This window comes from Tamandua tetradactyla, chromosome 5 (genome assembly GCF_023851605.1).
Source record: "Tamandua tetradactyla isolate mTamTet1 chromosome 5, mTamTet1.pri, whole genome shotgun sequence".
In the NCBI taxonomy this organism is placed as follows: Eukaryota; Metazoa; Chordata; class Mammalia; order Pilosa; family Myrmecophagidae; genus Tamandua; species Tamandua tetradactyla.
In genome coordinates this window covers 88,645,264-88,786,890 of record NC_135331.1, presented here as the reverse complement: position 1 = coordinate 88,786,890, position 141,627 = coordinate 88,645,264, and the positions used below count along the sequence as shown (strand labels likewise).

General features: G+C 41.6%; 4 protein-coding genes and 2 pseudogenes across 8 annotated transcripts; 3 read left to right on the top strand and 3 right to left on the bottom strand.

Annotated features, from left to right (window-relative positions):
• Positions 1–52,508: 52,508 nt before the first annotated feature.
• Positions 52,509–53,618, bottom strand: LOC143682604 (F-box only protein 28 pseudogene; annotated as a pseudogene).
• A 17,398-nt stretch (positions 53,619–71,016) lies between these two features.
• On the bottom strand, positions 71,017–71,641 carry LOC143682603 (mitochondrial translation release factor in rescue pseudogene; annotated as a pseudogene).
• A 3,331-nt stretch (positions 71,642–74,972) lies between these two features.
• PSMB9 (proteasome 20S subunit beta 9) lies at positions 74,973–80,192 on the bottom strand. 2 transcript variants are annotated; one of them, XM_077161445.1, is made up of 6 exons: positions 80,057–80,176; positions 78,198–78,333; positions 77,287–77,418; positions 76,495–76,624; positions 76,127–76,268; positions 74,973–75,569 (listed from the first exon to the last, which is right to left on the bottom strand). In XM_077161445.1, exons 2-6 carry the CDS (start codon positions 78,254–78,256, stop codon positions 75,442–75,444), a joined length of 591 nt encoding a protein of 196 aa, XP_077017560.1. In that variant the 5' UTR covers positions 78,257–78,333; positions 80,057–80,176; the 3' UTR covers positions 74,973–75,441. The 2 variants fall into 2 exon arrangements, with proteins under 2 accessions (XP_077017560.1, XP_077017559.1); XM_077161444.1 differs by having other exon boundaries at positions 74,982–75,569; positions 78,198–78,265; positions 80,057–80,192.
• Positions 80,193–80,615: 423 nt separating this feature from the next.
• Positions 80,616–89,007, top strand: TAP1 (transporter 1, ATP binding cassette subfamily B member). Its single transcript, XM_077161443.1, has 11 exons — positions 80,616–81,252; positions 81,759–81,873; positions 82,041–82,171; positions 82,980–83,185; positions 83,597–83,794; positions 85,575–85,703; positions 85,865–86,053; positions 86,614–86,787; positions 87,031–87,193; positions 87,464–87,600; positions 88,362–89,007. Exons 1-11 carry the CDS (start codon positions 80,679–80,681, stop codon positions 88,572–88,574), a joined length of 2,229 nt encoding a protein of 742 aa, XP_077017558.1. The 5' UTR covers positions 80,616–80,678; the 3' UTR covers positions 88,575–89,007.
• A 1,239-nt stretch (positions 89,008–90,246) lies between these two features.
• PSMB8 (proteasome 20S subunit beta 8) lies at positions 90,247–93,548 on the top strand. Its single transcript, XM_077161442.1, has 6 exons — positions 90,247–90,651; positions 91,431–91,578; positions 91,721–91,832; positions 92,264–92,393; positions 92,794–92,998; positions 93,231–93,548. Exons 1-6 carry the CDS (start codon positions 90,409–90,411, stop codon positions 93,317–93,319), a joined length of 927 nt encoding a protein of 308 aa, XP_077017557.1. The 5' UTR covers positions 90,247–90,408; the 3' UTR covers positions 93,320–93,548.
• A 1,703-nt stretch (positions 93,549–95,251) lies between these two features.
• On the top strand, positions 95,252–107,599 carry TAP2 (transporter 2, ATP binding cassette subfamily B member). 4 transcript variants are annotated; one of them, XM_077161440.1, is made up of 12 exons: positions 95,252–95,345; positions 95,824–96,333; positions 96,423–96,537; positions 100,809–100,939; positions 101,151–101,356; positions 102,677–102,874; positions 103,028–103,156; positions 105,393–105,581; positions 105,755–105,928; positions 106,110–106,269; positions 106,635–106,771; positions 107,160–107,599. In XM_077161440.1, exons 2-12 carry the CDS (start codon positions 95,832–95,834, stop codon positions 107,337–107,339), a joined length of 2,121 nt encoding a protein of 706 aa, XP_077017555.1. In that variant the 5' UTR covers positions 95,252–95,345; positions 95,824–95,831; the 3' UTR covers positions 107,340–107,599. The 4 variants fall into 4 exon arrangements, with proteins under 4 accessions (XP_077017555.1, XP_077017553.1, XP_077017554.1 ...); XM_077161438.1 differs by having other exon boundaries at positions 95,291–95,406; XM_077161439.1 differs by having other exon boundaries at positions 95,293–95,565.
• Positions 107,600–141,627: the final 34,028 nt, after the last annotated feature.

Here is a 141,627-nt window from a genome sequence, read left to right as displayed (position 1 = left end):
TGCAGGTCATTACTCATTTTAGTGTTCAAATTGTCCCAGCTTCTTCAGTTTGGCTTCCGTGTCCTTTTGATGTGACTCCAATAATATCTGCTTTCTAGCATAAAAAGGTGTCTCAGGCTCATCTTGTACATTTCCTGTCCCAGACCTACAACCAATAGTTTTTACAAGGTCTTATTCTTTTTAGTAAGGAGTGGTATTTAGAGACCCAGAATTTGCATGATAGGGAAGTTAATTATTAATAGGTTGTCCTGATTCTAGGTTTCTTCAGCATCATGTACATATATTTTTAATTTAATTTTTCTATCCCTACCCTATCTTCCATCTCTTCATCTCAACATGTGGAGGTGTGACTTGGGATTCAGCGGAGGTAAGACGAAGTTCCCACATTCAAGGAGCTGTAGTCTAGATGATTCCATCATGCAACAGAATAGTCTAATATTCTAAATAGGGGAGAAGCAGCATGGTCCAGATGTACTTGCCTTGTTCTGAGGTCATATCAATTTGGATTTGACTGATAGATCTAGTAGTTCCTTTTGCTCTTACACTTCTTGGCAAAAGTCAGTGCTGAATATGCTTGAATTTGACCACAGCCTGTTGCTGGGCATATCGACTTTTTCTTTCATAGCACTTTTTAAAGTACAAATTTACATACAATAAAATGCACAAATATAAGGTATACAGCTTAATATTTAACATATGTGCCTGAGTGACTACCACAGAGATAAAGATGCAACAATCCATATTTTGATGACAGTCAAATCTATATTTTCAATCAAAACTTTTTAATATGGCCTCACATCCATAGATCCCCCTGCACAGTGGGTATCTCTACTGAATGTTCCACATACATCTCAAACACTGTATTTCCAAAATCTGATTATCTTCCGCCCACAGCTTTGTGTCCTTGTTTACTACCTGTCATTTATCTTTGGAACCAGAAACTATAGACTCACCCTAGATTTGTAACAGTCCCTCAACCTCTTCATTTCATTAGTCAATGCTTAGTGTAAATTCTACTACCCAGACCATTCTTCTAGATATGCTTTCATCTTCATTACTTTCATTCAGACCTTTGATAATTTTGCTTGCATTAGTTTTCTATGGCTGCTATAATGATTTACTAAACATGTTGTGACTTAAACAACATACATATAGTCTTTACAGTTTTGGAGGTCAGAACTCTGAAATCCATTTCACTGGGCTAAAATCAAGGTGTTGACAGCGTCGTGAAAAGAATCAGAGGCTCTAGAAAAGAATCTATTTCCTCACCTTTTTCAGGATCTAGATCTGCATTCCTTGGCTTGTCAAAGCCGTCTTCAAAGCTAGCAGCATAGCATCTTCTCTCTCTGGCTCTATTTTCTTTGGCATTCACCTTATGGCCTTCTTCTCTTCTGTCTGTTCAAGTCAATTTAGACTTTTCCTACTATACTCCTCAAAAATTTTCCGGTTTCTATCGATGATCCAATTCCAAAGTCCCTTCCACATTTTTAGGTATTTGCTACACCAGCTCCCAAATTTTGGAAGGAGCTCTAACAGAGCACATGAGTCCACAGGTCTGGTTCTCATAAGCTCATGTCTTGGATTTAAGCCTCTCCTCCTGTAGCCAGGTGATCACCGACACGTAGAAATTAAGATCTCAGCCATCCAGAACGATCTCGTCAGGGCTGGGACAACAGGTCATATGGTCAGAAAGCAGGTGGATCCAGGTTCTATGGAATCTGAATCTTATGCACATTTGGAGGATCCCTTCGAGTTTTTTGGTATGCACAAAATATGTGATTTCACTCATAGTTGGCTCACTGTATGTGATGCTGACACAGAATTGTGTCTTTCATACACTGGGATTTTGGTAAATTCTGCATTGTCTATTTCCAAAAAAAAAGAATGGATATTAACTCTGCATGATGCAAAATTGAATATATATTTTTGTGAGTCTTGTAACTTTGCACATATGATGAATGGGAGAATTTTCCAGACTAGCTTCTGGTTCCATACATATCAAAGCTTGTTTCTCCTCTACCATGCACATCCATCTGGCACTTGGTATGGTATGGCCCTTTAGTGCTCCTTGCTGGGCTCGCTGGTGCAGAGGTAAAGTCATCTCTGGCAGAGAGAACGTCTTGGGGAAGGGTCAGGAGAAGTTCTAGGGCCTCTAGATTCAAGCTATTGTCCAATCAATAGAGGTACATTTAACCAAGATGATTAAGGAATATTTTTGTGATGGTCAGGTTCATGTGTTAACTTGGCCAGGTGATGGTGCCTGGTTGTTTGGTCAAGAAACTGGCCTATCTGTTGCTGTGAGGACATTTCATGGACTTAAATCGTGAGCACGTTGATTGCATCCCGTGGCTGATTATGTCTGCAGTTGAGTGACACAATATAACCCTCTGAAGGCTTTTAAGGAGAAGTCAAAAGAGAGAATTTATCTTTCTGCTTCAGCCAGCTGGCCTCTCCTGGGGAGTTTGTTGAAGAACTTCATTGGAACAGGCAAGCTCATGGCCTGCCCTATAGATTTTAGACTCTTGTGCCCCCACATTTCCATGAGACACTTTTATAAATCTCATATTTACAGATAATGCCTGTTGGTTTTGTTTCTCTAGAGAACCCTGACTAATACAATCTGGTTTCCAACAGAGTTAGGAGATGTGAAACCTTGATATCAACATTGATTTCGGAGAAAAGGAAATGCTCACATTCAAAGATTCAGGTTCAGATTCTAGGTTCAGAGGAAAGAGCACAGGGTTGGAAGCACCAGATCTTGGGGGTGAGAGTGGGGAGGTAATGCAAGCTGCTGATCCAGCACAGGTAGAAACACACTAGGTTTAACCAGCAGCTTAGAGGAGGTGGAATTGGGGAGGAGGATGTGAGACCCAGAGGAAGGTACCTGGAAGAGAAAGTGGTGGTGCCACAAACTGGACCCCAAGGTTACCACTAGTTAAAGGGAAAAAGTCATGTCCAAACAAACATGATGAGAATTGAGATGATAAATTCACTTGGTACCCTCCCTAAGGACCTCCATTTCTTTAATGATCCTGCTAGAGTGGGGAAGCTCAGGGTACACCTCCTACAAGTAAAGGGTCTTGTGGTCTGGACAGACCCCTCTCCCTCCCTTCCCCTCGCAGTCATGGGCAAGGAGAGGAGTCAAGGAGGAAGACCCATTTCTACTGCTCTCCCCCACCTGTGGGGGAAGAGAGGAATCTAGAGATTGTATCCTTTCCTCCCAGGCGCGTGATGATTCCTACCTGGAGGACACAATCTCGGTCCCAAATCTCATCCTGTAACTAGCATCTCCTTCCGGTTCCCCAGGTATATGTAAAACCACCGATGCCCTCTTCCTCCAATTAGGAGTTTCGGGCCTGGCCAGTGCCTCCCGCTTGAGCTTGCCCTTTCCAGCCGCAGTGTCTACTTCTGTCCAGGTCTTCAGGCCAGGGTGCAGACATTGCCGTCTAGGCGGCCGGACGCGAGGAAGGAATCATCACGCGCCCGGTACTGCCGTGGGTGTACCCCAGGGTCTACCTCCAGAGACCCCCACACACAGCCGGCTTAGTCCCTGAGGCTATGATTGGCCGGATTGAGCCAGGGGTCAACGCAGTGAGGGTGGGAGGAAGGCAGCAGGCTCCTCCTGCTAAAGGCCGGCTTGGTAATTCTCAGCTCTCCCCTGGGTAAAGAAGTCCTTTAGGGCGTGTCCTTGGTGAGCTGAGATGTGGAGCCCTCAATCGCCGTGCTCCTCACTGTAAGTGGGGAGTTGGCCCGAGGTTTCCTCTGCAGGCTGCGCTGGTCCTGGTGCTAGGGCTGTGATTCCCTCACTCGGTTTCTCCCTACATTCACAGCTCCGGGGCCCTCCCTATGTTCACAGCTCCGAGACTCAGTGCTGCCTTTCTTCCTTTGATCCAGGCCTTGGGATTGCCAAAGAAAACATCGGTTGCAGTTTACCCTTACTCTTTTCTAACGCACTGGCTTCAAACTGCCGGTCAGAACTATTTTAGATTGAGACCAGAACATTCTTTTTTTTAATGAAATAGAGTAGAATCAAATAGAACAGAAAATACCAGACAGCACAGCAGATAGGGAGAGTAACTATAGATCCATGAAATGTTTGTTTCAGTTAAATACATTTGTGTATATGTAGTGGATAGTTATTTTTATATAAAATGCAAAACTAAAACTTTCAATGAAAATATAAAAGAAACATCTTGTATGACTTCAAGGTAGGGAAATGTTTGTTAAATAAGACACCCACAAATCTTTAAAACAAAAAGATAAGATTAATAGATCTGACTACATTAAAATTACAAATTTTTGCTTTTCAAAGAACATGCTAAAAAAAGAAAAGAAAAAGAAACAGAAGCCATCCACTAGAATTATTTGCATTAAACATTGCTTTCACAGGAGTAATATCCAGGACATTCAAAAATAATCCAATAGAAAAGTAATCAAAAGGAGTGACTAGGTATTTCACCAAAAAAAGAGAATGTAAATGACCAATAAATATGTAAAAATTGTGCTTACCAACAACAGTTATCAGGGAATTGTGAATTAGAACTGCCTTTGAGATTACATTTTATTATCAACAGATAGACAATAAATGGAAAAATCTAACACTAGCACATATTGGTGAGGCTATAGATCCAGGGGAACACATACAAGGCTGATATGACTGTAAACCAAAATATTCTACTTGGAAAATGATTTTGTATAATTTTGTAAAGTTGAAGCAGTGCATATTCTAAAGCACAGCAACTCCACCCTAAGTACACATACACAACTTAGAGTAATTCTTGAAAAGGTCACCAAGAGAGCTGCGCAGGGAAGAGTCATAACTGCATTATTTGCAAGAGCAAAAAACTGGAATCAATCCATTGTTCATCTGCAGGTAAAGTGATAAATTTTTTTTTTTAAATTTTTTTATTAATCAAAAAAAAAGAAAAGAAATTAACACAACATTTAGAAATCATTCCATTCTACAAATGCACTCAGTAATTCTTAGTATCATCACATAGATGTATGATCATCATTTCTTAGTACATTTGCATTGATTTAGGAAAAGAACTAGCAAAACAGCAGAAAAAGATATAGAATGTTAATATAGAGAAGAGAATTAGAATAATAATACTAATAATATATATATATATATAAAAAGGAAAAAGAAAAAAAACAAAAACAAAAGATACAAACACACAAACAAACAAACAAAAAACCATATTTCAGGTGCAGCTTCATTCAGTGTTCCAACCTAGTTACATTACACTTAGGTATTATTGTGCTGTCCATTTTTGAGTTTTTGTATCTAGTCCTGTTGCACAGTCTGTATCCCTTCAGCTCCAATTACCCATTATCTTACCCTGTTTCTAACTCCTGCTGGTCTCTGTTACCAATGATATATTCCAAGCTGATTCTCGAATGTTGGTTCACATCAGTGGGACCTTACAGTATTTGTCCTTTAGTTTTGGGCTAGACTCACTCAGCATAATGTTTTCTAGGTCCATCCATGTTATTACATGCTTCATAAGTTTAGTCTGTCTTAAAGCTGCATAATATTCCATCGTAGGTATACGCCACAGTTTGTTTAGCCACTCGTCTGTTGATGAACATTTTGGCTGTTTCCATCTCTTTGCAATTGTAGATAATGCTGCTATAAACACTGGTGTGCAAATGTCCGTCTGTGTCTTTGCCCTTAAGTCCCTTGAGTAGATACCTAGCAGTGGTATTGCTGGGTCGTAATCCATTCTGCCATTCTATGTCTTTTGATTGGGAAATTCAGTCCATTAACTTTTAGTACTATTACTGTTTGGATAATATTTTCCTCTACCATTTTGGCTTTTGTATAAAGTGATAAATTTTGGTGTATACATAAAATGGAATTCCACGCAACACTGAAATAAACAGGTGCAATCATTAGAATGCATGATTCTTTTTCTGTCTTTATTTTATTACTCACCTACCCATTCACTAGATAAAGGGCATGTCACTCACAAGGTTTTACAATCACATGGTCACACAATAAAATCTATATAGTTATACAATCATTACCAAAGATCAAGGGTATGAATTACAGTTCAGCAGCTTTAGGTAATTCTTTCTAGCTCTTTGAATACACCAGAAACTAAGAAGTCTCTATATAATGAGTCAGTGGTCATAATTGTTAGGTCGGGGCAACAGGGAAGGTCACCATGATTCGACCTGTGTAAAATGTGTGGCCCCTTCTAGACGTCACCTAACCCCCTTGCTTAAAAACCACTCACACCAAGACCCAGTGGCGAACTCACAACTCCCTACCTTGAGTTCTGTGAGCTCTGCCTGGGACCGCAGGAATAAACTCACTAACCCTAAGGTTTCTTGGTCCACCTCTTCTCTCTTTCGCCTCCTAAACCTTACATTTTGGTGCCGAAACCCGGGAAGAGAGTGCGGGTGCCACCCGCCCAGCCAGGGGCTACCCGGCCTCCTCTCTCCTCTTTCCTCTACATATCCAATGACAGGGGATCTCTTGGCCCGCCGCTACATCCACCACAGATTGGGTGAGTCCCTTCCCTCCTAGCCCTGCTGTCGGGTCTTACTGTTCCGAGAAAGCCTGTCCATAAATTACCCTCCAAAAATCGTGAATTCACATCAGGTTCTCTTACGAGAGGTGAATGGGGACGCCCGCAAACCTCACACCCTTTCCCGGGACTTGAAAAGTCATGGGGACACCCTGCTTCTCATTTCCCTCCCGATTTTCAGGTCCAGGACATGAAAGAGCCTCAAACCAGGGTGAGACATCCCTGGGGAGATGAGCCCCTGCTCGTAAGAGCCCCGAGGACTCTCTCAGGGTGTTCGGACGCCGACACCCCTGGGCCAGTCCTCTGTCCTTTGAGATCCGTCAGTATGGGCAATAAGTCCTCAAAGACCAAACCTTATACGCCTCTGAGTTGTCTTCTGACAAACCTATCCACACTGGATGTATTTCCAGACATCCGGCCACAATGCCTCACTTACTTTTGTAAAAAGGCTTGGCCCCAATATCAATTGGATAATGATTCTCATTGGCCTGAGGATGGGACTTTCAATTTTAATATTCTTACAAACCTCTGCAACTTTTGCCAGAGGAATGACAAATGGGCCGAAATTCCTTATGTCCAGGCTTTTTTCCTTCTGTGCTCCTGCCCCTCTCTCTGCACTTCCTGCTTTACGGCTCAGGTTCTTCTAGCCAAAGAAACCCCTAAGCCCTCGCTCCTGGACAAACAGTCTGATGAAACTTCCTCCTTTTCCGACCCCCTTGGTTCATCTTCCTTTAAACGACCAGGGCCTCCACCATATTTAGGGAAACTATCCTCTTCTCCCCTGCTCTACCCTCCTCTCCTGCTGGCGGTGCTCCAGCCGCCATCTTGCCCTTCTCTTTCCCCTTCTGCTCTAGCGGCTCTCCAGCTGCCATCTTACCCTTCCCTTCCTCCTTTTACTCCAGTGGCTCTCCAACCACCACTGTGCCCTCTTCCCCCTTCACTGGCTCCTTCACCACTACCTAATCCTTCACCGTCCTCAACAGCCTTGCAATCCTCACCTGTAAGCTCCCATACCCGCTCAAAAAGTACTTTACTCTGCCCCCTCTGGGAAGTTGCAGGACCTGAAGGGTTGAGTACACACTCCCTTCTCCCTGGCTGATCTCTTACACATTGAGAAATGGTTGGGCTCCTTCTCCAAAGATCCAACTATCTATACTAAAGAATTCCAATATCTGGCTAATGCCTACGACCTTACCTGGCATGACATCCATGTAATCTGCTCTTCTTCCCTCACTACAGATGAAATGGACTGCATTTTCAATGCGGCCAGGGCTCATGCTAACCAGGTGCATAAAGCCGACCACACCATGCCAGTAGGGGCCGAGGCAGTAACAGATCAAGAGCCAGAGAGGGACTATCAGATTGACACTCCAGTGGGGAGAAACCAACGGATTAAGCGAAACAAAATGCTTACGTGCTTCATAGCTGGCATGCAGAAAGCTTCCCATAAAGTTGCAAACTTTCATAAGCTGAGGGAAATTACTCAAGATCCTGAAGAAAATCCTGCCGCTTTTCTAAACCTGCTCACAGAAGCCCTCTCTCAATATACCCGCCTAGACCCTGACTCGGAGTCTGGTAAAACTGTTTTAGCCACACATTTTATATCCCAGTCAGCTCCGGATATAAGGCGCAAACTTAGAAAAATCGAGGATGGCCCTCAGGCCCTTATTCGTGACCTGGTAAACATGGCCTTTAAAATTTTTAATACTCGTGATGAATTAAAGAGGGTGGAGGGTAGGCCATGGTGGCTCAGCAGGTAAGAGTGCTTGCCTGCCATGCCCGAGGACCTGGGTTCGATTCCCAGTGCCTGCCCATGTAAAAAAAAAAAAAAAAATTAAAGAGGGTGGAGAAAGAGTCCTGGGACCGCCGAAGGGTGAATTTACAAACCCAATCCCTGATTGCGGCCCTGCGGCCCACTTCAACTGACAAGAAGCCGGTAATGAGTAATCCACCACCAGGAAAGTGCTTCAAATGTGGCCTCAATGGACACTGGTCTCACCAGTGCCCCAATCCTTGACTGCCCAAGGGACCATGCCCTCTCTGTGGGAAAAAGGGACATTGGAAAAGTGACTACTCCATGGCACCTGGCCGTGGAGGGGCCGTCCTTCCAACCCCTAACCCACTGCTGGCAGTCCTGGGCCTGGCCACCGACGATTGACGACGCCTGGCCTCAGTAACCCCGATCACCCTCGTCGAGCCCAGGGTAACAATCAAGGTAGCGGGTAAGTCCACCTCCTTTTCAGTGGACACAGGGGCTACCTTCTCCATCCTCCCCTCCTACTCAGGTCAACTCCTTCCTTCCCAGGTCACGGTTATGGGCATAGATGGCCGTCCTTCGTGCCCCTTAACTACTGCACCACTTACATATTTAATAGAAGGCTACCCCATTACACACTCTTTCTTAGTGATGCCTTCTTACCCCAGCCCACTAATGGGGCAAGATCTTCTTACCAAGTTGGGGGCCTCACTTCACTGGATACAAAGACCTCAAACAAATTTACTATTACCCTTATGTGTGGCCTCCACCTCCACTCAGGGTTCCACCCCTCCCGCTCCTCCCCTACCACCTCACCTAGTAAACCCGGAAGTGTGGAATACCTCAACCCCCCTAATAGCTTTGCATCATAAACCAGTTCTTATCCGGCTAAAGGATCCCTCCTCATTTCCGTCTAGGCCACAATTTTCCATCTCCATAACCCATCAGAAAGGACTCCAACCCATCATTAACTGGCTCAAGGGAAAGGGACTCCTCATACCCACTAATTTGCCATATAACACCTCTATCTTGCCTGTCCAAAAACCTGACAGTTCTTACCATTTAGTCCAAGACCTCTGACTAATTAAGGAGGCTGTCAACTCCATCCACCCAGTATTTCCCAACCCATATACTCTTCTCTCACACATACTCATACACCCCTCACACTACTCATTATTCTGTCCTGGACCTCAAAGATGCCTTCTTTACAATCCCTCTAGACCCTGCCTGTTACAATCTATTTGCCTTTACCTGGGAAGACCTGGACTCTTCGACTGCCCAACAACTTACATGGATGGTATTACCTCAGGGGTTTTGCGACAGCTCCCATATCTTTGGCCAAGCCCTAGCCAGGGACCTAATAGGGTGCAATCTAACTCCCAGTGTCATTCTCCAATACATAGAGGATCTATTCATTTGCAGTCCTTTTGAAGAAACTTCCACAAAGGCTACAGCCACCCTCTTAAATTTTTTTTAGCTGACAGAGGATATCGAGTCTCCCCCACCAAAGCTCAGCTTTCTTCCTCCACCATCACCTACCTGGGGCTCCGCCTCACTGCTACATCCCGACATCTAACAGTAGACAGACAGCAAGCCCTCCGAGAACTCCAACCTCAAGAAAATGCTGAACAAATTTTATCCTTCCTAGGTTTTGTGGGGTTCTTCTGACACTGGGTCCCCGGCTTTTCCCTCCTAGTGAAGCCTCTTTATGAAGCAGCCAAGGCAATGCCTGTGGGACCCCTAGACGACCCCTCTACTGTAGCCAAAACTTTCTCAGTTCTCCATGACACCTTACTTCAGTCATCTCCACTCGCTCTTCCAAATCCTAACGAACTCTTCTTCCTTTTCACTGAGAAAAGCAAGGAATAGCGGTGGGAGTCTTGACTCAACCTCTGGGACCAATTTATAATCCAGTAGCCAACCTCTCTAAACAAATAGACCCCACCGCCCGTGGATGGCTTCCCTGTCTCCACGCGCTGGCTGCGGCCGCCACCCTAACTCATGAAGCTCTTAAACTTTGTCTGGGTAGGCCTCTCCAGGTCCTGTCACCCCACCATCTATAAGACCTCTTATCCCATAAATCTCTTTCTCTGCTCACTCCTTCCCACCTCCAGGAATTTCATTTGCTCTTCCTAAAAACCTCGGATGTCACACTCTCTGTCTTGCCTAGCCTCAACCCTGCTAATCTCCTCCCTCATGGTCTCCTATCAAACCCCTCTCCACAGCCCTCTCACCTTTGCACTGAAATCATGAAAGAGCTCATCTCCCCGTGCCAGGGCCTCTCAGACACACCACTGTCGCAGGCAAATCTCATTCTCTTTGTTGACGGCAGCTCAATAATAGACCAATGGTGAAAGCACAGGGCTTCATAAGTTGTAGTTTCTTCCACCAAAATACTTGAGGCTATACGGCTCCCAGAGGGAATCACATCCCAAAAGGCTGAACTAATTGCTCTCACTAGAGCCTTGCACCTAGCCAAGAATAAATCCGCCAACATCTACACGGACTCCAAATATGCTTTTCTGGTAGCACACTACCACTCAGCCATCTGGAAGGAGCGAGGGTTCCTGACCACCAAAGGCTCACCTGTAATTAAGGCTATGCTTATCTAACGCCTGCTTCAAGCGCTTCAATTACCATCACAGGTGGCCATCATCCATTGCAAGCCACCAAACAGATAAATCTGAAATCACCCGCGGAAATAACTGGGCCGATGCTGGTGCACAGAAACTAACCAAAGAACCCTCACATTTAAACCCTCCAGCACCAATTCTTTTCTTCACTCTTCCTTCCCTCCAACCTGCCTACTCTTCCAGGGAACGTGAAAACCTCCTTGCACAGGGAGGCTCTGCTACACTGGAGGGCTGGATCTTCCTCGATAACAAGGTGGCTCTCCCACCAAACAGGCCCCCGATATTCTTTCTCAGGTACGTTCGTCACTTCATATCGGCCCCAGGGCCCTCACACGGTTCCTCCAGCCCTTATTCCATCACCCATCCCTGACTCACCTCATGACGTCGGTGTGCTCCTCCTGTCCCACTTGCCAAATAACAAACCCTCAAGGAGGGTTGTGCCCCACTTTCCCAACCCATCAACTGAGGGGCCACCTTCTGGGGCAAGACTGGCAAATTGACTTCACACACATGCCCACTCACAAAAAATTACGATACCTACTAACTATAATTGGCACCTTGACAGGCTGGATAGAGGCTTTCCCTACTACACGGGAGACTGCTGATGTGGTGGCTGGCATAATTCTAAAACAAATCATTCCCCGCTTCAGACTACCCACCTCCATCCAGTCTGATAATGGCCCAGCCTTTATTTCTCAGGTGGTCCAGCAAACCTTGTCAGCCTTGGGAATAGAATGGAAACTGCATATTCCATACAGATCCCAATCTTCAGGTAAAGTAGAACGAGCTAACGGTCTTATCAAGACACAACTAACCAAATTAGCCATTGAACTACGACAGTCCTGGGTCGACCTCGTTCCTCTGGCCCTTGTCTGACTACCCGCTGCCCCGTGGGCACCTACTTTCTTAAGCCCTGCTGAGCTCATGTACGGCCGCCTGTTCCTATTCAATCACCATCTGCCGGTGCAACCTCCTCCTCTGGGCTCTTACTTACCATATCTTTCCTTAATCAGGCATTTGCTGTGAGAACACGCCGACCGATTCCTGCCGCAACCTGGGGAAAATGATCCCACTAATCCTCCCCACGGTCTCTGGCCAGGAGATGAAATACTCCTTAAACAACTCCATCTTGGACCATTCCAACTGCGGTGGACTGGCCCACACACAGTGATTCTCACCACTCCTATGGTGGTAAAGCTTCTGGGCGACCCCTCTTGGCACCACCTGTCACGGGTCAAACTATACAAACAAAATGAGAAGCCATACACTTGTCACCTTCTGGGGCCCACTTGCATCCACATCACTCACACTGTTCACCCTCCTAACCCCCATTGAGGGCACTTCCTACATATGGAAATTCAAAATCTGGGAAATTGTTAGCCAGGGTGATAAATCAACCACCCATATAATTGGCACAGGAGACTGCCCTCTCAGGGGCTATAGCCAAACTTTAACCATCCCTATAACTCCTACCTCGGTTGCTAATATCCCAAAGCCATATGCTTGCTTTCCACACGACCAAACTAAAAATTACTGTAACCAGAGCAATGTGATAACATATATGGAGGATGCTCCTATTGGTCATGCAGAATACATTATGCTGAACATGGGATGGGGGATTGCCCCTATGAGTCATGCAGACAGTACCATGATGGCCACCGGATAGGACTCTTCTACATCCAATCCAAACAATTTTACATAAAAATTACAGACCCCTAGGACACTAGATGGGTGGCAGGAGTTCAAGGCAAACTATACTACAGCGGCTGGTCCTGATACCCCATAAGCACCATTGAAATACATCGCAAATATATCCTCATTAATAGTATTCATACCCAGGTGTCTATCAACATTTTGTAAGCAGAGGAGAACCTCTCCAACCACCTTGCCAAACTCTCTGCCCCAACAGCCCCTCAAACATGGCTCCAAATCCTCCAACACACCTTACAATTCCTCAACCAAATACAAATACTTCCCAACGTAACCCACTGTTTCCTTTGTGCTTCATTGGGAAGGCCCCTTTTAGCAGCTGTCCCTATAAATCTTACCCAAATACACAATCATAACCCTAATTCCTGCTATACCACCCTAAAGAACATCCCCCTGTGGGAACCAGAGCCCAATAACCTTCCCTACCCCCTTAGGACTTGCTACCTCACCCACACAACTGTAAGCCAAGCAGAATTCCAGAGCAAATGCCAAACTAATGTTACCATCCACAACTACACCCACACCCCTAAAGGGCAATTTTTCTGGTGTAATGGGACTCTTACCAAGTGCCTCAACCCCACTACCCCAGGACCATGCTTCCTGGTAACCACAATTCCTCAATTAACCCTCTAAGGTGAATCCGAGCTAACTTGGCTACTGCCCCCACTTTGCTCCAAAAGGGCTGCCTTCCTTCCTATCCTGGTAGGTATCAGTCTGGCTGCCTCAGTCGCAGGCTCAGCAGCAGCAGGAGGAGTGCTAGGACATGGTATTTTAACCTCTCAAAACTTCAAAACTCGACTACAGGTAGCCCTGGAATCAGCATCAGACTCCCTATCTTCTCTACAACATCAACTTACCTCACTGGCCCAGGTAACTCTTCAAAATCGATGGGCCTTGGACCTGCTAACAGCTGAAAAAGGAGGGACGTGCATATTCCCCCAAGAAGAATGCTGCTATTACATCAACGAGTCGGGTCTGGTAGAACAAAATGTTCACTCCCTAAACAAACTAAAAGAAGATCTCTATCATAGAAAACAGGGAACCAACGCTGCCCTAACCTGGTTCTCTTCACCCCTGGTGACATGGCTCCTCCCGCTACTAGAACCAATTATTCTAATCTGTTTTTTCTTTCTTCTAGCTCCCTGTCTCCTCAACTTCCTTCAAGGATGCATAAAAGAACTGTCACGAGTGGCAATCAACCAAATGCTCCTACGTCACTATCACCGCCTGCTTTCCTCATCAGATTTCTGTAGCCAACCTCCCCACTCTCCTGCCTATGACGGTTCCAGCCTAGAACCCCACACCACCCCAGTGCAGCAGGAAATAATCAGAAAGATCTCGGCACCCTATAATCACAAAAAGGCTGGAATGTTAGATCGGGGGAACAGGGAAAGTCACCATGACTTGAGCTGTGTAAAATGTGCTGCCCCTTCTGGATGTCACCTAACCCCCTTGCTTAAAAACCGCCCGCACCAGGACCCAGCGGCAAACTCACAACTCCCTACCTTGAGTTCTGTGAGTTCTGCCTGGGAGCGCAGGAATAAACTCACTCACTCTAAAGTTTTTTGGTCTGCCTCTTCTCTCTTTCACCTCCTAAACCTTACAATAATCATTTGTTAAAACCTAGTTTCTCAGTTACACTTCCTCCCTCTCATTTAATCATTCCCCCAATCTCCAGGGACAACTGGGCAATGACTAGTTTAACTTCTTCATGTTGGAAAAGGGTGCTGACCTTTTGGGGTAAAGGAATGAAACTGGTTGATGTTCTCAGAGAGACTGGTACCTCTGGGTTTCAGGACTTATCTGGCATAGGAACATTGAAATTAGGTGTATTCATCTTCTAAGGATGCTACAACAAAGCTGCACAAACTGGGTGGCTTAAAACAACAGCAATTTATTCTCTCACAGTTCTGGAGGCTAGAAGTCTTAAATCAAGTTTTCAACAGGGCCATGCTCTCTTTGAATGTCCTAGGAGAGGAATCTTTCCTTGTCTCTTCCGCATTCTGGAGGCCTCAAGAGTTCCTTGGCTTATGACAGCATAACTCCAATCTCTGCCTGTCTTCACATGGCCATTTTCTTTCTGTGTCTCCATCAGCACCAGGTATTTTCCCTATATGTCTTTGTGTCTCTTCTGCTCTTCTTATAGGAACCAGTCATATTGGATTAGTGGCACCCTAATTCAATGTGACTTTATCTTAATTAATTACCTCTGCAATAATCCTATTTCCAAATTAGATCAGATTCTGAAATACTGAAAGTTAGGAACCCCTATATATCTTTTTGGGAAAGGAGAACTCAATCTGTAAAGCTAAGAAGCAAATATTGTGGTTATGCTTCACATTATGGGTCAATTTTGTTTAAAGCAACTGAGACCAATAAAGATGGGCTGAGGGGCCCAAAATGTTGCCACTGTAATAAATTAGAATGTGAAGGGGTCTCATGGCAAGAGATCTCAGAAATCGCCTGCAGACATTCTCTGTAGGAGAAGGCACGAACCTGGTTAGGTTGAAGATGCTGTAGGTTTATTTGAGTTACAATGAGGCATGGATGCTGGCGTAAGCAGAAGAAAGAGGTGCATACATTGTCCTGGGGTCTCTAAGGTGGCAGCTCAAGGAAAGCATCACTTTCTAAAAGGAAAATATCTCTTGGGAATGCAGGGTAGTGCTACAATGGTGGCAAGAGTTCTGCTGAAACAGATTAGGTTCTGGGAGTCAGAGGAGACATGAATGCAGCATAATTTAAGGTAAAGTCCATTGTGGGAGCAATAAAGGATGGGTCCTTGGGTTGTAAAACCAGGAAGGTTTCTATGGTCCACCCTCTCCCCCTTCCTTGTTCAGTAGGAATCACCTGCTAATAGTTCATCCAGGAATGTTCGATTCATTCAGAATAAGTAAGAAAAAAGTAAAGGCACAGGTTCCACAAAAATATTTCATAAGAAAATAATGTGAAGAAAAGCAGCCAAGCTTTCCTCCAGAAGCAGTTAAGGAACTCCAGCTATGAAGACCATAGAGCAAAATGGAAAAACTTAGGAAGGGGCAGTAAGGAGCCAAGGAGGTATAAAAGCACTGAAGGACGGGCTAAATGGTAAAGTATCACATCTGGCAAGGGATTTAGGGCATTAATGTGTAAAAAATGAACAATCAAGAAGGTCCACGAATGGAACAAAAAGCATAGGAACAAGTGGGATACCAAATTTGAAAATGAATAGTCAGTGAGAAAAATGGTGTGAGGTCCAAGATTAAAATGAAATAACTGGAAAATTAAAATTAAGTGACCAGATGGATTGTGGAAGATGATGGTAAAAGAAGCTCCAGGAATAAGTTCCTCCACCAGAACAACTGTTGAAATGGCAGAAACTGTCTGAGTCAACTACTTTGAGTCTTTGGGGTCTAGTGGAACACTGCAAATCAAATTGTGGTGGTGAATTTTACCCTCCCTGCAGTGGCTGCCATTCCTTATCCCCCAGCCTTGTGACAGGCAGCAGTGGGATCTGCGGCTGCAGACCCCGGTGCAGCTTGCTGGTGCTAAGGTGGAACATAAAGACCTAGTTCCCCAAGACCTGGGGTTGGGGCAGGGCATGTAACCAGAATTTATTAAGAGATCCTACAACTCAACAACAAAAAGACAACCCAATTACAAAATGGGTAAAAGACTTGAACAAATATTTCTATAAAGGAAAGCTAAAAATGACCAAAAAGCACATGAAAAGAAGTTCAATTTCATTGGCTGTTAGGGGCATGCAAAACAAAACCACAATAAGATAGTATTTCACACTCACTGTAATAGCTACTTTTATAAAATAAAAATAAGAAGTGTTGGAAAGGATGTGGAGAAATAGGAATGCTTGTTCATTGCTGGTGGGCATGTAAAATGGTGTAGCTGCCATAGAAAAGAGTTTGGCAGTTCCTCAGAATGTTAAATATAGAATTATGATTTAAATTACAAATTTGCAGTTCTGAGGCCATAAAATGTTCAAACTAAGGCATCCAGAGAAAGATACTTTGACTCCAGAAAGGCCAATGTCTGTCACATGTGGCTGGCCTGGTCTTTTTTCCCAGTTCTGTTGATTCCAGCTTCTGATCCCAGTAGTTTCCCCTCTAAGCATGTGTGGGCCTTCACGCCCTGATTTCCCTTATTATAGGGAAACATTTATCAAATTGTGACTGCGACCCCTAATGTGAAACCTGGAATGAGGCAAATTCAGTATATGGTGTGCTCCCTCTCACTCATGTTAGAAAATCAGCAGCATGGAGAAAAGTTAAAGTTTTGATAGAGTGTGCCCATAGGTGTTTAAAAAGTTAAATGACAAGAATAAGGTACAAAAACCAAAATTACGTGATCCAGCAATGAGACTTTCAGACTCATAACGAGGTCTGATTTAACCCATGTCATGAAGGGAGAGGTGGTGTTACTGTTATAAAGGCCAAGGATTTTACCGCTCCAGGGTGCTGGGAACTCTGAACAATGATGAGGGAGGCAGACTTGTGCCTCTACTGCACTAGCACTAGTTAGAATTAAAGCTGCTGGTGGGGAGGGTGGGAAGGTAAGACGCAAGTGTTATGAGTCAGGGTCCAATAGAACACATTCAAGGATCAAACTGATTCCCAGTCCTGGAAAATTTCAGACCCCAGTGGGAATAATTTGGGAGGGTGGTATAGCCACAGTGAGGCATTTAACAGGGACCTTGAACGATGCTATAGGGAGTTACCAGAATTCAATCTGGCCTCTTGGGAAATGAAATTGCCCAGGTGAGAATATTTGTCTCTCATTTCTATTGGATGAAGACTCATAAGCTGGAAACTGCAAAACAGCATGAAAAAAAAATTAAAGAAGACCTAAGTATACGGCAAAATATCTTTTGGTCATACAGAGGAAAAGTTAACATTGTTAATGACCCGAAGTGATCTACAGATTCAATGCAACCCCTATCAAAGTTCTGGTAGCTGCTTTTCCCCCCAGAAATGGAGAAGCTGATCTTCAAATTCATATGAAACTGCAAAGGGCCCCGAGTAGGCAAAACAATTTTGAAAAAGGAGCACAAAGTTGGAGGAATCACAATCCCTGAGTTAAATTTGTACTGCATAACTACAGTAATCAAAACACTGTGGTAATGACATAAAGATGAACAAACAGTCCAATGGAACAGAATCGAAAGTTCAGGTATGGACCCACACCTCTATGGCAATTGACTTTCAACTTTCTGAGTACATACAATGTGGAAAGAATAGTCTTTACAACAAAATAGTGCTGGGAAAACTGATATCCATATGCATAACAGTGAAATTAGACTTATATCTCACATCATATACAAAAATGAACTCAAAGTGCATTGAGGATGTAAATATAAATGCTAAAACTATAAAGCTCTTAGAAGATACCATAGGGGTAAATCTTCATGACCTGGGCTTCAGCAATGGAGTCTTAGATATAATACCAAAAGCATGAGCAACAATAAAAATACAAAAAAATTCTATTTTAAAGAGGTCAAAGGACTTGAACAGATATTTCTTCAAAGAAGACATACAGATGGCCAATAAACACATGAAAAGATATTCAACAAAATTAACCATTAGGGAAATGCAAATCAAAACCACAATGAGGTACCACTTCAAATAAACAAGGGTGTCTACTTAAAAAAAAATCCAATTAAAAAATAAGTGTTAGAGAGGATGCAGAGAAATTGGAACTCTGGTACATTATTGTGGAAACGTAAACAGTGCAGCCACTGTGGAATGCAATATGTGCCTTCCCATATGACAGAGGAACTCTGGATGCCAGCAGCCTTTCTTCAGTGAAGGTATTTCTCTCTTGATGCCTGAATTTGGACATTTTTATGGCTTTAGAACTGTAAATTTAGAACTAACAAATCCCCTTTGAAAAAGCCAGCCCATTTATGAAATATTGCATTCTGGCAGCTTCCAAATACTGAAACACTATATGACTTGGCAATTATGTTTCTTTCAGTATATACTGAAAGAATGTGAAAAGAGGGTCTTAAACAGATACTTGCCCACCAATGTCTGTTGTAGCATTATTCACAATAGCAAAAAAGTGGAAACAATCCATGTATCTATAAAAAAATTAGTGAATAAACAAAATATATACATACACACATGAAATATTATTTGCTATAAGAAAGAATGAAGTTATAAGACATGCTGAAACATGAAAGATCTTGGAAACATGTTCAGTGAAATAAGCAAGGCATATAAGGACAAATTTTGTATGAAGGCAAATGGTGATGTGTTCTGGCCCTTTTTTCTTGAGCTCTGGTTTCAAAATGGCTCAGCTTCTGAGCATCCTTCTTGCTTCTCCTGGGGCATTTTCTTTCTCTCCTTCTAAACATCTCCAAAATGTCTCTGCCTTTTTTTGCAAATCCACAGAGATAGAAAGTATATTAGAGGTTACCCATGGATGGGAGAAGATGGAGGAATAAGTGTAAAAAAAAGCTAAGACAAAGTCATAAATGACAAAGAAAGACAGAAAGACAGAAAGAAACAAAACAAAAAGTGCATGGAGGCAGCAGTTGGGATTCCTCTGACCTCCCACCAGGGATGCAGACTGTGTAATCTCTCACAGCAGTGAGACAGATTCCCTATCTATATCCAGATATAGATATATCCAGATGCAGAGACCCAAGCCCAGAGGGATCCATAGCAAGACTTAAGCCTTGGAGTAGGGCAGAATACAAAAGGGCAGCAAGGAGAAATTTTACAAAATGGAGAACCAAGGAAAGGGCAGCAAAATCTTTCCCCAAAGCAGCAAACAACCAGGCTGAGACTACTCGAATAAATTGTTTGGAGACCCGGGTGACAGCAGAAGACATTTCAGGGTCCAAGTTATTGAGGGATGAGGAGTCTGAGAAAACGTGGACAGAGACTGAGTTTCCAGTCCTGGGTCCTGGTGCCCCCCCCCCCACCTGTGAGGGAGACAGCAGTGTGAAGCCTGATCCTTGCCTGGGAAACAGTTGCAGACTGGGGCAACTGGAAGAATCCTCTGCTGCAAGTAAAGTGAGGGACACAGCTCCATGTCAAGCCAGATTTTGGCCAGCTGAGTAAGGGCACAGGAACCCAGCAGTTTCAGCGCAACAATGGTCAGATACTGCCTGTTTACCACGAGGTAAACAGCTTCTGAGGACTAGTAAGACACAGAACAGTGCCATCTACTGGACAGACCAGAAAGTGCAGGGGAATTACAGGACTTTTTAGATTCTCTCCAGACCCTATCCCAGGCCCAGTGGAGCTGATCTACACCCCTTGCATGGGTTCCTGGCCCTGTTTTGGCTGAGAAGCATGAAAGATTCAACTGCCAAATCAGTGTCCTAATACAAACCCAGGTCTTGCTGGGAAGAGAAAAACAGATCACTCCCAGGCTGGCTGTTGGCTGGGGAAGTGGAAACTCTCAGTCCTCCAGCCTGAAGCCTTTCCACACAGGAGCCTGGGAATTGCCAGAAACCTTCTGCCCACAGGCAGGGTCTCATTCAAGGGGTGCAGTGCCCAGCCCCTACTCCTGAGTCAGGGGTTTCCAGCACACATGGAGAACAGTGGCCTTGATTGAATTGGTGCCTGAGAACAGCCCAGCATGCTGCTGCAGTGGAGAGAGATAGGGTTGTGGGGAAGAAGGAGCCCAAGAGTGCCGTCTGCTAGGAAGACAGAGAAAGTGCACCTGGCAAACTGCTTTGCAATGCAAACCCAAACATCTATGAAATCTTAGGTGAACCAGGGAAACCAACTTTCAAAATGATCTTATCAAGATAATCAAATGCCTAGAAATCAGAGAAAATCACAAAGCACATGGAAATGCAAGAAGATATGGCCAAGCCAAATGACCAAATTAAAAAGATGGAGAAGACACAGAATTTGGAAGAACAAATCAAAGATGTACATACAAACCTCCTAAATGACATCATAGGGCTGACTAAAGACATAAAGGATATCCAGAAGACACTAGTAGAGCATAAAGAAGAATATGAAAGAATAAATATAAAAATAGCAGATCTTATAGAAATGAAAGATACTGTAGAGCAAATTAAAAATACACTAGAGGGGTGCAAGGGTAGTTCAGGGGTAGAATTCTCGCCTGCCATGTGGTAGACCTGGGTTTGATTCCCAGTCCATGCATTTCTCAAACAAACAAGCAAAACAAACAAAAATTCAACAAATGTGCTGCAATAATGGGATACTCACATGGAAAAATAATGAAATGTGACCCCACCATACAACATAGAGTATATATATATATATATATACTAGAGACACACAACAGCAGATTTGAAGAGGTAAAAGAAAGGATAAGCTAACTCAAGGACAAGACAATTGAACAAATGGTGACTTTTGTGACTGCACAAAAGAACAAATGGTGAAAAAGATGGCAAAATTTGAATTGGATCTCAGGGAAGTGATGGACAGTATGAAGCACACAAATGTAAGAATGATTGGTGTCCCAGAAGGAGAAGAGAATAATAAAGGACTAGGAAGAGTATTTAAGGAGATAATTGGGGGAAATTTCCACCCCTCAATGAAAAACATAAACATACAACTCAAAGAAGCCCAACAAATGTCAAATAGAATAAATCCAAATATACGCACTCCAAGACACATAATAATCAGACTCTTAAATGCTTAAAAGAATGAGAAAGTCCTGAAAACAACAAGAGAAAAGTGATCCACACATACAAGGGAAGCCACGTAGGACTAAGTTTTGACCATTCAATGGTCACCATGGAGGTGAGAAGGCAGTGGTTTGATATAATTAAGATTCTGAAAGAGAAGAGTTGCCAGCCAAGAACCTTTTATCTAGCAAGTTGTCCTTCAAAAATGAGGGAGAGTTAAAAATGTTCACAGACAAACAAATGCTGAGAGAATTTGTTAACAAGAGACCTGCCATGCAAGAAATACTAAAGGGAGTTCTATCAGCTGAAAAAAAAAAAACAGACAGGAGAAGGAGGTCTGGAGAAGGACACAGAATAGAAGAGTATTGGTAAGGATAACTTAAAGGATAAAAAAAGAGGGAGGAAAAAATGGATCTGATAAATAAAAACCAAAGGATAAGATGGTAGATTCAAGAACTGCCCTTAGAGAAATAACTTTGAATGTTAGTGGACTGGACTCTCCAACTAAAAGAGACTGGCAGAATGGATTTAAAAATATGATCCATCTATCTGCTGTTTACAAGACACTTATCTTAGACACAAGTATACAAAGAGATTAAAAGTGAAAGGGTGGAAAAGATGTTCCATGCAAGTTATAACCAAAAGAAAGCAGAAGTAGTTATACTAATATCAGACAAAATAGACTTTAAATGTAAAGAGATCATGAGAGACAAAGAAGGGCACTTCATATTAATAAAAGGGACAATTCACCAAGAAGAAATATCAATAGTAAATGTTTATGCACCCTATTAAGGACCGCCAAGGTAAATGAGGCAAATATTGGCAAAACAAAAGGAAGCAATAGATGTTTCAACAATAATAGTGGGAGACTAGAAGGCACCACTCTCTCCTATAGATAGAACCAGAGAGAGGATCAACAAGGACATAGAGAACCTAAATCACATGATAAATGAATTAGACCTAACAGACACATACAGATCATTACACTCCCAAACACCAGGATATACATTCTTCTCTAGGCCCATGGAACATTTTCCAGGATAGATCATATGCTGAGGCACAAAAAGGTCTTAATAAATTTTAAAAGAATGAAATTATTCAAAGAATTTTTTCTTACCACAAAGTAATGAAGCTAGAAATCAATAACCCCCAAAGAATCAGAACTTTCCTACATATATGGAGGTTAAATAACACACTCTTAATCAGTGGATGTGCTGGTTTGAATCAATTATGTACCCAAGAAAAGCTTATGTTCTTTTAATCCATATCTGTGCATTCAGGCCTTTTGTGGGTGGGACCTTTTGCTTAGGCTTTTTCTATGGAAATGTGACCCTGCCCAATTCAAGGTGGGTCTTAATCTTTTATTGGAGCCTTTATGCCAAGACACAGACAACTCAGAGCAGAGAAACATTTGGAAAAAGTAAAAGAAAACATCCCAAGAGAAGAAAGAATGACCCACAGGAGCTGAGAGAGATATTTTGAAATCAGAATCCAGTAGAGAAGGACCAGCAAGCTTCACCATGTGCTTTCCCAAGTGACAGAGGAATCCCGAGTGCCAGCAGCCTTTCTTCGGAGAAGATATCTCCTTTTTGATGCCTTAATTCATTTTCATGGCCTTAGAACTGTAAATTTGTAATTCAATCAATCTCCCTTGTAAACGCCAATCCATTTCTGGCAACTCTAGCAAACCAAAACAGTGGATCAAAGGATAAATTGCAAGAGAAATCAGTAAATATCTGGAGATGAATGAAAATAAGAATACAACATATCAAAACTTACAGAATGCAGCAAAAGCAGTGCTGGGAGGGACATTTATTGCACTAAATACCTATATTTAAAAAGAAGAAAGAGCAGAAATTGAGGACTTAGTTGCTCACCTGAAGAAACCAGATAAAGAACAGCAAAGTAAACCTAAAGCAAGTAGAAGAAGAAAAATAACAAAGATTAAAGCTGAAATAAATGAATTGGAAAACAAAAACAATAGTAAGAATCAATAAAACAAAAATTGGTTCCTAGAGAAAATCAATAAAATCAATGGACCCTTCGCCAGGTGTTCTAGTTTGCTAGCTGCTGGAATGCAATATACCAGAAACTGAACAGCTTTTAACAAGGGGAATTTAATGAGTTGCCAGTTTACAGTTCTAAGGCCTAGAAAATGTTCTAATTAAAACAAGTCTACAGAAATGTCCAATTTAAGGCATCCAGGGAAAGATACCTTGGTTCAAGAAGGGCAATGATGTTCAGTGTTTCTCTCTCAGCTGGAAGGGCAAACGGCGAACATGGCGGCGTCTGCTGGCTTTCACGTGGCTCTACAAAAAGGGACTCTCTCCAAAATGGTTCCTTTTTTAAAGGATTCCAGCAAGCAACTCCACCTTCAGTGGGTGGAGACACACCTCCATGGAAATCATCTAGTCAAAAGTTACCACCCACAATTGGGTGGGTCACATCTTCATGGAAACAATCAAAATGTTCCCACCCAGCAATATTGAATGAGGATCAAAGGGCATGGCTTTTCTGGGGTCCAGCACAGATTCAGACCAGTACACCAGGTCACAAAAGAAGAAAAGAGAGAGAATGCAAATAAATAAAATCAGGAATGATGGGGGGTGTCATTACCACGAAACATGAAGAAATAAAAGAAATAATAATACAAACAACTACACGCCAACAAACTAGACAACTTAGATGAAATGGACAATTTCCTAGAAACAAATGAATAACCTATACTGACGTGAGAAGAAATAGAAGACCTCAACAAGCCAATCACAAGAGATTCAATCAGTCATCAAATACCTTTCCACAAAGAATAGTCCAGGGCCATATGGCTTCACAAAGGAATTTTTTTAAAAAACATTTCCAAAAAACTGACACTGTTCCTGCTGAAACTCTTCCAAAGAAAAAATAATAAAAGAAAAAGAAAATTACCTAACTCATTTCATGAAACTTACATCACTCTAACATCAAAACTGGGTAGAGATACTACAAGAAAGGAAAACTACAGGCCAATCTCTCTAATGAATATAGATGCAAAAATTCTCAACAAAATAATTGCGAATCTAATTCACTGGCACATTAAAAAAATTATACATCACGACCAAATGGAGTTTATTCCAGGCATGCAAGTAGACAAAGAAGGACATTTCGTATTAATAAAAGGGATAATTCACCAGAAAGACATAACAATTATAAATGCTTATGCACCAAATCAAGGGTTGTTCCATACAAGAAAATCTGTCAATATAATAAAACACATTAACTGGTTGAAAGGGAAAACTCATATGATCATCTCAATTGATGCTGAAAAATCATTCAACAAAATTCAATATCCTTTTCTGAGAAAAACATTTCAAAAGGTAGGAATCAAAGGAAATTTCCTCAATATGATAAACAGCATATATGAAAAAACCAAGCTAGCATTATATTCAATGGTGAAAGGCTGAAAGCCTTCCCCCTAAGATCAGGAATGTGACAAGGATGCCCATTGTCATGACTATTATTCAACATTTTGCTTGAAGTTGTAGCTAGAGCAACTAGGCAAGAAAAAGAAATAAAAGCTAATCAAATCAGAAAGCAGGAAGTAAAACTCTCATTATTTGCAGATGACATGAAACTATACTTGAAAAACTGTGAGAAATCTACAAAAAGATACTTGAGCTAATAAACAAATTCAGCGAAGTTGTGGTATACAAGATTAATGTCCAAAATCAGTAATGTTTCTATATACTAGTAATGACCTAACTGAATAGGAAATTAATAAAAAAGTTCCATTCACAATAGCAACCAAAAGAATCAAGCATCTAGGAATAAACTTAACCAAGGATGTAAAAGACTTGTACATAGAAAACTGCAAAATATTGCTAAAGAAATCAAAGAAGACCTAAATAGGTGAAAAGACATTCCCTGTTCATGGATGGGAAGGCTAAGTATAGTGATTATGTTAATTCTACCCAAACTGATCTAAAGATTCAGTGCAATACCAATCAAATTTCAACAACCTACTTTGCAGACCTGGAAACGTTATCAAATTTATTTGGAAGGGAAATAATAAAAAAATTTAAAAATTCTAAAAAAGAAGAATGAAGTGGGAGGAATTACACTTCCTGACTTTAAAGCTTATTATAAAACCACAGTGATCAAAAGAACATGGTACTGGCACAAATGTGGACATATTGGTTAATAGAATTGAATTGAGAGTTCTGGAATAAACCCCTGATCTATGACCAATTGATTTTTTTTTTTGTATGCTGTATGGTGGAGTTACATTTCATTATTTTTCCATGTGAGTATTCCATTACTGCAGCACCATTTGTTGAATTTTTGTTTTTTTCTTGTATTTTGTTTGTTTGCTTGTTTTTGGGAAGGTGTATGGACTGGGAATTGAACCCAGGTCTCCTGTATGGTAGGAGAGAATTCTACCGCTGAACCACCCTTGCACCCCACCCCAATCAATTGAATTTTGACAAGGCCCCAAATTCCACTGAACTGGAACAAAATAGTCTCTTTAATAAATGAGGCTGGGAGAAATGAATATACAAATCCAGAAGAATGAAAGGGGACCCCTACCTCACAAACTATACAAAAATTTACTCAAATTGGATCAAAGACCTAAACATAAGAGCCCACACCATAAAACTCCTAACAGAAAATATAGGGAAACACCTGAGAGCACTAGTGATAGGAGGTAGCTTCTTAGACCCTACACCCAAAGCAGAGCAATGAAAGAAAAAATAGGCAAATGAGAACTCAAGATTGAGCACTTCTGTATTTCAAAGGACCTTGTAGAAATATTAAGAGGCAGCTAATTCAACGGGAGGAAATATTTGGAAACCATATATCTGATAAAAGCTTATAGCCAGTATATATAAAGAAATCCTACAACTCAATAACAAAAGGACAAACAACCCAAGTATAAAATGGGCAAAAGACTTGTTCTAATTTGTAAGCTGCTGCAATGCAATATACCAGAAATGGAAAGTCTTTTACAAAAGAAATTTAATAAGACAATGGTGGATCAGTGACAGGGTTCTCGCCTGCCATGCAGGAGACCCTGCCTTGATTCCCAGAGCCTGTCCATGCCCCCAAAAAGAAATTAATAAGTTACAAGTTCACAGTTCTAAGGAAGTGCAAGTGTCCAAATTAAGACACCAACAAGAGGTTACCTTCACTCAAGGAAGGCCGATGGGTCTGGAACACCTCCATCAACTGGGACACCACGTGGCTGACATCTGCTGGCCCCTTGCTCCTGGGTACTATTACTTTCAGCATCTGCTCCTGTTGGGGTTCCTCACTTTGCTTCTCTGGTCTGGATTTCATATGCTGGCTTGCCTTGGCTGTCTCCAGTTTCTGGCTTGCTTATCATCTCATGGTGAAATGTGCTTGGCTCCAAGCACCTCCAAATATCTGTGTCCCAGTTCTCTAAGTGTGGGCATCTGTGTCAGCTCTCCTCTGAAGTTTTTGTCGGCTCTGACATTTCTGAAATTTCCCCTTTTAGAGACTGTAGAAAACTAATCAAGGCCCACGTGGAATGGGTGGAGTAACATCTCCATTCAACTAGTAGGTCACACCCACAATTGCGTGTGTCACATCTCCATGGAGATAATCTGATAGAAACTTTCGAACCTACACTATTGAGTCAGGATTAAGAGAAACAGCTGCCCCTATAAGATTGGATCAGGATTAAAACATGGCTTTTCTGAGGTACATAATATTTTCAAACTATCACAGACATGAATAGACATTTTTCTGAAGAGGAAATGCAAATGTCTGAGAAGCCCATGAAAAGATGCACATCTTCTTAGCTATTAGGGAAATGAAAACCAAAACCACAATGAGATATCATCTCACAGCTACAAGAATAGCTGCTATTAAAGAATAAGGAAACCACAAATGTTGAAGATGATGTGGAGAAAAGGGAACATTTATTCACTGCTGATGGGAATGTAAAATGGTACAGCTACTGTGAATAGAGTTTGGCAATTCCTCAGAAAACTAAATATCAAGTTGCCCTACATCCTGGACATTCTGCTACTAGGTATATACCCAGGAAATCTGAAAGCAGTGATACGAACAGATATTTGCACACTGATGCTCACAGTGGTATTATTCACAATTGCCAAAAAATGGAAACAATTCAAGTGTCCATCAGGAGATGAGTGGATAAAAAATATGTGGTATACACATCAATGGAACATTAAGCTGCAGTCAAAGGAATGAGGTCCTGAAGGGTGCAACCATATGGATGAACCTTGAAGACATAATGCTGAGTGAAATAAGCCAGACACAAAAAGGTAGATACTGTGAAATTTCACTAATATGAGCCACCTATAAAATGTAAACTCAGAGTCTTAAAATGTAAAATATAGGGGATCTAGAGATAGAAGCTAGAGAAGGGGAAGCAGTTACCTAATATGTACAGATCTGTTAAAAATATTGATCTTAAATGTTTAGGAATGGACAGAGGTGATGGTAGGATAAAAAATCCTTTCTTATCAGGATTATATGTAATAGTGGCATATTGAAGGTGAATATGATTGAAAGGGGTTGTCTAAAATCATGTAACTTATCAATTAACACTACAGATATAAATAAGTTCTTACACAAATTACTTCAAATTATGACACTTGTACAAAGAGTTAATAATAGAGTGGTATATGGGAAAAATTACCTATTGCATACTATCCACTATATTTAACATCAATACCTTATTAGTACCACATTCTAGAGGTAAATAATAGGGGGGATAAGGGATATGGGGTGCTCTGGGTTTTCTTTTTGGATGGTTGTGTATATCTATTATAGTTCTTTCTGGACCAATGAAAATTGTCAAAAATTAAGAGTGAGGATATGGAATCCAGAATAGGGAATGAGATCTGGTGATTAGATATGGCTTAATGTAACACCATGATACATTCCAGAGCATTTTGGGCAGATAATAAAAAAGTATTTGCAAAATCCCTTGAGGGACTGGAGGAAAAATATGAAACTATTAACTTCCCCACCTGGGAAACTCTTGATTTTCTCCCAAGCATTGCAGACTCCCAATTTAATAAGCCAAGCTCTTGATCTTGTGACTGGCCCTTATGAAACTTATTTCTGTAATGGTGAAGCTAAGCCTACTCATAAACATGCTTAAGAGTCACCCCCAGAGAATCTCTTTTCTTGCTCAGATGTGGCCTTTCTCTAAGAAGAATTCTCCAAATAAACTCATTATCCTCCCCTCAATTTCAGGGATGCACATCTCCCTGGCAACGTAGGACACAACTCACAGGGATGAGCTGGCCCTGGCACTGTCAGATGAAGAATACCTTCTTGACCATAAAGGGGAAAATAAATGTAATTAACCAAGGTTTCAATGGCTAAGAGATTTCAAATAGGTTTGAGAGATCATTCTGGATGTTATTCTTATGCAAGCTTCAGCCAGATACTACAAATTGCTATGGTATGCCAAACCTCAACCAACAGTATTCCTGAAATCCAAGAAAACCCAGGGCTCAATTTAAAAAAAAAATGAAAGTTTTACTTAAGTTTATTTTTCAGAAACTTAAAACCTCCAGATTGTTCCTATGCCAGGTAAGCCCTGAAATTGAGAGGTACCAGTTTCTCCCAGAAGATCAACCAGTTGCATTCCCCTACCCCTTAATGTCAAAGCCCCTTTTCAACATGAAGAAGCTAGAACAGTTATTACCCAAATATCCCTGAAGATTGAGAGAATGATCAAGTGAGAGGGAGGACATGTAACAGAAAAGTTAGGATTTAACTAATGATTATCACTACTGAATTATTATATAGACATTTCTTTTTAGTATCTAATGTGTTAGAACAGCCATAAGGAAATACCTGAAATCATGGAACTGTAACCTATATTGTTTCAGTTTGCTAAAACTGCCATAATGCAATACTCCAGAAAAGGGTTAGCTTTTTCTTTCTTATCTTTGAAGTAGTTCTTGCAAGAACTAATTTATATTTCTAGTGTTAATCAGTGGGGTGCGTAGGTCTGTACAACCCCTTTCAATCTTGTTCATCTTCAATATGGTAACATTACTTACAGACCTACTAGAGAGCTGCCTTCACTCCTATCTATTCCCTTACATTGGAGCACAACCTCATTACCTAACCATTCACCCAACTCCAGCTTTTAAGTATCCCTAAATCCCCTATTCTGTATTATAAGTCTCTGATTTTACCTTTACCATGGTCATAAAAGTGGAATGATACAGTATCCTTCCCTTTGTGTCTGCCTTATTTCACTCAGCATTATGTCCTCAAGGCTCATCCATCTTGTAATGTGCTTCAGGATGTCATTTCATCTTACTGCTGCATAATATTCCATCATATGTATATACCACATTTCATTAATCCACTTGTCCATTGATGGGCATTTGGTTTGTTTCCAAATTTTGGCGATTGTGACTAATGCTGCTATGAACATTGGTGTGAAAATGTCTGTTTGTGTCATTGTTTTCAGCTCTTCTGGGTATATAACAAGTAGTGCTATTGCTGGGTCATAGGGCAACTCAGTATTGGGTTTCCAAAGGAACCACCAAACAGTCCAGAATGGCTGCACCAAATAATTATACATTCCCACCAGCAATGCATAAGTGTCCCAATTTTCCACATCCTTTCCAACATTTATAATTTCCTATTTGCTTAATAGCAGTCATTCTTATAGGTGTGATGTGGCATCTCATTGTAGTCTTGATCTGCATGCCCTTATAGCCAATGAAAATGAACATCTCTTCATATGCTTTTGAACCATCTGTATTTGCTCTTCAGAAAAACGCCTATTCATATCTTTAGCCCATTTTATAATTGGGTTTCTTCTTCTTTTGTTGTTGAGTTGTATGATTTCTTTATGTATACAGGATATCAAACCTTTGTCTGATGTGTGAATTCCAAATATTTTCTCTCATTGAGTTGGCTGCCTCTTCACCTTTTTGACAAAGTCTTTTGAGGTGCAGAGCATTTGATTTTGAGGAATTTCCATTTATCTTCTTATTATTATTGCTACTTGTGCTTTGGGTGTAAAATATAGGAAGCTGCCTTCTATTACTAGGTCTTAAAGATGTTTACTGACATTTTCTTCCAGAAGCTTTATAGTACCAGTTTTTATATTTAGGTGTTTGATTCACTTTGAGTTAGTTTTTGACTAGGGTATAAGGCAGGGGTCCTCTTTTATTCTTTTAGCTATTGATATCCAGTTTTATCATTCCCATTTATCGAAAAGACTACTTTGTCCCAATTCAGTGGATTTGGGGTGTTGTCAAAAGTCAGTTGACCATGGATTTGTCGGTCTATTTCTGCACTCTTGATTCAATTCCATTGGTCAATACTTTTATCTTTGTGCCTATACCATGCTGTTTTGACCACTGTGGTTTATAATGGGTTTTAATGCCAGGAAATGGTAATCCTCCCACTTTGTTCTTCTTTTTTTCAGGGTGCTTTTTAACTATTTTGTGTCCCTTCCAGATGAATTTAGTAACTAGCTTTTCCAAGTCTCCAAAGTAGGTTGTTGGAAATTTGATTGGTACTGCACTGATATATAGATCAGTTTGGGTAGAACTGACATCTTAACTATATTTAGTTTTTCTATCCATGAGCAGGGAATGTCTTTCCACCTATTTAGATCTTTGATTTCTTTAAGCAATATTATGTAGTTTTCTCTGTATAAGTCCTTACAGACCTAGTTAAGTTCATTTCTAAGTACTTGATTCTTTTAGTTACTGTGTTAGTTAGGTGCAGGTGTCAACTTGGCCAGGTGAAGGCACCTAGCTCTGTTGCTGTGGACATGAGCCAATGGTACATGAACCTCATCTGTTGCTCATTACATCTGCAGTTGGCTAGGAGGCGTGCCTGCTGCAATGAATGATGTTTGATTTAATTGGCTGGTGTTTAAATGAGAGAGCTCAATGTAGCACAGCCAAAGCAGCTTGACATACCTCATGCCAGCACTTGCAGCTCAGCCCAGGCCTTTGGAGATGCAGAAAGGAATCACCCCGGGGAAAGTTGTTGGAACCCAGAGGCCTGGAGAGAAGGCCAGCAGAGATCGCCCTGTGCCTTCCCACATAAGAAAGAACCTCAGTTGAAAGTTAGCTGCCTTTCCTCTGAAGAACTATATGTTAACTAAATAAATCCCCTTTTATTGAAAGCCAATCCATTTCTGGTGTGCTACATTCCGGCAGCTAGCAAACGAGAACAGTTACTATTTTTGAATGGATTTTTTTCCTTAACCAACTCCTCAGTCAGGTCACTGCTTGTGTATAGAAACATTACTGATTTTTGCACATTAATTTTATATCCAGCCACCTTGCTGAATTTGTATATTAGTTCATGTAAATTTGCTGTAGATTTCTCAGAATTTTCTAAGTATGGTATCATATCATCTGCAAATAATGAAAGTTTAATTTCTTCCTTTCCAATTTGGATGCCTTTTATTTCTTTGACCTGTCTGATTGCTCTAACTAGAACTCTAGCACAATATTGAATAATAGTGGTGACAATGGGCACACTTGTCTCGTTCCTGATCTTAGGGGGAAAGTTTCCAATCTCTCTCTCCATTGAGTATGATGCTGGCTATTGGTTTTTCATATATTTCCTTTATCATATTGAGGAAGCTACCTTTGATTTTTATCTTTTGGAGTGTTTTTATCAGAAAAGGATGTTGAATTTTGTCAAATGCATTTTGAGCATCAATCTAAATGATCATGATTTTTCCCCTTTTGATTTGTTAATGTGTTGTATTACCTAAATTGATTTTCTTGTGTTGAACCATCCTCTTGCATTCCTGTTATAAACCTCACTTGTTCATGGTGTATAATTCTTTTAATGTGTTGTTGGATTTGATTTGCGGATATTTTGTTGAGAATTTTTGCATCTCTGTTCATTTGGGAGATTGGCCTGTAGTTTTCCTTTTTTATAGCATCATTACCTGATTTTTGTATTAAAATGATATTAGCTTCATAAAATCAGTTAGGAAGAGTTCCTTTTTCCTCAATTTTTGGGAAAAGTTTAAGCAGGATTGGTGTTAGTTCTTTCTGGAATGTTTGATAAAATTCCGCTGTGAAGCCATCTGGCCCTGGGCTTTTCTTTGTAGGGAGATTTTTGATGACTGATTGAATCTCTTTACTTGTGATTGGTTTGTTGAGATCTTCTGTTTCTTCCTGAGTCAGTATAGCTTGCTTGTGTGTTTCCAGAAATTTGTCCATTTCATCTAAGTTATCTAGTTTGTTGGCATATAGTGGTTCATAGTATCCTCTTATGATTTCTTTTCTTTCTTCAGGGTCTGTGGTAATGCACCCCTGTTCACTTCAGATTTTATTTATTTGCATCCTCTCTTTTTTTCCTTGTCAGTCTTGCTAGTGGCCCATCAATTTTATTGATTTTCTTAAAGAATCAACTTCTGGTTTTATTGATTATTTCCATTGTTCTTTTGTTCTTCCATTCATTTAATTCTGCTTTAATCTTTGTTATTTCTCTTCTTCTATTTGCTTTGGGGTTAGTTTGTTTTTCTTTCTCAAGTTCCTCCAGGTTTGCTATTAAGCCCTTGATTTTTGCTCTTTCTTGTTTTTTTTTTTTTAAATATAGGCATTTAGGGCAATAAATTTTCCTCTTAGCACAGACTTTGCTGCATCACATAAGTTCTGATATGTTGTATTCTCATTTTCATTAATCTCCAGACAGCTACTCATTTCCTAGCAATTTCTTCTTTGACCCACTGGTTACTTAAGAGTATGGTATTCTTATCAACAGATGAGTAAAACATATGGAATAAAGATGAATAATAGGGGGAACAAATGTTAAAATAAATTTAGATCGAAATACTGGTGATCGGTGAGGGGGAGGAGTGGGGCGGGGTACGGTATGTATGAATTTTTTTTTTTCTGAATAGATGCAACTGTTCCAAGAAATGATCATGATGATTAATACGCAACTATGTGATGATATTGTGAATCACTGATTATATATGTAGAATGGAATGATCAAAATTTAATAATATTTTTGTTTGGTGTTTTTTGGTATTAAAATATTAAAAAATTAATGAAAAAAAAGAGTGTGGTATTTAGTCTCCATATGTTTGTGAATGTTCTCATTCTTTGGTGGGTATTGAGATCCAGTTTCATTCTATTGTGATCAGAGAAAGTGCTTTGAATAATTTCAATGTTTTAAAATTTATAAAGACCTGTTTTGTGCCCCAGCTTATGATCTATCCTGGAGAATGTTCCATGAGCACAAGAGAAGAATGCATATACTGGTGTTTTGGGGTGCAGGGACCTATGTATATCTGTTAGGGCTAATTCATTTATCAAGTTATTTAACTTCTCCATTTCCTTGTTGATCCTTCTGTCTGGTTTTTCTATTTATAGAGGAGAGTGGTGTATTGAAGTTTCCTACTATTATTGTTGAAACATCTATCACTCCCTTCAGACCAATGTCTCATGTACTTTGGAGCTCCTTGACTGGGAGTATAAACATTTATGATTGTTATTTCTTCTTGGCAAATTGTCCCTTTAATTAATATATAGTGCCTTTCTTTGTCTCTTACGATGCCTTTACATTTAAAGTCTATTTTGTCCAATATTAGTATAGCAGCTGCGACCAACACGGCTCAGTGTTGGGACTAAAGGGAGGAGACAGGGAATTAAGAAAGACAAGAGACAAAGATATAGTTAAAACTGGGACCAGGTGGGACTCTGAGCTCTGATGGAGACTCAAAGACCCCAAGAGGTTCAGCACTATTTATTTTATAGGGCTGTGAGGTTAAAAAAAAAAAAAGTAACAAAAATGTAACTAAAGAATGGGAAAGAAGGAAGCACTGGCTGAACCATCTGCTTCCCTGTGCCAGATGAGTCAAAAGTTATAGGTTTCCCAAGGCCTCCTTCTGCCCCAGACTCAAGCAGCTTTGCAAAACTTTAGTCTTTTCAGGACATCAGGTGCCCATTCCCGCAGAGATAGCTTTGCTATGTCTCTGCAGTGAGCATGTGACCTCTGTCTCATCCACACCTGACATTAGCTACTCCTGCTTTCATGCTACAACTTGCATGGAAAATCTTTTCCATCCTTTCACTTTCAACCTATTTGTAGCCTTGTGTATAAGATGAATCTCTTGAAAGCAGCATATAGTTGGACTATATTTCTTAATCTATTCTGCCGATCTGTACCTTTTAATTGGTAAATTTAGTCCATTAACATTCAAAGTTATTCTGAAAAGGCATTTCTTGAATCCACCAACTTATCTTTTTAATTTTATTTGTCAGATTTATATATTCTTTTTCCTCTTTCTCTTCTTATCTTTTAAGTTACCCTTAGTGGTACTCTATTTCTGTGCTCTCCTCCAGACCTCCTTTTCCTGTCTTTTTTTTTTTTTTTCAACTAGCAAACTTCCTTTAGGGTTTCTTGTAAGGTCAGTCTCTTGTTGACAAATTCTTTCAGGATTTGTTTGTCTGTGAAAATTTTAATCTTTCCTTCAATTTTGAAGGACATTTTGGTTGGGTACATAATTCTTGGCTGGTATTCTTTCTTTCAGGATCTTAAATCTATCACAGCACTGCCTTCTCACCTCCAGGGTGTTAGTTGAGTAATCTGAACTCAGTCTTATGTGGTTTCCCTTCTATGTAGTAGATTGTTTTTCTCTTGCTACTTTCAGAATTTTCTGCTTCTCTTCAACATTTGGCAGACTGATTAGTATGTGTCTTGAGGAAGGCCTACTTCGATTTATTATATTTGCATATTGATGTCCTTTATAAGGGTTGGAAAGTTTTCCCCCATTATATCCTCAACTACTCTTCCTAGCCCTTTACTCCTCTCTGCTCTTTCTGGGACACCAGTGATGTTTATAATTGTGTACTTTGCTTTACCCATCATTTCCCTGAGATCTAATTCAATTTTTTCCATCTCTTTTTGCTGTTTGCTGCTTTGAGTGTTCAAAATCAATCACCCTGTCCTCTAGTTGGCTTTTTCTTTCTTCCACCTCTTCAAGTCTGCTGTTGTGTGTCTCTAGTATGTTCTTCATTTGGTCTACAGATCCTTTAACCTCTGTGATATCTGCTCTTTTTCTGTTTATTTTTTCAAATTCCTCTTTATGCTCTTCCATTGCTTTCTTGATCTCTTTTATGTCATCAGCCATCCCACTTATTTTATTTAGTAGAGCTGTATGAACATCTTTGATTAGTTGTTCTAATGTCTGTGTCTCCTCTGGTGTTTTAATTTGGCCATTAGACTGGGCCATATCTGTCTGCATTATGATATGCGTAGTGATTTTCTGTTGTGTTCACCACATGTAAATGTCTTGATTGATTTATTTTAGAAGTTGATTTCCTTCAGTTGTCTAAAGCCTTGTGTTTGTGGGATGGATGTGTAGCAGGATGCAGGGCACAGATCAGGGCACACCAGTGCGGTGATGCATTGCAGGGCAGGTATAGGCACAGGTTAGGGATGCTGTGCTGGTGCCTGTTAACATGGGTGCCCAGTGGCCTGGGAGGATATGGCTGTGCCTGTGCACAGGTCTGGGGTGTGTGGCCCTGGTGTGTGCTGGTCTAGGACACAGACCCTTTGTGCACATGCACAGAGCTATGGCAGTGGGTCAACGTTATGCCTGAATAGGCTGGGGATGGATGTGACCTGGCTGCTCTGTTCAGCACTTTTCTAGAGCTGGGGGCATGACTGGGGGCTGTGCTCATGCATGGGTCAAGGAGTGCCATGAACTGATGTAGCTGTGTGGAGAGATCGGGGTGGGGGGTAGGGGGAAGCTGTGTGACTGTATGGGCTGTGGACGGGTGTAGGCTGGGTTTAGAGGTAAGTGCCTACAGTCTTTATGTGCTGGCAACAGCCTATGGGGAGCAGGGAGTGGGAGGTAGTACTCAGGAGGGGCACAGGAGAAGTGGGTTGGGTTGCATTTGGGGTGTGTGTGACACGGAAGAGTTGGTGGGGCTGGGACTCTTGGAGCATGGGGAGTGGGGACAGGTGATAGGGTTCAGATGCGTGGGGTGTGGGGTGAGTTGTGGGTACTGGGGCTGTGCTGGTGAGGGTAACTTGTTCAAGGAATGCAGCTTGGCTTTCTTCCTAGCTCCCATCTCCCCATCCATGCAATCCTGAGGGTTCCAGGCTTCCGTGGGCTCCGTTTTTCTGTTCCTCAGGTCCTCAGCTTTTGCAGCCAGGTGCTGGGCTCAAGGATGCCCCTGCCTTTCCGCACCTCTCCAGCTGCCTTCTGGGCCACCTATTCCTTGCCCTCATCACTCGCCCTGGGCCTTGCCTAAGGCTGGCATTGGAAGGGCTGGACCTGCCACCTGAGCCAGGTGGTGGCGTACACCAAGAAGGAGCAGGTACAGTGCTTCAGCGACCACTTCACTCCATTCCTCATGAAGGCGGACCAGCTGGAGGCCCAGAACTGCGTGCTTGAGGCCAACTGGGCGGTACAGGCAGCGAGGCTACCTTCCAGCCTCTGTGCGCTGGCAAGCTCTTCCCTGGATTCACTTTTATAAAGGAGATTTATTAAATTACAAGCTTACAGTTCTAAGGCCATAAAAACGTCCAAAATAAGGCATCCAGATAAAGATACCTTGACTCTGAAGAAAGATCAATGGTGTCTGAGATTTTGCTGTCACCTGGGAAGGACCTGGTGTCTGCTGGTCTTTGTTCCCTGCCCCACTCGCTCCAGCTTCTGGTTGCAGAGGCTTTCTCTTTAAGTGTCAATGGTTCCTCACTTAGCTTCTCTGGGGCAAGCTCTGGGTTTCATCTTTTAGCTTAACATCTCCAAATGACTGTGTCTTGTTTCATCTCTCTGCTATGTGTCAGCTCTGAACTCTCTCTCTCTCTCTGTGAGCTCTTTTAAGAACTTCAGTAAACTAGTTAAGACCCACCTTGAAAGGGTAAGAGCACATCTCCATGGAAATAACCTAATCAAAGCATCCAACTCACAAATGAAAATAACATAATGAAACGATCCCACCCACAATAAATCTGCACCCACAAGATTAGTTTAAAAGAGCATGGGTTTTCTGGGGCACAGAAGAGTTTCAAACGAGCACACATACTATATGTCAAAATGTGCTCTATGACTGCTTACACTGAACTTTGAAATTTATCACTTTTTTGTATGCTATATTTCACAATAAAAATGTTTGAAAAAGAGAACATAACCCACTAACACTGCTTAAAAGTGAATTATATTAAAAAAACTAAAACAAAAAGTGAATGATGTTCACCAGTCAACATTTATGAAGAAATTACACACTAGACTGAAGTAATTGATGAATATTTGTACCTACAATTGGCTACAATTTTGGTTCTCAGCTCAGTGAATAATTTATTTTGCTCTTCAGTTTCAGACTATGATATTGTGATTCTCTATCACCACCTTGTGGAAGTCCATTCATTTTTTTAAAGCCTCATTTCTTTTTCTTTCTTTCTTTCTTTCTTTTTTGCATGGGCAGGCACCCGGAATCAAACCTGGATCTCCGACATGGCAGGTGAGAACTCTGCCTGCTGAGCCACTGTGGCCCACCCAGCCCCATTTATTTTTATCATTAAAAAAAATTCCATTATAAAAACCTCAATTCATTTTTGTTGTAAAAGCCTTAACCCTACAGAAGAGCAGAGATTGTAGCTTCCCATGTTCTTCTTTTTCAAGATTATTTTAGCTCTTCTAGTTCCTTTGCATTTTCATGTAAATTTTTTGTCTATATCTACAAAAATAATAGTGGAATTTGTTAAACCCTGTGCCAGTTTGAAAAGATTTATGTACCTGAGAAAAGCCATGTTTTAATCCTGTTCAGTCTTGTGGGAGCAACCATTTCTTTTAATCCCTATTCAGTGCTGTATGTTGGAAACGTGATTAAATTATCTCCATGGGGATGTGACTTACCCATTTGTGGATGTTAACTTTGGAATAGAGGGAGATGTGATTCCACCCATTCCATCTGGGTCTTGATTAATTTTTACTGGAATCCCCCTTTAAAAGAGGAAGCATTTTGGAGAAAGTCGTTGTTTTTGAGAATGACGAGAGCAGCAGAGACATGAGAACTACGGAGTCCACCAGCCAGCAACCTTTGGAGATGAAGGATGCCCCGGGGGAGCTTCTTGAAGCAAGAGGCCTGGAGAGGAAGCTAGAAGACTTTGCCATATTCACCATGTGCCTCTCCAGTAGAGAGAGAAACCCTGAACTTCATTGGCCTTTCTTGAGTGAAGGTAACCTCTTGCTGGTGCCTTAATTTGGGCATTTTTATAGACTTGCTTTAATTGGAACATTTTCTCTGCCTTAGAACTGTAAACCAGCAACTCATTAAATTCCCCTTTTGAAAAACCATTCTCATTCTTGTATATCACATTCTGGCAGCGAGCAAACTAGAACAAACCCATGTATCAATTTGAGTAGAATTGACAACATTACTATGTTGAGTGTTCCTATCCATGAACTCTTTATGTCTTTCTGTTTTAATAGACACTAAATAGAGATTCTTTGATGTAATTCATCAGCATTTTGTAGTATTCAGCACATCTTGCACATTTTGTTACATTTTCTAATTATTTCATTTTTTGAGCGATTGTAAGTGATAGTATATTTTTCTTTTTGGTACCCACTTGTTCATTGTCAGGATATAGAAATACAACTAATTTTTGTATATTTATCTTGAATCCTGTGAACTTGCCAAATTTGTTTATTAGTTCTAGGAGTTTTTCTGTAGATTTATTGTGATTTTCTAGGTCATTCATAAACAGAAACAATTTATTTTATTCTTTGCAATCTTTATGTCTTTTATTTCCTTTTACTGAACTGGTTAGAACTTCCAGTACAATGTTGAATAAGAATAGTGAGAATGGACATCCTTGCCTTCTCTTGATCTTAGTTTGAAGGTATTCAGTCTTTCATGATTAAGTATGATATTAGCTACAGTTTTTTATGGATATTCTTTATCAAATTGAGAAAGTTACCCTCAGTTCTTTTTTTCTGAGGGTTTTCTCATGAATGGGTGCTAAAGTAGGTCAAATGCTTTTTCTTTAGAGATTGATATGAGTATGATTTTTCTTTAATCTGTTAATATGATGGATTACATTGATTATTTTTTGGTCAGGATGGGTATTTTAATTTGGTAATTTCTATGTAAATGTACTATCAGAAAAGAGCACAATCCCAGGTGCACAGTTACATTGATTGATTTTCTAAATTAAAATTTTTATTTTGAAATAATTTTAAACTTATAGGACAATTGCAAAAATAATAAAAATCCCATACAAAAAACTTCAACATACCCCTATCCCTCCAGATACCCAGATCCACCAATTTTAACATTTTACCACATTTGTCATATCATTTTATCTATCCATCTATCTACTCATATTTTGAAGAAATCAATTGATCAATCGACTGATCCACCCATTTGTCTGAATGTCTGTCAAACAGTCTATTTTTCTATCAATCCATTTTCTGAATATTTGAGTGTAGGTTGTATACATCATGCTTCTTGAACACTTAACACTGCCATGTATATTTCCTAAGAACAAGGATAGTCACTTATGCTGCCACCTTAGGTACAGTTATCAAATTCAAGAAATTTAACATTGATATAAAGCTTACAGTCCACATTCCGATTTTTTCATGTGTCCTAATAATGTCTTCTTGAGCCTTTTTTCTTCCTTTATTAGATCCTATCCAGGATGACATGCTCCATTTAATTGTCATTATCTCTTTAGTGGCTCTTCTTTTTTAATTGCAGGAACATATATACAACAATAAAGTTACCAATTTCAGCCACTCCCAAATGTCCCATCCAGTGGAATTAATCACATTGACTGTGTTGTGATACCCTTACCACATTCCTTTACTAACCCTTTCCCATTTCCCCAAACAGAAACTCTACACCCACACATTAACTCCCCACCTCCTGTCCCCCAACCCTGGCAACTAACACTCTATTTTCTGTCTCCATGAACTTGCATATTCTCCAATACTTTCTTTGTCATGACCCTGGACCTTAAACTTATCATCCTAAATCTATAACAATCTTGTTTGCTTTGATACCAGTTTAGCTTCAATAGTTTATACAAACTATGGTCCAATACCCCTCCGTCTCTCCTTCATTATGTAGTTCTTGTCATAAATTACATATTTACACATTTAAAGTCTAAATATATATATATACTACTGATATAGCATTCATTTTTTATCCAAATTGGATTTTCTAATCAACTTTTTTTTCTTTTTTGTGAAAAATAACACATACAAAAAAAAGCAATGAAAGCATAGCACCACAGTTAGTTGTAGAACAGATTTCAGAGTTTGGCACAGGTTACCATTCTACAATTTTAGGTTTTTACTTCTAGCTGCTCTAAGATACTAGAGACTAAAAGAGATATTAATTTAATGATTCAGCAATCATATTCATTTGCTAAATCCTATGCTCTCTATAACTCCACTATCACCTTTGATCTTTCTATCCTTTCTTTAGGGGTATTCGGGCTATGGCCATTCTAACTTTTCATGTTCAGAGGGGCTGTCAGTAATATGGGGTAGGGAGATGGAACTATCTGATGTTCTGGAGAGGTTGGGCCTGCTAGATTTCAGGACTTACCTGGTCTTGGGACCCATCTGGAGGTTGTAGGTTTCTGGAAAGTTATTCTAGTATATGGAACCTTTATAGAATCTTATATATTGCCCTAGGTGTTCTTTAGGATTGACTGGAATGGTCCTGGTTGGGGTTTGGCAGGTTATGATAGGTAGCAATGTCTACTTGAAGCTTGCATAAGACCGACATCCAGAGTAGCTTCTTGACTCTATTTGAACACTCTCTGTCACTGATATTTTATTAGTTACACTTCTTTTCCCCTTTTTGATCATAATGGAATTATTGATTCCATGGTGCCAGGGCCAGATTCATCCCTGGAAGTCATCTCCCACATCAACTGGGACACTTTCATCCCTGGATGTTGTGCCCAACATAGGGGGGAGGGAAATGATTTCACTGGCAGAGTTAGGCATAGAGAGAGTGTGGCCACATCTGAACAACAAAAGAGGTCCTCCTGAAGTAACTCTTAGGCATACCTATAGGTAGGCTAAGCTTCTCTGCTACTTACATGAACTTCACAGGAGTAAGCCTCAAGATAAAGGGCTTGGCCTGTTGATTTGGGTGTCCCTATATCATTATATTTTATGCATTTGGATTTTTGGATCCTGTAAGAAGTAAATAGTAGAATTACAAGCCAAAAAGACAATAGTTTTGCTGTTTATATGTATCCATTTTCTTACCCTGACTGGAGATCTTTATTTCTTTATGTGGCTGTATTAGTTAGGGTTCTCTAAAGAAACAGAATCAACAGGGAACACTCACAAATATAAAATTTATAAAAGTGTCTCACGTGACTCTGGAAACACAGAGTACAAAATCCGCAGGATAAGCTGTGAAGCCAACAATTCTGATGGAAGGTCTGGACGAACTCAACAGGAGAGGCTCACTAGCTGAACCAGGAAGAGCCTGTCTCTTCTGAATCCTCCTTATAAAGCTTTCAGTGATTAGATTAAGCATCACTTATTGCAGAAGACATGCCCCTTTGACTGATTACAAATAGAATCAGCTGTGGATGCAGCTGACATGATCATGATTTAATTGTATGAAATGTCCTCATTGCAATAGACAAGCCAGCACTTGCCCAACCACCACTTGGCCAAGTTGACACATGAACCTGACCATGACAGTCCACCCCTTGTCAACTTGGCAACTATACATACCACCTTAAACCATGCCTAATTTCTAAATAAAAAACAATAAAACATTTTTTTTCCTTCACCTAACAATACTCAACTCTCCTGCATATAACTGGAAATACATTAAATCTCTCCAGAATAAGGTGCAAATTCTTGCATAATATTCATTATTAAACTCGATATCTTACAACTTAAATAGTATAACATGAAGAAAACAGCATTACATTCCTCATTTCTGTAACTGATCACGTGGTCAAAGTTCATATTTATCACTACCTTCTTCCACTACCCTTTCCATGTTCCTTTTACCCTCAGCAAGTGCTTCAGCTGGCCGTGGTTCTTTGCCTGGTGGGGTGACCCAAACCTTCATTCCTGAAGTTTCAGAGCCATTGGTAGTTCTGCCTGGATAGGGTTGTTGTAATTTTCCATTGATTTTAATCACAGGACATGGTAGTACTAAAAGACGCTCTAGGGAATCTCCTATATTCCAAGCAAACTCTTCTTGACCTCCATTATGTAGTTACAGTCCTACTTCCTCTTGATAGTCAAGGTCAATCACCCCAGACAATAATGTAATCCCCTTCTTGGATTGTTGATCCAGTGGCATAAGTAGACCAAAGTGACCAGGTGGCGGTCTTAACTTCCAGTTCAGTGGAATTGTTGTTGTTTCTCCTAGTGGAAACACTCCCTGTTTTGGAACTAAAACCTGTAGATCAGCAGAGCTCAGGGTAGCAGGGACAGGAAACAAAAATTTTCCTAGTGGATCACTATGGGTAATAGTGAGTGGTACCATTCCCATTTCTACCCCATGGCCCCTGGTTATTGGAGAAACAGCACCATATAGCAGATGCTGATTGAGAGCATACACAGCTTCCTGGAGAACATTACCCCAGCCTTTCAAGGTATTGCCACCTAGTTGGCACTGTAATTGAGTTTTCAAAAGACCATTCCACTATTCTATCAATCCAGCTGCTTCTGGATGGTGGGGAACATGGTAAGATCAGAGAATTCCATGAGCATGTGCCCATTCCCACACTTCATTTGCTGTGAAGTGTGTTCCTTGATCAGAAGCAATGCTACATGGAATACCATGATGATGGATAAGGCATTCTATAAGCCCACAGACGGTGGTTTTGTCAGAAGCACTGTGTGCAGGGAAAGCAAACCCATATCCAGAGTATGTGTCTATTCCAGTTAGAACAAATTGCTGCCCCTTCCATGAAGGGAGTGGTCCAATGTAATCAACTTGCCACCATGTAGCTGGCTGATCACCTCGGGGACTGGTGCCATATCGGGGGCTGAGTGTAGGTCTCTGCTGCTGGCATATTGAGCACTCAGCAGTGACTGTAGCCAAGTCAGCCTTGGTGAGTGGATGTCCTTGTTGCTGAACCCATTCATAACCTCCATTCCTACCACTATGACCACTTTGTTCATGAGCCCATTGGGCAATGACAGGAGTTGCTGGGGAAAGAGGCTGACTGGTATCCACAGAATGGGTCATCTTATCCACTTGATTATTAAAACCTTCTTCTGCTGAAGTCACCCTCTGGTGTGCATTCACATGGGACACAAATATCTTCATGTTTTTAGCCCATTCAGAAAGGTCTATCCACATAATTCTTCCCCAGACCTCTTTGTCACCAATTTTCCAAGTTCCTGACCATCCAACCAAACTATTAGCAACAGCCCATGAGTCAGTATACAAATGCACTTCTGGCCAGTTTTCCTTCCAAGCAAAATGAACAACCAGGTACAGTCTCGAAGTTCTGCCCACTGGGAGGATTTCCCCTCACCACTGTTCTTCAAGGACACCCCAGAAAAGGGTTGTAGTGCTGCAGCTGTCCACTTTTGGGTGGTACCTGCATATCATGTTGAACCATCTGTAAACCAGGCCTGAGATTTCTCTTCCTCAGTCAATTCACTGTAAGGAACTTCCCAAGAGGCCATAGCTCTGGTCTGGGAAAGAGAAGGTAATGTGGCAGAAGTGGAGACCATGAGCATTTGGGCCAATTCTTCATGTAACTTACTTGTGCTTTCAGGACCTGCTCTGGTCCTATCTCATATATAGCATCTCCATTTTACAATAAAGTGCTGCTGTGCACACCCAACTTTATGGTTTGGTCAGTCAGACAACACCCAGCTCATGATAGGCAACTCAGGTCTCATGGTAACTTGGTAGCCCATGGTTAAATGTTCAGTCTCTACTAAGGCCCAGTAGCAGGCCAAAAGCTGTTTCTCAAAAGGAGAGTAGTTATCTGCAGCAGATGATGAGGCTTTGCTCCAAAATCTTAAGGGTCTGCATTGTGATTCTCCTATAGGGGCCTGCCAAAAGCTCCAGACAGCATCTTTATTTGCAACTGACACTTCCAGCACCACTGGATCTGCTGGATCATATGGCCCAAGTGGCAGAGCAGCTTGTACAGCAACCTGGACCTGTCGCAGAGCCTCTTCTTGTTCAGGTCCCCACTCAAAATTAGCAGCTTTTCTGGTCACTCGATAAATGGGCTGAAGTAGCATACCCAAATGAGGAATATGTTGTTGCCAAAACCCAAAAAGACCAACTAGACGTTGCACCTCTTTTTTGGTTGTAGGAGGGACCAGCTGCAGCAGCTTCTCCTTCACCTTAGAAGGGATATCTCAGCATGCTCCACACCATTGGACACCTAGAAATTTCACTGATGTGGAAGGCCCCTGTATTTTTGTTGGATTTATCTCCCATCCTCTGACACGCAAATGCCTTACCAGTAAGTCTAGAGTAGTTGCTACTTCTTGCTCACTAAGTACAATCAACATGATATCATCAATATAACGGACCAGTGTGATGTCTCATGGGAGGGAGAAACGATCAAGGTCGCTGAGGACAAGATTATGACATAGGGCTGAAGAGTTGATATATCCCTGAGGTAGGACAGTGAAGGTATATTGCTGACCTTGCCAGCTGAAAGAAAACTGTTTCTAGTTTGCTTTCTAGTCCTTACTAACAGCTATTGAGAAAAAAGCATTTGCCAGATCAATAACTGCATACCAGGTACCAGGGGATGTGTTGATTTGCTCAAGCAATGATACCACATCTGGAACAGCAGCTGCAATTGGAGTTACCACCTGGGTGAGCTTATGATAATCCACTGTCATCCTCCAAGAGCCATCTGTTTTCTGCACAGGCCAAATAGGAGAGTTGAATGGGGATGTGGTGGGAATCACCACCCCTGCATCTTTCAAGTTCTTAAGAGTGGCAGTAATCTCTGCAATCCTTCCAGGAATCTGGTATTGCTACTGATTTACTATTTTGCTTGGTAGAAACAGTTTTAGTGGCTTCCACTTGGCCTTTCTCATCATAAAACCTCTCAATACATGAATTAGAGAGATAATGTGGGGATTCTGCCAGTTGCTCAGTATGTCTATACCAGTTATACATTCTGGAACTGGGAAGATAACTACAGAATGGGTCCAGGGGCTCACTGGACTCACTGTGAGATGGACCTGAGCTAAAACTCCATTGATTACCTGGCCTCCATAAGTCCCCACTCTGACTGGTGGACCAGAGTGACGTTTTGGGTCCCCTGGAATTACTGTCACTTCTGAACCAGTGTATAATAATCCCCGAAATATCTGATCATTTCCTTTTCCCCAATGCACAGTTACCATGGTAAAAGTCTGTCATTATCCTTGGGGAAGGCTTGGAGGAAGATTAACAGTATAAATTTGTGGCAGCATAACAGGTTTCTCCCCTAAAGGGACCTGTCCGCCCCTTCATTCTAGGGGCTCTGGGACTGTAAACTGTTTCTAGCCTATAAATTGATTAAGGGGCCGTGATTCTGTGTTTTTGTAATTCAGGTTAGAATTCTGTTCACTTGACCTAGAACTCCTGTTTATACAGCTCAAACAAGAATTTAGTAGACCGCCCTTCTATTGTATTTCTATGTACCCCATGATTTACTAGCTGATGCCACAAATCTCTGCGAGTCATATAATTTTGATACCTGTTTTGAGTTTGCTGTCTATTATAATAGCCACGTCTACCCTGTTTTTGGCGATTAAGTGCTACCACCTGGCTTCTGCCAACTCGGGATCCTGTCATCCCCATTGTGTTTAAGGATTCCAGCTCAGTGACAGCAGTTTCTACAGCAATATTTACCCTACAGAGAAGTGCAACCACAGAGCTCTTCAGGGATGATGGCGCTAGTCTCACAAATTTATTTCTCACTGTTCTGGTAAAAGGTTCATCCTCCGGACATTCCTGGGGTGTAAGAGCAGGCTTTGCATGATAAATCCACTAACATTCCAATCTCTCTAAGCCTCTGGATCCCCTCATCTACATTATATCAAAGCAGTTCTGGTATTTCAACCTCTGGTAATGTCGGCCACCTGTTGATCCATGTTTCAACCAACCATCCAAACAAACTGTTAATACCTTTTCTAACCCCTCGAGCTATAACACTGAATGCAGAATCTCTGCTTAGTGGGCCCATATCAATAAATTCAGCCTGATTCAGCCTTATATTTCTCCCACCATTATCTCACACCCTTAAAATCCATTGCCACACATATTCCCCTGATTTCTGTCTATGTAAATTGGAAAACTCACACAGTTCTTTTGGAGTATAAGGTACCTCCTCATGTGTGATACTTTGTACCTCACCTTTAGGGGCCTGCAGGGACTTCAGTCTAATTATAGGTCTGGAAGAAATCGGGGGTGGCAGGGGTGGGTCATGAAAAGAATTAAAAATACCTTCCAAGCCATTAGCTTCAGGGCCTTCATTTGCAATTTCATTTGGTGAAACAGGACTACTCACTCTAGGGCTAATCCCTTCAGGAGGAGGTTGGGTGGCCAACTCCTCAAGGCAGGCTGGAGATTGGGTGGTTATGTCCTCAGGGCAAACTATTACAGGGTTATCTAGAGAAGGCTCAGCATGACCTAGGGTTTCAACCTCACCCCCGACATCATTATCAATCCATATGTCACCATCCTATTTTTCAGGGTCCCACACCTTTCCAATCAATGCCCTCACTTTAATGGCAGACACCATGCAAGATTGAGATTTCAATTTATGTTGTAAAGTTGCTACTCGAACAATAAGATTCTGAGTTTGATTTTCAGAGATCTCAAGTCTACGGCTACAGGAAATAAGATTTTCCTTCAGGATACTCATAGAGATGTCTACATCTGTCAGACGGTGCTTAAGCTTCTTATTTGAAGCCTTAAGCTCATCCCATTCACTCCTTAATGCAGCCAGTGTATCTAACAACAACCAACCAACATCTCTATACCTCTTATTTCTACAAAGCTCTGTAAAGGTGCCAAAACATTATCCCCCAGAGCCTGGCTTCGTACAAGTGAAGCATTAGGAGAATCGAATGATGATATTTTGACTATCTCTTTTGCCAACTCACTCCATGGATTGGGAGTGTCATTCTGATTATAGGAATCAGAGTCCTTAGTGTCTTTTGAGTCCAGTCAGAGTAGAAAATCATTCATAAATCCCATTTTTAAGATTCTGTTTCTTAAGAACCCCTTCTTGTACCAAGAACTCCCGTTAGGGTTCTCTAGAGAAACAGAATCATCAGGGAACACTCGCAAATATAAAATTTATAAATGAGAATGTGACCATGGGAATGTAGAGTCCAAAATCTGCAGGGTTGGCTGTGAAGCCAATGATTCCAATGGAGGGTCTGGACGAACTCCACAAGAGAGGCTCACCAACCAAAACAGAAAGAGCCTTTCTCTTCGGAATCCTCCTTATAAGGCTTTCAGTGATTAGATTAAACATCACTCATTGCAGAAGATACTCCCTTTTGGCTGATTACAAATGGAATCAGCTGTGGATGCAGCTGACATGATCATGATTTAATTCTATGAAATGTCCTCGTTGCAACAGACAATTCTGCACTTGCCCAAGCACTACTTGGCCAAGTTGACACATGAACCTGACCATGACAGTGGCTTTGGTTTATCATCCATTGTCCTTTCCTTTTTAGCATCTCTTGCAGAGCTGGTCTAATGGCGATGAAGTCCCTCAGCTTTTATTTCTCTGGAAAGATCTGAATTTCTCCCTCATTTTTTTGCAGGTTGAATTTCAGGTGTCCAGTCCTCTATTTCACTAATCCTTTCTTCTGCCTCTTCAAATCTATTGTTGTAGGTTTCCATTGTTTTTTTCATTTTTTCTTTTGTGCCTTTCATTCCCATAAGTTCTGTGATTTGTTTTTTCAAACTTTTGAGTTCCTTATGTTTGTTCAATGTCTTCTTTATATCCTCCCTCAACTTGTTGATTTGATTTTTGATGAAACTTTGCATGTCTATGTGACCATCCTGAATTAGTTGTTTCAAATCTTGTATCTATTTGAACTGTTATTTTGTTCCTTTGACTGGACCATATCTTTGATTTTACTGCTTTGACTACTATTTTTTTGGTGGCATCTAGGTATTTGATCTCTTTAATTAGTTTATTCTGGAGGTTGTATTCATTCTTTTACCTTGGATTTTCTTGCTATATGGCTTTGATCTCTATCTGTTCTTTGACGTTCAGTTCAATTTATTCTAGACTTCTAGCATAGGTTCTGTTTAACTGGTCACAATTTTTCAGTTCTGGTTTTTTTGTTCTTTGCCCTGCCTATATAGAGCATTTCTTTTTGAGGAGGGTCTCCTCAGATATTAGAGACCCCAGGCAGATTTTCCCAGACAGGCCCACATCTCAGGAGGAGAGAGTAGCCAGTGTCAGTTTTCCCTGAGGGTGAGACCCAGCAGGTGTCGGACTTTCCTATGAAACCTCTAGACTCTGTGCTTTTCCTATCCTACCCAGCATGTGGTGCTTGTCTGCCCTTGGCTTTCCACCAGCTTAAAATAATGTGGTGCCTTTAATTTAATTTCAGCAGATTCCCTGCCAGGGATGTGGTTGAGGCAGTGGTAAGGCAAAGGTCAGGCTTTGATTGTTTCTGTTTTCCAGCCCCTAGGGAATGCATTCCTTGAAGGAAGGATCCTATTTGATCTGGGCCCTGCCTCCCTTTTCTTGGGGAAGATATACCCTTATGGGAATTAATCCCTTTCACCTGACTAGTTACTTTGTCTATTAAACATGCCTTAGCTCTGCCCTTGCCTGGGGCAGTTCTGGAGCCTGAAAGGGCAGACAGTTCTAGCTAATGAGCTGTTATGAAGTGAAAAAAAAAAAACCAGAAGCAAAAATGCCTTTTAAAAGCTGAATTCCCACTCCTTGGGTTTGCCAATCAAGAGCTTGAGTTGGTAGGTGGCTCTATGTATCTTCAGGCTCTATGTCCCCCATTTCTTGGGGGTTCAGCCCTTTTCCTATATTTTGTGCTGTTCAACTCAGAAAGCCTCTGTTTTTTTTTTTTTTTTTCTAATCAGCCCCATTTCCCCCTCTCTTCTGGGGCAAAATCTCCTAGTTCCATTAGGGCTTATTCCAGGTTCATCTGTTCTGGGGGCCTACTCTCAGCAGTAAAAAATTGTTAATTCCACAATTGGAGCTTGGTTGAGCTCCATCCTTGTGTGGTAGTTAGGTTCAGGTGTCAACTTGGCCAGGTGATGGTGCCTAGTTCTTTGCTGTGGATTTGAATTATTAGCATGTGAAACTCATCTATGGCTGATTAGCATCTGTGATCAGCTAAGGGGAGTGCCTTCCATAATGAATGGTTTAGTTTAATTAGCAGCAGGCTTCAAAGAGAAAGCTCAATGCAGCACAGCCCAAGCAGCTCAGCATACCTCATCTCAGCACTCACAGCTCAGTCTAGACATTTGGAGATGCAGAAAGGAATCATCTGGGGAAAGCTGTTGGAACCCAAAGGCTGGGAGAGATGGCCAGCAGACATCTCCCTGCGCCTTCCTGTGTAAGAGAAAGCCTCAGATGAAAGTTAGCTGCCTTTCCTCTGAAGAACTATAAGCTTTTAACTAAATAAATCTCCTTTTATTGAAAGCCAATTCATCTCTGGTGTGTTGCATTTTGACAGGCTAAAACACCTTGCTACTGGTGAAGTCTGTTTCCTTTCCCCTCTGGGAACTAGCTTGCCATACCCATGGGGAAGGGGTGCCAGCCTCTGCGGCTTGGAGGACTTACCGTTCTGTGTGGGGTTTCAGCCCTTCCACCTGGTACAGACTTGTGTACATAGTGTGTCCAGTCACTAATGTTCCCCCAATAGTTGTTCTGTACCATTCCTGGCTATTTACTCGCTGCTCTGGAGGACAAACTAAATTCCATCCCTCACTATGCTGCCATCTTGCCCTGCCTTCCTCTCCCTCATTTTTGAAAGACAGTTTTGCTGGATATATAATTCTTGGTTGGTATGATGGTTTGGAGCTGTATGTACCCCAGAAACACATGTTCTTAAACTTAATCCATTCCTGCGGGTGTAAGCCCATTGAAAGTAGGACTTTTGATGAAGTTACTTTAATGTAGGTGGGTCCACCTCAATCAGGATGTGTCTTAATTCTATTAATGGGGTCCTTTATAAGTGAAATGAAATTAGACTTAAATAGAAAGCCAAGAGGGAGCATCCAGAAGCCAAACATCAACAGAACTCAGAAGAGAAGGGAGAGACTAGCAGACACCACCATGTGCTTTGCTGCGTGACAACCTAAGGACCAAGGATAACTTTCAGCCAGACTCAGAATGCCACAGTCTTTAAGGAGAAAGTATCACTTGATGATGCCTTTATTTGGACATTTTCTTAGCCTTAAAACCATAAGCAACTACATTCCCATTGCTTAAGCCAAACCATTGCATTGTATTTGCTTGAGTAGCCTAGGAAACAAAAACAGTTAGCAATATTTTGCTCTCAGCATTTTAAATATGTCATCCCACTGCCTTCTTGCCTCTGTAGCTTTTGGACACCTTTTAGCTTATTTATTTAGGCATTTTACTCTGTTTTCCCCCACCTTTGGGGCCACATAGAATATTTTAACATGTTGAACATTAGTGGATACATCTTGAAACTACTAGAGATTAAGGCAAGCCCCTGTAAAGTTCAGTACTCCAAAAATGTACATTTTAGAAAAAAAGTTGCTCTCAAAACAAATGGCTTTAGACCTGATGGCACCCTAGTGGTCTTTAAGAACAGTGTAATCACTCTGAATGCACTTTTTTGTCCCATTATTTCCAGGTTCTAAACATCAAAAGAGGAGTTGAAAAAACAGCAGGTTCTATAGCTTCCAAATTAAGTAAATGAAGTCCATGTGGGAGATAATCAAAGGATCTGGCTGGGCTGTGGGAATGGGGTCAATCCCCTTAACTTCTTATATATGCCTTTTCACATTTTGAAACAGGTTTGTAGTGTTGTTCTATAATAAATTCACAAGTGGGCATGATCCATTAAAATAGAGAGCTCATCTCTGAAAAACAGCCAAGGAAGATGATGGTAACTTACAGGAAGAAGTTAATAGCTTACAATGAAGGGCAGGATGATTCTCTCTCAGGCAGCTAATATACAATTTTCCTGTAACGTGTTGGTTTTAGTTGCATAAAATAATTTGTCATCTGTTGAACCTTAAACACCACTATACTAACCAAATGCAAATATAACAGCTATCAAATAACTGTTCTGTTAGTGGTGAAGGCAGTTTCCTAATATGTCTTTGTTAGTCTTAAACAGCTGAACTGTAGTGCTTTATTCTCCTACTGTTATGGAACATTCATGCATAAACAAGTGCAACTCATTAGCCTTATGGACACATGGTTATAAATGTATGCTGTTGAAATTTGGATTTTGAAATAGAAGACCTATCTTCTAATAGTGTAAATGCTTATTATGAAAGCTTTATATTCATGTTCACTAATAGAAGACTATAGGTCCATTTAGGCTATCTAATGAACATCTAAGGACAAAATTATGCAAGGGTAACAAAAACGGATAGGAAAGTTTCATTTGCTAAGATTAATCTAAAGAATGCATAACCATACTTGTAAAAGGGGGTAACCTTGTGCTTTTACTCAATTAAGGTACATACTAAAATCTTAGGTTTTATATAGCTGTCAAATTCCCACCTGGAAAGAATAGTTTCCTATTTTATACCTAAACTTACTTTAAATAACTGAAGTGAAAGGCAACAGTTATTTAAAAGAACTTAATAAATAACAACAATATCATTTAGTACATTTAAAATAAAATCAGTGGTGGATCTGGGTATTTGGGGGTGTAGGGTATGTGATAGTTTTCTCTATGGGGTTCATAAGTCTGAAGTTATTTCAAAATAAAAAGTAAAAAAAACCCTAAGACAGTGATAGTTGAATAATGTTTCAAAAAATATACAACTGGGAAAATAACCACCGTACACAATTTGGAGGTTGTTAAGGTGATCAATCACTCAGAAGGTTGAACAGTGCAGGACATGCTTTTCCAGCTACACGCTCAAAAGAGGAGTGTAAAAAAAATGTAAAGCTTTTGTTTAAAATTGTAACATAAGGAAAACTTGAAATTTATTTCAATGCAGCAATGGCAAAGCCACATCCCTTGAGTCCTGTTTCCTACTCAATCACCACATCTGACCAGTGAGCAACACAAAGGTGAGTAAGGAACAGCAACAGTTGCCAGAGATTCATCTCTTCTTCTGGAGCCAGAACCACATTCCAATTTACTTTCTATTCTGAAGATGTTTAGATTTCCTAAGAGAGTCTGTGGCTTCCACTGCCTTTTTTAGTTTTTGAGGAGATTCCTCATTCTGCCCAGATCCTGAGGAGCTTCCTACAGTGCTTTCCATAACTTCTTTCAGTTTTCATTCTAGCTCTACCAACCGTGCATTCTGTTCACCTATGATCTGGGCCTGCTCTGGCAGTTTCTGGTCCTGGTCCTGAAGCTGTTTCTGCCATTCTTGTACTTTAGCGTGAATCTCAGAAATTTCACACTTGAGAACAGCCACACCAACATCATTTGTCATAGCAGCACCTGCTGCTGGAGTTTGGTTAAACTCTTGCTTTGATGAGTTCTGCTTAGAGAAGAGTTGCATTGTTGTTAGACTGCAGATGGTCCTGGGACTGGAGGAGAGTCCATGAGTCTTCCAGGCACATCTGATCCTGGTAATTTCCTCTTTAGAATTGGAATAATCTTTTCATCAAAGTATTTCATTGCCATGGAGGAAATATCCCTTAACTCTTGAGGTACTTCATGAGCTCACTGAGGGACTCTGGTAGAATGGACCTATCTCAACCCTCGATAAATTTCATCAATCACCTTTTCTGGGATGCAGTAACAGAGATTGGAATCCACAGACTTCATGAAAGTCATATTTAACAATGATAGTCTTGTTTTAACAGCAGCAAGGATATCTGTATGAGGAGTTAATGAATGGTTTCTCCTTTCTGACTCTCTCCTTGGGAGTTGTGCTTCAACATGTTTCTGACAGATTATGGTATCTCTCAACTTTCAGAAATCCCTGATTCAACATTCTCTGGCAGATCAAGTCCATTCTTTTACAAACCAGGTGGAACTGGTTAATTTCATTGTAGGACATACAGGTGAGGATGTTCTCATGGCTACAATGGGCAGCGCTTTAACCACCGTGTTGCTTTGAGGCAGCTGGTCTGGAGCCAGGTTGGGGCTGGGGGTATCTGGGACCCTGGATGTGGGGGCTGCAGTGTGGTTGGTGGGGACTGTCAGTGAGCAGAGCAGCAGCCGAAGAGGAGCAGCCATTGCTGTAGCCACTGCCTCCTTCCTGGGCCATTTGCTCCTCCAATGACACTATCATCTTGGGGGGTTTGCCTCCATAGTTTTTGATGGGAAATCAACATTTAATCTTATTGAGGGTCCCTTGTATGTGTCACGTTGCTTCTCTCTTGTGGTTTTCAGAATTCCCTCTTTACCTTTTTTTATTTTTTATTAATTAAAAAAAATTACAAGAAACACAAACATTCCCAACACATACACTCAGCAATTCACAATATCATCACATAGTTGCATATTCATTATCATGATCATTTCCCAGAACATTAGCATCAATTCAGAAAAAGAAATAAAAAGACAACAGAAAAATATAACAAACAGAAAAAAAAAATTTATGTGCCATGCCCCTTACTGATCCCTTTCATTGATCAGTAACATTTCAGACTAAATCTATTTTAACATTTGTTCCCCCTATTATTTATTTTTATTCCATATGTTCCTCTCATCTGTTGACAAGGTAGATAAAAGGAGCATCAGACATAGGGTTTTCACAATCACACAGTCACATTGTGAAAGCTATATCATTATACAATCATCATCAAGAAACATGGCTACTGGAACACAGCTCTACATTTTCAGGCAGTTCCCTCCAGCCTCTCCATTGCATCTTGGATAACAAGGTGATATCTATTTAATGCATAAGAATAACCTCCAGGATAACCTCTTTACTCTGTTTGGAATCTCTCAACCATTGACACTTAGTCTCATTTCACTCTTCCCCCTTTTGGACGAGAAGGTTTTCTCAATCCCTTGATGCTGGGTCTCAGCTCATTCTAGAGTTTTTCTCAATCCCTTGATGCTGAATCTCAGCTCATTCTGGGATTTCTGTCCCACTCTGCCAGGAAGATCCACACCCTTGGTAATCATGTCCCACGTAGACAGGGGGAGGGTGGTGAGTCTGCTTGCTGTGTTGGCTGGAGAAAGAGGCCACATCTGAGCAACAAAAGAGATTCTTTTGGGGGTGACTCTTAGGCTTAATTTTAAGTAGGCTTGACCTATCCCCTGTGGGGTTAAGTTTCATATGAACAAACCCCAAGACTGGGGGCTCAGCTTATAGCTTTGGTTGTCCACACTGCTTGTGAGAATATCAAGAATTCAACTTGGGAAAGTTGAGTTTTCTCCTGTTGTCACCATTCCCCAAAGGGGACTTTGCAAATACTTTTCCACTCACTGATCAAATCACTCTGGGATTCATCAGGGCATCACCTGGACAAACCAACAAAATCTCATGTCCTATACAAAATTCCATGTACTTAAGGTGTTCAATCAACTATCTACATAATTTATATTAGGAGATGCACTAGTCAAAGTGTAGATTTGTACCAAATAAACATTTTTTGCTTTAGTCTCACACATTAGTTGAAATTTTAAAATATTAAGTACCATCTATTTTCAGCACACTGCAGTAATGACATTCTTTTGTTCTTCCTCATGCAAAACCATTTTTTAAATTTATACATTTAGTCACTATCATTATACATTCTAGGCATTCCTAGATTACACCATCTCAATCTTTGTCGTCTATCTTTCTTTGTGATTTCATTTATGCCCCAGCCCTCCTCCCTCTATCATTCTCATATGCAACGTTATTCAGTGTTTTAACATAATTGTATTACAGTTAGGTAGTATTGTGCTGTCCATTTCTGAGTTTTTGTATTCAGTCCTGTTGCACAATCTGTATCCCTTCAGCTCCAATTACCCAATATCTTACCCTATTTCTATCTCCTGAGGGTCTCTGTTACCAAGGAAATATTCCAAGTTTATTCACTAATATCGGTTCATATCAGTGAGACCATACAGTATTTGTCCTTGTGTTTCAGGCTAATCAAACTCAGCAAAATGTCCTTAAGGTCCATTCATGCTGTTATATACTTCATAACTTTATTCTGTCTTACAGTTGCATAATATTCCATTTTATGTAAATGTCACAGTTTGTTTAGCCAACTCTCTGTTGATGGACATTTTGGCTGTTTCCATCTCTTGGTAATTGTTAATAATGCTGCTATAAACATTGGTGTGTAAATGTCCATTTGTGTCCTTGGCCTCGTGTCCTTTGAGTAGAGGCAGCATATAGATGGGTCCTGTTTTTTAATCCATTCTGCCAGACTATGTCTTTTGATTGGAGAGTTGAATCCATTAACATTCAGTGTTATTACTGCATGGGTAGTACTTTCTTCTACCATTTTGCCTTCTGGATTTTAAATGTCATATCTAATTTTCCTTCTTTTTACCTTTACTCATAGTCTTCCTTTCTACACTCTTTTCCACACCTCTCTCTTCTGTCTTTGTATCTGTCTCTAGTGTTCCCTTTAGTATTTCTTGCAGAGCTGGTCTTTTGGTCACACATTCTCTCAGTGATTTTTTGTCTGAAAATGTTTTAATTTCTCCCTCATTTTTGAAGGACAATTTTGCTGGATATAGAATTCCTGGTTGGCAGTTTTTCTCTTTTAAAAATTTAAATATATTATCCTACTGTTTTCGCGCCTCCATGGTTTCTGCTGAGAGATCTGAGCATAGTCTTATTGGGCTTCCCTTGTATGTGATGGATCGCTTTTCTCTTGCTGCTTTCAAGATCCTCTCTTTCTCTTTGACCTCTGACATTCTTATTATTAAATGTCTTGGAGTATGTCTATTTGGATCTATTCTCTTAGGGTACGCTGCACTTCTTGGATCTGTAGTTTTAAGTCTTTCATAAGAGTTGGGAAATTTTCAGTGATGATTTCCTCCATTAGTTTTTTTCCTCCTTTTCCCTTCTCTTCTCCTTCTGGGACACCCACAACACGTATGTTCGTGCACTTCATATTGTCTTTCAATTCCCTGAGTCCCTGCTCATATTTTTCCATTTTTTCCCTATAGTTTCTGTTTCTTGTTGGATTTCAGATGTTCCATCCTCCAGTTTTGAAATCCTATGTTCTGTCTCTCGAAATCTACCATTGTAGGTTTCCATTGTTTTTTTCATCTCTTCTACTGTGTCTTTCATTCCCATAAGTTCTGTGAGTTGTTTTTTCAGACTTTCAGTTTCTTCTTTTTGTTCTTTCCTTGCCTTCTTTATATCCTCCCTCAATTCATTGATTTGGTTTTTGATGAGGTTTTCCATGTCTGCTAGTATATTCTGAATTAATTCTTTCAGCTCCTGTACGTCATTTGAATTGTTGGTTTGTCCCTTTGACTGGGCCATAGCTTCAATTTTCCTAGTGTGATTTGTTGTTGTTTGCTGGCGTCTAGGCATTTAATTACCTTAATTAGTTTATTCTGGAGATTGCTTTCACTTCTTTTATCTAAGGTTTTCTTGCTGGATGAATTTGTTGTCTATCTGTTCTTTGACATTCCGTTCAGCTTTATCTGGACCTTTAGCTTAAGTTTTGTTTAACAGAGGAGAATTTTTCAGTTCTTGTTTTCTTGTTTCTTGCCCTGCTTGTGTGGTGCCTTCCCCCCCGCCACACACACACTTAGGAGGGTCTACTTAGATATTATAGACCCCAGCCAGATTTTCCCAGACCAAACTGGCTTCCTATCAGGAGGAAAGAGTCACCTGCATCGGTTTTCCCTGAGGGTGGGACCCAGCAGTTTGAAAGACTTTCCTGTGAAGTCTCTGGACTCTGTTTTTCTTTTCCTGCCCAGTATGTGGTGCTTGTCTGACTGCAGGTCCCACCAGCATAAGATGATGCAGTATCTTTAACTTCAGCAGACTCTCCCTGCTGGGGGCATGGTAGAGACAGAAGAGAAGTTGTAGGCGGGTTTTAATGGCTTCAAATTACCAAGCCCTGGTGTCTGAATTCCTTGATGGAGGGATTCTACTTGGGTGGGGCTTCACTCCATCCCTGGGGAAGGCACAGGCTCCAGATAAGCCCCCCAAAGAGCTCACTTCTGCCTATGCCTGGGGCAGTTGCAGCCTGAAAAGTCCTGCCACTGTATCCAGAGGCAGTCAAGCCTTTGTAGATACACAGCCACAAAAACCTCTGTTTCCTTCTCTTTTTTTCCCCCTTTTTCTGTCAGTCCTGCCCCCTTGGTGCCAGGGCAAAAATGAGCAACCTCTGCTTTGATCAGGTTCACCTAAGCTGGGGGCCTGTTTTTAGTAGTCAGAATTTGTTAATTAGTTCCACAATTGGCGTTTGATTGTGCCCAGTCTCTGCTGCTGGTAAAGTCCTTGCCTTTCCCTTCTGGGAAGTGGCTTGTGGGGGAGGGGTGCCAGCTGCCGCATCTTTGGGAACTCATGGTTTTTGGGGGTGCTTGCAGCCGGTCCAGTTGGTCCAGACTGGGGTACGCTGTGTGTCTGGTCACTGACGTGACCCCAGGAGCTGTTCTGTACTGTTTCTGGTTATTTAGTAGTTGTTCTGGAGGACAAACTAAAACGCACACATTGTTTAGCCGCCATCTTGACCCGGAAGTCTCTCTCTTTACCTTTTGTGTTCAATAGTTTGATTATAAAATATCACAGTGTGGATGTATTTGGGTTTAACTTGTTTGGAGTATGTTTAGCATCTGAGATGCTTAACATTCATGTCTTTCATTAAATTTAGGAAGTTTTCTGCCATTGTGTCTTTGAATATTCTTTCTGCCCCTTTCTCTCTTTCTTCTCCTTCTGGGACTCTCATAATGTGTTTATTGGTGCACTTGATGATGTTCAAAGATCTCTTAAGCTTTGCTTACAGACCCTGAGATGTCTGTTCCCTAAGTTTGTATCCCATTAGTGGTATAATCGTGATTACCTCGAGTGCCAGGAGTTAACAAAAACAAACAAATGCAAAAAACACCTTCCCCAGTTTTTGCAAATTGGCTTTGTGGTGGCCAGGGCTCTCTTTCAGAGTTTAACTTTCTTATTAAGAAGATTCGGCCAGGTCCCCACCCCCACCGCTGTCTCCCCTGCTTGGGTCACAGAGGCCCCAGGAGGCCAGAAGATGAAGGTGTGTGTCCAGACTAGCCACATATCAAATATTCAATAACCAAAAGTTGCTACTGGCTACCTTGCCGGTCAAAGAAGATATGATTGGAAAAGAGAGGGCCTCTTTTTCTCCCTGGCTGCCTAAGGATCAGCCACCATCACGAATGATATATTTACTATCCAGACCAAGAAGTTCACAGCCAACTGATCACTGCCACAGAAACAAATGGTCATTGATGTCTTTCATTTAGGAAAGGCAACATAGCCTTTACCGGTTTGAAAGGATGTATGTACCCTAGAAAAGCCATGTTTTACTCCTGATCCCATTTTGTAAAAGCAGCCATTTCTTTTACTCTCTATTCAGTACTGTTTGTTTGAAACTGTAATGGTCATCTCCCTAGAGATGCGACTCAATCAAGAGTGGTTGTTAAACTGGATTAGGGGGAGACCCATTTGGGTGGGTCTTGTTTAGTTTACTGGAGTCCTATAAAAAAGGAAACATTTTGGAGAAAGCAGGAGATTCAGAGAATAGAGAAGAATGACATAGTCTCAAGAAGCAGAGAGCCCACCAGCCAATGACCTTTGGAGATGAAGAAGGAAAATGCCTCTAGGGAGCTTCATGAAACAGGAAGCCAGGAGAGAAAGCTAGCAGATGATGCCGTGTTTGCCATGTGCCCTTTCAGCTGAGAGAGCAACCCTGACTGTGTTCGCCATGTGCTTTCTCACTTGAGAAAGAAACTCTGAACTTCATCGGCCTTCTTGAACCAAGGTATATTTCCCTGGATGCCTTAGATTGGACATTTCTACAGACTTGCTTTAATTGAGACATCTCCATGGCCTAAAAACTGTTAACATGTAACTTGTTAAATTCCCCTTTTTAAAAGCCATTCCGTTTTTCTGGTATATTGCATTCTGGTAGCTAGCCAACTAGAACAGAATCTAAAACAGAAATTTGGGAAAAACTAGTCAAAATGTATAAGACTACACCAGATGTCATTTTTGTGTTGGAATTCAGAAACCATATTGTTGGTGGCAAAACAACTGGCTCCAGCATAATTTAAGATTCTTTGAATTATGGGGGAAAAAAATGAAGCCCAAATGAAGATTTGCAAGACATGACCCATATGAGAAGATGACAACTTCAACAAAACAGAAATAGGAACAGAAGAACAGAATGAAGAAAGGACTGCCCAGAGGTCAGTGTTGGCACTGGTGAAAAGATGAAGTAAAGATTCTGCAGTGACTTGATTGGTGATTAAGCAGATTTTTTACCAGAGGATTACAACAACTATAAAAACATAACTTTTTAAAAAGTGAATGTACTACCAAACTGTAGAAGACTCCAGTGTAATTTAGAACAAAAGAAACCTGATGAAAAAATCCAGTATGATTCCATTTCATGCAATATAAAATGTGCAAATTAAAATATATTGATTTAAGAATGCATACAGAGACAATAATACCAGTGAGAAAAAACTTTCTTTCTATAATTCCGGATACTGGTGATGGGGGAAGGCAGAGTGGGGCTTGTGATTTTATGATTAGAAATTAACTGAAATGGGGCATCTTTTGGGAGGGTGTCTATATCCTTCCCTAATTATGACTGCATGGATGTTCATTTTATGTTTGTCAACCATATATTTGGTTGAATTCATTTTTCTGCTTTTATGCTATATTTTATAATAAAGCATTCTAAAATTAAAAAAAGAAAAAAAAGATTAGGCCAAGGTAAATGTGAAGTAAAGGGTTCTCTCTGCGCTTTATAGGCCTGAGTCTCGGCCTGGACTTTTGCTTGCTTGTGGCCTTAGGAATGTCCCCATTTGCAGGAATTTGAATGTCCCCTCTACTCCTTATGAAATAAACTTTCTCTTTTCTGGCCACTCTAATGTATGACTTAAAGCAAGTATTTTACCCCAGGCCACTTTGCCTTTGTTGTTTCATACACTGCTTTAGCTGTCAGTGAGCTGCTGCCTGTAGGGGAAGTTCTGGAAGGTTGAACCAGAGACAAGTGTCATGCTTCAGTCTTTGATGTTGCTTCCTGAAAACTTGATACTGACATATTCAAGAAACCGCAGTATGCATATGAGGCTTCCTTTGTTTCCTCTGGAACAGAGCCTGGGACACTCAATGGGAGTGCAGGCTGGTTCCACACTGCACCATGGAGTGGGTGGGAAGGGGACAAAAGGGTGCCCAGAGCTACATCTACCACTTTTCAGGCTTATTTTTCTGATTTTTCACTCTCCAAGTTACTGAAGCCTTTTATGTTTTCCGGAGTTCTAAGGAAGATGGCTCTGCCAGTTTTTGCTAGAAGCTCAAAGATTCTGTGTGGGAATGAATGGCAACCAGGAACATTTTATGCCGACATCTTGGTTGACCAGAAACTGGTTAATTACATTTTAAAGCTAAAGTTGAAAATTTTAAATAATAGTGTCAGCTATTATATATATAAACACATATATATATGTTTTTGGAACTGTATTTAGTATATTTAATATCTATCTATCATCCATCTACATATCTATGAATGTTTAAAACACACAAGTGTTAAAATCAATAACAGGGTTTGTAGTTCAAAACCTGTAACATTCATTCTATTCTTAGAAACAGGTAGTAAAAATTATTTGTCACCTTTAGTGTCATCTACCCACCTAGCAGAAGTTCCTCATCTCATCAAAATATTTCCGCTCAAGTGCTGAGACTAGCTCAGCACGAGAGGCCAAGGAAGGCACCATGAATCTGAAAAATAAAGACACTCACACAGAAGAGTCTTTTAAGACGAGAGCAGGGGACTCATGTCTCAAAGGACAAGAGCCTCGACCCTGAGCTCCTCATCGTATTTATTGAGAAGCTTCAAAACGGAAAGTATCTTTCAAGGTTGTTAGCTGTTTTTCGCCGGAACTGCCACATCGACATTAATCTCAGGCAGGCAGTACAGAATTCAGAATGCTTCCTTCTGCAAACAGTCCTGTGCTGGCCAGGACAGTGTTCCGCCCCCGCAGGACCCGGTGTTCCGAGGTCCGCACCTTTATCTGCGTTATGGAAACATTCTGACCTCCGGCCATTTTCCCACACTCAAGAGCCTGATAACTCATAGTACTTTTGTGCTGATATTGCCATATTCTTAAGCATTTTTAAAAAATATTTTTATTGGTAAAGCAACATACAAACATTCTATACATGGTTTAAATCAGTGGGTTCCAGTATCATCACACGGTTGTGTATTCATCACCATGATGATGTTTTTGAACATTTGCATCACTCCAGAAAAAGAAAGAAAAAAGAAAGCAATTCATGCATACCATATCCCTTACCCTCCCTGTCATTGCCGGCTAGTATTTCCATCTGCCCAAATTATTTTAACCTGTGTGTCCCCTATTATTTACTTTTTATCCACATTGTTTTTACTCATCTGTCCCTACCTTAGATAAAAGGAGCATCAGACACAAGGTTTTCACAATCACACAGTCACATTGTCAAAGCTGTATCATTATACAATCATCTTCAAGAATCAAGGCTACCGGAACACAGCTTAACAGTTTCAGGTACTTCCCCCCAGCCACTCCAATACACCATAAACTAAAAAGGGTTATCTATATAATGCGTAAGAATAACCTCCAGGATAACCTCTCAGCTCTGTTTGAAATCTCTTGGCCACTGACGCTTTATTTGTCTCATTTCTCTCTTCCACCTTTGGTCAAGAGGGTTTTCCTCAGGCCCTTGATGCCAGGTCCTGGCTCATCCCAAGAGTTCTGTCCCACGTTGTCAGGGAGATTTCCACGGCTGGGAGTCATGCCCCACTTAGTGGGGTAGGACAGGGAGTTCATTTGCTGGGTCAGTTAAGCATGTTTTAAAACAAATTACAAAAGCCTTTTGCTTTTGAGAAACATAGAGCTTTTATATTAGTGATGTTACTTTCTTTTATGTTTATTGTTGTTGTTATTCTGTTATTGAGACTGCAAAACTACAATCATTTCCTGCTGTTAGGTACCTGTACACTTATTGTAATGAAATGACCAGTTTCCTCTGAAAATTATTTTTTGTTATTACCTTCCTCAAACCCAAAACCATGTATTCAGAATATAGAAAAAGTTAAGCTATCCTTAACACTCCAATATCTTTGCTTATTCCCAGATGGCCACTGGGTGGCACCAGAGGATTACGCTTTCACTTGACAGAATGACGATTGCTGAAAGCAATTAGGTCTATTTGGTGTGCTTTATGTTTCTAATTAATTCTATACTATCAAAAAAGCTACCCTGTGTATAAAACCCACAATGTGGTAAAATTAAAAAGAAAAGGAACGCAACCCTTCCTAGATTAATTTGTCCAGGGAAAGTATTATTAATATGATTATGTTTTAGTGATTGCATTGTTTTCCAGAAGTGTAAAAGTATACTCAATTATATTCAAACACGGGCCTGGTGACTGCTAATCCATTGATTTTTATTTTATTTTTTCTTACTTCTTTATATGGGTATTTATTTATTTATTTCTCGTGGGTGTATGGTTTGGGAATCGAAGCTGGGTCTCCCATATGAAAGGCGGGCATTCTAACCACTGAACTACCCATGCACCCATTTATTTTGAGAAGATTTTTTAAAACATTTTTATTGTAAACAACAAACAAACATACAAACATTCTTGACATGGTTGCAATCAGTGGCTCACACTCTCATCACATAGTTGTGTATTCATCACCACGATCATTTTTTTGAACATTTGCATCTCAAGGGGAATTATTTTGATACATGACACGAGGTAAAGATTTGACAACGTTTTCTCAATTAGTTAACCTTTTTTTTTTTTTTTTTTACCCAATAGAGAGATTATAAGGAATAGATTACACTGGTATTAGAGATCAGAAAAAGAAAAAAGGAGCCACTAAACTAAAAGAGGTAATAACTGTGGGAAGCAGCTCCCATCCCTTGAACTGGGGGAACAAACGGAACTGGTTATCAAACCCTAGAAACTTTGATGAATTTTTAATATAAGTTTTTTTATTAGGGAAGTTGTAGTTTCATAGAAAAATCATACAGAAAATACAGAGTTGGCATATACCTCCTCATGTATTACTGTGGTACCTTTATTACAATTGATGAAAGAATATTATGATAATTGTACTATTAACTAAGGTCCATAGTTTACATTAGGGTTCACTGTGTTTTACAGTTCTGTTTTTTTAAAATTTTTATTAATAAAACCAATCAGCATACCATATGAACTTTTTTTCATCACATAGTTGTATATTCATCATCATGATCATTTCTTAGAACATTTCCATCAGTTCAGAAAAAGAAACAAAAAGAAAACAGAAAAAAATTCATTTTTGTCTTTAGGTTTAAAATACTCTTGTCAATTGGTGAGAAAGTATTATGTACTTTACAGGGTGAATGAGAATACTCTGGAAAGTTTTCAGTTCCCTCACTGTCTGTAATACGTTCTTACCTTCAGAGTAATGATTGATAAATCTTTGTGAAACAGGAATGTACTATAGATCATTAGGAGATTCAACCTTCTCTTCTGATATTGTTGGTTACTGCAATAAATTAAACAGAACCATTGGTTTATCATCAGCAGATGTTTTTTCTGCTTTCCACTCACGCTCGCCTAAAGGCACTCTGTGTAAGCTACTCATCAAAAATGGTCTTCTGAGAGAAGCAACAGAAAAAAAATAGCCCCAGAGGCTCAGTAAAAATTACTCTACTATGTACTCTTGACTCTTGATATTGCATAGAATAGAATTAGGAGAAGAAATTTACCAGTTGTTTCAGTTTGCTAAAGTGACCAGAATGCAATATACGAGAAATGGGTTGGCTTTTTCAATGGGGATTTAGTAGTTTACAAATGTACAATTCTAAGGCCATGAAAATGTCCAAATTAAGGCACGAAGAGAAGATACCATCTCTGAGGAAACGGTACTGGCATCTGGGGTTCCTTTGTCACATGGGAAGGCACATGGTGATGTCTGTTGGTCCTTCTCTCCTGCGTTCTGGTTTGTTTCAATGGCTTTCTCAGCTCCTGTGCGTCCTTGATTGTTTCTCTGGGGACATTTCTTAATAAGTTCTATTGCTTTAATTGTCTTTTATCCTCTTCACAAAGGACTCCAGTAAAGGATTAAGATCCACTTTGAATTAAGATCCACTGGAACACATCTCAATGGAAACAGCCTAACCCAAATTTCCCACCCACAACAGGTCTGCCCCCACAAAAACAGATTACAAGAACATGGTCTTTTCTGGGATGCATAGCAGATTTAAACCAGCACATCAGTTTAGGCTGACACTTGTCACCTATAACACCTGTCAGACTGCACCATGGGACTTAAAACTTGGAATTTACAGGACTGTTTTAGTACAGAAGCATGAATTCATTAACATAGTCTGTTAGCCAAAGATTAGCGCAACCAGAAATATGATGATGAAATTGTTGACTGATATTTAATTATGATGATTTATTTTAAATGTTATAAAATTGTGTTAATGTTATTTTCTAAAGGGCATATGAAAAAACATTTATTTTCTTCTTGATTTATCTATTTATAGCCCCCAACTTTATCCTATGCTTATGGAAACTGAAATAAAACATTCTTTGGATGGTATTTTGTTCCAACAGAACCTCAGATTTCAGGAACTCTTACTATAGATCACCAAGATAAATGAGTACTCAGAAGAAATTAAAGATGATGTTGACCCTGTTAACTGGAATTCGGACAGATGCTTTCACAATGTAGTAAGCTTAAAAAATTTTCAATTATCATTTGTTAAAGGACATTGAATGAAATTTTACTTTTAATAACATCTATAAGCAAAAATATCTGTAGCCAGCATCACAGGCAGAATATATGAACATTCTAAAGAAAAGATCATGTATAGTGATTGTTCTTTAAAAAAAATTATACACAAGATAAAAAGACAAAAAATAAATAAAAGAGAAAAAAATCCGATAAATAAAAAATAAAAATATTATACGAAATGCCTTTCATGGATTGCTTTACTTTTTCTGTCAATGTAGCAATTTTCATTGTTTCAATAGTCCTTCGATGTACAAATTTGGAACCATAACTATGCCAGAAATGCTATTGATTGGATATTTCATTGATTGGATATGGCAAATTCTTATTAAAGAGCTAGGATTACAACTCATATGTAGAAAAAAGACCTGCAAATCCCACCAGTTTACTGGTTCATAGCTTATTCAGTTCCTATTTGACAGGTGGAAAAAAGATGTTAATTGTGACAAGCCAAGAGCATTGCTGCACTTTGGGCATCTTAGAGGAAAAGATGCTTTATCTGCCCTTATAGACCCAATAAACAAAACTCAGAGAGCTGAGCAGGCACACGGTTCTCAGAATAAAGCTGACAATGGCAATAAAAATATTTCTGGGTATGGCAGAAGTGATTAAGATTACATCCTTAGGGGTCTTAAAGACTTCTAGATGGATGCTAACTTCCAGTCTTCATATCATAAGACCCTGACTTTGTTAACTTCACGTGAATCTTAAAATGGGCCAGATGGAGGAGGTTTTCAAATACAGGATCCCAAATGAGAGTATTCCTGTACCTTAGGGGCAGCAAATGGTCAAAAGGAGAAAGTTTGTAGGAAAGATGTTCCAAAAATTAGAAATAAGGTGAAATTGTGCTTGCTTGACCCTTTAACATGCTGTGCTTGAACATTTCCTGATAATCCTGCCTGATCAAAATCTGAGCGTTTTAGGCATCGTTATTTGACAGAAAAGAACCCAGCCGGCTGTGTACAATTAGAGGTTAATCTGTAGAAAGCTGATAAGGGATGATTTTGCTTTCTTTCCGGAAATGAAAGTAACGCCAAGGTTAGGACTTTATTGCCCCAGAGCAGAAGAGCCGTTTTGAATCTGACACCTTGATCTTTCTTGACTGCCTATATATGTCTGTTTTTCAAACACCTTTTGAATCAGGTCTCTTGCATTTTCCCTGGTTCCCTCATTAATGAAGAGAACAAATAAATCTCTCAGAGTAGAAACGCTGGAGCACTAGACTGGAGGTAAAACCCTAAAGCACTCACAGACCAGTCCTGCTGCTGCCCTCACCACTTCTAGCTGTTCCGTTTGCTCTGCTGTAAGGAAGGGGACTTCAGTGCAACCACTGGTGAAGGCAGCTCCAAAGTCACTTCTGTACTAGGAACTCCCCCTTTTTACCACTGCTTCCCCAAAAGTCAATTTCTTCTTCAGTCACCCTCACCAGCAAAATGAATGCAGGGCGGTTCTCCATTTCCTGCCATTTTCACTTTTGAGTTGAAGTCTTAGGTAGGTGGATCAGACTGACGGGTCTTAGGTTCTGTATTTGTGCTCTCGCTGCAAAGACGGCTAAGGGAAGTGAGGCTTCTGGTTTCTACCATGGGGGAGTAGGGGTCTTAAGGTAGGGGAAATGCCATATTGCATGTTCAAATACGATGGGCAGCCCGAGAACATAACCAATATCCATACACAGAATGTGAGGTGCTGTGTGGAGCAGCTGCAAAAAATAAATGCTTTGGTTGGTATGCTACATCAGGTTTCATAAAGCACAGTCGACCTGCAGATTTGCAAGAGATAATCAAGTAATTGCTTTGTTTTAAACCACTAAGTTTGGGTGTGGTTTGCTATACAGCAATAGATAACTGACTTTTTGCATCTGGCTTCTTTACTCAAAATTGTCCCCGTGAGTGCCATCCATGTTGATTTTGAGTCATTGACTCAAAATGGTGGGGAAAAAAATGGTGGAATTAATTATATTCCTCAGTTCATGGTACCTTGCTGTGATTGGTTCATACAAAATCCTCTTTTTTGCTTGTTATTCTTTATTCCTTTTTCTATCCACATTCTCCTCTGCTTACTTCCTTCCCATTATTAATGGAAACCAGTACAGTGTATTTTATATGTATCTTTTTGTTCTATGTATACTTGTAAAATGTGTGTTGTATTGTATTATGTATTTTTATTTTAAGTAAGTGGTTTTGTGCTTAATGGTTCATTTGTTCACTTGTTCGCCACCTTCAGACGTCTATTTTATGTTTGTTTGAAATGTTTCATTTTGTTCTTTATCCATGTTAGTATCCCCTTATTGTAGTTCCATTTGTTGATTTTTTTTCAAATCTCTGTTTTAAAGATCTACCATATTACCAGGAGTGTATCTACTTCACTTCTTTTAACTTCTGCATACTCACAGTGTGCATTCATGATATTATTCCTACGTTCCCTCTGGTAGATGCCAAGATTGCCTCTGTCTTCCTGTCCCCATAAATCAAATAACATCCTCATACAAGCCTCCTTACCTTCCTATATAATAGTTGTGTGTGTGTGTTCCGAGAGGTAGAATTGTTGGATCATATGGTATTCGTACACTTAATGTGATTAAATATCACAAGTTTTTCTCTGGGATGTCTGTACCAGTTTATGTATTCACTAGCAGTGCAGAAGGCTTCCTTCATCCCTATTTCCTTACCAACAGTTGGCTTTACTCCACCTTCTAATGTTCTATCCAGTCTAATAGGTTTAAAGTTAAATTTGTCTTACCATGATTTTTAATGAGCTCGATTATCTCTTCAAATGCTCCTTCTTTTTTATGTTTATCTCATGTCCCTTCATTCTAGTTTGCTAGCTGCTGGAATGCAATATACCAGAAACAGAATGGCTTTTAAAAAGGGGAATTTAATAAGTTCCTAGTTTACAGTTCTAAGGCCGAGAAAATGTCCCAATTAAAACAAGCCTATAGAAATGTCCAATCTAAGGCATCCAGGGAAAGATACCTTGGTTCAAGGAGGCCGATTGAACACAGTCAGAGTTTCTCTCTCATCTGGAAGGGCACATGGTGAACACAGTCAGGGTTCCTTTCTCATCTGGAAGGGCACATGGCGAGCACGGTGTCATCTGCTGGCTTATTCTCCTGGCTTCCGGTTTCATGAAGCTCCCCGGGAGGCATTTTCCTTCTTCATCTCCAAAGGACACTGGCTGGTGGACTCTGCTTCTCATGGCTATGTCATTCTTCTCTGCTCTCTCTGACTCTCTTCCATTCTCCAAAATGTTTCCTCTTTTATAGGACTCCAGAAACTTATCAAGATTCACCCAAATGGGTACAGACATGTCGTCACCTAATTCAGTTTAACAACCACTCTTGATTAAATCACATCTCCAGGGAGATGATCTGATTACAGTTTCAAACATACAGTATTGAATAGGGATTTAGATTAAAACATGGCTTTTCTAAGGCACATACATTCTTTCAAACCAGCACACTCTTGTACCTTTTTCTTTAGGGATTGCTTTCTTTTTGCTAATGATTTGTAGGGGTTCATTGCTTATTCTAGATATTATCCCTTTGGTTTTAGATAATGCAAATATTTTCTCCCAATCTGTTATTTGTTTATAAACTTTGTCTATGGTGTCAAATAAATTTTTTTGTTAGTTTTAAGAGTTTGTAGTATCTTTTTTTTTTAAATAGATGGTTGTGTGATCTACAAATAACAGTAGTTTTCTTCAGTCTTTTCATTTCTCTTTCTCTCTTCATGCAGTAACCTGAACTCCCAGTGCTATGATAAACAGTAGTCTTAACAGTGGGCATCTTTGCCTGGAGCATGCAATATTTTCCATGAGGTATATTGTTTGTAACAGATTTTTTAAATATAATCTTTACCAAGACAAGAAGGTTTAATTGATTCCTAGTTCCTTAACCTTTTTTCAAACACTCATAAATGGATGCTTAACTTTATCAAATGTCTTACTAATCAGTTGAGAAAAGCAAATGATTTTTCTTTTTAATTTTATGAATATGGTGAATCATAGTAATATATATTTTTTACATTGAACTATTCTTGCATTCCAAAGATTTCCTATTTGATTTGGTGCATTTTTTGTTAACACAGTGTTGAATTCAGTTTGTAAATAATCTACTTAGAATTTTTCTATCTAAAGTGAAATGGATGTGTGCTTTTCTTTCCTTGAATTCTTCATACTTCATTTCGGAATGAAGATTGTACTAGCCTGATAAATTAACTGGATAGATTTTATTCTTTCCCTATTTTCTGGGGAAAAAGACTGTATAAGGTAGGAGTTGGATGTTCTTTAAATGCTTGATTGAACTGTAAAACCACATGGACAGAGGTTAATTTTTTTTATTAGAAACAAACCATTGAAAACTTTTTCAATTTCTTCAATACTTATTAGTCAAGTTATGCATTTCTTGTGTCAATTTTGGTAGATTAAATTTTTCTATGAATTTATTTATCTCATCTAGGTTTTCAAGTTTATATTTGTTCATAATATATTTATTATGATTTTATTATGTTTTATTTATGTTTGTATTTGTTCATATTTTTTATTACGATTTTTTATGTTGTATCTATAGCTATTCCCCTTTAAAAATTCTATATCTTGTTTATTCATTTCATCTCCCCTTTATTCATGATTAGTCTCATTCTAAGTCTGAATATCTTACAAATACTCTTAAAGAAGCAATTTAGTATTTTTTGAATCTTCACTATTTTTTGTTCTCTATTTCATTGCTTTCTATTCAAATCTTTATAATTTCTCTCCTTATTTCTTTACGTTTGCTCAATTGCTCTTTTCCAAAATTTTGAGGTAAATTTTTGGTCATTTATGTTTAACCTTTCTTGTTTTAATAAATGGATGTGATACTATAAAATTCTAAGTACTGCTTTAGTTGTGCCCCACAAAATTTGATATGTAAAATTTTTATCACCTGGTTTAAAATGAGCTGACTTCCTTTATGACTGGCTTTTAAATCCGTATGCTATTTATCTATATTTTGTTAGTTTACAAACCATGAGAATTTTAGGTATCTTTTTGTTATCAAGTTCTAATTTTATTGCAGCGTGATCGCAGAGGTAAGTTTCTAAGATACTGATTCTTTAGAATTAACTGAAGCTTCATTTATGGCCTAATGCATAATCTATTTCAGTGAAAGTGTGGCTTGATATATATATATATATATTTGTTAGATGGATTTTAAAAAATTTTATGAATCCTATGAATCTTGGACCTAATTTTTTTTCAGCCTGTTACCACTTTTCTCTTTTATTCTCTTAACCTGACACGAAGATAATTGACATCTGAGTATCATTGAGCACTGGCCTCTCAGCAGATGACGAAGTGCCACTAAATGCTATTAATGTTTGGCTCCGTATTTCAGTCTGCACCAAAAATGTATCCATTAAATAGGTTTTTGCAAACAACAACAGTAACAAAAAAAAAAAACCCAGAAAATTCTAACTTTTTATAATAAGAAAGATAAAACCACACAAATAATGTCTGATTTAAAGAAGTATTATAAAGGGAACATATTTCAAACATATGATCACTCAGGTCAAGAAACAACTTTGCCAGCCCTTTCAGAAGCCCATCCCTGTGCCAGGTTTCAGTGATACGCCTTCTTTCCTTTCTCCCCAAAGTAGCCACTCTCCCTTACAGCAATCATTTCCTTGTCTTTCTTTATAATTTCATTTCTGAAGTATACATCCCCATTCACTATAGTTTATCTAGTTCACTATTTTATAGTTTAATCTGGCCCACCATTTTTAAAAGTTTGATGTTTTAAAAAAATCTGCCAAAACATCTCTTTAGATGCTCCGTAGCACTAGTGATGGGAAACCCCACGATTACTTCCTGGAAGTCTCTGGGCACATTCTTTGGACCTGAACCTACAGTACTTTCTCAGTGAGCATTTTGACTTGATTCCCAGAGCAATTTCAACCATTTCTTTTTTTTCTAGGATTGCCTTTGCCCTTTTTTTTTCTTGCTAGATTTTTCTTCTCTGCCTGTCATTTTTCTTTATAAACAGGACCGTTTTCATCATTGCAGAAAACACCCCTCTTTTCTTGTAGGACTTTCTGCGCAAGCTTTCTGTTTTGGTCAACTGATCTTGTCTGGTGGCACTTCACAATGTGCTTTAGCACCAACACAGTTCCCGTTTTGTGGGTTGCTTGGCTCCCTGGCCCAGTTCTCTTCACAAACTGCTCTTCAAGTTCACGCTTGTCCAGGGAAAGCAGAGTAGGGGGGTCCTTCTGCAGCTGCCTAGACTGCAGTGACAGCTATTTCTCGAGATAACAACATCAACTTCTCCCCAGGCTGGAGTCCCTCTGGAACTTTATATCCTGGTCAGGGATGTAGGAAAATTAAATAAACCCCAGGGGCTCATAAAGAAATGGGTCTCCTTGAAACTGACCCCCTTTCCCCAATGGTTGAATCTAACTTTCTTTCTTTGCTTTCACTACTTTGTGTCTCGTAGCCAATTTTTTCTTTTAAAGCCATCTATAGCTAGCTGATAATTTGATGTGCTGTTAAAATGACACCCTAGGGAAAAACCAAAAAGCCCTGATTTATAACATTGCTGATTTATGTAGTATAAATATTTCCACCATGGTCAATACCAAGGTATTGATGGTTAACTACCGACTTCAAATGGAGTATGCTACAATCTGCTCTCCCCAGCCAGTGTGACAGAGCTCAAACATACTCCACAGGCATTCATGTAATGCATTATTTTTAACCCTTGAGCTAATCTCATTTTTCCTTTGCCCCAATTTCTTCATCTTTTCTCTTTTTAAAATAGCATCTGTCTCTGTGAGCTGCTGTAAACCCTTTTTTTGGGATGAGAGGCTTAAATAAAACTTTTGAAATTTAAACTATTTTATAATTTTCTTTCCTCATGCCCTTCAGAAGACACAGTAACCTGGCCAAGAAAGAAAAATTAAACCTAATTTATAAGGTTTAAATCTCAGTTCAGTTCTCAAAATCTGCTGTACTACAGAGGGTCTGTCGGTTTGTGGGTTCCTCAGGTATACATAAGGGTTCAGTCACATAGTTAGGGAAGTCCGTCTCCTGTTCTCTCCTTTTGGAGATTTCCTCACACTCTCCTGCCCGCAGGGCTTCTGCTCTAGTTTGCTAGCTGCCGGAATGCAACACACCAGAGACAGATTGGCTTTTAATAAAAGGGGATTTATTTTGTTAGTTCTTCAGAGGAAAGGCAGCTAACTTTCCACTGAGGCTCTTTCTTAGGTGGAAGGCACAGGATGGTCTCTGCTGGTCTTCTCTCCAGGCCCCTGGGTTCCAACAACTATTCCCGGGGGTAACTTCCTTCTGCATCTCCAAAGGCCTGGGCTGAGCTGCAAGTGCTGAGATGAGGAATGCCAAGCTGCTTAGGCTGTGCTACGTTGCACTCTCTCATTTAAGCACCAGCCAATTAAGTCAAACGTCACTCATTGCAGCAGACACGCCTCCTAGCCGACTGCAGATGTAATTAGCAACAGATGAGGTTCATGTACCATTGGCTTGTGTCCGCAGCAACAAGACTAGGTATGCTCACCTGGCCAAGTTGACAAGTGAATGTAACTACGACAGCTTCTTTTCTCAGTTCCTGGCCAGAAAGACGGTGTTTCTTTTGGACATTCAGTGCTTGTGCTGCCCTGACTTTGGGGCAAAGTCATGACAGTAAAGAGAGAAACTGAAAACTTGTCTCTACCCCCAACTCCCGGGAGGGTAAACTGCTCCAAGTCTTAACTCTCTTCAAACTCTACCTGATTTTATTTACTTTTCAGAGAGCTTGGTAGTCGCTTTTTGTACTTTGCCCACAGTTTTTAGGTCAGTGAGAAAGATGGGCTGACATGGGCTTGTTTCTTCTTTTGATCTTTTGGAATGCTCATCTAGTTTATAACTTCCATTCTTAAAGCTTTTACAATTAAAAAATTATGTCTATTTTTGAACAAACAACAACACAGAAAACTAAAACTAAAATCCTCCCAAACCATTATTTCAAAATTCAAAATAAATTAAATATATCATGGCTAGAAACAACACGAAACGAAATTCTGTCCAAACCAAAAACACACTCTCAAGGGCATAAAATTGCTTTAGAATATTTTGGATGTGTACGTTTGGCTGGAGATCTGGAAAGAAAAGCTGACAGGAGATTCCTGGGTTGCCTACTATGCATTGTACCTCTTAACGGCTCACTTATAAGAGAAATGGCGTTGAATATCAGAGCTGCAAACCAATCAGAAATCACCCAGCTCCTTCATTTAACAGGAGAGGAAAGGAAGAGCCACGGAAGGGGAATAATTCATCCTGTTGTTCAGCGAGTGCAAGACACAGATAGGACCAGAACTCAGCTTTGTTTAATACATTTAGTTACTCAGATATCTGATGCCCAGGAATGTGCAAGGCATTCTGGGAGCCTCTGAGGCAGACAGTCAGGAGACAAGACACACTCACATGAAAGAGCCAAGAGGGACAGGGGACAGGACTGTCAAAAGTCTGGGTGTGGAGCACTGCATTTAAGTGCTGATTAGGTTTTCTTCTGGTCAGAGAAGGCTGTAACTAGAGTAGGCTGGGCTAACAGTGCAGAATTCAAGTTGGAGATGACAAAACCTGAGCTTGAGGGGATGGAGAGTTTATGTAGGGGTAGGGGAAGGGCATTTGATAAAGCCAAATATCAGCTCCCAGCTCTGAACTTGCTGTGTGGCTTCTGTCAAGTGACTTAATCTTTCTAAGCCTCCATCTGTCCTTAGACAAAAATAATAATAGGACCCTTTGAAGCCTTAACCTAAAATGTACAGGGTTCCTATTTGGAATGATGGAAATGGATCGTGGTGATGGTAGCTGTATTAGTCAGGGTTCTCTGGAGAAACAGAACCAACAGAAGAGATCTGTAAGTATGAGATTTATAAAGGTGTGTCATGCAACTGTGGGAATGGAAGAGTCCAAAATTCACAAGGCAGGCTATGAAACTGGTGGTTACAATGAAGAGTCTGGATGAACTCCACAGGGAAGGCTTGTTAGCCTTCGACTGATTGGATTATCTTGTTGTAGGAAACATGCCTTAGTTGATAGCAGATGTAATCAGCCACAGATGTAACCAACTGACTGATGATTTAACACACCAGCCTTCCAGTTTATCAGTCAACCATGAAATATCCTTGCAGCAACAGTCAGACCAGTGCTTGCTTGGCCAGACAACTGGGCATCATCACCTGGTCCAGTTTATACCATAGCCTAACCTTCACAGTAGCATAACATTGTGAATGCAGTTAATAGCACTGAAATAAATATCCAAATATGATTAAAAGGGGAAATGTTAGATTGTATATATACAACAGATTAAAAATTTAAAAAAAATCCATGGAGTTACACTACACAAACAGTGGACCCTAAGGTAAACCATGGACTTTAGTAAATAGTACATTACAAAAATATGCTATCATCAATTGTTACAAAAGTTCCACCTCAATGCAAGGGATTGGTAGTGGATGGTGTATGGGAATCCTGTATTTTGTGCACATTTGTTCTGTAAATGCTCAACTTCTCTAATAAAGAGAATAATAATGATAGTAGTACCTATATAGGGCTTTTGTTTGGATTCAAAGAGCTGATGTTTTTAAAGTGCTGAACAAATGCCTGGCTCAATAAACACAGGTCTTTTATTGTTATTGCTATTAATCTTTCAAATCCAAAAGCACCCCCTAAATATTTAAGTATTTATCATGTATTGGTCTTTCATGTGAATGAATGTGTTATGAAGGGAATTCTTTTGTATGAGTTTGCTGGAGCTATTAGCTGATTCTCCCGTGTGAAGTTGTCTTGTACACTCATTAGCTTTAGCTCTTAAAAGAATGAGTTCCAACTCTTCACTTGTACCGTTAGGCATCAGAATGAATTTTTAATTGCTTCTAATATTTCAAAATCACTCAGTACATGATGACCTGAGCATAGGGCTCTTTCCAGTTCTAGTACGTCCCCCACCCTATCTCCAAACCCCTTCTTCTGGGAAGGATGTTTTAGACCTGGGGACAAAAGAACAAAAAGGGTATGCTGGCACCTGGAAGGGAAGACTCTCCCTCCCTAATAAGCTTCATCCAGTTGAATGCCCAGTTCCCGTTGACCATACCAGGTTTTGGTCTTAGAATGTTTATTACAAAATATGGAAGCAAAGTCTGAGTAGATTCATTCATCATAGAACTTTGGCAGCTCATTGCCCAAGATGACTCGATGGTCCACACCAGCAGCTGTGATTGTGACCAGGTAGATGACACCCCCACTGGAGCCATCCCGGCCCATGGCCAGAGCGATAGCTGCATAGGGTTTCAAGTTGGAGAGAGGGAGAGAGAAAACGGCTTAGCTTCAACAATCTTTTCCTTCCCCTCCTGTTGATGTGCCTATTAGCACTTCCAGACCTCAAAACCCATGTCTCAGAGGGACATATTTAGTGGTGTGCTGGTAAACCAGCTGGAAAAAAAGGTCTTGATCTGTACCATCTGCTGATGTGCGTGGTATAAATACCCCACCATGATCAATGTCAAGTTTAACAAGCAGCTTACAAAATACCTGTAGATTTAATAATCGGCTCTCATGAGTTGGTCCAAGCCAGCGCCAGCATACTCTCGGTTCTTACCATGACCATACTGCATGATTTGGTTCACTCAGGACTATCCTGGTTTATTCCTATTGGCCTGAAGTTCTATCTAGTTTAGCATTTCTCCTGCCCCCTTTCACTCTCAAAAGTGTTCCAGTTTGGATATTAAATTAAATAAATGGTCACTCATGTATTCCACTTCCTGTTCCTCATTAATTCACTTCTTTCTCATGTTTAAAAATCCCTTCCCAGGTTCCCTTCCACTTGTTGATTTACCATCTGTAGTGAAGCGTCTGCACTCCTCAGGGGACATGCCTGGTTTATATGCTGCATCCACATAACCGTAAATGTAGGTGCTGCCGGAGCCACCAATGGCGAAGGGCTGTCGCGTCAGCATTCCTCCCAGAGTTCCATATACCTAGGTGGGGGCGTCCTCAGGTCAGACTAAAGAGTCATCAACCTTCCCCTTCGCACTGAGACAAGCAGATGGCCTCCCCATTCTGCAGTAAAGCTCTGGTATCTCACAGCCCAATAGTTGAGACTCTGTCCTTTGAAACTCATTGCTAGAATGACATATGCCTACCATCTTGTTCCATACAGAAGGGTGGAACCCTTGGGGAGGGGGCAAGTTAGGAGACACTCACCTGGCCCCCTTCACGTTGGTCCCAGCCAGCTATCATGAGATGTGCAGAGAGATCCTCCCGATACTTATAGGTGATATTCTTCACCACGTTTGCAGCAGCCAGAACGAGGGGAGAGTCCTCCAGTTCCAACCTGACGGAGATATTAGGCGTAGGGGTCTCATAATCTCCTCAAGTCCCGGCCTCTGGTGCTATTACCACTATACCTGCCAAATGACCTATAATACTTATATTAGTTCAAATTCCAGCTTCCCTTCCACACGTACAGGGCAACCAGGGTTTCAACCAGGGTTTCATGTCACCAATTTATAAGGAGCTTTCTGTGGTCTTCTCCCTGCCCCACCCTACCTCCAATTACTTAATTGTCCTTTGTCTACAAGGACCCTGACCTTGTATGGAAAGGCAGATAAGCTTTATTTCTGCTTGAATGGCCTTGATTTCTCATACATTAACTTTGATCGAGATTATGGTGGGCCACGTGATCATTTTCTTCCTTATTATTTATATCAGTGTAGTGATTTACAGTTTTCAAATGGCTTTCATATATATCATTTTATTATCAAAATAGCCATGATGTGAGGGTAGGTACTAGTATCTGCATTTTACAGGTACCGAAACTGGCTTATAGAGATTCAAGCACGCCAGTTCAAAGCTAATGAAAGCAGGAACCCAAATAAGAATTTCCCATTTCCTAACTCAATGTGCCTGGAACAGAGCCTCACATAGAACTTCATGGGGTTGGAGGAGCTCCAGTAAGCGTGGGGTCAGGAGCTCATGGCCAGTGGAAATTCCTACCCATGGAGTTCCAGCTGGTAGGAGGCCATGTCTGCCACGGCCTGGGCATCAGCAGCTGAGCCAGAGAGGGCACAGTAGATGCGCTGGTGTAGAGGGGTGAGCTTGTCAAACACTCGGTTCACCACTGCCTCTCTGTCAGGAAGGAAGAGCAGTCATCAATGTTAGAGTTGGCAGGAATTGGTAAGGTCAATCAATGAGTGCTTCTCAAATTTATTTGACAAGAGAACAGTCATGGAGTGCATAAAATTCAATGCTTGGATTAAAGCAGAAAGCTAAAACAGTCTCATGGATAAATGCATTGGTGCAAGAATTAGTCAGAGTTAGATTTATTTTTCAGGTTTAGATTTTATTACAGAAAAATAACCCTAAGTTAAGAAGGTAAGAGAAATGTACCTCAACAATTTTTTTTTTTTTGCTATTCATCATCTTGAGAAATGTAATGGAACACAACAAATGTAATATTGATCTAATCCCATATACTGATATTGCATGTGAAGGAATTCTGGCCAGGAAGGGAGAGTAGGGACAAAATTAGCTTAATAGTTGATAAATGAGAAATCAGAATATCTGCTCGGCAGAATCATCTCTTCTATCCCTAAATAGAGATGGAAGGAGGGACCCTCAAATTTCTATCTCTTGTCTCCCTCTAAGACTCTGTTCCTTTACACTCCACCCCCTTATACTACAGGAACAGGCCACATAAGCATCCAGATCCCATGTCCTTCCTTCATAAACTGAGAGACCCAAGCACCTACCCAATATCTTATTATAGTGGCCTGTCCTTTCTGAATGGTCTGGTCCATTTTTCCAAAGCTCCAGTTCACCAGTTTTTTGTTCATGAATGAGTAAGAAAAATACGTATTTGGTGCCATTAGTTCCTTCCAAATCCTTATAGTTTCACGGATACTCACCCTGCAGACACCCGAGAATCAGAGCCCACTACCACGCCCCCATCAAACTCCACTGCCATGATGGTCGTCTGCAGAGACACAGAGAACGGACTTCAGAGCAGGAAGTTCTGACCTCCGTACTACAGGTGAGGAGACCCTGCCGGAGAGGAGAGGCGACTGGCTCAAGGTCATACAGTAATACAGGCCAGGGCAGACCCCAGTACAAGGTCTTTTCTCCATCTTTCCACTTCTCTATTGCCTTATCCCACTTCAAGGGAACGCCACAGCACAGCCTTGATACAACAAATAAAGAACCACAACCCTAAGTCCCAACTTTCTTGGTGAAATCCTTTCCTTTCTAAAGAGAGATGGGGAAAGAGCCTCCTTGAGGTAGAAGTACTCCCTTGGAGGGAAGGGTTCGAGGGCACATAAGTAGTCCCACAAGTGAATTTTCTCTACTGCACAAGCTTATTATATGTTCCAATGGGTGCAGGTAACTTGGCAAGAATCTAGGAATCTGGGAATCAAGGTCAAGTTTGTTTGCCCAGAATCCTCCATTCTCATCCCCATTTAATCAGAAATGAATTTTTTCAGTGTACTGAACAATGTAAAACATTGAGCTGGTCAGTAGTTAGCGGAGCCAGGTATCAGGGCAGGAGGAAAGCAAGGAAGTTTCGCATAAGAAGTTTAAAATAAGTTTTGCTTGAGTTTCTGATCTAGGAGGTAAGTAGATCTTTCAGGCAGTAAGAGTAAGATGTGTACTGGGAGAGGATTGGATCAGGCTGTCTGGGCTGATTTTTTTCTAGGTCAAGAAAAGAATTAAGAAAAAAAAGAAAAGAATTAAGGAACAGTGATGAGGGATAAAGCTACACTTTCTCTACTCCTTGAATTGGAAGGAGTCTTAATGATCAAAGGAAGAAACTGAGTCATAGAGCAGGTAAGTGACACCAAGGTCACACTGAATCACTAGCAGAGCTGGAACTAAAACCCAGGTCTAACTCCTATGAAGTCTGACTTCTACTTCCTACTTTCCATTGCTCGTGCGGCAGTGAAGGGAGATTTTCTAACTTGCAAATGGTTTTACTGCGATTTTCCTCACTGTTATACCTTACTCTGGTACAACAGTTCACCATGCATTTGGCCAGAGAACTGGTGCAACCCCATCCTAGAGATTACTCTATAACAGAGCTGTCTGCAAACCTGGAATGGAGGCAGCAGTCTGGGAGTAGAGACCAGTCAGCCTTGGGGTTGCCATATGTCCCAGGCACCCAGCCTGGGCAGTCTCCCAGCAGGCATGTGGGAGTGGGGAGGGAAGAGTCAGGGAAGGGAACTGGCAACACCTGGAACAAGCAGGAACCTTCCTGAGCCAAGGTAGGGAAAAGCACCACCAGGTCCCACAGAACCCCCGTAATCAGTGCTTGGGCTATTATCACCCGTCTCTGCGGTGAGCTGATCCTGCTCAATCAGTGACCTTATACCCTCTTCCTAAGTGTAGTCCAACTTCATTTAGGGCACCGTCTCCTCATCTCTTTGCATCGCCTCTAGCCCCCGTTTTTGAATTAACCACCCACCTTGTCCACCCCAGAGTGAAAGTGAAAGCTTTTTAGAGCAGCTTCCCCTTGACGCTTCCAGCTAAGAGCCAAAACACCGCCCCCTACTCTAATGCCTCGAATGCCCAGGCCCTTCGCGGCCCCCTAGAAGACCTTCTTCAGAATAGAGATGCCTTAAGTTCACTGCGGGATGCAAGCAAGCCCTAGCTGCTACAAGCCACTTCCCCACATTTCTGTTAGTCTCCGCACACACTCCTCAGCGCTCCCAGGGTCTCCTTATCATTCCACCTTCTCCGACTCTCTGATAACCCTCAACCCCAGACCCATTACCCCGGTATGAACTTCTCCGGTCCGGGGTAAGTCCAGACTCGGCGCTCCCGCCCGCAACATCCCGGCTGCCTCCTCGCTGCCTGGGGCTCTGGTTTTCTGACCTGGGACAGCGCGCGGCGCGCAGCCTAGAGCCCCGCCCCTTCACCGCGCCCACCAGGGGGCGTCTGCGCCCTCGCTGTCAGGCTGGAAGCGGGGACGCAAACCTGTGTGGGGCAGATCTGCCCAGAGACAGATGACGAAAGGGCCCCGCTCTGAGACTTGGATGAGAAAGTTCTAGCAAGTGCGTCCCGCAGGAAAAGACCGGGAGAGGAGCGAAAGATGTGCGTGATGGAGCAGATGGGGACAACGGTGCCGCTCCCTAGAATCTTAGAATTGATATCCAGATAGTCTGGCCAGCCCCATTTGGAAGTGGGCGGTACAAGAGAGCCGGCTGCCGCTTTCGATTTCCCTTTCCCCTAAACGGCTACAATTCTTGGTAGCAAGACCGGGGACTTTCCCAGAGTTCCGCCCCGGCCCGCCCCTGCTCCCGCCTCCGGCCGTCAGCCCCGGCGCATGCTAGGTTACAGACGCAGGCGAGACCCGCAGGCTCCCGAAGGGAACCCGGGACAGCAGCCGCGAGCCGATGGCCGGCTCAGAGTCCCGGGCTCCCCGCGCGTGCCGGGCCTCCTGCGCGTGGCTGGGGGCGACGCTGCTGCTTCTCGCCGACTGTCTACTGCTCCGGCCCGCGCTGCCCGGGATATTCACTCTGCTGTTTCCCACCGCGCTGCCGCTGCTGCGGGTCTGGGGGGTGGGCCTGAGCCGCTGGGCCGTTCTGTGGCTGGGGGCCCGCGGGGTTCTCAAGACCAGAGTCTCCGATAGGGAAAGCACAGGAGTCCAGAGCTGGCTGGAAGCTTTGGAGCCTCTGGCAGTGGCACTGGGTTTGGCACTTCCGGGACTTGCCTCCTTTCGTGCGCTGGGCTTGTGGGGTGTCCCGAGGGATGCAGGCAGCTCCGGGCTGCTGCACTGGGCAGGTCGCGCCGATGTCTTCATCATCAGCTATGTTGCAGCGCTGCTCGCGGCCGCCCTGTGGCACAAACTTCGGGTGTCCTTCTGGCCTAGCGGCTCTGGAGACGCGGTGCTTCGGCTTCTCGCTTGTCTGAGCCCAGAGATACATACCTTTTCGCTCTTTCTGGTTTTGTTGATCCTCTCCTGTCTCGGTAAGAGGGACGCAGGTGGAGACCGGGAGGATGCAGGTGGTTAGTCAGGAAGCAAGTGTAATGGTCATGAGATGGGTGGTGGTAGTGTTATGGGAAATGTGCATCTGGTGACCCAGCTGAGGTCTCGAGGTGACCACTCCCGTCTGGAGAAAAGTGCATTGGACTGGGTGGGCTCAAGCCCGGGTCTCCAGTCCTGTCCCAGGCGCCACTTCTTTGGGCCACATTGGGCAAGACCTTTCCTCTTGGGCAGCAAGAGGAGGGTATTTTACTCCATCTCTAGCCTTTCTAGTTAAACCCTGGAAAGTCTGGTGGAGCAAACATAGGGCCGGGAGACCCAGGGCAGTCTCCTCAGGTAGGGGATTATGACCTCAGTGTCTTCTTTCTGCTTCTACTGTTAGGAATAAGGATAAGGGCAGCTGAGGGGTGGAATGAGGGATAGTCTGGTCAGAGGTGCCCTGCTTAGACTTAGTGTCTGTGACTGACCGGTCTTTCCTCTCCTACCCCAGGGGAAATGGCCATCCCGTTCTACACTGGTCGTCTCACTGACTGGATCCTACAAGATAAAGTAGCTGCTGCCTTCACCTACAACATAACTCTTATGTCTGCTCTCACCATAGCCAGGTCTGGGGGCTGAAGATGGATGGCTCAGAATGGGGGATCCCAGAAAAGAGGGAGCTGGAAATTGGGGCCTGCTGTCCAAAGTGCATAGCATCTGTGGGGGGTACCTGGGACCTTCCTTCTGCATCCTCCCAGCACCCCACCTGACCTTCCTTCTCCTCTGCCCCTAGCGCACTGCTGGAATTTGCAGGGGATGGAATGTATAACTACACCATGGGCCGTGTGCATAGCCACTTGCACGGAAACGTGTTTCAGGCTGTCCTGCGGCAGGAGACAGAGTTTTTCCAACAGAACCAAACAGGTTTTCACGAAACTCTTTCGCTATATGTTCATGTACTCTTTCTGTCCCCAATGCATTCTCTTTTACTTAGAAACGTGATACCTCTCTTATATGCACACATTGTCATTTCTTACTCTTGATGTATCTCAAGTTGGAGCAAAATATTCTTCTCTTTACCTTCAGAAAAACCTAGTTCCTTCTCCAGGATTTTCCCATAAATCTGTACCTCTCTGTCCTTAGATATAAATTTCAGACTTTCATTATGTCCTTAGAAACTATTTGAAAATTTTGACATCCTGGAGTCCAACTACCTCACTTTCCAGAGAAAGAAACTGAAGTTTAGATCCAAAATGCTGAAACTTTTGTAGTCACATATGGATCAAGACAAACTTGCAGGTTGAACCCCAGCCTTTTAATGCCTAGTGCTGTGCTCATTAGAGCCTCCTGGATTGCCTCCTAGCAGCATTCTCCCTTCTCCATTGCTATTACACAACCAGCTTAGGCTCTTCTTGCCTTTATGTAGAGTTTGGGATATACAAGTTCTTTAAGGAACAGGAAGCTTTCCGAAAAATAGAACTTCACATGGTGCTAATTTTCTCATAGTTAAAATGAAGATCTTTGGCAGGTTTTCACAGCCCCTTCATAGCTATTACACTCCTTCTGCCTGCAATGAGATTCCCGAATCCCTCCATACACCCATCCAACCTTGTTTTTCCCTAGAACACTGTGTTGATACCCCCACTCATGGCATCCTGGCTCATTGTTAGTCTTTCTCATCACTCTGAACCCATTGCATTCACTCTATGCTCTTCTCCCCAACCCCTGGCAGGTGCCATCACATCTCGGGTTACAGAGGACACAGCCACCGTGAGTGAGTCTCTGAGTGAGCAGCTGAGCCTGTTGCTGTGGTACCTCGTACGGGGGCTGTGCCTCTTCGGGTTCATGCTCTGGGGGTCAGTGTCCCTCACCATGATCACCCTGGTTGCCCTGCCTCTGCTTTTCCTTCTGCCTAAGAAGCTGGGAAAGTGGTACCAGGTATGTTCATGGAGTTGGCTTAACCTACACGGACCCTTTACCTCCCAGATTTGGCAGATTCATTTCCTCTTGGATTTCTTTACATTCAACTTTCTTGGTACCCTCATAATTCCCCGCCTTCATGGAACTCCCTGTTCCTGCAGTCCCATTTTTCTAGATTGCTCTTCCTTGATCTTCATACTCCCTGTATCTTTTCTCCTGACTTTTACCCAAAAATCTGTCTTTAAGAATATGATTCCCAACTTTTTGATGAGTCCTTTTCCTCTCCCTTATATCGCTCTAGCATAGTTGTATCCTTTTCTTTTCCCTCTTCTCTCTTATTCCTTTGCCTCTTCTCACCTTTAGTCTCCAACCAGTAACTCAGGTACTAATGAACCCTATTTCTTACCAACCCTCTCTGTGCATCCACAGTTGCTGGCAGTACAGATGCAGAAATCCCTGGCAGAGTCCAGCCAGGTGGCCATTGAGGCACTGTCAGCAATGCCTACAGTCCGGAGCTTTGCCAACGAGGAGGGAGAGGCCCGGAGGTTTCAACAAAAGCTGCAGGAAATGAAGAGACTCAGCCAACAGGAGTCGCTGGCCTATGCGGTTAACTACTGGACCACCAATGTGAGCACCTGGAAATGGATGCCCATTCTCTTGTCCCCGAGATGCCTTGACTCCATTCCCTTTGTCATGACCCTTTTCTCAACTCTGCCTCCACTGGGAAATGGTTGGTACAGTATTATCATCTGGGCAACCTGAGCCTCAATTTCCCTTCCCAAGGTCCCTAAACCCTTCCCTTTTTTTAGGGGTTCTAGATAGCTTTCATTCACTGTGCCACACAAAATTCTCCCAACATCCTCTTTTTTTTAAAATAATTTTAAATTAATTTTTAAATTTAAAAAATATGACAAGAAAGAAACACAAACATTCTTAACATGTGATCATTCTGTTCTACATATATAATCAGTAATTCACAGTATCATCACATAGTTGCATATTCATCATCATGATCATTTCTTAGAACATTTGCATCAATTCAGAAAAAGAAATAAAGACAACAGAAAAAGAAATAAAATGAAAACAGAAAAAAAAAGATTATACATACCATACCCCTTACCCCTCTCTTTCAGTGATCACTAGCATTTCAAACTAAATTTATTTTAACATTTGTTTCCCCACTGCTTATTTTTATTCAATTATTTATTTTTATTCCATATGTTCCACTCGTCTGTTGACAAGGTAGATAAAAGAAGCATCAGACACAAGGTTTTCACAATCACACAGTCACACTGTGAAAGCTACACCATTATACAATCATCTTCAAGAAACATGGCTACTGGAACACAGCCCCACATTTTCAGGCAGTTCCCTCCAGCCTCTGCATTACATCTTGAATAGCAAGGTGATATCTACTTAATGTGTAAGAATAACCTCCAGGATAACCTCTCACTCTGTTTGGAATCCCTCAGCCATTGACACTTTGTCTCATTTCACTCTTCCCCCTTTTGGTGGAGAAGGTTTTCTCAATCCCTTGATGCTGAGTCTCAGCTCATTCTAGGATTTCTGTCCCATGTTGCTAGGAAGGTACACACCCCTGGGAGTCATGTCCCCTTAGGCAGTGGGAGGGCGGTGAGTTTGCTTGTTGTGTTGGCTTGAGAGAGAGGCCACATCTGAGCAACAAAAGAGGTTCTCTTGGGGGTGACTCTTAGGCCTAATTTTAAGTAGGCTTGACCTATCCTTTGTGGGGTTAAGTTTCATATGAACAAACCCCAAGACCCAACCTCCTCTTTAGGGAGATGTTGTGTGTTCCAATTTAGGGTCTTTTTTTTTTTGGCTTCAGGGGAAGCTCAGGGAGCCAAAAATTACTGCACCTAGGCCCTCTTCAATGTGGGACTGCAGGGATGTGCTAGTGAGAGCCATTAGAATAGCAGTAGCCAGCAACGAGGGGCATCTGTGATGTAATGTCAAGAGAACTAGACCAGGAAGCAGAAGTTCTTGTTTTGATGTTGCCATTTACTAACTGTGATTAGGGGCAAGTGATTTACCTTCTCAAAGACTGTTTCCTCACTTTAAAAAATGGGAGTGATAATGAGCTTCTTTGAGAGTTTTTGATATATTTATTAGATGACACCTTCTTGAAAATCTTTTGTGAAAAGTGAAATGTTACCGAAACAAAGGTGATGATGATGATGATGATGATGATGATGATGATGATGTTGACTTCTGTAATGAGCATTAGAGTCAGACCCCATAGGATTCCTTGGTTCATTCTTCCTTTCTCCCTATTGTGCCTGCTGCTGTTACTTGGGGGAAGGGGACTTTCTATCTCCTTGGGTCCATTCTCCTTTTTGTCCCTTCTTAGATTTTGCTTCCATATCCCTTTTTTTCTGTGGTTTCTCTGCAGATCTCTGGGATGCTACTGAAGGTGGGACTCCTGTACATTGGTGGAAAGCTGGTGACGAGTGGGGCTGCGAGCAGTGGGGACCTTGTCGCATTTGTGCTTTACCAGAGTCAATTCACCACAGCTCTTCAGGTGAGGCTCTTGCAGTTTTACTTTCCAGTGCTTTTCCTTTCCCCATCTCATCATGATTTGTGTCTCTTTCCTTCTATTCTTTATCCTTTTCATATTGCATGACCCTGACAAGCAGATTATGTCTCACTACTTCCCTTTCACTGTTTCTACTTCTCCTCCAGGTTCTGCTCTCCACCTACCCCCGTGTACAGAAGGCTGTGGGCTCCTCAGAGAAAATATTTGAGTACCTGGACCGCAGCCCTTGCTGCCCGACCAGCGGTCCTTTGATTTCCTTAAATTCGAAGGGCCTTGTCCAGTTGCAGAATGTCTCTTTTGCCTATGCAAACCAGCCAGATGTCCCAGTTCTACAGGTACAACCTACCAATGCCCTTATCCCACCAACCCCACTTTCAGTTTTACCATTGTAAAATTTCTTTGTGCTCTCAGTCTACCTTGAGCACAGATTCTTTCTAACGCTTCAAAAGCAAAGATAAGATCTGTTCTGCAAAGCTGCCCCACACTCAAGAAACAGCTCTGGCTTCCAGGGCAATGGGAGAAGAGGTTTTAACCTCTTCCTTGGGCTTTCACACCACAAGGAATTGCTGCAGCAAAAATCTGTGTCTCCATTCTCCCATTATTCCTTTATTTTTATGTGATGATATGTGATTTTTTTCTGGTATCTGTAATCAAGTGTGTGACATAGTGGTGCTTGGTCTGTACCTTTGTGTCTGCCCATCTTTCATCTCTACTTCTTTGGGAGGTATCATCCCTGGGAACAGAAGCCTGTGGTGTGGGGGAGGGTAGGAGTTGTTATATTTTTGCATTTTCCTTTCTTCTCTGGGGTAAAACATCATGCTGTGTAACAAGACAATGACAGTCCCAAGAGTAGGACCCTCAGGCTGCCTCTCATGTGTGACTCTCTGGCCTCTAGGGGCTGACATTTACCCTACGTCCTGGTGAAGTTACTGCTTTGGTGGGGCCCAATGGGTCTGGGAAGAGCACCGTGGCTGCCCTGTTGCAGAACCTGTACCAGCCCACGGGAGGTCGTTTGCTGCTGGATGGGGAGCCCCTTTCCCATTATGAGCACCGCTACCTGCACAGACAGGTGAACAAGAAGATGGCATGGGGGAGGATGGAGATTATGGAGTAAGAAGAGCATTCTCACTGAGCATTCTGAAAGGAGGGTTAGTGCATGATCGCAGACCTTGCATGGAGATGAGGGTGGGGTCAAGAGAAAGAGTGCGTGATTTTGTTTTATGCTCTCTATAAACGTTTTGAGTCTTCAGCCCCAAGATAATCATACTCTGTGTTCCTTATTTCATGAGTCTTAATCATTTTTCATCCCAAGGTGACTGCAGTGGGACAAGAGCCACTGCTATTTGGAAGAAGTCTTCGAGAAAATATCACCTATGGCATGGTCCAGGAGCCAGATATGGAGGAAATCATAGCTGCTGCAAAGGAGTCTGGAGCCCATAGTTTCATCTCTGCATTCCCTCAGGGCTATAACACAGGTACTTTATCCATTCATCTTACCTGCCAGAAATCGTATACCTTTATTGAAACCCTAATAATTTTGCCTTTATTCTTCAGTGCCTCTTGCCCCATTACTATCAATTTGAAGTGATAAGATCTTGTCCCTATGGCCCCTTCATCCTCAGAACTCTGTTCACCTTCCCTCTTGTGTGTGTGTGTGTGTGTGTGTGTGTGTGTGTGTGTGTGTGTGAGTGTGTGGCTATGCACATTGGGTTATCCAGCTCTCACCTTGGCTCTTGCTTCTGCAGAGGTGGGTGAAGCTGGGGGGCAGTTGTCAGGGGGTCAGCGACAGGCAGTGGCTTTGGCTCGGGCATTGATCCGGAAACCACGTGTCCTGATCCTGGATGATGCCACCAGCGCCCTGGACGCGGACAACCAGTTACGGGTGAGAAAGTCACCTTCATAATGCTTCTATCCCACCCAATCCTGCTTCCTTTATTTACCCTATTCATACTGATATTATAATTATCCAAGCCAGTCCTTGCAATTCTCTCAGCCTCACTGACTTCTCCAGATCACTCAGTTTCCATTAGCCTCTTCCTGAGACATTTAGAACCCAGTTAAGAGACTGTCTCCAGACTCTGAACCTGTGAAGCAAAACAAAGAAAAGGTCAGCCTAATCACATTAACTAAAATCAATTGTGTTTTTACTATGTGCCAGACATGGTACTAGGTCCTTTGCAATTCTACCTCATGTATTCATCATAAATCCTTGTGATCTGGGAGTTGTTGTCCTCATTCTAAATGGAGGCTAAGAAAAATTGAATAACCCAAGGTCGGACAGCTCTTGAGTAACAAAGCCTGGAACAAAATTCAGATCTGCCTGACCAGAATGCTCGTGCTCTTTACCACTAAGCTCTTTAAAACATCATATAACCCTGACCCCCAGCCCATATGTAGAGAGAAGAGACTTTTCAATACCCTTCACTCTTCTCCTGTGGGTTTCACTGTAATACTCCTAGTCTTATCCGGCTTTGGCCACTTCATGTAAAACAAAGATTTTTTTTTTTGCCTTAACAAAACAAAGATTTGCCAGAGAAGCACTCAGAATGAGCCTCTTTGGTTTCCTTCGAGTTGTTGGTGGAAATGATCCTGGTGAGGTCTGAGTGGATCCCTGCCCTGACAAGATCTGTGTCTTTTCTTCAGGTGGAACAGCTCCTGTATGAAAGTCCTGAGCGGAGCTCCCGATCTGTGCTTCTCATCACCCAGCGTCTCAGCTTGGTGGAGCAGGCTACCCACATCCTCTTTCTGGAGGGGGGTAGCATCTGTGAGTCAGGAACTCACAAGCAGCTCATGGACAAGAGGGGACGCTACTGGACTATGGTGGAGGCCTCTGGGGGGTCAGGTGCTCCAGAATGAGAGCCTTCTCAGCACTGCATGCTCCATCTCCTTCCCTTCTCTTCTCTGTGGTGGAGAATTTAGGAACAAAGAAGATTTTACCAGCCGCAGAGTAGGCAGCTGCCTCTGCAAGTTGTTGCATCCTAAAATGTAACGCCCTTGTTGATGCTTGAAATCCTGTTATGAGTGTTACATCTATTTTTTCTATCCCAGCTCCTCTTGGTAGTGCAGAATTCCTGGAAGAACATATGTTTTTTTAACTCCGTAAGTGTAACCAGGTTGAGAGCTGGGGTAGATGCTTTGGTGTGGATAGCACCCTGAAAATTTGGAGAAATATTCAGAATGTATGGAAGGCTATTTTCCAGCATAAAGGAAGGACACTATGCTGGTCTGGTCTATAAATAACCTGTGGATTCTTTGTACTTATAATAAAATTGGTATTTTGTATACCGTGGTTTCCCTGTGTGTCTGGCTCCTGAAATGGCTCATGGTCTTTCCCAGAATACTGTGTGTGTGTGTGTGTGTGTGTGTGTTTTGTATACCGCGGTTTCCCTGTGTGTCTGGCTCCTGAAATGGCTCATGGTCTTTCCCAGCATACTGTGTGTGTGTGTGTGTGTGTGTGTGTTGTATACCGCGGTTTCCCTGTGTGTCTGGCTCCTGAAATGGCTCATGGTCTTTCCCAGCATACTGGTGTGTGTGTGTGTGTGTGTGTGTGTGTGTGTGTGTGTGTGTGCGCGCGCGCGCTCGCAGGCACCGGGAATCGAATCAGGGTCTCTGGCATGTCAGGTGAGAATTCTGCCACTAAGCAACCATGGCACCACCCTCCCAATGCACTTTTTAGAAGCCTGGTGGCTTCCTCCTTTAGCACCCCCAGTGTTCCACAGTCCTAAGTGTGCCATCTTCTCCCATAAGTTTTCTGTGGTTTCCCCCTCCAACTTCTCTCACCGTCCCCACCCCTGCCCTGGAGGATGGGCACGCTCCTGATACAGCGGTGCTGCAGCAACTTGTACTTTCTGAAGTGGGAGATGGAAGGAGAGCGAGCCCAGAGGAAGTGCAAGTGCCGGCGGGGGAAGGGCTGGCAGCACCTGGCGGGCTCCTGTCCTTTAGTGGAAAGAAGTCAGCGCACTAGCCCGGTAATTTCAAGTTAGGGGGCGTGGTCTTGTAAATCTCTTCTTTCAGTACGGTCAGGATGGTGTGACGGCAGCAGTTGCTGGGCAGATTGGGCCAAAACAGGTTGCAATGAGAGGTGGGGCTTAGAGGAAATAAACTCACCAGTGCTCAACCAAATAAGCATTATGCATGGAGGGGCGGGGAAAAGGGGCTTTTTTATTTCCTTGTGGGTGGCTACAGGTTAGGGAGACCGTTCCACGTGAGACTCTATGTGGAAAAATTCAAAGACTGGCCCCCTTTGTGATGTTTGCTGATCCCAATCCCCATACACACTGCGGATTGAGTTTTACCGATTGCCCGGGACTTGTCCTCAAAGCACTGCCTCCCCGCTTTTCTAACGTGATGCCCACAGGAACCTTTCCACCGCACTCCACGTGAGACTGCTCGCCGCCCCTAGGCTGACTTGTAGCTTTCCCGTTGAGACGACGCTTTAGATGATAAGACCCCACCCACTCCTTCACTGTCTCCACAGCGTGTCCGGGCTGCAGGTGTCTCTCTGTAACTCATCGCCGCCGGGCCTTCGAAGTCACTCCCCGCCCCCCGCCCCCCACCCTTCCTTTCTTCTGACAGCCCATTACCCATCATTTCTCCGACCTCGGTGAAGCCGGAGGGAAGAAGCCTGCCCACAACATGATATTCCTGGTCCCCAGACACCCACTGGCTTCTTCTCAGCAAGGGCAGGGGGATGTGGAAAGAGTTCTGGTTCCCTCCCCTTCGGGTTGCAGCTTTCGCTTTCTCTTCCTCCTCTGAGAGCCGACAGATCTCCGGGTGCGGAGGGATCATGGCGCTTCTGGAGGTGTGCGGAGCCGCCCGAGAACAGGAGGACGACTGGGCTTTTCCGGTCGCGGGAAGCAGGCATCGCTCCGACCCGGGACACTACAGTTTCTCCATGCGCTCTCCGGAGCTCGCCCTGCCGCGGGGAATGCAGGTTGGGATGAAAGGGAGCCCCGATGCGCCTCGGAGAGGGGAGCGCTGAGGAATAGACGGTCCGCTGTGAGACTGCCCTGCCGCGCAGGTCGCGGAGCGGGGCGTGCGTGCTTCAGGCCTGGAGAGCAGCGTCCAGGCAGGGACCCAGGGAAGAAGCCACTTGGGGACGGGGTGGGGTGGGAGTGGCTGGAAGGGCGCTTGGAAGTGTACATCAAGAGAGGAGCAAAGAGTTGGAGGTGAGGTGGGGTTCCGTGCTAAGACAGAAGGCTTTCCTACCTTTTCTCCACCAAACGCAAATCAGGAAGCCTTTTTCATGAGGTTATCATGTGTAACAGGGCTGTGTAATGTCTTGGAGAACATTTGAACTTGGGCAGCTGCTCTCACCTCAGCAGCTCCATGTCCTGGTGACTTGGACCGAGTCTGGTTCTCAAGCTCTCCCGCGACATGGGGAGACTGTTAATGAAACATGTTTTGTGATGGTTAAATGGGTCTTAATGGGAAAAACATTGAAGTCACTCTTAAAATGCTTTGTTATGGTAACATACGGGTTTCCTGTCGATTGCACTGGAAAATGGGAAAAAGTTGTCGTTATGGGCTTCTATGTTTTCCCTTTTATCCAGCCATTTTCTTCCCCAGATTATTTATTAACTGCTACATTCATTGATGGTTGGAGAAGTTCTTTCTATCTCCTCACTACCATACTTTCTAAACCCTCTTCCTGGAACCATCTCGCCATGGAAGTTTTCATTGCTCCCTTCTTTATCTTTTCTCTCTCATTAGCCCACTGAATTCTTCCAGTCCCTGAGTGGGAACGGTGAGAAGAACGTTCAGATTGAGATGGCCCACGGCACCACCACGCTGGCCTTCAAGTTCCAGCATGGCGTGATTGTAGCAGTGGATTCTCGGGCCTCGGCTGGCAGTTACATTGGTGAGTGTGTGTGTTCTGGCAGGCAGGTTCCAGCCACCTGGACTCTCCCCCTAGCAGATGAGCATCTGCGCCAAAGCAGAAGTAGATATTGATTTAGGAAACAGAGGGAGGGCTGTGGTGTCATTATTCCATCTTCTCCCAGTTACCATTAGGGTGAACAAGGTGATTGAGATTAACCCTTACCTGCTTGGCACTATGTCTGGCTCTGCAGCTGACTGTCAGTACTGGGAACGTCTACTAGCCAAGGAGTGTAGGTAAGGGAGGACTTTAAACCTGGAGGTCAATCCCTGCATCCCCCAGACCACTGCTCTTCATCGCCCCCCCCCCCCCCACATGCTCTACCTTAGTGCTCATAGAATATTTCACAAACCAGCCTTTCAGTGAGAAAAACCTCCTCCCAAATCTCAGTCTATGCTCCTGCCTGTGGGACAGATGATTTGTCCGGGTTGTTTGACACTGTCATCATCGGCCCTGGTGAGAGGCTTTCAAACAGGAGGATTGCTTTTTGTGTTTTAGAGACTTTAAATTCCAAGCGTCTTCCTGATACTTAGATCCTACCAAACAACTCCTTCCAAAAGTTTCTCTCTCCAATCATTTCCTGCCCCATCAAGAGGGCAGCTTAGAGAGAGCTAATCTTCCCTTGCCCACTCTAAGTCGCTCATCCTCCGCCACCATCCCTGCCCAGGCTGTACTATCTGCGGAACGGGGAGCGCATCTCAGTGTCAGCAGCCTCCAAACTGCTCTCCAACATGATGTACCAGTACCGGGGCATGGGGCTCTGCATGGGCAGCATGATCTGCGGCTGGGACAAGAAGGTGGGTGCTCTCCATTTGCCAGGTTCCTCCACCTATATGTGAGAGGTTTGTTTCTCCATGGCCCACCCCCTCTCCCTCCCCTACAGGATCCACGGCATGTAAAACACGTGGTTTTGTGATGGTTTCAGTGTACCCAAAGTTTACTTCTTGGTTCAGATGGGGACCCTGCTTGGATGTTGTTTTGTAAACTTGTCCTCTTTGACAAGATAGCTGCTTCCAAGTTTGGTTTTTCCTTTCTTATTCCCAAAGTTCTATAATTGTCACCAGAGTACTGTCCTAATTCAAATGTTCCTCTGGGAATTCTCATTCTTTTTCTACTTTTGATGGGTCACATTTAAACCACGATGTTACCAATACTTTCCTCTCTAATTTCACCCTGGAATCTTCTTTCATCTTATAGGGTCCTGGACTCTACTATGTGAATGACGATGGGACTCGGCTCTCAGGAAATATGTTCTCCACTGGTAGTGGGAACACTTATGCCTACGGGGTCATGGACAGTGGCTATCGTCCCAATCTTAGCCCCGAAGAGGCCTATGACCTTGGCCGTAGGGCTATAGTTCATGCCACGCACCGAGACAGCTATTCTGGAGGCGTTGTCAATAGTGAGAGACCAGCGCTACCATGGCCGGGGTGGGGCGGTGGTGGCTACGAATGGGAAGTGGAGATTCAAGGGAGGCAGAGAGGAGGTTCTCAGAATTAGAAGAGAGGCCTCGAAGTCCCAGTAATAAGGGCTTTGAGAGTGTGTTTGTATTGTTGCCATTTCAAGATAACATCATCACCAGGAACTTGCTGACGTGAGAGGTGACTCCATGCTCTTTTCTCATTTGCCCACAGTGTATCACATGAAGAAAGACGGTTGGGTGAAAGTGGAAAGTACAGATGTCAGTGACCTGATGGACCAGTACCGGGAGGCCAGTCAGTAATGGTGGCTATGCCTGGCCTGGCCTCATTTAGGGGTGCATGGCAGACTCAGGGAACTGGACCAGCTTAAGCCTTGGAGAAGGAGAGGCGTAACCTGAGGCTCGGTGGTCAGTGGGGGTGAGACAGGATTCATCCTTTTGTGCTTTCTCTACTTCAAGGAACAAGCACGCCCTGTACCCCCGGTGCCTTCTGGGTGCCCCTTTGAGCACAATAAAGGAAAACGGTTATAAATGGCTGTGTGTTGTGGCTGAGTGGGGTTGGGGCTGTGGTTGTTAGAAGGGGTTGGGGGAAGAGCAGGAAATAAAGAGAGGTTTTTTCCTGGAAAATGGATTTGACCCCCCTACCAAGTCTTTACTTTTCTAGGAAATGGGGCCTCACCAAATATTTCTCTTGGGTTTTCCTCCTACATTCACGTCTCCAGGACCTCAGAAAGACTGACTACTGTTCCCTGTGGACACTTATTTGCAATTCCATTTAGGTTGGGGTCCTTCCTATAGGGAATACTTGGGGACTCCTGTATTAAAGGTTTGGGAGTTTGGGCACAGGGCACCTAGAGCAAAACTTTTTGGTGTTGTAGAGTGGGATGAAAAAGCTTCCCCCCCAACAGGTGTGTGGTAATTGTGAACACCTTATCACTTACTCCAGGTAGTACTTTAGAGTTATTGGATATTGAATGCAAAGCTGGACATTAGGAGTTCAATTTCCTGATGGGTCATGCTTGGTTGCAAGATGACAGGCCCATGACTGAAGAGGAAGAGGAGATAAGGACTCCCTAAAATGGAGGATATGAGGAAAAGCAAAACAACCAGGTTAGAAAAATGGAGGACATGAGGATGTTTTTCTGAATCATGCTGGAGCTGCAGAAAGGTGCTCAGGAAATGCCACTCCTTAGAAAAGAGTTAGTCAAGGTAAAAGCTAGAAAGTAAGAAGCAGCTGATTGTGGGACTTTTTTTTTTTTAATTAATTAATTTATTTAATTTTGTGTGGAGCTTTTACTTTTCACCAGGGAGAGATTCTTAAAACTTCAAAATGGGTTTAAAAAATCCCCTATTTTAAACATTGACTCATTGGTAGTCACACCAATAGCTTTTTCTGGGGGGGGGGTGCATGGTCTGGGAATCGAACCCCCATCTCTGGCATGGAAGGTGAACATTCTACCACTGAACCATCGTGCACCCACACCAATAACATTTTTAAAGGATGGCTTGGAATTCTACTGATCCTCCTTTTGGAGAATTTTGAGTTTGGTAGATAAAAGTTTCAACTTGAAGGGTTATTTCTGGGAGAAACACATCTGCATGTTCCATATATAGGCTCTGATCAGGCAGGACCCAAGAAGCTTGATTGTGCTTCTAATCAGTGCTAAAAGAGACCAAGAAACAAAGCCCATTTCCTGGGATTTCCTTCCTTGAAGGTGCTCCCCAAATTATCTGGAATGTAAATTTAGAGGTTTCTGAACATGTGCCCTGTTCAAGTCGCCCCATTGAAGAGAACAAATGGAGATAACGGTTCAGCGCCTGGTAAGCTGGAAATCTGTAAGTGGAAATTCCCCGGGTCCCCACGACAGTGGCCAAAACCCATCTAGCAGAGGCCCTTCGTGCTTCTCTCTCAGGGTCCGGCTGTGTTTGTACCTCAAGACCCTAAATTTGGAGCTCAGATAGTGGAAAAGGGCAATTCTTAAAACAGATTCGGAGCTTGAAATAGTAACTTTGACAAAAATCCACTGGCTCTCTAATTCCACACCATCTCAATCCTTGAAACAGATTCATTTTACCTAATGACAATTCTCAAATAACTGCAGGAATTTCATAAGACAGAGTAACCGCTGTTAAGGGTGTGAGTCTCACTTGACCGCCGGCACGTGCCGAGCGAGTTCGGGATCCAGGTTCCGCGGTCTGTGGGTCTCGCGCGCCCCCGCCTGGCCGCCTCGTGCACAGTGAGCGCCTTGGCTCGGGAAGTGAAAGCGAAAGCGGCGCAGGCCCCCGCGTCCTCCCTCCTTACGGGCTAAACGGGGAAACCAACTTTGAGGTAGGGGAAGATTTCAGAGCTCAGTCCCCAACCCTTAACTGAAGGCCTCCCGAAGCCTGTGGTGAGTTCGTGGGGACAGAAACCGGGAGGCCGCCAGGGACAAGTCCCAACGCACCGCCCACTCCACGCCCCTGTCCCCCGGTTCCTCTGGACCTCGCGGCGTGGGAGGGAGCGGAGCAGGAGCGCCTGGCTGTTTGGAACTTGGCGGAGGCAGACGCAGGTCGAGGCAGGGGGAGGGTGTAGGAAATCTTTTTTTTTTTTTTCCTTTTAAGAATGCGGCTCTTGATACTGAGGCTCCCTCTCTGCCTCTCACGGGTAGATGGTTTTTTGTAGGGATGAATTGATTAGCGCGTAGTATCCAGGGGATCTCTCCGGGTAGGATTAGATTAAATGAGAAGCCGACGGGTGGGCGGGGTGGGGGCCAGGGACAAGGAAGGATCGGGACTCCACTGCTGTAATTCCCACCCTCTCCCTACAGATAGCACCATGCCACGCCCTGACCTGAGGCCCTGGGCTTTCCTGCTGCTGGTGGACTTGACCTTACTCTGGCTGCTTCGGGGGCCTCTGGGGAGTTTGCTCCCCGGAGGGCTTCCAGGCCTATGGCTGGAGGGGACCCTGCGACTTGGAGGACTGTGGGGGGTGCTAAAGCTGGAAGGGCTCCTGAACTATGCGGGGACCCTGTTGCCCCTGCTCTGCTTGGTGGCACCCCTGTTTCTCTCCCTGAGGGCTCTGGTCCCAGGGGCCTTGTGTGCTCCCCCAGCCAGGATGGCTTCAGCCTGTTGGAGCTGGCTGCTGCTGGGGTATGGAGCTACCGGGCTAAGCTGGACAGTGTGGTCCGTGCTGAGCCCCCCAGGAGTCCCTGCCTCAGCCCAGAAGAGGGAGCAGGGCCAGGAGAACAAATCCTTGATGTGGAAATTGCTGAAGCTTTCCACGCCAGACCTGCCTTTCCTCACTGTGGCCTTCTTCTTCCTGGTTGTGGCCGTGTTGGGTGAGGAGGGGAGAGGGCCTTGCGAGTTTGGGGTGGGAAGAGGCTTTTGACACCAGCACACTACTGGTTCTTCATTATGCTTCCTTCAGGTGAGAGCTTACTCCCTCACTATTCTGGTCGTGTGATTGACATCCTGGGAGGTGACTTTGACCCCGATGCCTTTGCCAGCGCCATCTTTTTCATGTGCCTCTTTTCCTTTGGAAGGTAGGTGATGGGCAGGTAGGTCCATTTTGCTAGCGTCAAATTTTTACAGGGGCCTCCACTTTTCTAAGTCCGTTTTATGCACAAAGCATATGTAGTTTGAAAATACCTAACCTAAAATGGTCATGTATTCATTTATTCTTTTCCATCCATCCTTCATTCCTTCCTTCATTCACCATATTTATCCAACAGCTTCAAAGTTCATGTTACATTATTAAAGACACAAGTACCAGTTTGAACTTGGAACAAAGAGGTTTATTTTTTCAAAATCCGTGCATATTTTTTATTTTATTTTATTAGGGAAGTTGTAAGTTTATAGAACTATCATGCAGAAAATAGTGTTCGTATATACCTACCCCCACTGGTGCCTTTGTTACAATTGATGAGAGAATATTATTATATATTATAATATGTAATTATATATTAATATAATATGTAATATTATTATTGTAGCTAACTATAGCCCTTAGTTTACATTAGGGTTCACTGTTTGTGTTATACAATCCTATGATATGAAATGTCTCACAATTGCCCCTCAGTATTTCTGTCTCCATGAAGTTCCATTTTTCTTTTCTGTGTTCCACCTCTTATCCCTAAACCTGTTTCCAAATATCTCCACAAGGTTCCTTCTGTCATGGTTCTTCCCTCTTGACCCTTCTTTCCCAACTCATCTTGACGTCTCATGAAGATCCAGATGTAAGTTTCATGACCCTTCTCTCTATCATCTTAACCCTTTTCCTCTTTATTTGCTTTCCCTTCTCTTTTTAGATATACTCATGAGTCTACTGTCCTAAACAAACAAATGCTACTTGATAGGGCCGGGACCAGGTGAGGCAAGTGAGGTGCCTAGATGTAAAATGTAGGGAGGTGCTCACTCTCAGAGCTGGGCCTGTGCCTCACTTGCCTTGCCCTAGTCCTGGCTCTGCTGCTTGATGATTGCTCCTTTTTAATTGTCTGACCTCATTTCCAATGCTTTCAAACACCGAGTCTTCATTGTGTTTTCGATCTACACTTGCTGCTCTGCTGAAACAAGGCTCAGAAGAGAACAACTACCTGCTTATTGATGGATCTGATACCTTTTTAAAAATTAACCCTCAATTCTCCGGCTTCTCAGTAGCATTTGGCACTAGAATAACCTCTTATTACTGACTGTTTTTCTGAAGTTAGGTTTAAAAAAAATAAAATTGTGGTTTATTGTGGCCCTATCAAGTAGTATTTGTTTAGAACAGTAGACTCATGAGTATATCTAAAAAGAGAAGGGAAAGCAAATAAAGAGGAGAAGGGTTAAGATGATGGAGAAAAGGGTCATGAAACTTACATCCGGATCTTCATGAGATGTCACGATGAATTAGGAAAGAAGGGTCAAGAGGGAATAAAATTTGCCTCTTAAGCTATCTTTATGTGTATAATTTAATGGCACTAATTACATTCACAATGTTGTACTTCTGTCACCACCATCTATTACCAAAATTTTTTCATCACCCCACACAGAAGCTCCATACCCATTAAACATTAACTCCTGATTCTCCTCTCCTCCCCAGATCCCCTGGTAACCTCTTATCTACTTTCTGTTCTATGAGTTGGCTTGTTCTAGATATTTCATATAAGTGGAATCATATGATTATTTCTCCTTTTGGGTCTGGCTTATTTGTCTCAACATGATATCTTCAGGGTTCATCCATGTTGTAGCATGTAGCAGAACTTCATTCTTTCTTACAGCTGAATAATATTTCATTGTAGGTGTATACCATATTGCATTGTAAGGTTCTTCATATACTTAGATGAGGCAGGGACGAATGATTCCAGAGATGTATGAAAGAAGAGTTTAATAGTATTTACCCATCCTAGAACAAAGAGGAATGTCAAGTCTTGCAGGGTCACACAAGGAAATATGCCAGGAACATAGGCTCAGCCAAGCAGGATGGGAGCAAGAGGTGCACAAGGGACCTGGGTACCTTGTAATGTTCTAGGGGAGGAGGCTGCAGCAATTGGGCAGGCCAGAGTGAGGAATGGGGAGTTTGATTTTCATGGGGGCATCAACCCAGGTAGGGTGGGGGAAGGAGAGGGAGAAACTTTTTATCTTGTAGAGGCAGGTGTCATGGGTGGCCACTGAGGGATCTGATGATAGAGGTCTGAGATGTTGAGGCATTATGACAGTGCAAAGCTCCTTGTGTTAACACTGACCCTGGAGATGCTAAGGTGGCATGCTGGTGTGATAAAAGTCTACTTTATTTTAATTCACTAAATTTTGTCTATCCATTCATCTGTTGTTGTATACTTGGGTTGTTTCCACCTTTTGGCCATTGTGAATAATGCTGCTATGAATATTGGTGTGCCAGTATCCACTTGAGACCATGTTTTCAATCCTTTGAGTATATAATTGGAGTAGAACTGCTGAGTCATATGAGTCATATGTTAATTTTATGCTTAACTTTTTGAGGAACTGCCAAACTGCTTTCCACAGTATTGTACCATTTCACATTTTCATCAACAATGCATGAGGGTTCCAATTACTCTGCACTCTCTCAAACACTTGTCGTTTCCTTTTTAAAAATATTTTAATAATAGACATCCTTGTAGGTGTGAAGAGGTATCTCATTGTGGTTTTTATTTGCATTTCCCTAGTGGCTAATGATGTTGAACATCTTTTCATGTGCTGAGTGGCCATTTGTATATCTTATTTGGCAAAATATTCAAGTCTTCTGCCCATTTTAAATTTTTTCTTTTTTTGGTTATTGAGTTAAAGGAGTCCTTTATTCAGGTAGATGACTTGCAACACTTCTCCCATTCTTTAGTTGTTTTTACACTTTATTGATAAGGTTCTTTGATGCACAAAAGTTTTTAATTTTGATGAAGTTCAGTTTATTTTTTCTTTTGCTGGTCATGCTTTTGATGTCATATTTCAGAGTCCACTGTCAAATCCAAGGTCATGAAAATTTGTCCCTATGTTATCTCTAAGAGTTTTATGGTTTTAGTCCTTGCATTTAGGTTATTGATCCATTTTAATTTTGTTTTTGTATGTAGTGTGAGGTAGGGGTTCAAATTCTTTCTATTGCATGTGGAAATCTAGTTTTTCTAGCATTGTTTGTTGAAGAGACTATTCTTTCCCCATTGCAACCTCAACTAGCTTTTATGAATTCCTTTTCTACCCCCCAATCCACTCTGCCTCTTTTGGAGACCTCTCCCGCTCTGGACCCTTAAATGTGGATTTTCTTCATGACATAGTTCTTTGATCTTTAAACACATTTTTCCTGTTGCCCTCGCTCAGTTCAACTCTGCAGTGACTCCCAGACCCATATCTCCAGTACAGAGCTCTAGTCTTGTAAATCTCCTTGGCTCCTTGACGTTCCCAATGGATAGTCCAGTCTCACCTTACGTTCCTCATACCTAGGACTCCAATGTGTGATATTCCATCCTGGCCGTCTTGAAAATGTGTCCCTCTTCTTAGTTCCATTCACAAAACCATCAGTAACCTAGCCTCCATAATTGGTTTTGGTGGTTTCCTCCTGTTCAAATATTAGCCCTGTCATTCACTGCTTTCTCTTCTGTGGTTCCTTTCTCTCCACTTTCACTGTGATCGCCAAAGTACAGATGCTCATCATTTCATATCCAGATTATCATGACAGTCTCCTATGTTAAATAAATCTTTATTAGAAGCTGATATGTTGTAAAATGTCTGCTTCTATGCAATCATGTTTTTTTAAATTTTTAACTATTTGGTCAATCTAAGAGGAATTCTCCAACTTCAGGGCTGAAAGAGATGGGAAATAGCATGAGTCTCATGCTTTGGGATGGGAGGGCAGATAGTTCCACTAACCCAGCTCCTCTAATGAAGTGTCTGGGCCTAAGGAGAAGGACTTTGGGGACAGGAAGGGAAGAGGCCAAGATGGAGGAGAAACCTGAAGGGGAAAAAAATACTGAGGCCAGGTCAGAAGCATGGCCGAGGCTATTTCTTTTCATAATATCTTTTTCACTTCGGGAGTATTCATCTCTTGTGTCCAGAGCAGAATGAACTCCACAAGTACGCATGAGTTTGAATCTATTATGCCTTTATCCTTACACCTAGCTCACCATGTGTCCCTTTCTTCTTCCTCTTTATTTCTGCCCTTCCTGTCTCTCTTTCTCATTTCCTTCTCTTTTGCCCCCCATGGTATGTTTTCCCCAACTCTGTATTTCTTTTTTCATTCTGGACTTCTCTACTTTTCTCCCCATTCCCTCCTTCTCTGCATGTCTCTCTCCGCCATCCTCCTGTTGCCTTCACCCCCACCCCCCAGCTCGCTGGCTGCAGGCTGCCGTGGAGGCACCTTCACCTTCATCATGTCCAGAATCAACTTGCGGATCCGGGACCTGCTGTTCAGTTCCCTGCTGCGCCAGGACCTCGGTTTCTTCCACGAAACGAAGACAGGTGGGGCCTGGAGTTATCTTCCGCTGGACCTGGAGGTGCTTCTCACTCTTTAGGAACAGGATAGGGAAGCAACTTCCACCCAGTCTCTCCGTCGGGAGGGTGGGGGGTGGGGAACATTTAGAGGAGGAGCCTGTGTCAGAGGGGAAGGTCAGAGGAGTTCCTGGGTGTCCTCCATTACGCATGGTTTCCTCACCCGCTTTGTCTTCCCCAGGAGAGCTGAACTCACGACTGAACTCGGACACCACCTTGATGAGTTGTTGGCTTCCTTTGAATGCCAACATACTCTTGCGGAGCCTGGTGAAGGTGGTGGGACTGTACAGCTTCATGCTCAACCTGTCACCTCGACTCACCCTCCTCTCTCTGGTCAATATGCCCCTATTGATAGCTGCTGAGAAGTTTTACAATGCCCGCCGGCAGGTACATGCGCACGTTAGGGAACCCCAAGGGGAGAACAAAGCTTTGAGGTGAAGAGAATCCCCCTTGGGAGCTAAAGGCTCTCCTAGAGGCCTCCCCTTCTCAGCCCTTAGAGTAGACGTTCTTAGTGGAAGGCCTGTGGAGGGGCTTTAGACCATCTGTGATCTCTTGGGCCTGTGTGCAGAATCATGCACGTGTGCGTGTGTTGTTTTCTGGGGAGACCATAATTTTCATCAGCTTCTCAAAGGATTCTGTACTTATCACCCCTACTGATTTAAAATGCCATCTGTTGTAGTTTGCTAGCTGCCAGAATGCAATATACCAGAAATGGAATGGCTTTTTAAAAGGGGGAATTTAATAAGTTGCTAGTTTACAGTTCTAAGGCTGAGAAAATATCCCAGTTAAAGCCAGTCTATAGAAATATCCAATCTAAGGCATCCAGGGAAAGAAGGCCGATGAAGCTCAGGGTTTCTCTCTCAAGTGAGAAGGCACATGGCGAACACAGTCATGGTTTCTCTCTTGGCTGGAAGGGCACATGGCGAACAAGGCATCATCTGCTGACCTTCCCTCCTGGCTTTCTGTTTCATGAAGTTCCCCGGGAGGCATTTTCTTTCTTCATCTCCAAAGGTCGCTGGCTGGTGGATTCTCTGCTTGGCGGTGCTGCAGCATTCTCTGCTCTCTCTGAATCTCCCGCTTTCTCCAAAATGTTCCCTCTTTTATAGGATTCCAGTAAACTAATCAAGACCCACCCGAATGGGTGGAGACACATCTCCACCTAATTCAGCTTCACAGTGACTCTTGATTAAATCACACCTCCAAGGGGGTGATCTAATTACAGTTTCAAGCATATAGTACTGAATAGAGATTAGAAGAAACGGCTGCCTTTACAAAATGGGATTAACACATGGCTATTCTACGGTACAGACATCCTTTCAAACCAGCACACCAACTTAGAGGGTGTTGGATAGAGAGTTTTCCCTTTATAGTTCGCAGAAGGAATTTAGGTGGAGTATAGGGAAAGTAGAATGTGCCGTCAGGAAGTCCTGAGTCTGAACATCGGCTCTGCCATCTCCAACTGGCTGTGGCTTGTTGGGCAAAGTACTCCTCTTTCCTCATTCAGACCTGCTGTACTATCTAGTGTGGAGAGCTGAATGATACATTTCCTTGTTCCTCCTTCACACTTCCAGAAGGAAACGTAAGGAAGGGGAAGAGGACAGTTTGATATTTTTAGATTGGGGAAGCATCCCAAGGGTTGGAATGAGACATGGGTACCTGCTGCCTTCTCCCTCATCAGCCCCTGACCTCCCTGTCCCACTTTTCCAGGCAGTGCTTAGGGAGATCCAGGACGCAGTGGCTGGGGCAGGGCAGGTGGTGCGGGAAGCAGTAGGTGGACTGCAGACTGTGCGGAGTTTTGGGGCTGAGGAGCATGAAGTCGGGCGGTATAAGGAGGCCCTTGAACGATGCCGTCAGCTGTGGTGGCGACGAGACCTGGAACAAGCCCTGTACCTGCTCTTAAGGAGGGTGAGACAGCTGAGCGGCTGGTGGGAAGAGGGGGAGGTGGTGGGGAAAGGGATGGCGCACCTATCGCTGGTCCTAGGGGCTCCCTGCTGCTCAACATCCTAGGGGCAGGGAGGAGAGAAAGAATGGGAAGACTCTTTTCTTTTCCCCTCACAGATACTGGACTTGGGAGTGCAGGTGCTGATGCTGAGATGCGGGCTGCAGCAGATTCTGGCCGGGGAGCTCACCCAGGGTGGACTGCTCTCTTTTGTGCTCTACCAGGAGGACGTGAGGCATCACGTGACTGTGAGTGAGCAGCCTGCAAGGGAGCTCTCTTCTGTCTCCTCTGTTTTTCTCTCTAACCTTCTGGGTCCCGGACTTTATTTGTTCCTCTTAAAAACAAAGCAAAAAAAGTCCTAACTCATTCTGAGAGTGCCAGACATGCCCTTCCCCCCCCCCCCAAAAAAAGACAAAATAACGAACCCCTCACTTTAACAATTATCAAGTCATGGCCAGTCTTGCTTCCTCCATATCCCCACCTGCTTCATCCCTCCCATGTATTGTTATGAAGCAAATCCCAGATTAAACATCATTTCATCTGTAAATATTTCAGTATCTGTCTCTAAGATATAAACTCCTTTTAAAAAAATATAATCCCCGTACTGGGAGTGCAAGCATAGTTCAGTGGTAGAATTCTCGCCTGCCATGTGGGAGACCTGGGTTTCATTCCCAGCCCGTACACTTCCCAAACAAACAAACAAACAAACAAGCAAATGAAGAACCAAACAAACAAAAAATTCAACAAATGGTCCTGCATTAAGGGGACACTCACATGGAAAAAGATTGAAATGTGACCCCCTGCATTACAGCATATAAAAAATATATATATAAAACCCCCAAACTATTTTTGCACCTAAAAAACTAACAGTAATTCCTCTAGTACATCAAGTATCCACTCAGTGGTCAAATGTCTGCTTGCTTCATGCATGTAACGTATATATTATTTGCTTGAACCAGGGTCTAGATACAGTCCCTGTGTTGTGATTAGCTGAAATGTCTCTGTCACCACCCTCTCTCACCCCCACCTCCATGCAGTTTTGTAGTTTATTTTATAGCCTGGATTGCTTAAGAAACTGGGTTGTTTATCCTATAGAGTTTTTTTATAGCCTGGGTTTTGATAGACTCCCCATGGTATTATTTAATACATTTCTCTGCCTCTGTACCTCTTGTTGGTAGGTAGATAAATCTAGAGACTTGTCAGATTCAGGTTTGTTTGCTTGTTTTTGACATGTATACTTCCTAGGTGGTGGCATGTCCTGCCTCTCTCTGTGGTATCACAAACCATTGATGCTCAGTGCCTACATCTGTTAATTAATGAAATTATTAGCCGTTGCAAAGTGGTAATATTGGATTATTCCTTCATTTATTAGCTGAAATATGTTTATCAAGGTAGACTTCCCCTCATCTACTATGTGGTTACTTAGAGGTACAGTTTGGTTAGGAGAAGAAGAATGAGCATTTGAGTCTTTTCCTGTATTTTATGTTTTTTTAAAACTTTTTTTATTGTATAGTACAACATGTATATAAAGCAAAGAAATAAAAAAAATAATTTTCAAAGCTCTCTTCAAAAAGTGGTTACAGGTTTGTAACCAGAGTTTGCTGTGGGCTACCATACGATCCTCTCATATCTTTTCTTCTAGCTGCTCCAGAATATAGGAAGCTAGAGGGCTTAAATACATTTTTATCATCACAATCACTTTTTTTCCTTCTTTTTTTTTTTGTGAACAGTAACATATATACAAAAAAGCTATAAATTTCCAAGCACAGCACCACAATTAGTTGTAGAACATATTTCAGACTTTGACACGGGTTACAATTTCACAATTTTAGGTTTTTACTACTAGCTGCTCTAAAATATTGCAGACTAAAAGAGATATATCAATGTAATGTTTCAGCGTTCATATTCATTTGTTAAGTCCTATCTTCTGTATATAATTCCACCGTCACCTTTGATCCTGCCATAACTCTCAATGGGGTTGTTTGGGTATTTTATCAGTTTTTAAAAATAATTAGTTACTTCATCTTGGGCTTAGTTTTTAAATTGTCCTAGACACTTATTAAGTATCTTTTATGGGTAGAGAACTGTGTTAGGTGTTCTGATGGCTACAAAGATGAGTTAGGTCCAATGCCTTCTTAAAAGGAGCTACCTGTCTAGTCATCCAAGACAGCTGTGCACAAAGAAGACAAAACAGTAATCGAAAAGGTCTGGGAACAGAAGCAATGCCTTGCAGGATGAGTATGGACTGTTCCATCCTTTACGCTGCAAAGTGGAACACTGGGGTGTTGTGCCGCCTTTAAATTCCATCCAAATTGCACAGATAAAGTTAGAAAATCTTTTTATTTGGGGGGGAAGGGGAGAAGTTGTTAGTTGTGGGTGGGGTGTGGCAGGGAGCATGTGAGGAGTGGGAGAAATTGTCTAATAAGCTAGTTGGTTTCTGGTGGGCTACTTCTGATTAGCTGGCTCTTCATTCCTGTTTTCCAGTCTCTGGTCTACATGTGGGGGGACATGCTGAGCAATGTGGGAGCTGCCGAGAAGGTTTTTCGCTACCTGGACCGACAACCAAAGCTGCCTCCACCAGGGACGCTGGCCCCTCCCACTCTGTACGGGCTTGTGGAATTCCAGGATGTCTCCTTTGCATATCCCAGTCGCCCTGACCAGCCTGTGCTCAAGGTGCCCGAAAGAGGCCATCGCGAGGGGACCTGGGGCCTCCATCCTGCTGCTGATGCTTCTTCGGGCATCATGGACTCTAGACCATTTGCCTTGGAGAAGCTGAACTTACCTCTGATGGGAAGAGCAAGAGACCGACAGGGAGCAGGCCCTTAACTCGTGCTTGTTTTTTTCAGGGGCTCACGTTCACCCTACGTCCTGGTCAGGTGACCGCGCTGGTGGGGCCCAATGGGTCTGGGAAGAGCACGGTGGCTGCCCTGCTGCAGAATCTGTACCAGCCCACGGCGGGGAGTGTGCTGCTGGATGGGGAGCCCGTCTCTCAATATGAGCACCACTATCTGCACAGAAAGGTGGGTGAAGAGAGGGGCAAGGGCTGGGGGAGTGCAGAGGGGGAGCATGCGCAGAGAGAGCAGGGGCGGTCCGCGCCGAAGACCTGGCTGAGTCAGTCCTGGTGGCCGTGGGGGAGGAGGAAGGGAGGGTCTCCTGCTTGGGGGGAGTTACGCAGCTGTCTGCTCTGCCCTCTCCGCACAGGTGGCTTTGGTAGGGCAGGAGCCTGTGCTGTTCTCGGGCACTGTGAGGGACAACATTGCTTATGGACTGGAGAGCTGCGGAGAGGAAGAGGTGAAGGCTGCTGCACGGGCGGCCCACGCCGACGGCTTCATAGCCGAGCTGGAGCGCGGAATACATACAGGTGCCTTCTCGGGGCCTCAAGCCCAGCCCTTCGATCAAAAGGGAGAAGGAACTTATTCTTGGGGGTGAGGGTTGGGTTTCCCTGAGCATCTCCCTGTGACTCGATCTTTGCTGTTTTCTTGACCTCTCCCTGCTTCCTCTCTTCCCCCAGCGCCGTGGCTTCTTTAGCCTCCTTTCACGCTCTTGGGGAAGCAGTGCTCCCTCCGCGTGGGCAGCCCCTGCAGCCCCCGGCCCCGGGCCTGTGACCCAGCGTGAGCGCCGTAACTGGTTCTGGTGGAAATGCCAGTTGTGCGCTGGCACCGCTGCCAGGTGAGGGATGGGTTGCGGGCGCTGTGTCTTGAGAAAGGGCATTTTTTCTTTCCCTAGACGTCGGGGAGAAAGGGAGCAAGTTGGCCGTGGGACAGAAACAGCTTGTGGCCATAGCCCGCGCCCTCGTGCGGGACCCGCGGGTCCTCATCCTGGACGAGGCCACCAGTGCCCTGGATGTGGAGTGCGAGCAGGCGGTGGGTACCGGGCGGGAGCTGCGGGGGAAGATGGGGGGGATGTCTCAGGGGTCACCTTGGAAGGAGCAGCGTGGGCAGCATCGGGCGGGGGGCGGGGAGCACGGGTGGTCCAGGAGTGGAAAGAATGTCTGTACCTTCTTAGGGCGGGGGCTGAGAACCGGAACTGGGATGGCGGGTACGGCAGGTGGGGGGCAGGCATCTCAACTTCCTTCACTGCTCTCCTTCCCGTACTCCGGGAGAGAGAAGCGGGCAGACCCACGGACCCTTATCGGCGCTCTTTCCAACCCCCCTCATGGTCCCCACCTAAGCCACGAGAGCTGGTGCTCCTTTGGAGTGTGGTATCCATCTCATTCTCTTTTCCCTGTGGCCTCTTGTCCCTCCCCTTTAGCTGCAGGAATGGCGAGTCTGCAGGGACCGGGCCGTGCTGGTGATTGCTCACAAGCTGCACACGATTCAGAACGCTGACCAGATCCTGGTGCTCAAGGAGGGAAAGCTGCTGAATCAGTCCCAGCTTCCGGAGGAGCTGGACATTTACTCTTCCCTGGTGCAGTGGCAGCTCAAGGACTGAGGCCCCAAGGACACAAGGCCCCTCTCGTGGCCATCTCCCTTGATATAAGGGTAGCTCCTGCTTTGAGTCTCCTTGGGGATGTGCCTCTGAGCACCTACCTATTCCTGGAGCTAGAGTTGTGAATGAGATTTGGACTATGTGTGCTTTCCGGGTTTACTGTGGGGGTGGGTTGTCTGTGACCAGGAATCCCTTTGCCTGTGAAAAGAGCTTTGCCTCGTTCTGTGTAGGGTGCTGTAGCATAATAAATATATTTTAAAATATTTTTCTTGTTATATAATCAATATTCCTTCATACAGAAAATTTAGAAGATGCAGAAAAGTACAAAGAAGAAAAGTAAAACTCCCCAGAGATAAACACAGTGGCTGATTTGCTGGCTATGCTCTCAATCTCTAATCTGCCCTGTGAGACACGTACTAATCCGTATGACGTAGATGCCTATCAGGTCCTTCCCCCCCGTATCTGATATTTGGGTGAAACCGAGGAATGAAGGGGTAGAGCGTAGTTCCCCAATTAACAGTGTTAATGACATTGGTAATAGTTTGCATTTATAGGTTTTAATATGTGTAGGTAATACGCTGTGTTTTCCATGTATTATCAGTTTTTTTTCTTTTTTCATGGGCAGGTACTGGGAATCGAACCCGGGTCTCCAGCATGGTAGGCGAGAACTCTGCCTGCTGAGCCACCGTGGCCCCATGTATTACCAATTTTAATCCTCACCCACAACCCTGTGAAGTTCACTAGTATGATCCCTATGTTATGGATAAGGAGACTGAGGCTCCAACATAGTGGTGGAGTTGTCGAATCCCAATCTGACCCCAAAGTCTTTACTCTCAACCAATGGCTATACTGCATCTGTAATCCATAATGAGATCAGCAGAGCTCTGTTACTTCTAGCTCCAAATTGCCTCAGCATCCGTATTCTTTTTTTTTTTACACTGCAAACATTTTAATGATTATTGTTGAGCATACATTTTGGAAATTTTTTTTATTTCAAACTGCAACAAGTTAAATAAATGTTTATAATATACAAAGAAAATACAACCAAAAGTAAAACTTGCTTTAAGTGTGTCTTGCATCTAGACCAGTGTTGTTTTTTTTCCTTAATATATCTTTATTTTTGAGCTGCACAAACACACTTAACGTATTCTTTTTTGTCCTACTCCTATAGCCCTCTTTCATAGTCTTCATAAGAAATTCATCTTCAAAGAAATTCCTGTATCATTGGTGTCTCTGTCCAGCCACTCTCCTTGAAGCTATTTTTATTTCTGAGAGGCGCATGGAAAGATGCTCCTCCTCTAAGATTTTTCAAGTGCTGTTTGACCTCTTCTACTCAGATCCTTCTCAGAGCACACTGAACTTTCCAGGCCACTTGTCTGACCCCTTCCTGCTGCTTAAGGTCCAGCCACAACAAGGTCATCCTTAATACCCGTGTGACTTTTCATATGGTGTTCACTAGCCTTCCACCCTTCATTCCCCACAAGTTCTTCAAGACTGAGCTCAGGGTTCAGGTTTTCCAGGAAGCCTTTCCCTATATCCTTCACCTGGAAAAAGTATGTTTCCATGTGCTTCCTATTGCTTCTGGGACTTACCCTCTTTCAAAGCCCTTACTAATCTCTTTTTATTTTGTTCTTTATCCCCTCCCTGAAACTATGAGCTCCTGGAGAAAGGCCATATATTTTATTAAGCTTTATTTCCGCTATCTGGCATAGAACCTGATTCATAGTAGGCAATCGTTAAGTATCTGTTGGATAAATGCATAAATCTCCTTCCTCTCTCTCAATCACATACACATAGCAACCACTGAAAACCAGGTCGTACGCATCACTGTTTGCTGGGAGGGATTTTTACCTCGGGAGGTTCCTGTTCTAGGAAAGAGAAACGTTCACATTCCCCAAAGCAGCAGGTACTTTCCAGCACTAGCAATTAACCAGCCAGAACTTTTGCTGTTTGGCATTTTTACCCTACTTAGCAATTATTGGGAGCTGGGTGGGGTGAGAATAGGGAGTTTCTTACGCATATAAAACCTGTTTCATTCTGCTACCGCCATGCTATTCCAGGCCCACCCATCTCCCAAAGTTCACTCAGAGGGCTAAGTGTGCATTTGGAGTGAGAAGGCTGGCTTGATTCCGCCTTTTCCCACAAAATGACCTTTCTCTATTTATAAAACAGGAATAATAATTCCTGTATCTCCCAACTTTATGGAGGCTGTAGCCCTTGTGAGAGAAGATGGCCTGTGAAAATGCTTTTAATATCAGAATGATTACACCCATAGATTCATAATGCTTTAAACCTGGAAGGCATCTTAAAAATAAAATAATGTAGCAGTCAAATCTTGCTTTCGAAATAGGGAAACGGAATTGAAATCACACAGCTCATCAGCAATAGAGGCTGGGATGAACACGCAGGCATCCTGATGGGCAGTACAGGAAGACACAGTACATCTTAAGATTTTAAGATGTTCCAAAGATTTCTGATTTCTGGGGAAACTCCCAGGTAAGCCTATATCAGGGACACAGAAAAATGTTCCCTGATGATTAAAATATTCTTTCTGGGTAGATAAATCCCTACAAGTGTCCCTCTGTTCTGGTAACCACAGATTTTAGTAATTTTGGCTCCCCCAGACTTCTTTACATTCACCCTTCTTATCCTCCCATCACCATTTGATTCTCCCTGCCCCATAATTTCCTCTTCTTCTTGCTGCTTCCCTTCAGCAGCTTTTCCACTCAGGAGAGGGGAAGCACTCATTGATTTCTTTAGAGCCTTAAACAATCCCCTGCCTTATCTGTTTTGCCCAGTGTGGAAACAGCAATGTCACAGTCCAGTGGAATAGCCACTTGGAGCCCAAGTGGTCAGTCATGAATCAATAGGATGGAAGGTGGAACTGTCAGAAGTCTGGGGTAAAAGGCTAGGGAATAAGGAAAACAAAGATAGCCCTGTGTTTGGGCACTGACAGTGAACTAAGGACCACCCATTTGCATTCGATACCATCTAGGGGTCCTAGGAAATACTGGGTTTTGGACCTAAAGCCTTATGGAATCTTATGAATTATAATAATTCCAGTAACAATAGTAATTTATGATTTACCAATGGCTTACTCTGTGCTGCTGTTTTAAGTGCCTGACATATAGCTTCTCTCTTTTTAAAATTTTTTAATTTATTAATTAAAAAATTAACAAACAAAAATATTAACATATCATTCCATTCTACATATACAATCAGCAATTCTCAATATCATCACATAGTTCCATATTCATCATTTCTTAGAACATTTGTAGCTTCTCTTTATCTTCAGGATAATCTGACATGGAAGGTATTATTATCCTTATTTTAAGAGTGAGAAAATGGAAGTTTAGAAATACTTACTGATTTGCCTGGTTCACAGCTAGGAAAAGGTGGACTCTCCGGTTTTATGACGAAACTCGTTAAAAGTGTTGTCTATGTTCCCTCTATCCATTTATCACGTTACTCTTCTCTTTTTTAAAGATACATTTTAATTTACTTTTTTGAATAGTCCGTACAAGTCTGTGGTTTGAACTTCGAAAAGCAAAAAAAGGTACAGAGGAAAGCCTCACCCCCATCCTTTCCCCCAGGTCCCCAAAACCCTGGCATGAGCAATTCATGCTCTAAGCTTTTGGTTTATCCTTCCAGTGATATTTAATATATATTTAAACAAATAAATATATATCTTTTTAAGTTTATTTTTACGCGTGACATACACAGAACATAAAATTTGCCATTTGACTATTCTTTCATGATTTTTATTGGAACAGTTGTAGTTTTACAGAAAAATCAGGCAGAAAGTACAGAGTTCCCATACATGACCCTCACATGCAGTTTTCCCTGTTACTATGTAACCACTTGCATTAGTGTGGTAACTTTGCTACAATTGATGGACCAATGTTATAACTATTCTATTAACTATTGCTCAGAGTTTACACCAAGGTCTGTTCTCTCTTTGGGTTGTACACTTCTCTAGGTGTTATTTAAACTTTTATTCTGCACTTTCACCATTTTAAGTGTTCAATTCAGTGACATTAATTACATTTATAACATTGTACTACAATCACCATCATTCATTAACAAAATCACCCCAGATAGAGATTCTGTATCCATTAAGCAATATCTTCCTTCTTTTCCCCCAGTACTCCAGCCCCTGGGAGCATTTAACTTACTTTCTGTCCCAATGAATTTGCTTAATTTAGATATTTCATTTAAGTAGAAAAATGCAGTATTTGTCCTTTTGTGTCTGGCTTATTTCATTCAGCGTGATGTTTCCAAGGTTCATCCATGTTGTATTATGCATCATAATTTCATTCCTGTTTATGGCAGAATAATATTTCATTGTAAATATAGGTAACATTTTGTTTAAATATTCATCTATCAATAGATACTTGGGTTGTTTACACTTTTTGGCTATTTATGAATAATGTGGCTATGAACACTGGTGTACAAGTATCTATTTGAGTCCCTGCTTTCAATTATTTAGGGGTAATTACCTAGCTGTGGATTGCCAGGTCATACAACAATTCTATGTCGTTGTCTATTTTTCCTCAAAAAAAAAAGTTTTTTGAGGAAATGCCAACTGTTTTCCACAAGGAGTGCATCATTTTAAATTTCTACCAGCAATGCATGAGAGTTCCAGTTTCTCCACATCTTCACCAACATTTGGTATTTTCCATTTTTCAAAATAATCCTCACCTTAGACAGTTTGAAGTGTTATCTGAATTTGATTTGCATTTCCCTAATGGCTAATGATATTGAACATCTTTTCATTTGCTTTTTGGACATTTATATATCTTCTTTGGAAAAATGTATACTTAAGTCTTTTGCTCATCTTTAAATTGAATTGTTTGTCATTTCACTGATGAATTGTAAGAGTTCTTTATATATATATTGGCTATTAAACCCTTACCAGATATATTTTTCTCATTCTGTGAGTTGTCTTTTCACTTTCCTGTGAATGTCCTTGTTGCAAATGAATTTTTAATTTTGATGAAATCCAATGTATCTATTTTTTCCTTTGTTGTTCATGCTTTTTGCTGACATTTCTAAGAATCCAACAGCCAAATACAAGGTTTTGAGGGTTTTCCTTTAGGTTTTCTTTTAAGCTTTGTATGATTTTAGCTCTTATATTTATGGTGATGATCTAATTCTTTTTTCATCCTATCTTTTATTTTTGTTTTTACTTTTTTTTTAGACTAAAAAATTTTTTATTAATTTTTAAATTAAAAAATGACAAGAAAGAAGCACAAACATACTTAACATATGATCATTCCATTCTACATATATAATCAGTAATTCACAATATCATCACATAGTTGCATATTCATCATCATGATCATTTCTTAGAACATTTGTGTGTTGATCTGTTTTGAGTTAATTTTTGTATATGCTGTCAGGTAAGGATGTATGTATGCTCTTGCTCCCCATGTTCATGAATAGAAACTCCCTTAATCCACTTTTCTGAACTTTTTAAAAATTAGCCCTGCAAAAGGAGGGCCTCCAAAAATTTGTACAATTTGGATTATTACCTGGTATGTGATTTCTCAAGGTTTTGAACTGTATTTATTTATTTATTTTTGCATGGGCAGGCACTGAGAATTGAACCTGGATCTCCAGCGTGGCAGGCAAGAACTCTACCACTGAGCCACCATCGCACCACCCTGAACTTTATTTTTAAACTTGAAAATATGTGGTTATATATATTACATTTTGTGGAAGTACCATATTTCACTTAGCCCATCCCCTCCTACTGTTGGGTCATTAAGTTGTTAAAGTCTTTTGCCATTATAAGCATGACTTGAATAGATATTGTAATTCATGTGCATGAGAATATCAGGAGGGCAGAATCCTAAAAGGGGATTGTGGGCCCAAGGATATATAATTTTGACAGATATTATAAAATTTCCCTCCATAGATGTTGTATTAATTTAAAGTTCCTAGCAGCAATCTGTGAGTTTATCTGTTTCTCCACATTCTCTCCAATACATACTGTTGTTAACCTTTTAGATTCTGTATTCTTTTAGGTTTACATGGATGACAAGTGTATTCTTATTGTAGTTGTCATTTGCTTTTCTTTTACTATCACTTAAGAATGATGCTGAACCCAGAAGGATAAATTAGATGCAAGAAGCAAAGATGAGAAACATACAGACACACACAGACTGTTTAAAATATTGCTAACTCAGAATAAAGAAGAAAAATGACTATAGCTATGAAAATCACTGACAATGAATGATTATTGAGGGGGGTGGATTTAAAGACAAGGTGGAACAATCACAAATATACATGAGAATGAAGCATATAAGGTAAAAACATTTTAAAGTATTCATCTTTTTTGGAAGTCAGGTAGAGGTATTGGTTAACCTAGAATAAACTTGCTAATGGCCTTATCTTTAATATCTTTGAGTCAAAAGGTATCACTTAAAACTGATAAATGAAGCAGTAGTATTTGGAACGCATTTAAGCGTATAAAGGTAGGAAGTTCCAAGATGTTGGCTTAGTGAGGTGTGGAATTTAGTTCGTCCTCCAGAGCAGCTAGTAAAGAACCAGTAACAGTACAGAACAACTGCTGCAGCCACATCAGTGGCCGGATACACAGCGTACAACAGTCTGGACAAGTTGGACCAGCTGTGATCCTGCCCAGAACCGTAAGTCCCCCATGCCGTGGAGGCCTGTGCCCTACCCCCACAGGCTGGTTCCTGGAGGGGAAAGGAAAGAGACTTTACTAGCAGTAAGAGCTTAGCTCAGCCAAGCTCCAATTGTTGAATTAATTAACAAATACTGACTACTGAAAATAGGTCCCCAGGTCAGATAAACTTCAAATAAGAGCTAAAGGTACTAGGAGATTCTACCCTGGTACAAAGGGGGCAGGGCTGACAGATCCTTTTTGGGTCTGATAGCACAAAATACTTGAAAAGGGTTGGACCCTAAAAAAGGTGTGTGGGGGGCGGCACATAGAACTTAGAGATACATAGAGTAGCATAGCCATGTAAGCTCCTGATTAATAAACCTTAGGAACAGGGGTCCTGCTCTGAAAAGGATTTTTTTATTTTTGCTTTCTTTTTATTAGTTAACTCATTAGAACTTCAAGGCTTCTCAGACTCCAATTGCCTCAAGCAAAGGGGGAATTAAGCTTGTCTGAGAGACAAAGAGTCTGGTCAGTTGAAAGGAGTTAATTCTCTGGAGGCTGTGCCTTCCCCAGGAGAGTGGTGGGGCCCAGATCAGGGGGAATCCCTCCCTCAAGGAATTCAGACCCCAGGGACTGAAAAACTGAAGCAATTAAAGTCAGCCTACAACCTCTCCTCTGTCTCACCACACCCCCAGCAGGGAGAGTCTGCTGAAATTTAAGGTGTCACATCATTTAAGTTTTTTTTTAACTTTCTAAATTGTATAGTATAACATATATACAAAGCAAAGAAATAAAAAGTGATAGTTTTCAAAGCACTCTTCAACAAGTAGTTACAGAACAGATCCCAGAGTTTGTCATGGGCTCCCATACGATCCTCTCTCATCTTTCCTTTTAGGTGCCCCAGAATTTAGGAGGCTAGAGGGCTTAAATATTTTTTTTAATCATCACAAGAGACCTTTTTTCCTTCTTTTTTTTGTGAAAAATACCATAGATACAAAAAAGTTATAAATTTCAAAGCACAGAATCACAACTGATTGTAGAACATATTTCAGAGTTTGACATGGGTTACAATTTCACAATTTTAGGTTTTTACTTCTAGCTGCCCTAAAATACTGAAAACTAAAAGAGATATCAATTTAATGATTCAGCATTCATATTCCTTTGTTAAATAATATCTTCTCTGTATAAACTCCACCATCACCTTTGATCTTTCCATCCCCCTCTTTAGGTGTGTTTGGGCTGTGGCAATTCTAAATATTTCATATTGAAAAGGGTCTGTCACTAATATGAGATAAGGAGATGGAACTATCTGATGTTCTGGAGAGGCTGGGATAGGTTTCAGGACTTATCTGGACCAGGGACCCATCTGGAGTTTGTAGGTTTCTGGAAAGTTGCCCTTGCATGTAGCTCTTGTGGAATCTTAGATATTGCCCTGGGTGCTCTTTAGGATTGGCTGGAATGGTCCTGGTTGGGGGTTGGCAGGTTATGATAGGTAGCAATGTCTAACTGAAGCTTGAATAAGAGCAACCTCCAGAGTAGCCTCTCGATTTAATTTGAACTCTCTCTGCCACTGACACTTTATTAATTACACTTCTTTCCCCCCATTCTAGTTTGCTAGCTGCTGGAATGCAATATACCAGAAACAGAATGACTTTTAAAAAGGGAAATTTAATAAGTTGCTAGTTTATAGTTCTAAGGCTGAGAAAATATCCCAATTAAAACAAGTCTATGGAAATGCCCAATCAAAGGCATCCATCCAGGGAAAGTTCCCTTGGTTCAAGAAGGCTATGAAGTTCAGCGTTTCTCTCTCAAGTGAGAAAGCACATGGTGAACACAGTCAGGGCTTCTCTGCTGGAAGGGCACATGGTGAACACGGTGTCATTTGCTGGCTTTCTCTCCTGGCTTCTGATTTCATGAAGCTCCCCGGGAGGCTTTTTCCTTCTTCATCTCCAAAGGTTGCTGGTTCATGGACTCTCTGCTTTGTGGTGCTGCAACATTTTCTGCTCTCTCCGAATCTCTCATCCTCCAAAATGATTCTTCTTTTATAGGACTTCAGAAACTAATCAAGACCCACCAAAATGGGTGGAGACACACCTCTACCTAATCCAGTTTAACAACCACTCTTGATCAAATCATATCTCCAGAGAGATTACCTAATTACAGTTTCAAACATACAATACTGAATAGGGATTAAAAGAAATGGATGCCTTTACAAAATGGGATTAGGGTTAAAACATGGCTTTTCTAGGGTACATACATCATTTCAAATCAGCACATCCCCTTTTGGTCATGATGGAACTGTTGATCCCACAGAAGCACTAGATCACTAATACTGGTGGGAAACCACAGGCAGTCAAGTGCCACATACTGGGCAGGATAGGAAAAACACAGACTCTAGAGACTTCATAGGAAAGTCTGTAAGCCTTCTGGGTGTAACCCTCAGGGAAAACTGATGCAGGTGACTCTTTCCTCCTAAGAGGAGGGCAGTCTGTTCTGGGAAAATCTGACTGAGGTCTACAATATCTAAGTAGATCCTCCTGAAAAAAAACTTCCATATAAGGAGGGCAAGAAACAGAAAAACAAGAAGTGAAAAATTCTGATCTCTTAAACAAAACCTATGCTAGAGGTCTAGAGTAAGCTGAATTTAATATTAAAAAACATGAAAAGAACAAAGCTATCCAGCAAGAAAATCCTAGGTAAAAAAGTGAAAACAGTCTTCAGAATAAACTAATTATGGAAATCAAATGCCTAGTCACCAGCAAAAAATAGCAAGTCATAGTGGGAAAATTGAAGTAGGCCCAGTCAAAGAAACAAACCAACAATTCAGATAAGATACAGCAGTTGAAACAACTAATCCAGGATATTTGCACAGACATGAAAAATCTCATCAAAAATCAAATCAATGACTTGAGGGAGGATATGTAGAAGGCAAGAGTGAACAAAAAGAAGAAAGCAAATGTCTGCAAAAACAAATCTCAGAACTTCTGGGAATGAAAGTCACAGTAGAAGAGATGAAAAAGCAAAACAAAACAATGGAAAGCTATAATGTTAGATTTGAAGAGGTTGAAGAAAGGATTAGTGACTAGAGGACCAGACATCTGGGATCTAATATGCAAAAGAAAATATAGGGAAAAGAATGGAAAAATATGAGCAGGAACTCAGGGATTTGAATGACAACATGAAGCACACAAATATACATGTTGTGCGTGTTCCAGAAGGAGAAGAGAAGGGAAAAGGCAGAGAAAGACTAATGGAGGAAGCGATCACTGAAAATTTCCCGCTTTATATGAAGGACATAAAATTATAGATCCAAGATGTGCAGCATATCCCAAACAGAATAGATCTAAATAGACATACTCCAATCCAAGAGAAAGAGAGAATTTTGAAAGCAGCAAGAGAAAAGCAATCCATCACATACAAGGGAAACTCAATAAAACTATGTGTAGATTTCTTAGCAGAAACCATACAGGCAAGAAAAGAGGGGTATGATATATTGAAGATCTTAAAAGGGAAAAACTGCCAACCAAAAATTCTATACCCAGTAAAATTGCCTTTCAAAAATGAGGGAGAAATTAAACATTTTCAGACGAAAATCACTGAGAGAATTTGTGACTAAGAGATCAGCTCTGCAAGAAATTTTAAAGAGAGCAGTAGAGGCAGATAGGAAAAGACAGGAGAAAGGTGTGGAGAAGAGTGTAGAAATGAAGACTATCAGTTCTTCAATGTAAAAAGAGAAAAAAATTAGATATGACATATAAAATCCAAAAGGCAAAATGGTAGAAGAAAGTACTGCCTTTACAGTAATAACACTAAATGTTAATGGATTAAAGTCCCCAATCAAACGACATAGATTGGCAGAATGGATTAAAAAACAGGACTCATCTATCTGCTATTTGCAGCAGACTCATTTTAGACCCAAGGACAAATGTAGGTTGAAAGTGAAAGGTTGGGAAAAGATATTTCTTGCAAACAACAATCAGAAAAAAGCATGAGCAGCTATACTAATACCTGACAAATTAGACTTCAAGTGTAAAACAATCAAAAGAGACAAAGAAAGACACTCTGTATCAGTAAAAGGAACTATAAAGCAAGAAGACATAACAATCATAAATATTTATGTGCCATGCCAGGGTGTTCCAAAATACTTGAGGCAAACAGTGAAAACAGAAATAGACACCTCCACCCTAATAGTTGGAGACTTCAATTTCCTACTCTTATTAATGGATAGAACATCTAGACAGAGGATCAATAAAGAAGCAGAGAATTCAAATAATACAATAAATGAACTAGGCTTACCATATTTATAGAAAATTACAACTCACAACAGCAGGATATACCTTTTTCTCAAGTGCTCATGGATTATTCCCAAGGATAGATGATATGCTGGGTCACAGAGCAAGTCTCAATAAATTTAAAAAGATTGAAATCATACAAAACACTTTCTCAGATCATAAAGGAATGAAGGTGGCAATCAGTAACAGGCAGAGGGTCAGAAATTCACAAATATATGGAGTTTCAACAACACACTCTTAAACAACTCGTGGGTCAAGGAAGAAATTACAAGAGAAATCAGTAAATATCTCAAGGCAAATGAAAATGAAAACATGACATATCAAAATTTATGGGATGCAGCAAAGACAGCACTAGGAGAGAAATTTATTTCCTTAAATGCCTATATTAAAAAAGAAGGAAGGGCAGAAATCAAGGAATTAACTGTTCACTTGGAAGAACCAGAGAAAGAGCAGCAAACTAATCCCAAGCAAGCAAAAGGAAGGAAGAAACGAAGATTAGAGCAGAAATAAATGAAATTGAAAACATGAAAACAAGTGAGAAAATCAACAAAACCAGAATTTGGTTCTATGAGAAAATAAATAAAATTTATCGGCCCTTAGCAAGATTGACAAAAAGAAGAAGAGAGAGGATGCAAATAAATAAAATCAGAAATCGAAGAGGGGACATAACCATTGACCCCAGAAATAAAGGAGGTAATGAAAGGATACTATGAGCAACTTTATGCTAAAAACTGGACATTGTAGATGAAATGGACAACTTCCTAGAAAGGCATAAACAACCAACATTGACTCAAGGAGAAATAGATGACCTCAACAAACCAATCACAAGTAAAGAAATTGAATCAATCATCAACATGTTCCCCCAAAAGAAAAGTCCAGGACCAGATGGCTTCACATATGAATTCTTCCAAGCATTCAGGAAAGAATTAGTACCAATCTTGCTCAAACTCTCCAAAAAAAATTAAAGAGGAGGGAAGGCTACCTAACTCATTCTGTGAAGCTAACATCACCCTCATACCAAAGCCAGAAAGAAATATTACAAGAAAAGAAAATAAAGACCAATCTTTCTATTGAACATAGAGCAAAAACCCTCAACAAAATTCTTGCAAATCAAATTCAACAGCACATTAAAAGAATTATACACCGTGACCAAATGATATTTATTCCAGGTATGCAAGGATGGTTCAACATAAGACAATCAATTAATGTAATACACCACATCAACAAATCAAAGCAGAAAAACCATGTGATCATCTCAATTGATGCAGAAAAGGCACTTGACAAAATTCAACAGCCTTTGTTGATGAAAACACTTCAAAAGATAAGAATAGAAGGGGACTCTCTCAACATGATAAAGAGAACATAGAAAAAATTAAAACATTAAAAATTAAAAAGTGTTTTCTCATAAGGAAGAACAAAGGAATGTCAATACTGCAGGGTGCTGAAATAGATGGTCGTTCATGTTTTAAAACTTCAACTTCTGTGTGAGACTAAAGCAAGAAATGTTTATTTTGTGCAAAGTTTATATTTTGACTTCTGTAGTTTCTAATTTAACTTATGTGGACAATTTAATTGAACACCATAAGCACATGGAACCTTGAATAAGGCATGAGATTTTATTGGTTTGTCTAGAGTGATGCCCCAATAAATCCCAGAGTGATTTGAACAGTGAATAAAGAAATATTTGCAAAGTCCTCTTGGAGGAATAAGGAAAAAGGGGGAAAAATTCAACTTCCCTATTCAGAGAATTCCTGATATTCTTGCAAGCAGTGGGGGCAACCAAATAAATAGGTCAATCCCTCATTCTTGGGGTTTGCCCTTATGAAACTTATTCCTGCAAAGGATAGGCTAAGCCAATTTAAAATTATGCCTAAGAGTCACCACCAGAGAACCTCTTTTGTTGATCAGATGTGGCCCCCCCCTCAGCTGACATTGCAAGTGAACGCACTGCCCTCACCCTTCTATGTGGGACATGACTCCCAAGGGTATAAACCTCCCTGGCAACATGGGACATAAATCCTAAGATGAGCTGGGACTTGGCATTGAGGGATTGAGAAAAACGCAACCAAAAGGTGGATGAGAGATATGAGACAAAATAAAATGTCAGTGGCTGAAATATTTCAAACAGAGTTGAGATTATCCTGGAGGTTATTCTTATGCATTATATAGATATCCTCTTTTTAGTTTACAGTGTATTAGAGTGGCTAGAGGGAAGTACCTGAAATTGTAGAGCTGTGTTCCAGTAGCCATGTTTCTTGAAGATGACTGTAAAATAATATAGCTTTTACAACTTGACTGTGTAATTATTAAAACCTTGTGTCTGATGCTATCTATGGTATGGACAGATAAGTAAAAAAATATGAGGAAGAAATAAGCCATAATGGGGGAACAAAGGTTAAAATAAATTGAGTAGATTGAAATACTAGAAGTCAATGAGAGGGAGGGGTAAGGGGTATGGCATGTATGAGTTTTTACTTTTTTCTTTCTTTTGCTGGAGAGATGCAAATGTTAAAAAAAATGATCATGGTGATGAATCCACAACTATGTGGTGATATTGTGAGCCACTGATTGTAATCATGTCAAGAATGTTTGTATGTTTGTTTGTTGTTTACAATAAAAATATTTATATATATATATATATATATATATATATATATATATATACTGGAGATACACAACAGTGGAATTGAAGAGAGAGGAAAGAATTGTCATGGTAGAAGGCTACTCAACTGAATTTTGAACAAACGAAAGAAAAATGGAGGAAAAAGAAGGAAAAATCTGAGCAGGGTCTTAGGGAAATGACTGACAACATAAAGTGCACAAATATATAAAAAAAAGAGTACAAAGGTAAACATGAAGTAAAAATGAAAGGGAAAAAGAAAGGGTATAAGTTAGTTTTATGATTGTTCATGTAAAATATAGTAATTGCCTAAAGAAAGAGGAAACTGTATTATATAAAAAGAATATTATCAAGATAAATTCAAAACATAAAACTTCCTAATATCTGAAAAAGTACAATGGAAAGGAGGGAAAAAAGACTGAAAAATATTTTAAAACAATATTTAAACAAATAGTATCTTTAACAGAAAATAATGGTAAATCATTGTAAATGGGCTTTACTCACTTATAAAAATATTTTTTGGTTAGATTAAAACAAAAACTCTGCTGTTTACAATGTGCAAAAGATACACCTAAAATAAGGTGATTTAGAAAGGTCCATATATTTATTCCACAAATAAAATGATGGGGAAAGACATAACAAGAAAATGCAAACAAAAAGGAAGTAGAACTCACAATCTCATTGTCAAAGAAGGCGAAATTTAGACTGAAAAAATTTAACTGAGGCAAAGAAGGGCACTTTATAATGCTAAAATATAGAATTCGCATAGATATATATTTAAGCTTTAAATAGAATAAAAACAACTCTCATAAAGCAGAAATTAAGGTAGCTATGAGGAAAATATGCAAAATGCACTATTAAAAGGAAATGACGGGAAGATGGCTGACTAGAGTAATTTGAGAATAGCCCTGCTCCACGGAAAAGTTAGAGAAAGGACAGGAGGGTGAAATGAGGCAGTGATTCCGGAGTGCTGCTGACCTGGGAGAGCCTTCTGCACCACATGCAGCAGCCTTGGTTGCAGAGGCCGAGGAAATGAGAAGCAGAAAGCTGGAGCCTGGCTGGGAGGCATGGAAGTGTGGAGCCTGTGGGAGTGCATGGATGGGAGTGCAGGACCAGGAAGTAAGTCAGGCCGCATTCCTTGGGTGTGTCACGCTCATAAGCTCAGCCCCGTAACTGGTGACTTACCCTACGCCGCATGCATCTGAATATCATCACCCATTCCCTTTCCCCATACTCCAGGTGCCCCCACCCCACCAGCCCCCAGTGCATGTACCTTTCCTACACCCCCACACCAAGTCCAGCCCAACCCACTTCTCCTGCACCCCTCCTGAGCACTACCTCCCCCTCCCTGTCCCTGCAGGCTGTTGAGAGTGCATAAAAGTTGTGGGCACTAACCTCCATACCTAGGCCACCCCTGCCCCTCACCCATAGTGTTACAGAGTCTCAGCCTGCCCTCCCTGAACTCAGAGCATCAGTTTATGGCATTCCCAGGCCCACACATGCACACAGGTACCCAGTCATGTCGTTCAGCTTTAGGAACAACATTTTACAGCAGTCCCAGAACTGCACATGTGCACAGTCCTCAGCCTCACTTCCCAGGTCTGAGAAAGTGCAAAACTGCACAGCTGGGTCACATCTGCCTCCAACCCATGAAGGCATAACAATGACCTGTTGCCACAGCTCTACGCATGCACACAGAAGTCCCTGTGCCTTAGACCAGTGCACACTAGGGTCTAAGTCTGGGGATGCCCCCCAGACTGGTGCAACTGCACAGCTGCCTCCTCCCTGGCCACTGGGTGCCCACACTCACAAGCATCAGTGTAACCTCCCCAGCCTGCACCCATATCTGCCCTGAAAGAAATCACTGTACTGAGTGCTCCAACTTGTGCCCTGCTCCCTTCTGTACAACCATCCCACAAACACAAGACCTTAGACTACTGAGAGAAATCAACTCCCAAAGTAAATCAATCAAGATATTTACATGCCATGAAGACAGCAGAAGATCACAAAACATATCACAGTGCAGACAGATATAGCCCTGCCTATATACCAAATTAAAACACCAGAGAAAACACAGGCATTAGAAGAACTAATCCAAGATGTTCATAAAACTTTACTTAATAAAATAAGTGGGACAGCAAATGAAATAAAAGAGATCAGGAAGACAGTAGAAGAGCATAAAGAGGAATTTAAAGGAATAAATTGAAAAATTACAGAAATCACTGAGATTAAAAACTCTGTTGACCAAATGAAAAACATACTAGAGGCACACAACACTAAATATGAAGAAACAGAAGAAAGAGTAAGTGGTATAGAAGACATGATAATTGACTTCAAAAACTCAAAACAGCAAATGGCAAAAAAAGATGGAAAATTTTCAATGGGAACTCAGAGAAATGATAGACAAAACAAAGTGCACAATTATATGAATCATTGGTATCCCAGAAGGAGGAGAGAGGAGTAAAGGGCTAGGAAGAATTCTTCAGGATATAATGGGGAAAAAAATTCCCAACCCTCATAAAGGACATAAATATACAAGTCAGAGAAACCCAAAGAACTCCAAAAAGAATAAATCCAAATAGGCCTTTCCAAGGCACACAATAATCAGTCTGTCACATGTTGAACAGAAGCAGAAAATCCTGAAAGTGGCAACAGAAAAACAACCTACTACATACAAGGGTAATCAAATAAGACTGAGTTCAGACTACTCAACTAGCACCCTGGAGGCAAGAAGGCAGTGGTATGATACATTCAAGATCCTGAAAGGGAAAGACTTCTAGCCCAGAATTATGTACCCAGCCAAACTGACCTTCAAAACTGAGGGAGAGATTAAAGTTTTCACAAAGAAGTCCTGAAAGAATTTGTCATCAAGAGACCAGCCCTTCAAAAAATACTAAAAGGAATTCTGCCAGCTGGAAAAAAAAAAAAGACAGGGGAGGGAGTTCTGGAGGAGGGCACAGAACTGAAGAGTACCGCTAAGGGAAATTTAAAGAATACAAAGAGAAAGAGGGAAAAGAATATGTAGATCTGACAAATAAAATATGAAGATAAGATGATGGAATCAAGAAACGTCTTTTCAGTAATAATTTTGAATGCTAATTGACTAAATTTACCAATTAAAAGATACAGATTGTGGAGAGCCAGAAGCAATCAATCAGGCCCAAGCAGGAGCAATCAATTAGACCCAAGCAGGGAAAGTCCCCACAACATTGGGGCGGAATGTCCCCAAGAGTTAAACAATAACCAATGTTAGGAAACTGAGAGAATGGGATGTGTTTTGGCAACAGCTAACAGCATTTTTCTGCTTCTATGATACACTTGTTTGCTAGCAACTGCAAAACCATGACATGATTTTAGCCTTTATAAGCACACCTTGAGAATCTCTGGGGACTGCTCTCTGAATCTTCCTTCTTGGAAGTTTCTGAGGCAGTTGTCGGCCGGCTAATAAAGACTCTAAATTGGCTTGCAGTTTTGAATTATGTGGTCTCTCTTTCGGTGTGCCCCACAACATTTGGAGGCCCCAGCGAGATCATCCCTAATGGGACATCTGGTGACCACAGGTCCGGGGGATCACCCCCAGAACTGAAGTCAGGTCTAGGGGAAGGCCTCGGAGAGATGTTCCTCTGCCTCAGGCAAGGACCAGGAACCGGGCTGGTTCTACAGGACCCTCCGAAATTGTACAAAATCTGGTGGAGACATTTATTTCTGGAAACCTCACCAATGAGTACAGGTCTATTACTAGATCCAGGTCAGGGACCTCTGGAAGGCTGGATGTGGCATTACTTCCAAGGTCAGGTCCCAGAGCAAGATGTTGCCCCAGGCTTCTGGTTAGGAATCAATTAAGGATAAGGCTTTTGTGCCTCTTGGTTTAGTTTGCCCCTTCTCTCATCTGTTGCTCTCATCGCATTCTGTGTTATTCTTGTCATAATTGCTATGGGTCAGTCAAGCTTATCTGTTTGTAGTACCTTCAATGTTTTTGAAAAATTTCCAGGAATTTCAGTGGAAGGCTGGAGATTACGGAGTCCCTGTCAACGCTTTCAACTTGAAAAAATTTTGCTCACGGGAATGGCCAACTTTTAGTTCTGAGTGGCCTCCTTGGGGGACCACAGATCTATCTGTGGCTTATAAACTCCAAAGGATAATTTTTGTTAATCCAGGCCACCCTGACCAAATCCACCATATACTAATTTGGATTGAAATTTTAACAGAAAAACCCAAGTCATTACGATCTTGCCTGGAGTCCCCAAAAGAAAGACTCCCCCCAGAACCAAAATGACCCTCTTAATAAAAACCTCTCCAAAAGAAAGGATTAATGGGATCCCAGTACTGACAGGACCACCAGATGATCTGCTCTTGATGGACCCTCCCCCATACCCAACAGCCCCTCTGCCCCCTCTAAGACAAAAGGGGAGAATTGGCCAAGAGGTGGCAACCAGCCCCTCTAATAGCCAGGAGGTGACCTTCAGCCCCCCCATACCAGAAGTGACTCTGCTTACCACATTTCTTCTGGTTCACAATCACTGGGTTCTTCTGGAACCCCAATTTTACTATTGAGGCAGGTTGGCCCTGCCCTGGGGGATGACTGCCCACCTTTCGTGGTCTATGTCCCCTTTTCCTCTAGCAATCTGTATAATTGGAAAAACCAGAATCCCTCTTTCTCTGGAAAGTCCCAAGGGCTCATCTCCCTCTTGGAGACTGTCTTTTTTACCCACCAGCCCACCTGGGATAACTGCCAACAGCTCCTCCAGGCCATCTTCACCTCTAAAGAACAAGCCAGAATCCAGAGAGAGGTGAGGAAGTTAGTTCTTGGACCTGATGGACAACCTACTACTGAATCAACATGATTAGAGACTGTGTTCCCCTTCACCCATCCCGGATGAGACCCCAACACTGATAGCGGTAAGGAGCCTCTCGATCGGTATCACCAGACTCTGCTCCGGGGAATACGAGCAGCAGCCAAGAAGCCAACCAACTTATCTCGGGTAAATGAAATCGTACAAAAGCTGGACGAATCTCCAGCTGCTTTCCTTGAGCGCCTCCTGGAGGCATACCACTTGTACACCCCTATAGATCCAGAGGTGCCCAAAAATAAGCGAACCATAAATATAGCATTTGTCACCCAGTTGGCCCCAAATATAAGAAAAAAGTTACAGAAATTAGAAGGATTTAAGGGTAAAGTGCTGTCTGAACTGATAGAGATTACCCAAAACACTTTTAATAACAGAGATGACTCTGGGACCACGCAGTCCAAAAAATAGCCAAAATTTTAGTATCCACAATGGCTGAACAGGAAAAACAAAGAGGCAAATGGAAAACTATTGAAAAAAGAAAGGGAAACAAACAAACAAACAAAAGGTTGGGCCTAAGTGCAAATCAATGCGCCTACTGCAAAGAAAATGGGCATTGGAAAAATGAATGCCCTAAAAGAGGACTTAAAGGACTGAAACTGGCCCCTGTTCTAGTTGAAGAGGCAAATTGAAGGGGCCAGGGCTCCATTCCGTTAAGCCCCTGGGAGCCCAAGGTCACCTTAGAAATCAGGCACAAGCATATAAAATTTCTTGTGGATACTGGGGCAACCTTCTCCATCCTCCATCAAGCAGAAGGACCCATATCTAAGGAAAAAATCCCCATACAGGGAGTAACAGGAAAGAGAAAATCTTACCCATGGACTAAGACTAGGATCACTAACCTTGGGGAAGGAACTGTCACTCACTCGTTTCTTATAATGCCAGAGTGTCTGTACACCCTTTTGTGGAGAGACCTTCTCCAGAAATTACAAGCCACCATCTCTTTCAAAAATGATTTGGCCAATCAGGAACAAGACAAGGATGTCCACTATCACCAATGTTAGTCAACATTGTGTTGGAAGTTCTAGCCAGAGCAATTAGACAAGAAAAAGAAATACAAGGAATCAAAATAGGAAAGGAAGAAGTAAAACTATCACTATTTGCAGACGATATGATACTATACGTCGAAAACCCGGAAAAATCCACAACAAAACTACTAGAGCTAATAAATGAGTACAGCAAAGTAGCAGGTTACAAGATCAACATTCAAAAATCTGTAGCATTTCTATACACTAGTAATGAACAAGCTGAGGGGGAAATCAAGAAATGAATCCCATTTACAATTGCAACTAAAAGAATAAAATACCTAGGAATAAATTTAACTGAAGAGACAAAAAACCTATATAAAGAAAACTACAAAAAACTGCTAAAAGAAATCACAGAAGACCTAAACAGATGGAAGGGCATACCGTGTTCATGGATTGGAAGACTAAATATAGTTAAGATGTCAATCCTACCTAAATTGATTTACAGATTCGATGCAATACCAATCAAAATCCCAACAACTTATTTTTCAGAAATAGAAAAACCAATAAGCAAATTTATCTGGAAGAGCAGGGTGCCCCGAATTGCTAAAAGCATCTTGAGGAAAAAAAATGAAGCTGGAGGTCTCGCGCTGCCTGACTTTAAGGCATATTATGAAGCCACAGCGGTCAAAACAGCATGGTATTGGCATAAAGATAGATATATCGACCAATGGAATCGAATAGAGTGCTCAGATATAGACCCTCTCATCTATGGACATTTGATCTTTGATAAGGCAGTCAAGCCAACTCACCTGGGACAGAGCAGTCTCTTCAATAAATGGTGCCTAGAGAACTGGATATCCATATGCAAAAGAATGAAAGAAGACCCATCTCTCACACCCTATACAAAAGTTAACTCAAAATGGATCAAAGATCTAAACATTAGGTCTAAGACCATAAAACAGTTAGAGGAAAATGTTGGGAGATATCTTATGGATCTTACAACTGGAGGCGGTTTTATGGACCTTAAACCTAAAGCAAGAGCACTGAAGAAGGAAATAAATAAATGGGAACTCCTCAAAATTAAACACTTTTGTGCATCAAAGAACTTCATCAAGAAAGTAGAAAGACAGCCTTCACAATGGGAGACAATATTTGGAAATGATATATCAGATAAAGGTCTAGTATCCAGAATTTATAAAGATATCGTTCATCTCAACAACAAAAAGACAGCCAACCCAATTACAAAATGGGAAAAAGACTTGAACAGACACCTATCAGAAGAGGAAATACAAATGGCCAAAAGGCACATGAAGAGATGCTCAATGTCCCTGGCCATTAGAGAAATGCAAATCAAAACCACAATGAGATATCATCTCACACCCACCAGAATGGCCATTATCAACAAAACAGAAAATGACAAGTGCTGGAGAGGATGCGGAGAAAGAGGCACACTTATCCACTGTTGGTGGGAATGTCAAAGGGTGCAACCACTGTGGAAGGCAGTTTGGCGGTTCCTCAAAAAGCTGAATATAGAATTGCCATACGACCCAGCAATACCATTGCTGGGAATATACTCAAAGGACTTAAGGGCAAAGACACAAACGGACATTTGCACACCAATGTTTATAGCAGCGTTATTTACAATTGCAAAGAGATGGAAACAGCCGAAATCTCCATCAACAGAAGAGTGGCTAAACAAACTGTGGTATATACATACGATGGAATATTATGCAGCTTTAAGACAGGATAAACTTATGAAGCATGTATTAACATGGATGGACCTAGAGAACATTATGCTGAGTGAGTCTAGCCAAAAACTAAAGGACAAATACTGTATGGTCCCACTGATGTGAACAGACATTCGAGAATAAATTTGGAATATGTCCTTGATAACAGAGTCCAGCAGGAGGTAGAAACAGGGTAAGATAATGGCCAATTGAAGTTGAAGGGATACAGACGGTGTAACAGGACTAGATACAAAAACTCAAAAATGGACAGCACAATAATACCTAATTGTAAAGTAATCATGTTAAAACACTGAATGAAGCTGCATCTGAGCTATAGGTTTTTGTTTTGTTTTGTTTTGATTTTACTATTATTACTTTTATTTTTTTCTCTATATTAACATTCTATATCTTTTTCGGTTATGTTGCTAGTTCTTCTAAACCAATGCATATGTACTAAGAAATGATGATCATGCATCTATGTGATGATGTTAAGAATTAATGATTGCATATGTAGAATGGTATGCTCTCTAAATGTTGGGTTAATTTCTTTTTTCCATTAATTAAAAAAAAAAAAGAGAAGGGATAATTGGAGCTGAAGGGATACAGACTGTACAATGGGACTGGATATAAAAACTCAGAAATGGACAGCACAATACTACCCAATTGTAATGCAATTATGTTAAAACACTGAATGAAGCTGCATGTGAGGTATAGGTTTTTTGTTTTTGTTTTTGTTTTTGTTTTTGTTTTTCTTTCTATTATTGTTTTAATTCTTATTCTGTTGTCTTTTTATTTCTTTTTCTAAATTGATGCAAATGTACTAAGAAATGATGAATATGCAACTATGTGATGTTATTAAGAATTACTGATTGTACATGTAGATTGGATGATTTCTAATTGTTTTGTTAATTCTTTTTTTAATTAATAAAAAAATGTGGTAAAAAAATAAAAATAAAAAAAAAGAAATACAAGGCATCAAAATTGGAAAGGAAGAAGTAAAACTCTCACTGTTTGCAGATGATATGATACTATATGTCAAAAACCCTGAAAAATCCACAGCAAAACTACTAGAGCTAATAAACGAGTAGCAAAGTGGCAGGTTACAAGATCAACATTCAAATATCTGTAGTGTTTCTATACATTAGTAATGAACAAGCTAAGGGGGAAATCAAGGAACAAATTCCATTTACAATTGCAACTAAAAGAATAAAATACTTAGGAATAAATTTAACTAAAGAGACAAAAGACCTATACAAAGAAAACTACAAGAAACTGTTAAAAGAAATCACAGAAGACCTAAATAGATGGAAGGGCATACCGTGTTCATGGATTGGAAGACTAAATATAGTTAAGATGTCAATTCTACCTAAATTGATTTGCAGATTCAATGCAATATCAATCAAAATTCCAACAACTTACTTTTCAGAAATAGAAAAACCAATAAGCAAATGTATCTGGAAGGGCAGGGTGCTCTGAATTGCTATAAGTATCTTGAGGGAAAAAAAAGAAGCTGGCGGTCTCATGCTGCCTGACTTTAAGGCATATTATGAAGCCACAGTGGTCAAAACAGCATGGTATTGGCATAAAGATAGATACATTGACCAATGGAATAGAATAGAGTGTTAGGATATAGACCTTCTCATCTATGGACATTTGATCTTTGATAAGGCAGTCAAGCCAACTCACCTGGGACAGAACAGTCTCTTCAATAAATGGTGCCTAGAGAACTGGATATCCATATGCAAAAGAATGAAAGAGGACCCGTATCTCACACCCTATACAAAAGTTAACTCAGAATGGATCAAAGATCTAAACATTAGGTCTAAGACCATAAAACAGTTAGAGGAAAATGTAGGGAGATATCTTATAAATGTTATAATTGGAGGCGGTTTTGTAGACCTTACACCTAAAGCAAGAGCACTGAAGAAGGAAATAAATAAATGGGAACTCCTCAAAATTAAACACTTTTGTGCATCAAAGAACTTCATCAAGAAAATAAAAAGACAACCTACAAAATGGGAGACAATATTTGGAAATGACATATCAGATAAAGGTCTAGTATCCAGAATTTATAAAGAGATTGTTCAGCTCAACAAAAAAAAGACAGCCAACCCAATTACAAAATAGGAAAAAGACTTGAACAGACACCTACCAGAAGAGGAAATACAAATGGCCAAAAGGCACATGAAGAGATGCTCAATGTCCCTGGCCATTAGAGAAATGCGAATCGAAACCACAATGAGATATCATCTCACACCCACCAGAATGACCATTATCAACAAAACAGAAAATGACAAGTGCTGGAGAGGATGTGGAGAAAGAGGCACACTTATTCACTGTTGGTGGGAATGTCAAATGGTGCAACCTCTGTGGAAGACAGTTTGGTGGTTCCTCAAAAAGCTGAATATAGAATTGCCATTGGTACCAGCAATACCACTGCTACGTATCTACTCAGAGGACTTAAGGGCAAAGACACAAATGGACACTTTCACACCAATGTTTATAGCAGCATTATTTACAATTGCAAAGAGATGGAAACAGCCAAACTGTCCATCAACAGACGAGTGACTAAACAAACTGTTGTATATACATACGATGGAATATTAGGCTGCTTTAAGACAGAATAAACTTATGAAGTATGTAACAACATGGATGGACCTTGAGAACATTATGCTGAGTGAAACTAGCCAAAAACTAAAGGACAAATACTGTATGGTCTCACTGATATGAACTGACATTAGTGAATAAACTTGGAATATTTCATTGGTAACAGAGACCATCAGGAGATAGAAATAGGGTAAGATATTGGGTAATTGGAGCTGAAGGGATACAGACTGTGCAACAGGACTGGATACAAAAACTCAGAAATGGACAGCACAATACTACCTAATTGTAATATAATTATGTTAAAACACTGAATGAAGCTGCATGTGAGAATGATAGAGGGAGGAGGGCTGGGGACATAAATGAAATCAGAAAGAAAGATAGATGTTAAAGATTGAGATGGTATAATCTAGGAATGCCTAGAGTGTATAATAATAGTGAAATGTACGATGTACAAATTTAAAAATTGTTATTGCATGAGGAAGAACAAAGGAATGTCATTATGGCAGGGTGCTGAAAACAGATAGTAATTAATATTTTAAAATGTCACCTTATGTGTGAGACTAAAGCAAAAAAATGTTTATTTGTTATAAAATTTATATTTTGACTAGAGCATTTCCTAATATAACTTATGTAGATAGTTTGATTGAACATCATAAGTACTTGGAATCTCAGGTAGGACATGAGATTTTGTTGGTTTGTCCAGAGTGATGCCCTGATGAATCCCAGAGTGATTTGATCAGTGAGTAGAAAAGTATTTGCAAAGCCTCCTTCAGGGAATGATGAGAGTGGGGAGAAATTCAACTTCCCCAAGTTGAATTCTTGATATTCTCACAAGCAGTGTGGACAACCAAAGCTATAGGCTGAGCCCCCAGTCTTGGGGTTTGTTCATATGAAACTTAACCCCACAAAGCATAGGTCAAGTCTACTTAAAATTTAGGCCTAAGAGTCACCCTCAAGAGAGCCTCTTTTGTTGCTCAGATGTGGCCTCTCTCTCCAGCCAACACGACGAGCAGTCTCACCACCCTCCCCCTCTCTGCGTGGGACATGACTCCCAGGGGTGTGAACATTCCTGGCAATGTGGGACAGAGATCCTGGAATGAGCTGAGACTCATCATCAAGGGACTGAGAAAAACCCTAGTATGAGCTGAGAATTAACATCTCGACCAAAAGGGGGAAGAGTGAAATGAGACTAAGTGTCAATGGTTGAGAGTTTCCAAATAGAGTCGAGAGGTTATCCTGGAGGTTATTCTTACGCATTAAATAGACATCACCTTGTTGTTCAAGATGTAGTGGAGAGGCATTTCACATGCCTGAAAATGTAGAGCTGTGTTCCAGTAGCCATGTTTCTTGATGATGATTGAACAATGATATAGCTTTCACAATGTGACTGTGTGCCTGTGAAAACCTTGTGTCTGATGCTCCTTTTATCTACCATGTCAACAGATGAGTAGAACATATGGAATAGAAATAAATAATAGGGAGAACAAATGTTAAAATAAATTTAGTTTGAAATGCTAGTGATAAATGAAAGTGAGGGGTAAGGGGTATGGTATGTATATTCTTTTTTTTCACATTGTGAAAGCTATATCATTGTTCAATCATCATCAAGAAACATGGCTACTGGAACACAGCTCTACATTTTTTTTTCTCTGTTATCATTTTATTTCTTTTTCTGTTGTCTTTTTATTTCGTTTTCTAAATCGATGCAAATGTTCTAAGGAATAATGAATATGCAACTATGTGATGATATTAAGAATTACTGATTATATATGTAGAATGGAATTATATCTTAATGTTTTGTTAGTTTGTTGTTAATTTTTTTTTAATTAATAAAAAAAAAAACGATTCAGCCAAGCTCTCCTTCAATACAAGCCCCTCGGCAATCCTCCTCACTTGTCTCTTATCAGAAGAGTGTTTACTTACTGCAAAAGTGGTGCTGCTGGCCCCAAGCCCATATTTGTGGAAATTTAAAGAAAAAATATCAGGAGTATGGGCAGAAACTAACCTACCAGGATTAGCTGCCCACCGGCCCCCCATTGTTGCCCAGCTGACTAGCACCGCCACCCCAATCAGAGTCTGACAATACTTAAACGCTAAAAAAGGCCTTGCAGTCCATATCAAAAGACTCCGGGAGGCAGGTATTCTAGTCCCCTGCCATTTGGCCTGGAACACCAACCTTCTCCCAGTCCAAACACCTGGGACCAATGATTTCCAGCTAGTGCAAGATCTCTGAGAGGTAAACAAAAGAATTGAAACCATTCACCCCACTGTGTCTAACCCATATGTGCTCTTGAGCCTGTTACCTCCCAGCCAGCAGGTCTACACCATTCTGGACTTAAAGGACACCATCTTCTCACTTTCCATGGCTATGGTAAGTCAAGCCATCTTTGCTTTTGAATGGACTGACCCAGAGCAGGGGTTCTCTGGACAACTAACCTGGACTTAGTTGCTGCAAGGTTTAAAAAATTCTCTCACCCTGTTTGATGAGGACTTAAGCCAGGATTTGGCTCATTGTAAACAAAAGTATCCAGAGATAACCCTCCTAAAATATGTGGATGACCTCTTACTGGCAGCTAATAACCTATCAGGCTGCAAAAAGGCAACTGAAAACTTGTTACAGGGACTAGCCCAGTTGGGCTATCAGGTCTCAGCCAAAAAGGCCAAACTAATAGCTCTGACCCAGGCTCTAAGATGGGGGAAAGGGAAGGTTGTCAACATCTGTATGCACAGCAAATATGCCTTCACAACTGTGTACATCCATGGGGCACTATATCAGGAGTGGGGACTTTTGACATTGGGAGGAAAAGAAATAAAAATATACCATAAATACTAGCCTTGCTAAAGGCTATCTGGTTGCCAAAAAGGGCAGCTGTTATACAATTCAAAGGACATCAGGCTGCAAAAACTCAAATCGCCAGAGGAAATGCCCTGGCTAATAAAACAGCAAAAGAAGTTGCCCAAAAACCAGAGGGGACACTGCAGATATGTCCTGTTTTATGAGGGTGAGTGCTGCTGAGCCCTCCAAAGTAGACTGAGGAAGAAATTAGACTGGGTGAAACTCTGGGCACTAAAATAAATCCAGATGGTTGGAAAATTCTCCTGGACAGGAGAATCCTAGTGTCAGAGCACCTGGGGAAAAATTTGGTTACCCAGGTTCACTAAAGTACATACCTGAGCAGTATGAAACTAACTGAACTCTTACAGAGAGACTACTACATTCCCTGACTGCAACAACCAGCCAAGCAGGTGTCATCCAGATGTCACATCTGTGCCCAGGTCAATTTCTTCTGAGGGAAAGAAATGCCCCAAGGAACTAGGCTGAGGGGACAAGCCCCAAGGGAACAATGGGAAATGGGACTTCACGGAAATATTACCTGGTCCATATTGATACAAATACCTATTAGTCTTCATCAACACCTTCTCCCGGTGGACTGGGGCATTTCCTACCAGAACTGAGACAACACAAATAATAGTAAAAAAACTAGTTTCTGAAATTGTCCCCTGATTTGGCCTCCTAACTGCAATGGGGTCCGACAGTTGGCCAGCGTTCATCGCCCAAGTTACACAATTATTAGCAAAAATATTAAATATCAAATAAAAATTACATTGCATTTATAGGCCACAGAGTTCAGGGCAAGTTAAAATAATGAATAAAACAATAAAGGAAACTTTAAATAAACTAAAGCTCGAGACTGGCAAAAACTGGGTGAACCTCCTTCCATTTGCCCTCCTAAAAACTAAATGTACTCCCTATGTTAAGGGAATTATCCCATATGAAATCATGTTCAGGCAATCACCCCCACTGATTCCTAAGTTGGGAGAAGAAAAAATAGCTAAATTAAATAACAATTCTCTTCTAAAATCATTACAGGCCCTGCAATCTGCCACCCAGTAAACTCAGGAACTGGTGAAGGCAGCCCATCTGGGACCAACAAATCCTGCCCCTAAGAAAGGTCTATTTCAGGTGCAGCCCAGAAACCTAGTCCAGATAAAGAAGCTTCAGTCAACCACCTTGGAGGCCCAGTGGACAGAACCCCTGCCAGTGATATGAAAACTTATTTTCCTGGTCCCCATGGCTGACCACACTCTTGTCCACTGTAGCAGGGCCCTTAATTATCATATTATTAAGCTTAATGTTTGGACCCTGTGTAATCAACTGTCTGACCTCATATTTGCAAAGAAAAATGCAAACTGTTAAATAAGTCCTTGGAACACAATATCAGCAAATTTATAATCAAAGTAAAGAAACAATGATTTGATTCTCTCATAAAACCAGTGGGGAATGTGGAGGGCCAGGAGCAATCAATCAGGCCCAAGCAGGGAAAGTTCCCACAACACTGGGGCACGGAATGTCCCAAGAGTTAAACAATAACCAATGTTAGGAAACTGAGAGAATGGGATGTGTTTTGGCAACAGCTAACAGCATTTTTCTGCTTCTATGATACACTTGCTTGCTAGCAACTGCAAAACCACAACATGGTTTTAGTCTTTATAAGCACACCTTGAAAACCTCTGGGGGCTGCTCTCTGAATCTTCCTTCTTGGAAGTTTCTTAGGCAGTCGCCAGCCAGCTAATAAAGACTCCAAATTGGCTTGCAGTTTTGAATTATGTGGTCTCTCTTTTGGTGTGCTCCACAACACAGATGGGCAGAATGGGTTAAGAAACATAATTCAGCCCTCCTCTTTCTCTTTCTCCACCGGCGCTCCCGCCACCATCCAGCCCTCCTCTTCCCCCTTCTCCACCGGTGCTCCCGCCGCCATCCAGCCTTCCTCTTCCCCCTTCTCCGCCGGTGGTGCTCCCTGCCGCCATCCAGCCCTCCTCTTCCCCCTTCTCCACCGGTGCTCCCGCCGCCATCTAGCCCTCCTCTTCCTCTTTCTCCACCAGTGCTCCTGCCGCCATCTAACCCTCCTCTTCCCCCTTCTCCGCCGGCGCTCCCACCACCATCTAGCCCTCTTCTTCCTCTTTCTCTGCCGGTGGCACTCCCGCCGCCATTCAGCCCTCCTCTTCCTCCTTCTCCGCCGGCGGTGCTCCTGCCGCCATCTTGCCCTTCTCTTTCCCCTTCTGCTCTGGTGGCACTCCATCTGCCATATTATCCTTCCCTTTTTCCTCCTACTCCAGCGGCTCTCCAACCACCACCGTGCCCTCTTCTGCCTTCACCGGCTCCTCCGCCACCATCCTCGACAGCCTTGCCACCCTCACCTTTCCTCCTCCAGAACCGCTACTAGGGGAGTAGAAACGATACAGAACAGTTCCCAGAGCCACAACAGAGATCAAAAAGACAGCGTATTCCATCCTGGAATGGCTGACTGTCTGGGAGAACCAGTTCCGGTGAGATCGCCAAGGGGCACAGGCTTTCCCGGGCAGGGCGGCAAGCGGCCGGAGTCCCTCCCTTCCTCCTTCCCAGGCCAGCTGGCAGAATTGGGCAGGCGGTCCCCTCAAGCCACAGCAGCTGGCACCCCCACCACAGGAGGCCCCCCCGACCAACTGAGAGAATTGGATCGGAAATCCCCAGACCGCGGAGAACGGTGACCGGGGGGGTCCCTTCCAAACACGTGACTCCCCGGTCTGGCTGGGAACGGTGCACTCTCCCGGGCTGCGGTGGCTGGTGCCCTCCCACCATGCTTGGTGCCCTGGGCCGACTAGGAAATTTGGACGGGCGCTCTCCTGGGCTGTGGCAGCCAGCGACCCTCCCCACGTTCAGATCCCCGGGCTGGCTGGCACTCTTCCAAGCCGCTTTGGCTGGCGAACCTCCCCCACGGTGAGAGTTTTCCAAAGTTAAAGGACCCACAGCACCTTTTACTGGTGGGACCCGCAGACAAACATGTGCCACAAGCGCCACCTACTGGGCAGGATAAGAAAAACAGAACCCAGAGATTTCACAGAAAAATCTTTCAACCTGTTGGGTCCAACACTCAGGGAAATCTGACTAAATGCCCAGACGCCAGCAGAAGATAATGGATCACGCTCAGAAAATTGAAAATATGGCCCAGTCAAAGGAACAAACCAATAGTTCAAATGAGATACAGGAGTTAAGACAACTAATGCTGAATATACGAACAGAAATGGAAAACCTCTTCAAAAACGAAATCGATAAATTGAGGGAGGACATGAAGAAGACATGGGCTGAACAAAAAGAAGAAATAGAAAAACTGAAAAAACAAATCACAGAACTTATGGAAGTGAAGGATAAAGTAGAAAAGATGGAAAAAACAATGGATACCTACAATGATAGATTTAAAGAGACAGAAGATAGAATTAGTGATTTGGAGGATGGAACATTTGAATTCCAAAAAGAAACAGAAACTATCGGGAAAAGAATGGAAAAATTTGAACAGGGTATCAGGGAACTCAAGGACAATATGAAGCGCACAACTATACTTGTTGTGGGTGTCCCAGAAGGCAAAGAGAAGGGAAAAGGAGGAGAAAAACTAATGGAAGAAATTATCACTGAAAATTTCCCAACTCTTATGAAATACCTAAAATTACAGATCCAAGAAGTGCAGCGCACCCCAAAGAGATTAGACCCAAATAGGCGTTCTCCAAGACACTTACTAGTTAGAATGTCAGAGGTCAAAGAGAAAGAGAGTATCTTGAAAGCAGTAAGAGAAAAACAGTCCATCACATACAAAGGAAACCCAATAAGACTATGTGTAGATTTCTCAGCAGAAACCATGGAAGCTAAAAGACAGTGGGATGATATATTTAAATTACTAAAAGAGAAAAACTGCCAACCAAGACTCTTATATCCAGCAAAATTGTCCTTCAAAAATGAGGGAGAAATAAAAACATTCTCAGACAAAAAGTCACTGAGAGAATTTGTGACCAAGAGACCAGCTCTGCAAGAAATACTAAAGGGAGCACTAGAGTCAGATATGAAAAGACAGAAGAGAGAGGTATGAAGAAGAGTGTAGAAAGAAGGAAAGTCAGATATGATATATATAATACAAAAGGCAAAATGGTAGAGGAAAATATTATCCAAACAGTAATAACACTAAATGTTAATGGACTGAATTCCTCAATCAAAAGACATAGACTGGCAGAATGGATTAAAAAACAGGATCCTTCTATATGCTGTCTACAGGAAACACATCTTAGACCCAAAGATAAACATAGGTTGAAAGTGAAAGGTTGGGAAAAGATATTTCATGCAAATAACAACCAGAAAAGAGCAGGAGTGGCTATACTAATGTCCAACAAATTAGACTTCAAATGTAAAACAGTTAAAAGAGACAAAGAAGGACACTATATACTAATAAAAGGAACAATTAAACAAGAAGACATGACAATCATAAATATTTATGCACCGAACCAGAATGCCCCAAAATACGTGAGGAATACACTGTAAACACTGAAAAGGGAAATAGACACATATACCATAATAGTTGGAGACTTCAATTCACCACTCTCATCAATGGACAGAACATCTAGACAGACGATCAACAAAGAAATAGAGAATCTGAATATTACTATAAATGAGTTAGACTTAACAGACATTTATAGGACATTACATCCCACAACAGCAGGATACACCTTTTTCTCAAGTGCTCATGGATCATTCTCAAAGATAGACCATATTCTGGGTCACAAAGCAAGTCTTAACAAATTTAAAAAGATTGAAATCATACACAACACTTTCTCGGATCATAAAGGAATGAAGTTGGAAATCAATAATAGGCGGAGTGCCAGAAAATTCACAAATATGTGGAGGATCAACAACACATTCTTAAACAACAAGTGGGTCAAAGAAGAAATTGCAAGAGAAATTAGTAAATACCTCGAGGCAAATGAAAATGAAAACACAACATATCAAAACTTATGGGACACAGCAAAGGCAGTGCTAAGAGGGAAATTTATTGCCCTAAATGCCTATATCAGAAAAGAAGAAAAGGCAAAAATGCAGGAATTAACTGTCCACTTGGAAGAACTGGAAAAAGAACAGCAAACTAATCCCAAAGCAAGCAAAAGGAAAGAAATAACAAAGATTAGAGAAGAAATAAATGAAATTGAAAACATGAAAACAATAGAGAAAATCAATAAGACCAGAAGTTGGTTCTATGAGAAAATCAATAAGATTGATGGGCCCTTAGCAAGATTGACAAAAAGAAGAAGAGAGAGGATGCAAATAAATAAGATCAGAAATGGAAGAGGAGATATAACTACTGACCTCACAGAAATAAAGGAGGTAATAACAGGATACTATGAACAACTTTATGCTAATAAATACAACAATTTAGATGAAATGGACGGGTTCCTGGAAAGACATGAACAACCAACTTTGACTCAAGAAGACATAGATGACCTCAACAAACCAATCACAAGTAAAGAAATTGAATTAGTCATTCAAAAACTTCCTAAAAAGAAAAGTCCAGGACCAGACGGCTTCACATGTGAATTCTATCAAACATTCCAGAAAGAATTAGTACCAACTCTTCTCAAACTCTTCAGAAAAATCGAAGTGGAGAGAAAACTACCTAATTCATTCTATGAAGCCAACATCACCCTCATACCAAAACCAGGCAAAGATATTACAAAAAAAGAAAACTACAGACCAATCTCTCTAATGAATATATATGATGCAAAAATCCTCAATAAAAGTCTAGCAAATCGTATCCAACAACACATTAAAAGAATTATACATCATGACCAAGTAGGATTCATCCCAGGTATGCAAGGATGGTTCAACATAAGAAAATCAATTAATGTAATACACCATATCAACAAATCAAAGCAGAAAAATCACATGATCATCTCAATTGATGCAGAGAAGGCATTTGACAAGATTCAACATCCTTTCCTGTTGAAAACACTTCAAAAGATAGGATTACAAGGGAACTTCTTTAAAATGATAGAGGGAATATATGAAAAACCCACAGCTAATATCATCCTCAATGGGGAAAAATTGAAAACTTTCCCCCTAAGATCAGGAACAAGACAAGGATGTCCACTATCACCACTATTATTCAACATTGTGTTGGAGGTTCTAGAGAGAAATTAGACAAGAAAAAGAAATACAAGGCATCAAAATTGGAAAGGAAGAAATAAAACTATCACTGTTTGCAGATGATATGATACTATACGTCGAAAACTCGGAAAAATCCACAACAAAACTACTAGAGCTAATAAATGAGTACAGCAAAGTAGCAGGTTACAAGATCAACATTCAAAAATCTGTAGCATTTCTATACACTAGTAATGAACAAGCTGAGGGGGAAATCAAGAAACGAATCCCATTTACAATTGCAACTAAAAGAATAAAATACCTAGGAATAAATTTAACTGAAGAGACAAAAAACCTATATAAAGAAAACTACAAAAAACTGTTAAAAGAAATCACAGAAGACCTAAATAGATGGAAGGGCATACCGTGTTCATGGATTGGAAGACTAAATATAGTTAAGATGTCAATCCTACCTAAATTAATCTACAGACTCAATGCAATACCAATAAAAATCCCAACAACTTATTTTTCAGAAATAGAAAAACCAATAAGCAAATTTATCTGGAAGGGCAGGGTGCCCCGAATTGCTAAAAACATCTTGAGGATAAAAAACGAAGCTGGAGGTCTCGCGCTGCCTGACTTTAAGGCATATTATGAAGCCACAGTGGTCAAAACAGCATGGTATTGGCATAAAGATAGATATATCGACCAATGGAATCGAATAGAGTGCTCAGATATAGACCCTCTCATCTATGGACATTTGATCTTTGATAAGGCAGTCAAGCCAACTCACCTGGGACAGAGCAGTCTCTTCAATAAATGGTGCCTAGAGAACTGGATATCCATATGCAAAAGAATGAAAGAAGACCCATATCTCACACCCTACACAAAAGTTAACTCAAAATGGATCAAAGATCTAAACATTAGGTCTAAGACCATAAAACAGTTAGAGGAAAATGTAGGGAGATATGTTATGAATCTTACAATTGGAGGCGGTTTTATGGACCTTAAACCTAAAGCAAGAGCACTGAAGAAGGAAATAAATAAATGGGAACTCCTCAAAATTAAACACTTTTGTGCATCGAAGAACTTCATCAAGAAAGTAGAAAGACAGCCTACACAATGGGAGACAATATTTGGAAATGACATATCAGATAAAGGTCTAGTATCCAGAATTTATAAAGAGATTGTTCAACTCAACAACAAAAAGACAGCCAACCCAATTACAAAATGGGAAAAAGACTTGAACAGACACCTATCAGAAGAGGAAATACAAATGGCCAAAAGGCACATGAAGAGATGCTCAATGTCCCTGGCCATTAGAGAAATGCAAATCAAAACCCCAATGAGATATCATCTCACACCCACCAGAATGGCCATCATCAACAAAACAGAAAATGACAAGTGCTGGAGAGGATGTGGAGAAAGAGGCACACTTATCCACTGTTGGTGGGAATGTCAAATGGTGCAACCACTGTGGAAGTCAGTTTGGCGGTTCCTCAAAAAACTGAATATAGAATTGCCATACAACCCAGCAATACCATTGCTAGGTATCTACTCAAAGGACTTAAGGGCAAAGACACAAACGGACATTTGCACACCAATGTTTATAGCAGCATTATTTACAATTGCAAAGAGATGGAAACAGCCAAAATGTC

Bases quoted from the DNA above. Each gene is read 5' to 3' on its own strand.
- TAP2 (XM_077161440.1), top strand. From the start codon at position 95,832: ATGCCACGCCCTGACCTGAGGCCCTGGGCTTTCCTGCTGCTGGTGGAC. The intron at 102,875-103,027 runs GTGAGACAGCTG...TTCCCCTCACAG, and splicing joins TGTACCTGCTCTTAAGGAGG to ATACTGGACTTGGGAGTGCA. The intron at 105,582-105,754 runs GTGCCCGAAAGA...TGTTTTTTTCAG, and splicing joins CTGACCAGCCTGTGCTCAAG to GGGCTCACGTTCACCCTACG.
- TAP1 (XM_077161443.1), top strand. From the start codon at position 80,679: ATGGCCGGCTCAGAGTCCCGGGCTCCCCGCGCGTGCCGGGCCTCCTGC. The intron at 81,874-82,040 runs GTCTGGGGGCTG...CTCTGCCCCTAG, and splicing joins TCTGCTCTCACCATAGCCAG to CGCACTGCTGGAATTTGCAG. The intron at 87,194-87,463 runs GTACTTTATCCA...TTGCTTCTGCAG, and splicing joins CCCTCAGGGCTATAACACAG to AGGTGGGTGAAGCTGGGGGG.
- PSMB9 (XM_077161444.1), bottom strand. From the start codon at position 80,116: ATGTTGCGGGCGGGAGCGCCGAGTCTGGACTTACCCCGGACCGGAGAA. The intron at 78,266-80,056 runs GTAATGGGTCTG...GTGTCTCTGCAG, and splicing joins CCGGAGAAGTTCATACCGGG to ACGACCATCATGGCAGTGGA. The intron at 75,570-76,126 runs GTAAATCAACAA...AACCCTATGCAG, and splicing joins CAGACGCTTCACTACAGATG to CTATCGCTCTGGCCATGGGC.
- PSMB8 (XM_077161442.1), top strand. From the start codon at position 90,409: ATGTGGAAAGAGTTCTGGTTCCCTCCCCTTCGGGTTGCAGCTTTCGCT. The intron at 91,833-92,263 runs GTAAGGGAGGAC...ATCCCTGCCCAG, and splicing joins CTACTAGCCAAGGAGTGTAG to GCTGTACTATCTGCGGAACG. The intron at 92,999-93,230 runs GTGAGAGACCAG...ATTTGCCCACAG, and splicing joins TTCTGGAGGCGTTGTCAATA to TGTATCACATGAAGAAAGAC.